Here is a 127,986-nt window from a genome sequence, read left to right as displayed (position 1 = left end):
TGTCTTAGGCTGTAAAATCCATAGTTTCACGGCATCACATTTCTCATCACCCATTTCGTAATCCTGCGGGGGCGGTCCTTCATACTCAGTTCTCCTTACAAACTCACTTCTCTCTACCTACCATCACACCACCCTTCCATCAGCACTACCAACGACCACCTATATCACCTATATGGCACATATTTTTCTTTGTGTTTTTTGCGGTGGTTGTTGGTGTTTTCTTTATCTTTTTATTTTTTTTTCTTATCTTATGCGTCTTCGCAACTTAACCCAGGACAGACGTGCTATGATGCAACCTCATTAATATGTTGTTTCACACTTTTTTTGCCATTACAAATTAGTCCAAATGAGTCCAAAAATCCCAAACACTTATAAATTTATATATTAAGTCTATATTATTTATTAAATAAATAAAGAAATTAATAAAAACAATAATAAATTATCATGATAAAAAAAAGAAGATTATTCTGGTAGTTTAGGGAATATGAAATGCTAATTTTTAGTTCACAGATAGAGTCCATTTCTATTATTAAAGCTATCCAGAGGCAAGCGAAAAACCTACGCCGTGTCCTATTGCCAAAAGGGAAAAAAATTCCTTCCTTAGACTCCAATAGGCACCAGTCGCGACTAAGTCCCTGGATCACTAATGTAAATGGTGCCTATATTCTTTACATGCTTAGGGACTTAGCTGATGATACTATTGAAAAGCCTTGTATAAACGATAATTTTTAATTAGATGTTTCTATAAGACTGTAGTTAAGGGCATACATTTGGCTGTTGAAAGGCCTATATAGCAAGGTCCATCAAAATGGACAGTGCACGTGCAAGGCCACGAGACCGCTTGGCCCATATAGTTAAAGCTGCATGTCAGAAGGCCCCCAGATACAGTGGCCGCTATTGTAAAAGTAAAGCCTCAATAGGAAGACAGCTGGTCTAGGGCCACCCAGACAAATCCTGATGGTAAGACCTAAATGCACTAATGAGGACTAGAGGAAAGCTATAATGTGGCCAGTGTGAGCCGTGGTATGAGGCCAGAAGATAGCAGCCATGTTAAGCGGCTAGAGTAAACGGGACCGATGAATGGGCTAGTGTTTGGGCGGCTGGTGAAGGGCCAAGACAGCTGCCAGAGTTAAGGACTAGAGTAAAAGGCCAATAGAAGCTGGCCATTTTGGGCGGATAGATGGATGCTTAGAGAGCAATAGCGATGTTATGGGCCTAGAATGCGAAGGCCGATGAATGGCTGTGTTGGCCTGTCAGTGCACGCCCAGAGACAGCAGCGAATCTTAAGGGCCCTAGAGTAAAACGGCCAAATAGATTTTGGCCAGTGTTTGGGCCGGCTGGATGGGCTAGAGACAATGGACCGACATGTTAAGCCGCCTAGAGTGTAAAGCGCCGATGGAATGCGAGTCATGTTGGGCGGCATGCGTGAGGCCAGAAGAACAGCAGCCATGTTAATAGGCTTAGAAGAAAAATGCCAATAGAGTGCCAGTGTTTGGCCGGTGGAGTCGGCTAGAGACAATAGCATTGTTATGGACACGAGTGAAGCGCGTTCGAAAAGCCGGCCAGATGTTTGGCCGGTGAGTAGGCTAGAGACAGTAGCCTATCTTATCGGCATAAGTAAATGCCGACTTGAATGCGAGCCAGTGTTGGGGCCGGTGGTGAAGCCAGAGACATAGCCCGATGTATATGGGCTAAAGGTAAAGCCGACTGGATATGGTGCCAAGTCTTCGGGGCCGGGTTGGTGAGGGCCAGAGACACAGCGATGTTATGGCTACGCAGGGAAAGGCCGAGGAATGGCTGGTGTGGGCTGTGTCGAGGCCAGATGACAGCAGCGCATGTTAATGGCTAGAGTAACAGCGCCAATAGAGGCCAAGGTTTGGCCGTGGAGTGGCGATAAGAGACAATTGCATGTAAGGCTAGAGTAAGACCGAGGAAGGCCAGTGTTGCGGGCGGTGCACGCAGACGACAAAAAAGCAGCCGATGTGAAGGCTAGAGGTGACAGGCCGATGAAATGGCCCAGTGTATAGGCGGTGGCATGCGCTAGAGACAGTACCGATGTAATGCCTAGAGGAAGCCTGATGGAATGGGCAAGTTTGGCCAGTGGGAAGTGGCTACGAGACAGTAGCCGATGTCTATGGGCTAGAGGAAAGGCCTGAAATGAATGGCGATGGTTCAGCGGCCTAGTGGTGAAGGCAAGACCAGTAGCCCGCATGTTATCGGCTAGAGTAAAGCCGATCGTGAATGCGGCCAGTGTTGGGCCTGTGAGCCAGAGACAGCAGCCCGATGTTAAGGCTTAGAGGTGTAAAAGCGCCGATGGAATGGCACAGTCGTTGGCCGCGTGCGCAGTGGCCTAGAGACCATATCCGATGTTAATGGCTAGAGTGAAGGCTGAGTGGATAATGGGCAAGTGATTGGGCCTAGTGGACGTGGGCTAGAGCATAGTAGCCGATTGTTTCATGGCTAGAGAAAAGGACGATGCGAATGGGCTCAGTGTTGGCGCCCGTGGTAGCGCCAGAGACCAGCAGCCACAATGGCATAGAGTATAAGGCCATAGAATGCCAGTCGTTGGGCCAGTGGGAGTATGCATAGAACAATTGCCGATGTTAAGCTAGAGTGTAAGCCATGAATGCCAGTGTTAGGAACCGGTTGGAGGGCTAAGAGGACAGTACCATGTTAATGGCTAGAGTGTGGTGAAGGCGACTTCAAGGCAATTTGGAGCCGTGGGATGGCTAGAGACCAGAGCCGATGTTATTGCTAGATATAAAAGCCATGGAATGGGCCGTGTTGGGCGGCTTGGTAGGCAGAACAGCAGCCGATGCTTTAAGGCCTAGAGTAAAAGAGCCAACTAGACAGGAAAAAAAAATTTGTGTTCAGGGCCCCCCATTAAAAAATATTGGTGGCTAGAACCCCACATGGGGGAAAAAATTGGTGGCCAGACCCCCCCCCCCACATTATAAGAAAATTGGTGGCCAGGGCCCCCCTTAAACGTCCATGTAAAAAAACTTGCACCCCCAGAAGTTTAAAACAAACCACCACACAACAGGGACCACAAAGGGTTACCATGTTACACTTACTTCATTAGTGTGGCCCAACTGCTGTCAATGAGCTGCCAACTATAGAAGGGAGGAGTGGCTGCATCTTCTTCCAGTGACAACATTTTCTTCCCTTATTGGTCACAGAATTTAAAGTCCTGGTAAAGCTCCATGGTGATTGGATGAGCTGGAGGAGAAGTTCAAACCTCAGCTATCCAATCCCTGAGCAGCTCAACCGGGACTTAAACTCAGTGACCAATAAGGGGAAGTAATGGAAAGAAGATACCTCCCCTTGTGCTCCCACCCTGCCTTCCCAAAGTCAGCAGCTCTCAGAAAGCAGGGGGGCCCGGCTAATCAAGAAAGTGTGAAGTTGCTGCTATATGGCCGAACCAGCATATTGTGAGTTTATCCCAGTCAACTAGTATGCGGGACAATTGTTGAAATTTCGGTTTATACTTATTCTTATATAGTGTTGCGTATGATTTAGTAAGTTTAAGTCCCAAGTAACCTACTGTCTCTTTCCTCCAGTGAAAGGGAAAATTTATTTCTAGTAGCTTCACTTGTGGTTCAGGTAAACTTATAGGAAGTGCCTCTGTTTTATTTGAATTTACATTCAAACCTGAGATTTTATGGAATTGATCCAATATCTGAAATAAATTGGGGAGGTTCCTCGGGTTTTGTAATTGTAAGGCAAAGATTGTCTGCATACAATGTGATCTTATTTTCTTGGGTGTCTTTTTTTATACCCAGATTGCCCAGAGAGTTCCGTATGAAATGAGCCAATGGCTCGATCACTAACGCAAATAATAACAGAGATAACAGGCAACCCTGATGAGTACTCCTACGAATCTAGATTCCTGAACAATGCATACCAGACAATATGGTTTACATATAATACTGTAAGATGCAGGGTCCACAACAGACACTTTCCTTTTTTTAAGGCAGTTTATTCACACCCCGGGGTGACCATTTCAGGATACAAAACAAATTATAAAAATAAATCCTGCCTACTGAGCTCTACCTTCACACATGAAGAGTGCCCTTACTAAACTGGGCCCTTGTGGACTACCAGTAAGCAAACACATAAGTAGGGGTCACCCCTGTACTCACAAATGTCTTGGGGGATTGCTCAGCCTCCTGGCTTTTCTCCAATGTCTTACTCAGACCAACTCTCTGTTACTTGGTCTTGTCTCTCTTTCTGCACCTCGCAATGACAAGTGGCACCCCCGGCCCCTCTCGGAGTTCCTCACATAGGCAGATATCCTTGCTGCTCCGTGCCCTTTTCTGAGAGAGATTTCTAACAGGCTCACTAGAACTAGGACAGCCTTTCTGTGGAAGGTGAGCGCTAATCCATGAGCTGGACTACTAGATTGGAGTACCTGGCTTGCCTTTTCTTTCCAGAATACTCCAGCTTCCAGGACCTGGCCACCAAAGCCTTTAAACAGAGAACATATTCCCTGTCTATTAACACCCATCCTGGTGCCTACCTCTCCCACTATGGAGATCTTAAAGGGAAAACACACCTTTTCCCACATTGTTTTGGTCACTCTACCACAATACATATAATCATCCAAAAAGGCCCCATCAATGTTATACCTAGGTAACCGAGAGAGTAGATTCTGTCAGGACACTGTATCAACGGCTTTGTGGATGTCAAGTATCAAGGTTAATAAAGGGGAATTGGAGGAACTCACGTCCGAAATTATGTTAATTATTCTGCAGTTGTTTGACTGCCCTGAATAAAGCTGCATCGGTCTGGCTGTATTAAAGAAGGGAGAAATTTTGACCATCTAGTAGCCAGAATCTTAGCGAATAATTTAAAATCCACATTTAAGACTGATATTAGCTGATAGTTCTGAATATTTGTGTGGTCTTTATTTGGGTTTGGAATGAGGGAAAGATTAGCAGAAAGCATCTCAGATGGCAGTAAATGGCCTGCTAGCATATCATTAAGTGAGGGGATAATATATCTCTGAATTCTTTGTAGTATGATGGAGGGAAGCCATTTGGCCAAGGGGCAGTATTATTCTTGAGTTGTTTAATTGCCGTTTCAACTTCGACAAGATATATGGGAGTATTAAGTGTAGCTTTATCTGAAGCTGAAATCCGGGGCATAGGGCTCCAGTATTTGTTCTCTAGCCTGTACTGAAGTCAAAGGCTGAGAAGAGTACAATGAAGAATAAAAATCTTTAAATCCTGCTATAGATGTCTACTGGGTAGAAAGAGCACAGACAAAAATCAATTCCTGGAATAGGGATTGTGAGGGGAGAATTAAAAATTCTAAGGGCAGATTTACTAAAGGCGAAGAGGCCATCGCTATTGAAAATCTGCCAGAAATCTCCAATTTATCACATCACCAATTTACTAACAGGTGTAGACAACAATTTGCTAGCGAAACTGACCATCGCTAGTGCAGTTTTCTCGCCCTATGGTCATTCGTTATTTTGCTCAGGCGAATGATCGTTACTCCGCAGTTTTATAGATGTTTCCTCTTTCGCCAGAGTTTCCTTCACCACCTTAGACCAGGAGAACTGATAAGATGAAGCTTCATCCTCCTCAATCTCATGTCAGTGACATCATATCCCGTACGCTGTAAAGTCATAAAAGTTGTAAAACATGATGGGGTTTTTTCATTTTTTAAAACGGGATTTCCTTCCAAAGTCCAAACTATTAAAGATTTCTATGTTAACATTTTTATCCCAACCATTTGAGGGGCATGCCACATTTGTTTTAGGGTGGGCTCGTGTATAGGGCATTAGAGGATCTCTTTTGTCTTTATCTATATGTACCTGCCCTATTGAAATTGACCTAAGCATAAGAGTACTAACTAAGTTTTGATTTGTAAGCGCTGACTAGGAGAATGTATTAGCCTTTAAAAGTTTAAGGTTACTAGTCATGAAGAAAAACTGCTGATTGAAAAATTGGATCCAACTGTTTGGATCTGTATTGAAGTATGCTTATTAAAGTGTGCCAACATTCAGATATACATATACTTAAGCATTTCACTAATATCAGATGGTGTTAGTTCAGCCTTGTCCACAGCTGCACTATGCTGTCAATATTTCTGGCACCTCCCTCTCAACTGCAGGTTTCGAATAGAACAAGGCACAATATACTGGTACTGTTGTGTGTTGGGGGATTGGTAATTAAACATGTAAGTGGTGCTCTGCTTCCATCTAGACCCTCCTACTAAATATGCAGTTCACATCTATTTCATCTGAATGTTGCCATTTGGAGTTTTATAACAAAAGGTGCCATATTTGCCACCGGTTGGTAAGTTTGCAATTATCCACCCGTTCTCCCCTTCACAAACTGTTTTGCTGCCTATGACTAAGCCCATCATCCCCCTTGCCGCCACATATAGATTCCATTCCCAACCCCGTCCAGTGTTCTGCCAATGGAGAGGGCCAGTGAAGGGAGGGTTTTATGGGTAAAGAACCCTTACATATTTACTGGCACATCATCCCCCTTGCTGCCACATATAGATTCCATTCCTAACCCTGTCCATTGTTCTGCCAATGGAGAGGGGCAGTAAAGGGAGGGTTTTATGGGTAAAGAACCCTTGAATATTTACTGGCACTAGCCCTAGCTGGTGATTTGCTGGCTAGTTAGGTGAATACAGGCCTGGTGGCAACCCTGACTTTGTGCCCCTGTTATATAATAGCCATTCCCTCCCCCACAGGCCAGTAACATTCCATACTTCCCAACTGTCCCGTTTTTTTGCAGGACAGTCCTGATTTTGACAGCTCAACCCCCAGTCCTGAATTGTTACCAAAATGTCCCGGACTTTCTCTTTGATCTCCTGCACTGAACAGCCAGAAAAAGATACAAAGTTTCTAAAACGTATTTAAATAAGAGGCTTTTCACTCTGACACTACTTAAAAGGTTTCACATTAGGGATGCACTGAATCCACTATTTTGGATTCAGCCGGACCCCCGAATACTTTGCAAAAGATTCGGCCAAATACCGAACCAAATCCGAATCCTAATTAGCATATGCAAACTATTGTTTCCCCCAAACCAGGTGCAGGCTCTTTTAGCCCATACCTCTGGTGGAGGAAATGATTTTTTGATGATATATGTCCTTTAAATCTCTTTCTACAATACACATTAGATGGTGTAACAAGCTGGTTGTTTATTAGGAGACTGAAGCACGTAAAGGAGAAACGTTGGCTGGTGTGTGAGGGCAGCGGGACCCCCATAGAGGGTGTGAGGGCTTCTGTGTCTGTAGTTACTTTATCATTATTCCTTATGTATTTCATAAATATTCAAATAAAGAATGGGAGCCTTTACTGTACAGGTGGTTATTGAATGCAGATATCTCTCCAGCAGCTGAATTATGCAATGACTGAGCACTGCAGAGGTTACATCCTGCCCTAATACATGGCTTCTTTTTCCAAGTGAATAAATGCACGACTGGGTTTTATATTTTCTGGTGAATTTTCTTTTTGTTGCAAACGGCACCAGTACTCTAGTCAACATTTTTTGGAATCATATAGATGAAACATGCTGCATGCGAGTGAGCCTATTTTGTAGTAATGTAACAGCTTAGCAAAATGTTACAAGAGATCCTCCACCCAAATACTGATTTTTTCATGATGAAAGAAAATGTAATTATAAGAACTTTCCCATATACATTCATTGCACCTTTTCTATTGGTGTTCTTGTAAATGTAATTGTGTTCAGCTGTCCTGTTCGCTACTACGGACTCTTAAAACAATGCAACTGGAATCAGACCTGGAAACTCAGACCTTGCAACATTGCTTAAGGAGTCTGAACCAGCAGTGCAGAAATTGTAAACAGCAAGGCAGATACTGTTGGTAAAACCTTTACAATTAACTTTAAAAACCATTGAACTTTTAAAATGAATGTATATTGCTTAGAAGGATATTTTTCTTTACTATGCAAAAACAGTTTTTTTATGGAGTCCATAATTATCCTAAATATATTCCAGCCAGGCCCGGATTTCCTGGGTGAGCGCCCCTAGACCGCACGGTCCTAGTGCCCGCCTGCACTTCCCTCCTCCCCTTGTGCACACACCAGAGTACTGGGGAGCTCTGTGTCCCCAGTGTTCCCCTGAAAGCAGCTGGGTGAGCCGCCCCTAATATTTGGCCACCTTGGCCCGGGCATTTGTGGCCTCGCAACAAATCTGGCCTGGATTTCACCTCCATCCTGCAGGTTAACCATGATTCTTGCAGCAAACCAAGTCATGCATTTTCTTGACCCCATGATGCTGTGCTGAACAAGGTACAAATGCCACTGTTACAAGAACGACAACTTTTCTGCAATGTTTTGAAAAGCGCTAGAATCCAACCATCAAACCGCTCTGGTACACTCAGGTGTACTGTACTTCTTGCCAGGATGCTATTTGTAAAAAACTTTAAAAAAAGCAAATAGGATGCCGTCTCCCCCTTCTACCCCCCACTTTCAAGTGAGGAAGGGACAGAGGTGTTGCTTTACAGACAAAGGGAGTGCCCCAAGTGGAACCCACCTGTCACCAGGCCTGCTTTATTTGTCAGGCTTGTTTGTAAATCTGTAAAGTTCCAGTTGGAGCATTTATCACCCCTTATGCATAGCAGCAATTGTTATTTATTATTATTATCCAGACTGTTTGTAGAAAACTTTAAAAAGTCTGTGTATGGGCACCATTTTACTCACTATGTCAGTTTTCTAAACATGGACGTTCCTTACCACTGACTTCTACATACCTCATTGCAGTGTATAACGGCAATAAATGTGCCTTAACTGTGGTATAGACACAACAGAACTTTAATATATAAAATGTATGCACATAGGGATCTCTCTCTCCCGTCATTTACCTGATGCACCTCATAAATATGTTGTTTCACACTTTTTTGTCATACAAATTAGTCCAAATGAGTCCAATATCCAAACACTTATAGATTTTATATGTCTTTATTATTTTTTTTTATAAATAAAGAATTTAATTAAAACCAATTCATGAAAAAAAAAAAGAAGATTATTCTGGTAGTTTAGGGAATTTGAAATTGTATTTTTAGTTCACATAATTCCTATTTATTATAAAGCTTATCCAGAGGAAGGCGAAAAAACCCTCTGAGGCCGTGTCCTATGTGCCTCAAAAGGGGAAAAAATTCCTTCCTGACTCCAATAGGCAGTCGGACTTGTCCCTGGATCACTAATGTAATGGTGCCTATATTCTAATGTTTAGGGCTTAGCTGGATACTATTGAAAATGCTGCAGTAAAGAGAATTTAAGTTTGGTGTGTTATAGACTGTAGTGTAAGGGATATATTTTGGGGCTGGTGGAAAGGGCTATATGTAAAGGTCCATTAAATGGACCAGTGGCGAAGGCCAGAGAGCGCTGCCAATGTTAAGGACTGCAGTCAGAGGCCGATACAGTGGGCTATTGTTAAAGTAAAGGTCAATAGAAGGGACAGTGGTGAGGGCCACAGACAATGTCTGATGTTAAGAGCCAATGGCATGGGCTAGAGGTAAAGGCTGATAATGTGGGCCAGTGTTGAGGCCGGTGGTGAGGGCCAGATATAGCAGCCAATGTTAAGGGCTAGAGGTAAAGGCCGATGGAATGGGCTGGTGTTGGGGCCGGTGGTGAGGGCCAGAGACAGCAGCCGATGTTAAGGGCTAGAGTAAAAGGCCAATAGAGTGGCCAGTGTTTGGGCCGGTGGAGTGGGCTAGAGACAATAGCCGATGTTATGGGCTAGAGGTGAAGGCCGATGGAATGGGCCAGTGTTTGGGCCGGTGGAGTGGGCTAGAGTCAGTAGCCGATGTTATGGGCTAGAGGTGAAGGCCGATGGAATAGGCCAGTGTTTGGGCCGGTGGAGTGGGCTAGAGACAGTAGCCGATGTTATGGGCTAGAGGTAAAGGTCGATGGAATGGGCCAGTGTTGGGGCCGGTGGTGAGGGCCAGAGACAGCAGCCGATGTTAAGGGCTAGAGTAAAAGGCCAATAGAGTGGCCAGTGTTTGGGCCGGTGGAGTGGGCTAGAGACAATAGCCGATGGTATGGGCTAGAGGTGAAGGCCGATGGAATGGGCCAGTGTTTGGGCCGGTGGAGTGGGCTAGAGACAGTAGCCGATGTTATGGGCTAGAGGTAAAGGCCGATGGAATGGGCCAGTGTTGGGGCCGGTGGTGAGGGCCAGAGACAGTAGCCAATGTTATGGGCTAGAGGTAAAGGCCGATGGAATGGGCCAGTGTTGGGGCCGGTAGTGAGGGCCAGAGACAGTAGCCGATGTTATGGGCTAGAGGTAAAGGCCGATGGAATGGGCCAGTGTTGGGGCCGGTGGTGAGGGCCAGAGACAGTAGCCGATGTTATGGGCTAGAGGTAAAGGCCGATGGAATGGGCCAGTGTTGGGGCCGGTGGTGAGGGCCAGAGACAGCAGCCGATGTTAAGGGCTAGAGGTGAAGGCTGATGGTATGGGCCAGTGTTTGGGCCGGTGGAGTGGGCTAGAGACAATAGCCGATGTTAATGGCTAGAGGTGAAGGCCGATGGAATGGGCAAGTGTTGGGGCCGGTGGAGTGGGCTAGAGACAGTAGCCGATGTTATGGGCTAGAGATAAAGGCCGATGGAATGGGCCAGTGTTGGGGCCGGTGGTGAGGGCCAGAGACAGCAGCCGATGTTAATGGCTAGAGTAAAAGGCCAATAGAGTGGCCAGTGTTTGGGCCGGTGGAGTGGGCTAGAGACAATAGCCGATGTTATGGGCTAGAGGTAAAGGCCGATGGAATGGGCCAGTGTTGGGGCCGGTAGTGAGGGCCAGAGACAGTAGCCGATGTTATGGGCTAGAGGTAAAGGCCGATGGAATGGGCCAGTGTTGGGGCCGGTGGTGAGGGCCAGAGACAGTAGCCGATGTTATGGGCTAGAGGTAAAGGCCGATGGAATGGGCCAGTGTTGGGGCCGGTGGTGAGGGCCAGAGACAGCAGCCGATGTTAAGGGCTAGAGGTGAAGGCTGATGGAATGGGCCAGTGTTTGGGCCGGTGGAGTGGGCTAGAGACAATAGCCGATGTTAATGGCTAGAGATGAAGGCCGATGGAATGGGCAAGTGTTGGGGCCGGTGGAGTGGGCTAGAGACAGTAGCCGATGTTATGGGCTAGAGATAAAGGCCGATGGAATGGGCCAGTGTTGGGGCCGGTGGTGAGGGCCAGAGACAGCAGCCGATGTTAATGGCTAGAGTAAAAGGCCAATAGAGTGGCCAGTGTTTGGGCCGGTGGAGTGGGCTAGAGACAATAGCCGATGTTATGGGCTAGAGGTAAAGGCCGATGGAATGGGCCAGTGTTGGGGCCGGTGGTGAGGGCCAGAGACAGTAGCCGATGTTATGGGCTAGAGTTAAAGGCCGATGGAATGGGCCAGTGTTGGGGCCGGTGGTGAGGGCCAGAGACAGCGGCCGATGTTAAGGGCTAGAGTAAAAGGCCGATGGAATGGGCCAGTGTTTGGGCCGGTGGAGTGGGCTAGAGTTAGTAGCCGATGTTATGGGCTAGAGGTGAAGGCCGATGGAATAGGCCAGTGTTTGGGCCGGTGGAGTGGGCTAGAGACAGTAGCCGATGTTATGGGCTAGAGGTAAAGGCCAATGGAATGGGCCAGTGTTGGGGCCGGTGGTGAGGGCCAGAGACAGGAGCCGATGTTATGGGCTAGAGGTAAAGGCCGATGGAATGGGCCAGTGTTGGGGCCGATGGTGAGGGCCAGAGACAGCAGCCGATGTTATGGGCCAGAGGTGAAGGCCGATGGAATGGGCCAGTGTTTGGGCCGGTGGAGTGGGCTAGAGACAGTAGCCGATGTTATGGGCTAGAGGTAAAGGCCGATGGAATGGGCCAGTGTTGGGGCCGGTGGTGAGGGCCAGAGACAGTAGCCGATGTTATGGGCTAGAGGTAAAGGCCGATGGAATGTGCCAGTGTTGGGGCCGGTGGTGAGGGCCAGAGACAGTAGCCGATGTTATGGGCTAGAGGTAAAGGCCGATGGAATGGGCCAGTGTTGGGGCCGGTGGTGAGGGCCAGAGACAGTAGCCGATGTCATGGGCTAGAGGTAAAGGCCGATGGAATGGGCCAGTGTTGGGGCCGGTGGTGAGGGCCAGAGACAGCAGCCGATGTTAAGGGCTAGAGGTGAAGGCCGATGGAATGGGCCAGTGTTTGGGCCGGTGGAGTGGGCTAGAGACAGTAGCCGATGTTAATGGCTAGAGGTGAAGGCCGATGGAACGGGCAAGTGTTGGGGCCAGTGGAGTGGGCTAGAGACAGTAGCCGATGTTATGGGCTAGAGATAAAGGCCGATGGAATGGGCCAGTGTTGGGGCCGGTGGTGAGGGCCAGAGACAGCAGTCGAAGTTAAGGGCTAGAGGTGAAGGCCGATGGAATGGGCCAGTGTTTGGGCCATTGGAGTGGGCTAGAGACAGTAGCCGATGTTATGGGCTAGAGGTAAAGGCCGATGGAATGGGCCAGTGTTGGGGCCGGTGGTGAGGGCCAGAGAGAGCAGCCGATGTTAAGGGCTAGAGGTGAAGGCCGATGGAATGGGCCAGTGTTTGGGCCATTGGAGTGGGCTAGAGACAGTAGCCGATGTTATGGGCTAGAGATAAAGCCCGATCGAATGGGCCAGTGTTGGGGCTGGTGGTGAGGGCCAGAGACAGCAGCCAATGTTAAGGGCTAGAGGTGAAGGCCAATGGAATGGGCCAATGTTGGGGCTGATGGTGAGGGCCAGAGACAGTACCCGGTGGTAAGGGCTAGAAGTAAAGGCGGTTGAATGGGTCACTGCAGAAACAGTGAGTGATGGAAAAGGCCGATGTAATGGGACAGAGACAGTAGCCATTGGAAAAGGCTAGAGGCAGATGGAAAGAACAAGTGTTATTAACAACGAAGGGTCAAAAATAAGCGTTAGGGAAAAGTGACAAAGGCCAGAGACTCAAGATGTTAAGGGCCAATGATAGAGCAAAAGGACAATGGTTACTGCAGGTGTGATGGAAAAGGCCAAGGGGTGTTGACGACATCAAGAGGGAGGTTATGATAAACTGGGACTAAGACTGAAACTGGCGGAGGTCTAATAACAGGACCAAGGAAAGGATGGAGATTATAAGGAACTGATGGAAAAGGCTGTTGGTAGAAGCCGACATGAGGCCAATATGCAGTGTAAGGCTGGGCGGAGAAGCCAAAAGGACCAAATGGAAACGGATGGTATGGAGAGTTGATGGCCATTGGTTGGGCCTGACAATGGCAGAGATTCCTGGATGTCCAACAATGGCTTGGGTGCTCCAACTCGGATGACGGCGTGAGGCATTCTGAAGAAATCTTGTATTTTATAGACTCCAACAACGACAGCGGCTCTTCAATTGTCTTGCCGAAATCCACCGATGGCACCTGCAGTAAAGCAATATATTTATCTTATTTTTCAGTCACAATAAAATAACTTCATAATACTGAACATCTGCTGACGTTGCAGTGAAATTAATATTACAGTAACAAATGTAACGTAAACTGGACACCACTAGTAATTACTCTAATACAAAATATTAAAGGACAAGGAAAGGCAAAAAAATAAAATCCCATTTTTACTTTCTTTAATGAAAAAGAAACCTATCTCCAATATACTTTAATTAAAAAATGTGTACCGTTTTTATAAGAAACCTGACTGTATGCAGTGAAATTCTCCCTTCATTTACTGCTGTGGATAGGAATTGTCAGACAGTCCCTAAATGCTCTGCAGGGAAACAATCATACTTATGAACAGCAGGGGGAGCCCCCGCCTTACTTACCTGCCATGTAGAATTCAAGCAGCTTTGCTTATGAAGACCCCTAAGCAGCCCAGACCACACTGAGCATGTGCAGGGTCAGGGTCAGGCAAAGTTACAAGATGGTGGCCCCCTGTGGCCAACTTTGAAAGCATAAATCATTTGTTTGCTTAGGCTTTGTGGTGCAGTAAGTTCATGTTTATGTTTAGTATACAAAATACAGCATTTCTAGCCTTCTATTTTAGACTTTCCTTGTCCTTTAAATGTCTATCACAATCAATAAATACTGCTTTTCTTTTTATTGGAGCAGGATAACCGAGTTTTTCAAAGGGTCAATTCTAGCCTAGCCCTGTCCATATTATCTGCTTGTACAGATCAGATCAGATAGTATGGAAAGAAGATTTTTTACCCATTTACTAGTTTTAGTTAAAGGTGCACCTCCTTGTGTAATTGTATTATTCCGTAATTGAAATGTTTGGTGTTTCTGGATTTTTTTTTCTCTATTAAAGCTGGGAGATACTAGAAGGACATTTGAGCCTCTAGATAAGAAGTTACTTGAAACCTAAGAGAATGTTGAGAATGCTAGCGGTGATTGTCATTGAGAGGATGCTTTTGAGTGCCCCAGTGAATAAACCAGAGTTGGGAGGGTAATGGCCGAATAACAGGCTTATCTCTCCAGTGTAATGAACATAAAAGAGTTAGAGACACAAAGTTGTTAAAGTACTTTTAGTCTTCCGGCTACTTATTTTCAGAAGTTTCCAGAAGGAAATTTGAAAAATGTTCTAGGGTTACACAGAATTAGGAAAAATTACACTCTACAGTTCTCACATCAGAACTAAACTACTATCCATTTTAGCTATAAAATCCCCCTGCTCCAGGCTCAGACTGACAATCTATGGGCTGCTGTATGATGCCATAGAAAGTCACTATTTAGTGGGCTGGTGGGTGCTGTTTGTACCTTTGTGTACTTGGAATGCTAGAGCCTTTTTTGACTCCCAGTCAAGACCTGCCCTGCACCTACTGTCCCTACTGAATCAACCCCACTGCCTTAAAGTCTATTGAGTGGCTGCACCAAATCCGCTGTTCATCTCTGCACTTTGTTGGCAAGTACAGGGAGAGGGTTTAATGCAGTTGCAGACACGACACTGTGCAGGGGACCAGCAGTTAAAAACAATGGAGCAGTCTAGTTATTCTTTTCCTTGAATTTACAGAATGCTGGGCTGCTAAACTTTATATACATGGTATTGCTTTATCATGACAAAGTGAATTAGGCAAAAATGTATAGCTGATTCATTATATAAAACAATTCAGTGAACTGTTTACCAGTTTTGTGTGCAGTGTGGATAACAGATCCAATACTTAGCATAATAGTAGGGCAGTGGCACTGGTGGATGAGCAAAGTGTAATGAGCAAATTTGTGTCATTCATACGGCAGACATGTACTTACTGTTTTTGGTTTGGAAGGGGGTGGTACATTCAGCTTTTCTAGGTTCACCCAATTGATGGAACGGAAAAATGGGTGCTTCCGAATGTTCCCATTCCGGCCAAGACGCTTCTTAGGATCTTTCGTCAGTAGCTAAAGTATAAGAAAAAGAGATCAGTGATTTATATATATTGTTGGAGTTAAATACCTGCCATTCATATCACAAAGTGCCAGCTAGATCTGTACAACGTTATCACACCCAGAAATAGATATATGACAGCAACAGGACCGAATTTCTCTTCAGGGCCCCCAGAGGCCAGCATCCTCCACCACCCCAGGATCGTGTGCAACTGCATTCTTTGATCTTACACAGATCACATTTAAACAAATTGCAGGTGCAGCTGGGTGACATGCCATCCCTTCATTTGAGCCACCCTATGTCTGGGTGTTTGTGGCCTTGCTAGAAATACAGGCCTGTATAGCAGAGCTAGTGACATCCCTTGTAGTTCCTATATTCACCTTTCGCAGGAGATCTTGCAGTTGTTTGTTGAGCCATTCTGGAATGTAGGGCTCCTTATACAGAATGTCGTTGGTGAAGTTTGAGGAGTAATTTTCCAAGCCGAATGGATGAGATCCGGTGGCCATCTTATATATGGTGATTCCAAGGCTCCACCAGTCTATTCCTGCATCATACTCCTCATCTCTGATTACCTAGAAAAGAAAAAACACGTAGAGCATTATAATTACCCAGTGTTTTTACTTATGCATTGTTGTACCTATTCACATCATTTGTTTTGGACAAATTAATGAGAATTCATTTTTTTCTTAGTGTACAAGGCCAGTGTTACAGCAGCCCTATAAATAATTATAGTAGCCTTAATTACTACTATGTCTTGTATCTTGTTTTATATTATATACATCTATACCTATCTGTCTATAAACAGAGGTAACTGACAGAAGCATTTCTAGCAGGGGCTTCTATGGAGGCACAAATCTTTACTGTTAAGGGACTGTGATAGAGGTTTAGGCCTTGTATTGAAGCCCAAAGCATTAGGTGCATAATTATGAGCCTAATCCATTGTTCAGTTTTCTTCTTTAAGGGTAGACTACAAAATCTGAATATCATCATGCAGCTATGGCAATGGCAAAACCATATCTAAAAGAGAAAGATAATGAGAGGTAACATTTTTGATTCAATGAATGATACAGTATATGCATCCTAACTCTTTATCCCTGGCTAGCAACTTTTAAGAAGTTGGATAATAAGCACAATCAAATCATTCTCCCTCAATTTGCTTCATTGATCAGAAACCTAACACCTCAGTGCAATATGCATTTGCTTGGAGTCTCTTACCTCAGGGGCCAGGTAGGGCAATGTTCCTACTACTCCTCTGGCTTTTTTCTCTCCAAAGATGCCCTCAACCGCCATTCCAAAGTCGAGAATCTTAATATGTCCCTTGTTGGTCACTAGGACATTATTTGCTTTGAAATCTCTACAAGGTACAGATTAGGGTTGAGAAAATGAAAATGAAAAGCAGGTCAGTGATATTTCAAAGTTATAAAAGGATAACAAATATGGAGCTGCACATATAAAAAAAAATTTCATAATGGAAAAATAATAAAACAATGACCAAGTATAAAATGTACAATATTCAGGAAAACTGTTGAATCACACAGCTCCAGGCAGGATTTTTAAACTGCAATGTGTTTATTAGCAGTGTAGGCACACTACATGTTTCAGGCAAAGCCATTTATCAAATAAAGACTTGATAAATAAACATGTAGTGTGCCTACACTGCTAATAAACACATTGCAGTTTAATAATACTGCCTGGAGCTGTTTGATTCAACTGTTTTCCTTAATATTGTACCTTAAGGTGTAACACAGACACCTGAATCCGCAGTCACAAGGAACATTGGGGCTTGAAACCAAATACTTTTTTTCTATAAAATGTCTTAAAATGTCATTATTTACAAAATACTAAAGGCATTGTTTTGATATTATAGGGCAACATGCAAAAAAGCGAAAACAAAACAACTCGCAACACCAGAAGCCAGCTCCCTCTCCTGCACAGCTGCAAACTTTTGGCTGTCACTACTGCACATGTGCTGGGCTGAGGGCTTTCAGGCAATGGGAGAGATCCAGGAGCTCATGGCAGTACTTCAGTGTTCAGAAGGAGGTCGTTTGGACAGCAAAGTTGGGATGAAAGTGCCCCACAGACATGTAAGTTCTTGTAGTTAGTGTATGCAAAAAGTGTTGTTTAAGGTGGGCCACTGCTTCTGAAAGCAGCTCCTGTGACTGCTGGGAGTGTTGTTTCAGGAGACAGAGCCATGAGTGCAGAGAATGTAAAAACTCAGACATATATTGCTTTTAAAAGCAATTACATGTACACAGGGCCGGCCTTAGGCCAATTGGACCAATTGGGCCCAATTGGGCCCCGCACCTCTGGGGGGCCCCGCACCACAGGGCAGCACAGATAATATTTCCCTCAGCACATGATGCTGCCTGGCCTGCCCCCAACTTTGAGAGTCCAGCCCATCCCCAAATCCATAGGTCTAGCCTGCCCCCAACTCTCATAGGCCCAGCTTTCCTCCAACCTTGATAGGCCCTGCCTGCCCCCAATCCAACCAAGCCTGCTCCCAAGCTGAATCGGCCCAGCCTGCCCCAAACTAATTGGCCCAGTCCACTCTCCTATTTCCTCCCTCTCTCTCTTACCCTGTGTGCCCCTATTATGTTACCTTGTCTAGCCTTTCTTTTCTATTTTGTGCCTGTATGCCCTTATTTTCCTAAATACTTGGTGTGTCAGTAGCCAGCAACATTTTGTCTAGGGGCCCCGCCAACATGGTCCCAATTGGGCCCCACATTTGATAGGACCAGCCCTGCATGTACAAGTGTAAAATGATTGAATATATTTCTAATGCATTGAAAAGCTGCTTAAACACCCATTTTGCTTCACAGTGCAAATAAAAAAAAAAAGTTTTTGGGTGAAGGACCCCTTGAATTCAACAAATATATTGATTTTTTTTTTTTAAACTCTTCTCTGCTATGAACAGTGTGATTTGTGATACAATCTTAAATTGAAATGAAGAATAAACACAGAAATATAGTGAGAGTTTTTTGCAACATACCGATGGATAATCCCATTTGAGTGGAGATACTGCAGGGCGCAAACCATCTCCGCTGCGTAGAATCTTTGGGGGAAAAAAAACAGCAACCATTATTTAAAAGTTATAATGAATAAATAATATTTACTCTAGTCTATTGTTCTTCCTTAATCAGAACTGTGCTTACTATACTTAATTAGGTCTCATTTATTATCCTATGGCAAGTACCACAGTGCAACAAAAAAGGCACAAAGTGTGCGCACACACACACACACACACACACACACATATGTGCAGTAGGTGGGTGGATGTGGGTATCCAATCATTTTATGTAGGCTAGAGGTCACCAGCAGCCACAAGGCACAGCCTAGCCCTGTACCTAACACCTAAATTCTTAAATTAAGCTTTTAACACACAGTTACATGCCATCTATTACTTTAATAACAACGATACAAATGCATCCAGTCTCATGCAAATATGAGAATATTAGACAACTACATTCACTTTATGCCATTATTATACTCTCATGTATTTTTGTTTATGGCTATGACTACAGAAAAAATAGGCAATAGTGTAGTAAGAATCCAGGATTCATGGCAAAGGGAAGTGGGGCTACTGGACAGCTCTTTTAAAAAGTGCTGTCCAGTAGCCCCACTTCCCTTTGCCATGAATCCTGGATTCTTACTACACTATTGCCTATTTTTTCTGTAGTCATAGTCATAAACAAAAATACATGAGAGTATAATAATGGCATAAAGTGAATGTAGTTGTCTAATTGTTGATTACATCATCAGATACACATAAAACAAGTAATATTTCTCAAGTGCTGTAATAAAATTATAGTGGAAAAAACAAAATGGTGACCGTTTCCTTGCTTTCATATGGACTATAAACATCTAGGTCCTCTAGGTAACACCCCTCACTGCCTTTTTAATGTCTTATTCCTATCACACAATGAGCCACTTACTTTACTGAGTTCATCTTCAGAAGTCCTGAATCCAGAATCTTTTGATCCAAGGTCCCTCCGCTGATGTACTCCATGACCATAACAGCATGCCGCTGGTTGGAGAAAGAAAAGAAAAAGCTTCTAAAGCCCAAACATATATGACCCCAACACACATGAATGATTATGACTTTTTGCATAAAACTATTGTTTGTTTTTTTTTATTTTAAGAGGAAAGCTGATCTATTGTCTTTCAAGTTCTTTCTTGTCATATTATCCTGATGAAGATGATCAAATTATGAGGCTGCATTGACATTACTATACACACACTGATGTTATGGCTGAAGAAACTCCAACTTGGAAATTCTTAGTAAATATATCTACTGCAGACATTGTTGGTGCAAGGTTCCCATAATGGAGCAGTGTCGGACTGGGACACCAGGGGCCCACCCAAAAACCTAAGACCAGGGCCCACCCAAAAACCTTAGACCAGGGGCCCCTCTCAGTACTATTATTCTTCCTCTCCTCAATCAACTTCTATTCTCCTAGTCTGTTTTCTTTACATACTATAATCAATTATTCCATCTATTTAGCCTCTTTGTTCTCATAGAAAAAGGTAATGGCCATGAAATAGACCAAAAGTTTAGCAGCATGAGGGCCCACTGACACCTTGGCCCACCGGGAGTTTTCCAGGTATCCCGGTGGGCCAGTGCGACACTGTAATGCAGAAGGATCTGTAAGTATTGCTAACCCCATTATTGAGCCCATGATATGATAAAAAATAGGGCAACTGGCAGGAGACCCCTACATTACAGCACAAGACAGAAGTCAATAATGGATTTTGTGTTTGAGGAGGCTAACAAAAGATAGAGAAATCATGTATAGTCAGTTAAATAGGCACTGACCGATATAGAGATAGGCTGGGAGATATATTCAGCTTACATAGATACAGATATGTTATCATAGAGATAAACATATAGACACTTACACAGAAAGGCAAATTAATACAAAGACATATAGACAGATAGTCGATAGATACAGATTTGAAGTGAATCAATTAGATTAGAGACAAATAGATAAAGTGAAAAATTGGTTGGGATTTTAATAGGCATAGTTCACAGTTTAATAAACGAACCCCTTTAATTCCCATAAAAGTGAGAGCTATGAAATTTCTCTCTGGTGAACTGTGGCAAGTTCTACTTCACCCTTTGATAGATACAATGCCATTAATGTTTTGACACTATCTTGTACCTGAGTATGGAAGGATCCATATCCTTGACAAAGGAATGGGCATCCAGCAGCCATCTTCAGCACGTGAGCCTCAGTGAGGGTTTCACTAAGTTGGTCCTGGCAGCACTTCTTTATGACCTTTATGGCCACGTGCTGGCTCTTGTTGGGCAGAGATGCCAACATCACCTGAAAAAAATACAGAAAAAGATATATGATTAGAAGTTTATTTCTGGGGGTGGATTAACCTCAGCCTAGGCCACTACACTTGTTACAGTATGGTGAGACATGGCTTGCATCTACACTTTATCCTACCTGTAGAAGATAAACATTAATGAGAGATCTAGCCACTGACAAGAGCGTTGGAATGAAAGTTTATGAACAGGTCACAGCAGCAAGGAACAAATAATTATTTTAAAAAGTTGCCACCTGCTGCCTCCCAACATTTCTGGGGCTTTCCTATAATTCCAGGCTTGTTAGGGACAATTGGCCCTAACTGATTCTGACAAACAGTTCCCAAATGTTCATCACTTACTTTGCCAAAGGAACCAATCCCAAGCAATGCGTGGATCTTACACGTGCTGACTGCAACATGGAGAGGAACTTCTTCTTCTTCTTCTTGGTGGGGCCTCTTCTGCTCACTTCCTGCTTCTAGAGAAAAAGGCAGACAAATAAAAAGAATTAAAGTAGTTATTGGAAAACACAGAAAACACTGGGAAAATGTTTCCCTTGTGCATATTGGCATTTATTTAATATGAGATTGTACTTAGCTTTCCACAAAAGTACATATTACAAAATCTATACTGGTTCGCTTATGAGAGATAATTTGATAGAACTATATAATTTATCAGTAAGCATAATAGATAATGTTTGCAATGAGTTCTGTGAACATATAAAAGAATGGAGCTGCAGGCCAAGTGCTAACCTCCACTAACTCCAAAGTCACTTCTAATATCTTTAAAAATGTTAGTAATCCGTTATCCGGAAACCCATTATCCAGAAAGTTAAAAAGAAAAGATTTATCTGGAACCCCTCAGGTCCCATTCTGGATAACAGGTCCCATACCTGTACAGGGTACATAATACAGGAATGGAATCCATTATTTAGAAACCCATTATCCAGAAAGCTCTAAATTATGGGAAAGCTATCCCTTATAGACTATATTTAAATCAAATAATTCTAAATTTTAAAAATGATTTCCTTTTTCTCTGTAATAACACAATAAAAAGTCATTGTTGGCGTAGTTGGCCATCTTAAATATTTTACAATATATGGACAAACAATCCCTGTTTTGTTTAAAGGGTAAGGCATTTTTTAGTAGCTGAATGCACAAAATGTCTCCATGTCTTAAATATATTAATAATGGCTTGAGTCCAAAGGACCTCTTGTATTTGTCTATATGTATTTTGTGGTCACAGCCTCATTGCACCCCCGCTTAATGGATTAAAAATTAGTGGTGAGCACAACTTTCCCTTTTTTTGGTAAGAAAGAGCAGTGAAAGGGAGGGCAGTGAAACTATGCTTTTACAGATATGGGACCTGTTATACAGAATGCTCAGGACCTGGGGTTTTCCAGATAATGGATCTTTCTGTAATTAGAAATGGGAAATGTTCAATATATTATTTTATGGTTTGAAGTCTTTTGACTAGAAAAAAAGCCACACAGCAACCAAAACAATCTGTTGAGATGGTTCAGTATCCCTGTAAGTAAGTTTTAATACACACAGAAGTCAGTTGGAAAAACTGCAGACAGGCAGCTATAGATACAAACTGACATACATATTGACCAGAGAAACTTGTAGGAGCAAAGATTGAAAGACATCTAGCTAGATTGATAGACAGACAGACAAATTAGGCCGATCTATAAATTTTCTTTAAATAGGTTTAGCCCCCCCAGGCTTTCATTAAAATCCACATTACAAACTGTGCTGTTTACCCATAAATACATAATAGCAGCATCCCAGCTTCATTTAAAATGACTTGTTTTTAATTACCCTCTGTTTTGATTGGGTCCTCATCATTTCGGGGTCTTTTTCTTTCCTTCTTTTCTTTCTTCTTTTCTTTTTCCGTATAATCCTCCTCCTTGATGTTGTCACTGCACTGATGTTTCACCTTTTTCTTCCTTTTTCTCCCACTTTCCTTTTCAGCGCTGATGTCCATCGTTCTCTTGGCCGTGATGGTATCCCCTTTCTCCTTTTCCATCTCTGCCTTAGTAGCAGCAAAAAGTTGTTGCTTTTCCTCACTCCTTATTGGAGGAGTACTCTTCTCCATCGCTGGAGGCAATTTATCTCCCATAATTGGGGAATTCACTTTCCACAGGGAAAAAAAAACGCAAGTGAGACTCAGTGAGATGCACGCTGGTCTGAGTCAAACCATGTACTGAGACCAACTGTCACTAACTGTACAAGACGGAGCTGTGACCAACTGTCACTAACTGTATACGACCAACTGTCACAGTGGCATGTGCACTATACGGTCACATGTGCAGCCGTGTATCAGGGCAAGTCTGATATAAATCATCAGCATCAACAAGAAATAAAATTATTAATGGTGATTTCTTTCTGTGTTTCGTGTACAGATTGTAGTTAAATATTGCCTTTAGCTGCCATTTAACCAGTGGCGTAACTAGATGTTACTGGGCCCCACAGCAAATTAATTTTAGGGTCCCCAACATATTGAGAGGTTGCCCTGTTTTACCAATATATATTGTTTTGATTTATTAATTAGGGCCTCATGGGGCCCCATATACCTCCTGGGCCCCCCTGCAGGCGCAGGGTCTGCTTCCTCTGTAGTTACGCCCCTGCATTTAACCTTTAAAACATATATTAAAACATATATTAATTGGCTGCTGCTTTCTCATTAGAGCTCCTGAGTTAAGGGTAAGTACAACATGGTCTTACTACTCAGCAGGACCGCCATCAGAAATCGCAGGGCCCCATACGACAAAATTTCCTGGGCCCCTTGGGCTGCACCCACCGCAAGCCCCACCTACAGGTCCACCCTCCCCACCACACAGTAAAAAAACGAAAAAAATATTGGTGGCTAGGGTTCCCACATGTTAATAAAAAATAAAAAGATATTGGTGGTCAGGGCCCCCCATAAAAAAACATTTGTGGCTAGGCCCCCCCCATTAAAAAATATTGGTGGCTAGGACCCCACATGAGAAAAAAAAATTGGTGGCCAAAATTGGTGGCCAGGCCCCCCCCACATTATAAGAAAATTGGTGGCCAGGGCCCCTTAAACATTCATGCCTTCCGGAAGTCAGCAGCTCTCAGAAAGATGGGGGGCCCGGCTAATCAAGTAAGTGTGGAGTGGCCGGGGTCCCCCTTACCCTCGGACCCCCCTACAACTCTCCCCCCTGTCCCACCCTGATGGCTGCCCTGCACACGGATAAAAGAAGTAGGTAAAAAACACAGAAGGTTCCTGGGCTTGATACGCGAGACTCCTCCCATTATTTATCTGTCTCTAAGCAACCATTCATGCCTAGGGCCAATCAAAAGTAGAAGTGGCGGAGGGATACCGCTAGATGTTTCAATAGCGCAGTTAAAGCCTGCGAGGAAACTTTATCTTTACAATTATCTTGCTTCAGGTGGGCAGTGACGGGAACTCGGCTATTAGAAGGACACCCCTCCCGGGCTGTCAGATACACAGAGGCGGTGGGACAATTTGACAAAATGGTGAAAAAAAATAGAAAACGAGAGGCGGAAGGATCTGTACAAGTCAAGTTCACTCGCGATTATATAAGGCGCTAACAGGGCCGGCTGGCAGTCAGTTAGCGGAAAGATAATTTGCAGCAGAAGGAAGCAGAGCTCTATCTGTCAGTCCAAACGCCGCTTACTCTGACCCGCTACCCAGGTGAGTGCGACTTGTCCCCGAGTGGAAGTGAAACCCTCCTTCTCTCTCCGCGGCTTGTGGGGGCTCAGGTTGCTGCGCTACTCACACGTACAGTGTTTGCTATACGGTCCGCTGGGAGAGGAATCCAGGGAGTTGTAAAGGGGCGAATCAGGAGTGAGGCTGCTGGGAGTTGTAGCTCAGCTGGGGGTATTTGGGATTGAGGTTGCTGGGAGTTGTCGCTCAGCTGTGGGGGGATTTGGGAGTGAGGCTGCTGGGAGTTGTAGGGGTATTTGGGAGTGAGGCTTCTGGGAGTTGTTGCTCAAGCTGGGGGGGTTTGGGAGTGAGGCTGCTGGGAGTTGTTGCTCAAGCTGGGGGGATTTGGGAGTGAGGCTGCTGGGAGTTGTAGGGGTATTTGGGAGTGAGGCTTCTGGGAGTTGTTGCTCAAGCTGGTGGGGTTTGGGAGTGAGGCTGCTGGGAGTTGTAGCTCAAGCTGGGGGGGATTTGGGAGTGAGGCTGCTGGGAGTTGTTGCTCAAGCTGGGGGGATTTGGGAGTGAGGCTGCTGGGAGTTGTAGCTCTGCTGTGGGGGGATTTGCGAGTGAGGCTGCTGGGAGTTATAGGTCAGTAGCTGATTTAGGGCCAGTGTATGCTGGGAAGTAAAGCTGGGGGTGGGGGGCTTGCTTGGCACTATGGGAGTGAGTTGGGGGGGTTGCTGGCATATGGGGTGCAGTTGTTGGGTGACACATGAGTTTATTGGGGGTGGGCACTTATTGTATAGTGCTCTGGAAAGACTGCAACTTACCTGGGGCAGAGCCATGTGCTTTATCCCCTGGAGGGGGCAGTTTGTAGCAGATTGTGAGTGGGCTCAGTCACTGTATAGCTGGGGGGGCCTCTCTGTTCTAGGAATGCCAGCGTCTATGATGTGTCCCAGGGCTGGGTCCTTATTGGCTCTGTGAGGGTCCTGGGTGGCTGCTAGAACATGGCGCTACTTCTTTGCATGCTGCTGGTGTATCAGGAGTTGTAACTGGGGTGCTGGGAGTTGATTGTACCGTCCACTTGATCATGAGTAAAGTATTTGACAGGAGATTGGCTGCCTGGTCTGTGCATGTGAATTGCGTTCTTGTGATCTGCCCCAAAGAGCTCTTCTGCTCAACCTTTTCCTATTGTGCCCTGAGCCTTTTCTATAAGAAGCCGAGACATTTATATGGCGGCACATGCCACAGCACTGTGGGCTTGCCGGGCACCAGCCATGTTGGACTGGCTATAGTTATTAGACTGGGTATGGCTGGTGGTGCCTTACAGCTGCTGTGCCAGTGCATGTTGTACGTAGTTATGGCTGGTGGTGCTGTGCCAGGCAGGAGAGTCTATATAGTGGAAGAGTGTTAGTGGACTCTGGTTCTGAGCTCAGTATTAACTGGTTAGTGACAAACGTGACTTAACTCTGTGGGTGCCCCTTTCTCGAGAACGAACTACAGTATCCGTTTGGTTCCCTGTAACTGGGTTGGTGGCAGAGGAAAATGACGCTTGTTCAGTCCATGGCAGGAAGGGGCTGCTGGGTGAGTGCTGTTCCCTCCTAATTGTGAGCTACATCGTTTTAAGAGCCCACATCCCCTTTATCTAGTGACCTCCATGTATGTGGCAGACATTGTGGGCCATGCGTGTTAACCCCTAATGTGCTGGCCGTTTGGTGGTGGGGGTGTCTGTCAATTCCTGGGACCCTTGAGTGAGAACAGATGAGCTACTGTTCTGTGTGGAGATCCGGTTGGTGTGCCAGGCAGATGTCTTCTCTCCTATTGGCAGTATCTGGCGGGTTGTAACTACATTTTATTGGGATGTGCCGCCCCCTGTGCAGGGTGGAGGGTCTGGCAGTGGCTGCCCAGTGTCCAATCTCTTTCCTAAATAACGTGGCGAGGCTGGTGCGGGGGGTTGTAGGGCTTTACAGTGGGTGCCAACTGTACCCGTGATTCTGCCCACACTAGCCCTGCTATTGGGTCTGATAGTCTTCTGGCCAGTGAGGCTGTATATCTGCCCCATCCTCCTCTTCTTACCTTATTAGCTCTGCCTTGCAGGGTGTCACTGGCCCTAAATATAGCCGGAGCCCCTCACCCCCACCCATGCAGGTACAGCGTGTTCCCTCTCGCATGGGTAGAACAGCAGACGGGCATCCTAGCTGCTCTGTGCAGCTCCTCTGCTTTTTTTTTTTTGTCCCGGGAGCTTGCAATCTTTACATGTTAGTATGGGATGGACTTTATTAAAGTGTGAAGGTACAGCTTGTGCCATCTTAGCCCAGTGCTCCCCGTGGTCCTGTGATATTCTTTCCGGAATCATTCTGGGTTCATAGGATGACTCCCACATACAATGGGGGGGAATGGTGCTATACTTGTCCCCAGACGCAGCAACACTTTCTCTGCACATGGGGTTAAATTCTGGCCCCGGGCCCCAACGTTCAGAGCACACACTTGGCTTTGTTGCGGGGAGATTGGGTTACGTTGCTGCTAAATATATCCTTTAGGGAAAGGGCAGAAGGTTTGAGGGCTGCCGGTGTCACAATACAGGATTGTGCTGGTTCCTACGCCCATTACCGACCCTCTTGGGACCCTTCTGACTCCAGTGCATAGGAATGAGCTGGGGGATCGGGTTCTGTGTCTGACATCACAAGCCTGTATGGAATGGCGGGTATGTGACTTGCTGACGGTGCCTCACTGAGGAGGCTTATCTGGAAGTTGCGGTTCAGACGCCGGCATAATTGCAGGAAGGCCCCTCATCAAACTGCTTCATACAGGGACTTGTTAAAGGGGGCACTATCTGTCCCCCCCACAGTGAAATTGCTCTTAAGATTTATAGGTGGGAACTGTCCTTAAAGGAGAAGTGACGCCTCTTAACTCTGCTTGGCATTTTGAAGGGGAGAACAGGATTTACTTCGCCTTTAAGCAGCACTTAGTAGGCTGCAATTCTATTGCCCCCCTAATAGAGGTGGGTTTCTGAGATTTTATTTGTGTTGCCTCTAGCTAGTGAATGGCCTTGGTTTGTATATAAGGTGCAGCCTGGTGAGAGCACCCATGCATAGGTAGCGACCCCATCCCTTTAGGCTAAAGGCACATGGGTACCTCCCATGTATATACAGCCCTTGTGGCATTAGCCTTAAAGCCCCCATACACAGGCCGATTAAAAGCTGCCGACAGACCAAGTCGGTAGCTTATCGGCCCGTGTGTAGAGCTCACCTGAATTCTGGCAGATGCTGATCGGGCAGGTTACAAAATCCCGTCTAATAGCGGCCGCATCTTTACGTTGACGCGGTCCCGCAATCTGACCGCCCGTTTGGCCTCTATTGATCCGATTGTTGGGCCCATGATCGGATCAGCCTGATATTGGCCACTTCAATGTGGGCATATCGGGGAGCTATCCGCTCGTTTGGAGACATTGCCAAACAAACTGATCTCTAAGTCTATGGTCACCTTTAGACTCTGGACATGAACCCATGTGGTATGTGCCAAACCAACTAGAACCACACAAGCTGCCCACCTACCATGGTACCAGGGTCTGTTCCAGTCGCCACTCCTCATTTATATATTGCCAGCAAGTTAGGCTGCACTTTACATTCATTTATAATGGGGGTTACAAAGTAAACCAGAATCCTGCTCACAAGCTTACACTCTGCTGCATCTCCCGAAGGTGGCACAGAACCTGGCATCTAATGAGGGGCAAAACTATTCAATAATTCTCCGTTCCTTGGTAGTACTTCTAAGGTAGATTAGCTGTAACTCCCTGCATCCCCTCTCCTGATTGGCTGTGGGCATGTCTCTGCATGTACAGCACATGGCGCTGGGCTCATCCCTCAACCCAACTGATATGAAAAGAGAAGTAGCCGGGTTGTTTGCTGTGGCTCTAGTAATTAACAGTGGGACTCAGGAATCAGATAAGTGGCAGTGAAGGTGACTAACTGCTGCTTGTAGCGCTCGGGTGACTCTCTCCTACAGGCTCCTCGGCAGCACCTGCTTCTCCTGTACTCCCTTCTGCAGGGGCCCCAGTGACATTACTGCCTGATGTTTTTGTTTTCCTCTGCTTTTATCTATCTTGGGGGAGCCCTTAGATATCATTGCAGTGCTCGGTTACTGTACTAAAGTCTCTCTCTTGTCTGCTCCGATGAATCCCTACAGTTTCCCCTTATTCCCCGGCTCGTTTCTGTATTATTTTAACCCTGGGCCGGAATCTGTCCATGGAAGAAAAGGCTAAATTGTTTCCAGAAGCTTCCGGATGGCTGTTCCACTCAACAGAAATAATATTTTCCGATTACCCAGTCTGTGCTGAGACTAAAGCGGTTTGTGTGTGATGCCATAACTGTCTGTGCTCTCGGCCTACTATAGGGGAACCCGCCCCGGTGTTTCCGACATGGCCTCTCCCTGTCAATCCCGACATGCTTTATGGCAGCTGAGATTCTAGCTATCTGTATAACAGAGCATTCTGTCCCAGTGGCTGCACAGATCCTGTCTGATCACCATTGGAAGCAGCAGTCCTGCCCTGCTTTATGGCAGCTGAGATTCTAGCATTCTGTCCCAGTGACACAGATACTATGAAGTTGCTCAGGGCAATGTGAGGATTCCTGCCTTTCCCTTGTATAAGATATGATGCAGTTTATTCTCTTTATTTAAGGACTGAATAAGAGGGTGATGTTTGGGGTGACTGCTTACTTGTCAGTACTAAGTGGCCTTCATGCTGGGCCCCCCTTGGCTCATAGCAAGGTTACAGATATATAGAAACATTGGGGTAACAGTCACCCTGCTATAGTTCCAGGGGTACCCAGGGCACAGGTAAATGGGTGCACAGGTTCAGCAGGACAATGCCTGGGGGTTGCAGGGGCAGTACTGATACAGGCAGTGAAACCTCGCCCCACGGAGAGAAAAGGAATCTCCTGGAAATTCATGTATTCGGGCAGGCCTAGACTAAGCGATTGGAGCAGACACGTTGCAATGAGACTAAACGCATGCGCTGCGTTTTCATCCGACAGTCGGATTAATGTAGTTGTTACCTGCAATTTCTCCACTTCCGTTTTCATTAAAACATCCGACACATCGCATGCGTTTAGTCGCATTGCGATGTGTCTGCTCCAATCCCTTTGTCTAGTCCTGCACTTAAAGGTGGCCATAGATGCAAAGATCTGCTTGTTTGGCAACATCGCCAAACGAGCGGATCTTTCCCCGATATGCCATTAACAAACATGGCTATATCCGATTACGATGTGCCCTGGGTTCCGGCGGGACCGATCTCCGCCGGACAAAAGATGTCGGCACACGCCACACACGATCCGAAAATCGTACGAATCCTCAATTCGTACAATAGGATCTGTGTGTCTATGGCCACTTAAGTTTGTAGGTCTGTCAGTTACTGGGAAACTTCCCCCCCCGATCTCGCATGATTACACACTGTGGTGCTCATTGCACTTGATTGTTATGTTGGGGAGTCAGAACTCTTTGCCATGCCGTATCTGGGTTTAGCACTCAAATAAAATAAAACTGGAGTAAATTTGAAGCCACGCAAGTGCCATATTGGTTGGGGAAGTTTGTCTCTAGGCACTGCCTCTAGCTACCTGGACCTTGCCCTTTCTATTTTTTATCATTCAATAATCTACTCATGGGTCAGGCACCTGCAGTGCACAAGGTGACCTTGTATTATCCTGTATGTAAACTAGTGGGTGTTGGGGGGAAAACCATTCCTAAACATAACTGTGTGAGTTTAGCTCCAAGCACCAGATACAAGTGCCTACTGCCAGTGGTCTCCCCCCCCCCCCCAATGGCAGTCAGAAGGAAATGGCCCTCGGCATAGCAGCTGCCGTGTTGCCTTTCTCAGCTCAGACTTATTTTTAGGAGTAGGTCTGTGGTTAAATGACTTGTCACTTAATCTAATCAGGTCCTAAATCCGTTCCATGAGCCGGTTACTACTTCTGACTCTTCCGGTTACTAATTCTGCCTCACTTCCTGCATGTTCCCCAGTCTGGCTGGCATTTAGCATGGTAGGAATGTACGTGGGGGAATGGGGCAACCTCTAGACAGGGATCCCACCTGATTTCTGTTGTACTTGAGTTGAGTGAGCTTTAAAGGGAAAGTTACTGAAGCACTGGTGGCCCCTGGCAATACATACCTGGCACATAGAAAGTTATTCTAAACCGGTATTGAGTGCCCTGAGCTACTTGGTGCCGGCTACTGGTTTAACCAGAAATGTGACCTGCACTCATGTCCCTGCCCTAAGTTGCACTGTTAGGATTTTTGTTTGGGCCCTGTGGCTCTTTGCCCTAGACATCTGTCCTGAGCTGGTGACAGTAGAAAATTTATTTTTCTCATTGGTGTTCTGGTTGCTAAGCCCCTTCACTGTAGCGTCCCGGTGTCTCAGTATGAAGGGCTCCTAGGAGAGGCTGAAATATATTTAACTTTTAATCTGATTGCTGGTATTGCTGACCATGGCAACCAGGTTGCAGTGATTGGTAAGGGGGTCAGAGAGGGTGGTCCTGCATGCACATAATGGTGCTAAAGTATTGCTCTATTTACCAACCTATTGCACTCTATATACTGAACGGTTTGCACCCCATTCCTTATCCTAGTGTCATGCCACCCAGTCAAGCAGTTTCCTGTAGCACCCACAGGCCCTTGAGCTATGGGTGATGCTGCATTTCCCCAGCTCTGCAATGAAAGTGCTTGACTGCATGACCTTCTCATTTTTGAATTGGTTGTCTGCGTTTTCCCTGGTTTTTGGGCGCTGCAGTCCTGTCCCTATTTGCATGTCACATAGGCAAGAGCAGATGTAACACAGCCCTGTGTGTTTGTGCAGCCTGTCTATTGGCCTCCGACTCACGGCTCATTTCCTCTCCCACCCAGGTATCTAGAAGCCACCCAACTCCTGCTATGGCAGATCAAGGCAACAGCTCCGACAGTTCTTCCAAGTCTCGCAGTGTCCTGACGTGGGAACAAGTCAACCGCCTAAACAGCTTCCTCACCGAGGTGGTTCCAATCCACGGCCGCGGGAACTTCCCTACACTAAAGATCACCCTGAAGGACATTGTGCAGAAAGTGCGCAGCCGCCTGGAGGAGGCTGGTATCAAAGTCCGGGATGTCCGACTCAACGGCTCTGCCGCAAGTCACGTCCTGGTCAAAGATAATGGACTGGGGTACAAAGACTTGGATCTCATCTTTGGGGTCTCCTTGGCCTCCGAGGCAGAGTTCCAGCTTGTCAAGGATGTGGTTATAGGTTTGCTCTTGAACTTTCTACCAGAAGGAGTCAACAAGGAGAAAATCAGCCCCCTGACCCTCAAGGAGGCCTATGTGCAAAAGCTGGTGAAGGTCTTCACAGACACAGACCGCTGGAGCCTCATTTCCCTCTCCAATAAGGACGGCAGAAACATTGAGCTCAAGTTTGTCAACTCCATCCGCCGGCAGTTTGAGTTCAGTGTGGACTCCTTCCAGATCATTCTGGACTCGCTGCTCTTTTATCACGACTGCTCTGAGAACCCCATGTCTGAGCACTTCCACCCCACTGTCATCGGGGAGAGCATGTACGGCGACTTTGAGGCTGCCTTTAACCACCTGAGGAACAAGCTCATCTCCACCAAGAACCCAGAGGAGATCCGAGGCGGGGGGTTAATGAAGTACAGCAACCTGCTGGTCCGGGACTTCAAACCAGCCGACAAAGAGCTGATCAAGTCCCTTGAGCGCTACATGTGCTCGCGCTTCTTTATAGACTTCTCCGACATATTCGAGCAGCAGCGCAAGTTGGAGTCCTACCTCCAGAACCACTTCATGGGTGAGGAGAAGAGCAAGTACGACTACCTCATGATCCTGAGACGGGTGGTCAATGAGAGCACTGTCTGCCTCATGGGCCACGAACGCAGGCAGACCCTCAACCTCATATCTCTGCTTGCCCTGCGGGTGTTGGCCGAGCAGAACATTATCCCAAATGCCACCAATGTCACCTGCTATTACCAGCCCGCCCCCTATGTCAGCGATGCCAACTTCAGCAACTACTACATCGCCAACACAGCCGTGCCCTACAGCCAGTCGTACCCCACCTGGCTACCCTGTAGCTAAGCCACGCCTCACTCAGAACTCCATGTTGAACTGCTGTATTTTGTTTTTTTTTTGTTTGCCCCTCTGCCTTTTCAACTGACCTATGGGCACAGCTGGCTGTAGTACCACTCCTGCTGAGCAGTGCTGCTGCTGCCCACTTCAGGATGGGCACTTTATTTAAAAAGAAAAAAAAATTAATGGAAAGCTGGTCTGTCTATTCATGCATTGTTTTTTGGGGGGCAGCTCCACCAGCATGCGGCCCTATTATGTTCCACTATAACTCTCAACTGAAGAGAGCTGCAGCATAGCTAGAGGGCCACACATCGCCTCTTGTGGCTTCTCTCAGCCATATACTGGCTGGACTGCCCCCTCCCCCCCCAACTTCAGAGGGTTCGGGTTTTGCTAAATGTCCCTTTAAGGGGTAAAGGGCTAGAAAAAAAGTGTGAAAAAAAAAAAAAAAATTAAAAATGTGAATTTATTTATTGTACAGAAACCAAAAATGGGATAAAAACAAAGATTGGACAAAAAAAATGCAAAAATGTGTTCGTGTGAGTTGTGGTGATTTCGGGAGGGGGTCTCTGCTGAGTTGCAGGAGTTTCTACGGAGCCAATAGATTTGTGTTTTCAGAGTAAAGCCTTTATGTTGTAGTTATGAATGGTGAGATGGGTCAGTGTCATGGTGCCTGCACTAGTCTTTATATCAGAATAATAATGTACAACCTGCCTGTGGGTGGGGCTCACCTCCCACTCCTTTTTTTTTTTTTTTTTTTTTTTTGGATTTGCAGCCCGGGGCTTCTTTATGGGCTCCAGGATGGCGTAAAGCTGGCAGCAGTGGGTCTTATGTTTCTGCCTTACACTTTACATTGGCCTCTTGTCCAACCCACCAGCTCTGTGCCAATATTTGCCCCCTGCAGGGGTTATTTCTATAATGCTGAACAGAGGGGGCTGTTAACTCTGGAAGTTGGTTGTACTTCCTTTATTTCTACACCCCAGCCGCCTCAAATGGGGTTCTGTAAGGCTTTACCAAAAAAGCTGGGGTCCCTGGTCAGAACAGCTCCCAATCCCCAACAGCATATCAAACATTCCCTCGTCACTCAGTATTACCATGAAGTTTCCCATGAGACTTTGAAGCCAGACTGCCCCCTTACAACTGTAGCGCCCCCCAAATCTAGCTTGGCTTTTGCCAGGAGCTGTGGGGGGGGGGGGTAGGGCTGTATTTTCACAATTGGGGCACCTGCATGGTATTTCCTTGTCATAAAGCCAAAGTCCTCCTGCCCCCTATAGGTAGATCTTGGGGTAGAGAGTAGAAGCCACTAGGCTCCTGTGTTAATGGTGAAATGGATGAACAGGTGCAGGGGTCTGTCTTCCGGGCAAATATGGGCATCAAATGTTGCCTCCTGGCTTGGCCCCTACAGTGGGGCCCCCAACCACCCATCTGCTTATATAAGTAGGACTGCTGTGTAACTGCACCTTGGGCCCTGTGCTCTTCTGTATAAATACAAAATAAATTTTGTGACAAATCCAACCGTTTGAGTTTTTTTTTTTGTACCTCAGAAATGTCAGTGATCTGTAGTTATGTGGGACATGTGGGTGCTGAGCAGGTCTTGTGCCTTTAATGTGCACACACAGGTACGGGCACTCTCTGCACTTCTGTGCCAGGCTGAGAAGGTCAAGGAGCTTATGGATAGTTAATCCTTGGAGGGAAGCGGGTCGGGTGAATGCCTGGGTGGGTGCCAGCGGGTGTTGCTTTTGCAGAACCAGCCATGGAAAGTCAAACAGTGTCAGTGGGAGCCGCTCTGTTTGTTCTGCAGGTTGTCTCTCCATGCCCTGGGCCAGATCATACACAAATGCTTGGCACCGGGCCCCTTGGGTACTGCAAGAACTTATGGGGTGGGGACCTTGAGAGGAAGTCTTCATGGCACGCCTGAGTAGGAGTATGGCAGCATCCACACCTTTACCTGCACTAGTGTAAGGAGGGTATGAGCTGGGTACTGGTACTATTAAATGGCTGCATAGTCCCCCCCCCCCCTTAATGACCATTGAGGTTGACTTTCCCTTTATGAAAAGCCCAATAAGACAATACAGCTCAGTGATCCCTGGGCACAGTGATGCTGCCAGTTGAAAGATCTGCTGAAATAGTCCCAGTGTAGGGGTGTTGCTTTTGTATAGAAGAGTGCCAGTCTGCCCATGGGCTATTTTATAGTGGGTACTGACTGCCAGGATGGTTAATAAGTGGCTGGCAGTTGCAGTTGCACGTCTGTATGGGAGCTGAGCTTGGGTTCGGCAGTGTCTTTGTTTGCAGCCATTGGCCGGTCAGGCTCACACCTTGTGCAGGTCAGGCTGTGTTGTGCTTAGACACCGTGCCCTCTGCCAGCTGATCCTGTGCCTGGGCTGGAGAGGCTCCTGGCTGCCAAATCCCTGCGTGGAACAGACTTGTGTTTTAAACTGATGGGTAAGTGCCACCCCAGTGGGGCGCTGTGCATTTAATGGGCACATAAGAGTAATTCTAGATTTGTGCTGTTTAGCCTTTTGTTCAGTGGTGCCTTGTTTCTAGGGTCAGACTCCTTAGCAACCAGGTAACTTGAAAGGTTTATATAGGGAAGCTCTAGTCCGGTCCAATAGGAAATATCTCACTGCCTGGGTGTTGTGGTTTTTTTGGAAGCCCAGTCTGCCAATTGGGCCTCTTGCCCTCCCTCTGGCATTTCTGCCCTGGTGTGCACTGAAATAAAGTCCCCTTAATATTTCAGGAACCCCAAACATCCATTTCTCTATCTCCGCTGACTTGTCATTGAAAGGTTAACTTCCTCTTTAATGTTGCTCCTGCCACAAGGACTGGTACCTGAGCAAACAGTCTTTTGTCACCCTCCCATGTCACGCTGCCCCTGCCCTGTCACTGACCTGAAACTCTCTGGGGCCTCCCTGTCAGTGCCTCTAACTGCCAATTGCTGTGCCCCCCTCCCCAGGCAGCAGGACTCTGTGTACAATTTTCCACTTTAATATAATGATCACAGGCTGCTCCAGCTGCCAGTTTGGCAACTGTGTAAGAACTTTAGATAAAGGGTAACTAACCCTGCTGTGTCCTACAGTCCCTGCCAGAATCTAAAGTTGGGCTGCTGTGCCTGTACCAGATAGTATATGTTGCTATGGCAGCATAGTTATCCCCCTGTACTCTTAGTTCAACCCTTCAAAAAAAAACAAAAACCCCGCAGACCCCCCCTTCCCCCAGCCTAACTGCCCCCCAGGGAAATGCCCCATACTTTATACTTACCCCTTGGTGCAGATACTGACATCTGAGTTCCACACAGCCATCCTCCGGGTCTTCGGCAAGCTGAGTAGGAGATTGGCAAGTCAAGTCAGCGCATGTGCAGTTGGCGCAATTTGTCAGTCTGCAACAACTGCGCATGCGCCAAAACTCACGAAAATTGCTAAAGCGCCAGAAGATGGCTGTGTGGAACTCCAATGCCAGAATCTGCGTGAGGGTGAAGTATAAATTATGCCCTGACAGCAATCGTATGAAAGTTTGTCTGACAAAAGCTGGTGACAGTCTCCCACTGTAAACGGTCAGATCAGCAATACACGCAGCGATATTATCGTCAGCCGACAAATTTTCTAACCTGTCCCATTGACTGAACGCAGAGCTGCCATTAGAAATCACATTGATGGTCAGGGCCCCCTTATAAGTCAAGGTTTTTTTTTTTTTTTTTTTTTAAATTGGTGTTCAGGGCCTCCCTACAAGCTAAAAAAAAAAATAATTGGTGACCAGGGCCCCCCCTATAAATTTAAATATAAAAAAAAAAAACATTGGCGACAGGACCCCCCTTACAAGTTAAAAAGAAAAAAAAAATGGACCCCAGAGAATATTTTTTTTTTTTAAAAAAACATTGGTGGCAGGGCCTATAGAGTATTAAAAGAATATATTGGTGGCCAGGGGATTAAAAAAAAAAAAAAACACGTGGAATTGAACTCGTCGCTTCAGGACTTCAACTTCGCCTCCTTTTATGACTTCGGTTTTTCCGGCGCGTCTGGACTTAGACTGTTCGGCGCTGTCAAGAGGGGCCCGGCTCTTTTGAAAAGTTCAGCACTGCTGGGCCCAGTACACTTGTGCCCCCAGATGGCGGCCCTGACTGAACGACCGAGCACCACGGCATGAAAAATTAAATTTGTACGAATGAGGATTCGTATGATTTTATCTGTACGTCTATGGCCAGCTTAAGGCTAGGGGCACACGGCGCGATTTCGCCGCGATTCTGCGCTGGGCGAGTTGTCGCTGTGTTTTTTAAGCCGAAATAGCTTTGCTAACTTTGGCGCTGGCGTCAATGCAAATCGCTGCGCTAATTCACACGCGGCGATTCTTTTTCTACTGTCGCCCGGAAATGCCCAGCGAGGCAACTTCGGACGACAATAGAAAACGAATCGCCGCGTGTGAATTAGCGCAGCGATTTCGCCGCGATTTGCATTGACGCCAGCGCCAAAGTTAGCAAAGCTATTTCGGCTTAAAAAACGCAGCGACAACTCGCTTAGCGCAGAATCGCGGCGAAATCGCGCCGTGTGCCCCTACCCTAAGCCTGCTCATAGTCTGTACACAGAGATCCCATAAAACTATGGCGGTATAGATATTCCCCTGAACTAAGCACAAATCAGCAGGAACAGTCCCTAAGTTTGCTCATAGTCTCTCATACAGAGATTTGTTTTTACTAAGCAGTGTTTTAACTTGTTCTTCATTGTTTAGTTTGTTGAACTGTCCACTTTAGAGAGTAGAACAGTATAAGTGATTACCCATGAGTCAAAGGGAGCAGTCTGGGTTTCTGTTGCTCAGACTCCACATAGTTAAACCTAGTGAGAATTAGTGGCAGTTGTGATTCACCCCCCTGGGGCTGCCCCTTTAACAGACGACTCCCTGCAGAGCAGCTGGGTGAGTGTGGGCGGAGCCGGCACAGACGTCACTGGGAGTCGCATTTCATCCAGTGCAGCCCACAGCGTTTGCTAAAGGCACAGCAGCTCCATCTGTTTGTTTCACACTGAGCCGGGGTTACTCTGTGTCATCCTTTATTAACCCTGATACCCCCCAGGTGAACTACAACTCTCTCAGCTCAACAGCCAGCACTCCATGTACCCAAAATAACCCCACATTCCTCTCTATCTAGCACCCCTTCATCCTCTCTCAGCCTGCTCCACTTAAACTGTAACTCCCATCATCCTTCCTCAGACTTTTGGTAGCACGTGGTCCCCCCAGTGTGTGACGGGAGTGGAGGGAGCCGACGGCTGAATTTGGGTTCCTTGCTGGTACATACGGGTTAAACTCTAGAGCCAGAACATTGTTAAACACAGAGCAGTCCCAGGGGTTTCAGTTGTGAGGGGGAACCAGACCTGGGTTTCTTATGATGCCCCTCTATACCAACCCCAAACTTATGGGACTCAATTTGCAGAGGGGGCCCCAGTAGGATCAAATACTTTCAATGACACTACACACAGGCTGGCCCAGATATGCCCCCTGCTCTCCTTTCCTTACTGCCCCCTCCTTTTCATAGATTTGTTTTGGTTTTCTTATTATGAAGACTTTTTTTGTTATTGATTAGACTGATGGAAGCAAATTGCTGATTGGTTGCCCTGCCTGAAGTGAATGAGCTGAGATTAGAGTGCAGGGTCCAAGTAAAGCAACAAATCAGAACCAAACCACTGAGTTTATTCCCCGGTCATTAGATGAAAGGGTAAGGTAACCCAGTATGGGAATAGCAAAAGGCACATCATAATGATTGAGACTGCTGCAGGCTGCAAGGAATTTCTGCAAGTCCCGCTGGAGGTGACTTCATAATGTGATGCATCACTCTCTTCCTGCACCAAACGTCTTCCTCTATAAAATGACATGTCCATAATTCCAGAAGCTTCTTCCACACGGCCCTTAGGTTTTATTCTGTCGCCCCACTTTTTGTGTTTTGGGTTGATGAGTGATCAAACAGAACCAGAACCCACCCCCTCTTTAATATGAATCCATGAGAATTGATGTACAAAGTCCAATCAATTGTCCATCCTGGGAAATTCCTGTAATGAGAAATGTGATTTCCCGATACTGTAAGGCAGTGGGTGCTAATGGGGCCCCTGCCTGCGCCAATCAATTGAGGGAGCTTTTTGAAAACCCACATATTTGTGCTGAGAATGAGCTGGGCCATACCATTCCATGGGGACATTTGCTGGAAAGGTACAAAGTTCTGGTACCACATTCTCCCCCCTCTCTATGAGCCAAACTCACCCATCAGCAGAACCTGTTCTGCCCCCCTAATTCTCATTTGTTTTGGGTCATTAGAACCCCAAGAAGAAAGTATGTTTTTCCTCATTGTCTCTGGGGGAGGGGGTTCTGGTAGCAGATGTCTCTCAGAGCAGTTCTGCTTTATTCTCGTTTTTCTTTTACGTAATTAACCGAAATAAAGGAAATGAATCCAAAGTCATATTTCTGCAACTAAAAGAGATTGTTTGCTGGAAATTTCCCCCCGAAAGTGTCGCACAAACAGAACTGACTGTAGCAAGACGGGTTCTGAGCTTTCATGAAAATTTAGACAAATGGAGGGTCTTTAACGCCAGCCAAATAGGCAGCTGAGCATCAGGGACTAGACGCAGTTTTTTGGGGTTTTTTTTGGGTTCTGATCTTTCCCCATGACAGACTGGTGCAACTGGGCATAATTGGGTTCTCCCACAAAACAAACAGTACCAATGAGATTTATTGCCAGAATGATACCGAATGAAACATGCCAGGACGGTGCCAACTTGGTTCTGCTCATTGTTCTGTGGGGCAAATCATTGGTGCCCCCCACACTGGTTACGGGTGACACTTATTACTGGAAGGTCCCCCCCCCGGGGCTTTTGGAAAGTCTTTATTGAAACCTGAGTGGCGGCTTCAGCCCAAACTGATCCTGAAACAATGAACTGAAATTTGGCTTCTGCTAGTGAAACCTTGTTCCACCGAGAGCAGCAGCTGTGACTGTGAGACTGGCACCCTCCTCTGCACCCAGGCCTACAGCCCCCGAGAGGACACCCAGCAGAGTAGGGGGGGGGGGCGGCAACAATATTGGACTAGTGATGGGCGAATGAATTTGCGGCGAATTTCCGTGTTTCGCTGCCGACTAATAAATTCACGAATCTCCCATGAAAAATTGGCCTGTGAAAATTCACCGGCGTCAATTTCTGATTTTTTCCGTGAAAATGTTCGAATTGCTCATCTTTGTGAAAACGGTTGAATTTCACGATTTTTTCGTGAACTTTCCAACTTCACGATTTTTCGCAAAATTTTCGCCGTTTCACAAATTTTGTGGGAAATTTGCAAATTTTTCGGCAAAGCAAAACGGGAGAAATGTTCCCATCACTATACGGGACCCCCAGTGTATTAAACATAAAGCAGCCAGACACTGCTCCCCAGTCACCTCCAGACCCAAAGGTTGCTATAGGGACCCCAGTTCCTCCAGTTCCACCTCTGTAAGATCATTACCCAGAAGTGGGCCCACTCCTTACGCTCTTGAGTATCAATGAGAAATCTGATTGGATCCTGCGATTTCTGGAGTAAAGTTGCTCCTCCCGTTTAACCCTCAGCTCCCTGTATGCAGACAGAACAAAGGGAAAGTGTCTCCCTCTGCTTTCTCACACCCACTGCCCCTCACCCACCAGAGCTTGTGGGCAGGCCTGGACTGGCAATCTGTGGTTTCTGGCAAATGCCAGAGGCGCTGCTATAAGATGCCATAGAAAGTCAGTATTTAGTGGGCTGGTGGGGGCTGATTGGGCCTCTGTGTACCTGAAATGCCAGGGCCTATTTTAATTCTCAGTCCGGACCTGCTTGGGGGGGCTGCTGTGGCCCCAGGTACTAGCCTGTGAATTTTGGACTGTAACCTGTAGGTTTCCTGCTTTGCTTTACCCAGTCCAAGGAGCAGCTTATGTGGTTGCACCCCGAGTGGAGAGGACTGATTAACCCCAGGTCCTGGGACACAAGAAGGCACTGTTTTTATGAAAGTGTGTGGATGGAATCACCTTGTTGTATCAGCACCACAGATATGCTGTGCCAATTGCCGATCATCCAATGAGAGGGAGTCCTGCCCAAGAGGAGCCATAAGAAGGAATCAAACACTTGCCTGGGAATCCTCATGGGAGAGGACACAATTGATTTAAGGGGCTGCCCCATAGACACAGAACACTACAGCTTTAGAGAGAATGTTCTGTACTAAGTCTCTAATGTGCCAAATTCATAGGGCCACTTTCACCATGATACATTCACCGACCTTTGTATCTCTGATCCCAAAAATCAACAAAGTAGCTGGTTCGGAAGAAGGATCTGTCCCCCTGATGACCATAATATTATTCCTGGTGGGTAGAGGAAAAGTGGAAGGGTAACTGGAAGAAGGAAGGATGGGTACAGGGAGTAGAAGGAGAATTGTAAGAGGGAGAATCTGTGGGCAGAGAAAAAAGGGAAAAATAAGAGAATGGCTGAGCAGAAAAGAAGGGAGATTGGGGAAGGGGAATGAGGAAAGGCTGGAAGTATTGGTAGAGAGAAGAAACAACGAGTAGGCAGAAGAAGTGTGTTGCAAGTGAGAAAGGAGGGGGAGAAAAAGGAAACCAACAAAGAAAGGGGGGAGAAGGGAAGAGACAGCAAATATGAACAAGGGGGGAAGAGGAAATGGAAACAGGAGACAATGGAAAAATAAGGGTGGGGGTATGAGAGAAAGACAAGACAACAGTGAGAGAAGTGAAGGGTGGAAGGAGAATGAAAAGAAAGAATCCAACCAAAAACACAAAGGTAGAGAACAAAACAACTGGAGAAGGGGGTGGGAGGCTCATATGACTGTGTTAGATTGTGGGTGCCTACCTTGGTTTTGTGGGGGCAACTCCCTTGTGTAATTCACAGTGGGGGGGTATTTCCTTTTCCTACAGAGGGAAGCAAGGAGACTGTTCTTCTCATGGTCACAGACTGTGGTGCTTTCCATATGGGCTTCATCCATTCTGCCAAAACTCTTCTTTGTGGGGCTTTATGGGTAACATCATCTCTTTCCAGTTCCCCCATGACAGCTGCATTATATATTTTGTAGAACATGACTAGTTCCAAAGGGAATTGTACTCTTCCTCATCAGCTTTCCATGTCCTTGGCCCTAGTAACTTCTCAGCCCAGTTCTGCACATGGGAATCTAATGGGGAATTTGGCCCCTCAGCGCCATTTTTCATTGGAAACATATTAAAGTTCCTCCACAGGAATCAAACCATTGGCTCCTTGTGAAGCTGAAAGGAGCCCAGGAATTCCAACAGGAGAATGAGCGCCAAGCAAGGGTAGTTGGGTTGAGATGCTAAAGAATCTGTGACCTCGGTGTGACTTGATGTATTCTGGGCTCATCCAACCTTTCTGTAGAACATTTTCCTTTCATCATCTTAATACTTTGCAGCTCATATGGGGAATCAACCAACTGTTTAGAGTTTGTATTCCCTCATCTGCCATATTTTTGGACTGGTTGTATTGGAAGACAGGTGTGTATGGACTGACTGTGATTAAATGTTACTGTCTATAGGTTGAATATGTTCGAAAGATTGTGTCTAAGGACTGGGCGCGTCGGAAAAGAAATTTCTAAGGACTGGCCGTTTCGGGAAGGTAATTTCTAAGGACTGGCCATGTTGGAAAGGTAATTTCTAAGGACTGGCTTTGTCAGAAAGGTAATTTCTAAGGACTGGCCGCGTTGGAAAGGTAATTTCTAAGGACTGGACATGTTGGAAAGGTAATTTCTAAGGACTGGCCTTGTCGGAAAAGTAATTTCTAAGGACTGGACATGTTGGAAAGGTAATTTCTAAGGACTGGCCTTGTCGGAAAAGTAATTTCTAAGGACTGGACATGTTGGAAAGGTAATTTCTAAGGACTGGTCGCGTCGGAAAAGTAATTTCTAAGGACTGGCCGCATCGGGAAGGTAATTTCTAAGGACTGGCCATGTTGGAAAGGTAATTTCTAAGCACTGGCCGCGTCGGAAAGGTAATGTATAAGGACTGGCCGTGTCGGAAAGGTAATGTCTATTGACTGGCTTTGCTTTGATGAGTATTGTCCATGGATTGGGTGTGCATTTGGTGTACTGGACAGGGGTTCATATTGTATGTTGTTTGTGTGATTGTGCCTTTGGGAAAGTGTCTGTGATGCTGGGCTGATATGGCTGGGTTGGTATATAGCATGTAAACTATCATTTCCCATTTACTTAGCAAATAAACAGTTTCCAGTGTGCGGTTCAATGTGTCCCAGTGCAATGGAACCCAGTGTTTGCCTGGCATTGTTACACTGTCTCAGTAATTACTCTGCAAACACACTCACACTATCAGCACTGACATTGGATAAGCCATATGCCTATATGTGCACTAACCACTCACTTTTTTTTTTTTTTTGCCTTTATCTCAAACCTTATTGTTGTTAGCTTTGGAAATGGGGCATTTGGTTGCTGACCAGGGGGTATAGAAGGATAAGGAACCTGGGGAGTAAGTGATACACTATTGTACACAGGGACGAATCACACTTGGTTTTGACTGTTGCCACCAGGAACAGAGGAAATCTGCTCTTCTTAGTCTATGTTGAGGTACCTGCCCATAAGCCAATCACTGGTTCACCTTTGACTTGTGGCTCCAAAGGACAATCGGATATTTGTACATTGTATGAAACCACTATAAGTTCCAAACTGTAGCACTTTCACCTCTCTGAGACCTGAGGGCTACACTCTTTCCCTTATGATCACCAAGACCAAGGTTTCTTGACTCCCTTTAGTGATGGTTTTGACTCAAAAACTTTTTAAGTCTCAGCCCAGTCTATACAAAGACTAGGTGGGCTTAACCCCAATACAGACCACCAACCTGCTGTGATCTCATCAGGGGATTCCCATTAGTAGGTCCTTTATTAGGAACCAATATAGCGCTTGTGCCAGTTCCCCCATGGAAGCCATTGCCCCTCTGACCCAGATGTGTACTTGGGCTCCTCATCCGTGTGCCTTTAATTCCAAGCACACTGCCCCTAGTATGGGAAAGTGTGAAAAGTGTATGAAGTAAATATTGACTGCAAGAAACGTAAGCTGAATGTGCTGCCCCTGTAGACTCAACACCACAAAACTGCAAATCAGCAGACAAATAAGGGATGCATCACCCCCAGATCTGGCCATTAGTGCAGTTGGGACTGGAGGGAGATGCCACCGCGTGTGCAGAGACTTATTTCTAAACGTGTAAAGGTTGAGACTTTCCCCGAGTTCTTACAGCAGACTCTGTTGTGATCGGATCACTCACGGGATGTGGACTTGCCTTGTGGCTCTCAGTCTCAGTGCAATGTGCCCCAAAAATATCACATGGGACTCACACCAGCTGTTAAGGTAGAGCAAGGTGGAGAAAAGTCCGCTGAAACACAGACATACTGTACATATCATCTCTAAACTACCCAAACAAGAAGGAGTACATGAGAAACACAAAGCACCACAGAGCAGAGACAGTTCAAGAATAAGACAGCACAGAGCAGAGACAATTCAGCTTTGAAATACAGCAGAGACAATCCAGTCATGAGGCCGTATAAAGCGGAAACCATCAGACAGTGCAGAGCAGAAACAGTTCAACCATCAGACAGTGCAGAGCAGAGACAATTCAGCCACTTAGGACTGCAGAGCAGAGGCAGTTTAACTGCAAGACAATGCAGGCCAGAGGCAGTTCAGGCATGAAGCAGAGCAGATAAAGTTCAACCACAAGACTGTAAAGCAGAGACAGTCCACCCATGTGGCAGTGCAAGGCAAAAACAGTTGAACCACAATACAGTGGTGAGCAGAGGCAGTTCAGCCAAACAGCAGAAAAGAAACAGTTCAACCATGAGACATTACAGAGCAGAGACAGTCAAGCCATGAGACAGAGCAGTGAAGAAGCAGTTCAGACACAGTATAGGGCAGAGACACTCCAGAGAGAGAGTTCAGTCATTAGATCCCTAAGTATTGCTGCTCGTGCCATTGGTCAAGCACAGGGCAAGGTTTGGGGTGACAGGTTCCCATTGCATTGATATTTGATGGAGAAGGAAGAAAGCTTAGTACAGAGGAGAGTCACGGCTACTGCTCATGGGACCTGTGTGGTTTATAAGAATGAAAAGATGTGTGAGAAGGTGAGCAATTATAATGGGTAAACCCAATGGCTGAATAGAATGAAACCCATAAATACAGTTCTGCTCCAATACAAGCACAATCCCTGGCCACTGGTTTGCTCTAAACTTGCTCATGTGGCAACAAAGGGATCACAATGTGCCTTGGACAGCACAAGTGGGTGAACCCTCCCAAGGACCTTACTAACTGCCATCTGCATGACAGGCACCAGCTTTGTATCCGTGGCACATGGTGTTACTGCTGTTTAATAAACATCATCAGCCCATGCCTGTGCCTAACGAGGAGACTTGTGCCCAAACTAACCAATTCTGCAGCAAGATCAGTGCCAGGAGTTTGCAGGACATTTCTGGAAAACTCTGAAAGACAAACCTTGTAGACGGACTGGAGCCCCACGGCTCACATTGACCTCACAGAAAAAGCCTGTGTATGTGGACGTTATCTGTGGAATTCACTGAGTACACTCGCACACTTATTTATACTCCCTTGTGTGTTTTTTTGCTTTGCTTTTGGGCAATAGATGTGCCGTATGTTTCAGTACCCACGGGGCAGGGAGCAGCCGAGAGAAAACATTCACAGATACAGACACAGGGATAATTACAGATGGATTCTCATGGAAGGGAGAGGGTTAAAGAGTGATGGGGTCTGTGCACCAGATACTGTCTCTGTCACACACACGATATGCCAAAACAATTTGCCTTCATCTTCCTTCAGATCTGGCCAATCACCTCTCTGCGTGTGAATGGAACTAATAAGCCAGTAGGACACTTATTTAGGTTGAAAAGTTCATCAAGTTCCCAATTCCCCAAGTGCTTTGATACAGGGGAATGAACAGAACAAATCAGCTGCCTCAAGATGGGGAAAGAATGTATCTCGGGAGCAATGAAAGGTTCTATGGCATCTGTGTAGATTACATGGACCCCTTTATGATATTTTTCACAGGGAACAAACAGTCGGATCAGCCTGATTCTGCCCACCAAATGGGTAGTCAGGGCCATCCACTCATGATACAAAATATATAATCCCCGACCAAAAGAACAAGCTATAGAGCCCACACTCCAGTTGGGGGTAACAGTAGTTGTTTTTAATTAAAAAATGCCCCCACCAGCGCTAGGCCACCCACAACAGGACACAGGAGAGATCTCCCGGTTCAAACCTCCATGTTAGGGATCATGCATGTGCATAATGAGCGAATGCTGCAACTTGCTGACTATGCACATGCGCGTGACATCTGAAGCGATCCATGCAAATGCGCTCTGACCAATATGGTCGCTCTGGTTGGAGATAATATATTTTGGTAATGGGTGCCCTTTAAAGCTGCTCCATGACCTGGGTGCCACCTACAGAATGTAAAGTAGATATTGACCTTTCAGAAGATGAAGTCTGTAGGGTGCAGAGCTCAGATGTTGTGCTTTCTTGCTCTTCTCTGGAGTGGGTGGGTTTTTGGACCCTCGGGATGGCAATGTCTTTTCCTCTCTCTTTCTCTGCCGCTTGTCAAGTTGTGGGGAAACAGATGGGGGATGTTGTTGAGGGATCAGCTCAGGGACAGACAATCCTATGGGAGAGGATCCAGAGACCACAGGCTTGAAACCCATCCAGCAGCCGATGGGTTCCAGCTGATTTGGAGCAGGAGACATCTGCTTACCATTGTGCATCTGGAACGGAGCAAACACCCAATGCAGCTCAAGCATCAGCCACAAAACTTTCACTGGAGGGGACTGTACAGTCTCAATGGAGGGGATTGAGCCATTTGGTCTGTTCTGCACACTGACACGCACATCTACTAGCAGGAGCCCACTGGTGCTCCCCTGGGGCAGCTAACGAGCAGGCAGATAGGAAAGAGTATCAGGCAATCACTGGCTAATGGAGTAGGTGACATTTCTGCAGTGGCACTTGTTACCCAGAAATCATCTAAGGGCAGATTTACATTATGGAAAATATAATCATGTTTCCAATTTATACATATCGGGGGAGTCAGTGATCTGGACACTTTTGTGCTGGTGGAGAATGCGCACCCCATGTGCCCCTAGGCTTGGCACTCTATTAATATGACACACAGGGGCAAACATTCTCAGTGTTAGTGGGTGAACCCCAGTATCTCTACAGGAAAGCTTGGAGCTCACCACCCTTTAAATGAATTGGTGATCCTCGACAGGCCCGGATTTGTGGAAAGGCCACCAAGGCCCGGGCCTAGGACAGCAGGATTTTAGGGTGCAGGATTGGTTCAGAAACACTGGGGATGCGCAGGAGATACAATATTTTTTTAAACTTCCCTTGCACCAATCCCTATTTTTCCAAAAATTTTGAATTTTTTTTTTTACATCTGAACCAATCCCAATGGCCACCTGATGTTGTTCTACACAAAAACCAAAGGAAAAGGCCTGTAGCTCAGCCCCAGGTAGTCAATAAGTCAATACCCAATCCCTCTAGTTCGTACGTTCAGGGGTTACAGCCGGTATTTTAACCAACAGTAAACTCAGGTTATTTGCGGAGATTAATGGATTGATTGATGAGACCTTTCCAGCTCAGGAAGACAAACACAACCTGTTCCCTATCCCTGAATGTAGTTGGGCTCATGTTGGTGCCAAGAAGTTCTGTGATGTTCACTGCCAGTGACACCAGATTTGCCTCTCAAAATGAGCCACAACCTGCTGAACAAGTGCCTGGGGGGGGGGGTGACAAGTGTTGATTCTAAGCATAAGATATTACATGTCACTGTAGGATAAAGACTCAGCTGAAAGTGTCAGGGGCCAACTGTAAGAATGCAAGCTTTTGGAACAAGAGGGATCCCTTGAAGTTATGAGGGCTTCAGACGGACCATGGGCATGACGTTCCGGCCAGACTTTACTTGGCGTTACTGCCTGCTGGCTCCCTGAACTCATATTTGCATAGTTGATGTAGAGTTGGGTGGCACCAATTCACTGACACCGTGGGCAAGGAGTCTGACCCGGGGGCCTTATGCATCTGATCCGCATTAAACTTCCCCTTTAGACATGGAAACCTTGGTAAAGGTCAAATGAGCTGCTTTATCTACCCAGCTGCCTGATGAAATATGGAATAGTGACCCCCAGCTGCACTATGTTCCTACCTCTGGGGCCCATGACTGGAGCGATTATCTCACTTAATTATAAAAGTTCATTGCTGCCTCTCTAGCAATATTATTACAGCAAGGACACCTGCCCGGAGCCAATATGTAACAGGATTAGCCGGAGCCGTGCTGTTCCTTCTGCTGCTGGGCGCACAATCATTTAACCATTGAATAAAACCCTGGCACCAGCTGGGCCCCTGCTAACTGGCCAGTCTGATTAACAAGAACTGTTGCCATATCGTTTCTATTCTATAATAATGGATTTAACACCAGTGTTTGACGTTTATGAAAATTGTTTGATAAACCAACATTGATTGGTGCTTTTCAAGAATTTTATCCCACACCTATACTGTTTTGAAGACCAGCTCCTTGGTCTTCATGACGTTCTTCAGATATGTTGTCTGAAGAAGTCTGCAGCCTTCCCACACAGGGGGTCAGTATATGAGACCATGTGACACTAATTGCATAAGGGTGGGCTTCATTCAGCTAATCAGGTGCCTTCTGATCTGAAAGCTGCTCATTAGGACCAATTGTGGTTCTGTGGCCCCAAAATGAGTCCATAGGCTTATTTAGACACTTGTAAAACAAGTGGAACGTGGCATACCCACAGCTGTGACCAATTCCAGCAGGGGGCTGATAGTAGCGCTGACAGACATGGCATCTGATTGTGGTACCCCTTTAATTTCCAAACTGGTGAAATAAATAATGACAATTTAAAAAAAGACCTATAGCAATCTGCCTTAGCATCTCACTTCTGGCAGCATACGTAATAGTCGGTTCCACATCCCGCACACTTAGCTGTGACCCTGGGGCAGCCAATGTGAGATTACGTGGGATTTGAGCCAGCTGCCGACAGATGGCGGCGGCTAAATATGGACGTGGAAAAAAACATCAAGGAATCATCAGGAGTCATTAGTCCCCATTAGGGATGGGGGTGAATTTTTTCGCCTTCTTTTGGGCGGAAATGACACCCATAGACTTGTATGGCGTTGTGCGTCAAAAAGACGCGCATCAAAAAAAATTCGCCGCACGTCAACATTCTTTAGATTTTTTTGAGAGTAATTGGGCATCGGCAACATTTTGCCGGCAGCAAATTTTTGCTGAAACGAAATGGGTCAAAGTCGCCCATCCCTAGGACTGGTGAGGGGTTGCCCATGGAAAGATGTGCCAAGTTGAGATTGGTCAATAAATGGCATCCCAGAAGGCAGGAAAGGGTCATGGAGTCTGCCTTTGATTTGAGGGTCGCCGACTGATGTAGTGAAAGGCTGACAGAGCCCAGCCATGTTGCTGTATCAGCCCCCACACGTGCAGCAAAGGAAGCCTGTGGCTTATGGTGCCAATTGTTCTCAACACAACTTCAAATATGGGTGTCTGTTAAACAGGCCAGCAGGATGTTTTGGCTATTACAGAACTGCCATGGACCTATGGTACTGCCCATTTGTGGGGGTCATCACGTAACCCATTGCCCTTCCCCACAGATGAATGACCTGTATTCTATGACATCAGCTTACGACATCACACAGGACTGGAATGGAACTGATGTAGAACATTCCATTATTAGGACACTCACATCACAGTTCCATGTCCCTAGGCAAAGCCTTGGCTCTAGTTGTGTGTAATGTTCCAGGCCAGTACAAAGAGGCTGCAGGGAGCAGGTGTTGGGTTTCCTTCACCTATTTTAGTGTTACCAAACACGGAATTATTTCATAGAGATTAAACAATGATTCGCTTCTCTCATTGGCTCCAGATCCCACAAGCTTTTAACCACTTGCTTGCTGGATTGCTTCGTGCACCTTGCTGGGTGCTGTATATTCAGTGACTCATGGGGGACACAAGGATTGTACTCTGCGCACTGCTATGCACACCCCAGAGCAGAAATAGGAACAAATCAATGATTTATATATTCTGAATGATTCTAGTGTGCCCAGAACATTCCTTCTCTTTATATTTGTATTTATACATATGGGAGGAGGGAGGTGCCATATGGATTCCCTTAAGACAGTACAGTATGAGTGTACAGCTTATTGTGTGCCCAGAACATTCCTTCTCTGTATATTTGTAGTTATACATATGGGAGGAGGTGCCATATGGATTCCCTTAGACAGTACAGTAAGAGGCAGCTGGTAAGAGAGTGTGGAACTGAGTTACCGGCAGGTTTAATGGAAGACAGGCCCTGGGGTGCATATGTGCCGACTGTATCCCCGGATAAGGCAGTTAATCCCAGGTGCGATGGTATCAGCGCTGGGGTTGGGGAGGTAGGGAAATTAGCAGGCCGGCTCTTACAGGTTTCAGGTTCCCATAATGAGGATTAAGGTGGCCACGATATGATCCTCTCAGTGGGCAAACCAATACATATTGGGCATTGAACTGTTCAGTGGACTCCTGGCATTCATATTTAGGGTGTTTTACCTTGGGACCTAATGATGTGTGGGAGATAAGATGCTTCAAAATTGCCAAATGTAGGAAAGCTTTGTGACTTGGTGCTTTAGAGTAGAAAGACATGTATTCCCTATTTGGATTCAGGGGAATGTGTACTTTCCATAAATATATGACATTTTACCTTGGGACCTAATGATTTGTGGGAGATATGAGGCTGTTTTTCAAACATTTCACAATTTTTTTAATAAAGGAATTGCAACTTGGCAGTTTGGAGTACATACATATATTCACCCATTTTGGATTAATCAGTATCTGTTCTTTCCAATAATGTGTCGTTTTTAGGGTAAACCTATTTAGTGGAATGTTTGGCCTTGAAATCAGAAGTATGTGGTTTGTGGAGCGGTGCTTTCGAAATTTGGCAGTGTACCGCTTGGCATTATTGTCTTATACAAGTGAAAATCGAAATAAAACTATATATATTTCATATTGGCTCATTCAGGAGACATAGAACTTTCCAAATCTGCTGTATTCTTGTGCATAAAATTTTTTCCGGATATATGTGTTTGTATTATGGGAAACATGATTTTTTTAAAAAAATGTTTAGACACTTAGAAGCCTATATCTTTTTACAAAAGTGGAATTACACCAACATTCTAGCATATTTTGAAAGCTTAGGTTCTCATGAAAATATATATATATAGTTTTACTGGGTAAACTAGAAGACTCCCCAAGGAAAGGCCCCAAAAATAAAGTGCGCAAAATGTTCAATAATGGTGTGGCAGTAAAAGTACCAAATTGGCTGGCAGTGAAAGTGTAGGATAAGTATGGGAGGCCATTAGCGGTAAAATAGCCTTGTACTAAAGATCAATGGTTGCCGGGGTCGGTGATCCCAACAACCAGAGAGAAACAGATCATAAACCATGCAAAGCAAATCAAATGAAAGTTTGACTTACCTTTTAAGGACCCCAATGGGAACAATGAAGACATAGTGGCACCCTCAAGTGATAACGGGTAAAGGCATCACAACTACAAGTGCAGGAAAGCGTCAGAAAATCCCCCCAGTAGGTGAATAAAAGCCCCCAGTGACACATCTGATCACTTTTCTCTAGCAAACAAACTCCTGACACATTATAAGGGTGTTTATTTTAAGAATAGTTTGGATAGTCCACAGCCAATCAAAACCAGGGTGTTTCAGAGAGCAAACTGGATAGTCCAATCAGAGGCTGGTACTTAACTTTAGGACAGACTGAAATGGGTTTGAGGGGTTTATTCTAGGAATGGAATGGATAATCCACTTCTGAAGAAAAACGGGGATCGTTATAAAATCTGACTGGATAAGCCACAATCAGAAAAGGGTATTTTTTCCTAGGTATGATTATCAGAAGAGAGTAACAGACTGGATAATTCACAGCCAACCAGGAGAATGATTATACCAGGAATGGACAGAATAATCCACAGCCAGTCAGGAGAGCGATTATACTAGGAATGGGCGGAATAATCCACAGCCAGTCAGGAGAGTGATTATACTAGGAATGGACGGTATAATCCACAGTCAATCAGAAGGTGGTGTATGTCCCAGAAATAGATTTAATAATCCCCAGCCAACCAGAAATGGGTGTTTACTCCAGAAGCATGCTGGATATTCCACAGCCAATTAGAAGAAGGTGTTTATTCCAGGAGTGGGTTGGATAATCCACAGCCAATCAGAAGATGGCATATGTTGTAGGAGTGCACTGGGCTAATCCACTGTTGCTCCATAGGAAGAGGCTGGAAGCCCAGGCAGCTTGCGGTATTATTTACATATCAACACAAAGAGGAATAAATAAAAATGGGAGAACCCCTGGGTGCCACACATGTGCCTGGGTGAATTCATCCTTCCACTGGTACTACCAGATCAGACGGGTGCAGCACCCACATGAGCAAGAGGCTTTGCTCCCAGAGTCCTGACAGTCCCCATAAGCCTGTGTTGAAGAGCAATGTGAGGGGCTGTGACTCCCCAATCACATGTAGAAGGTCAGAGAGACAAGAAGGAAGACTGTGAAGTGAAGAGGGGCCCATTTTCCTGCGGATGAGAAAGAACAGGAACATATTTATTGGATTTCTTACACATGTATCTCAAACAGATCCGAATCTACGCCCTTTCCAGCCAATAACAGCAGCACACAAACGCTTCCTTTATTTTCCCTTTTATTGTGTGTAAACATTCCCTTTAATAGCAGCTGTGTATGGGACAGACGTGCCCCGAGGGCCTGACTAGAGGGAAAATGGCTTCCCTTTGGTTTGCATTCAGCTGGAAGGCAGCAAGTTCTCAGCGCATGAGTCTGGCTTGCAGGCTGCACATCCGGTAAGAATTCCTGGGATTCAGGCCTGTGGGATACAAGTTAAACCTGCCGGGGGGGGGGGTGGAACTGTGCCCAGTTGGAGGCGCTCGGAGCTCATATGGTTTCCAGAACTGCACGTTACTGCATGATGGTTCCATCTTGTGTGGAACAGGCCAACATCAAAGGGCGGCTATGAGTTTAACCCCTTTCCCACCACCCCAGGGAGACTCTCTATACATTACAATAACCTTGCAGCCCTGATAAATCACACGGGTCTTTAGATGTTACATGAGGTTCACATTAGTGACCTGTCTGAGCTGTAAAGTGTCTCTTCCTTCAGCTGCTGCTTCACTATTCAAAGCTCTTCTCATGCCATAAACTACACTGCAATGGCAGGGAGCCCCCACCCACAATGTGCATTGATGTCCGGGAGAGAGGGAGGGTGAGAGCAAAACCAGGTACCCAGTAACTTACTTTGGGAACCCTAATATTGCATGCACCAGTGCACAGCTATAGGCATGACAGGGGTTTCGACATGACTTAAAAGGAGAAACAAACACCTTGTTAAAATAACCCGTACCCCACATAGACCCCCCGCTCCCTCCTCACCCCCAGCCTAGCTGCTACCCCGGGCAAATGCCTCTAACTTTTTACTTACCCCTCGGTGCAGATTCAGGGATCGGAGTTCACGGCAGCCATCTTCCAGCGCTTCGGCAATTTCCGTCCATTTCGCCGCATGCACAGTTGCCGCTATCGGGGAAATTGCTCCAACTGCGCATGCGCCGCCGGTCTCATTCTCAGTTTACCGACGACCCGGAAGATCGTTACCATGTACTCCAATCCCGATTAATACCGAGGGGTAAGTAAAAAGTTAGGGGCATTTGCCCGGGGTAGCAGCTAGGCTAAGGGGGAGGAGGGAGGGGGGTCTATGTTGGGTGAGGGGTAGGGGGTTTTTTTTTTTTAATAAGTGGTTTGTTTCTCCTTTAAGGTGGTCATCCATGCACAGATATCATATGAAACTAATTTTCGTACGATATTCAGTGCGTGTATGGCAGAAGACTTGGATATCGGTCAGCTCTTTGAACGGTCCATTCGGAAAATTTTGATTGGGTGCTTTTCAAGGTACCCGAACATCGGCCATTTCTATTCGTCAGATACAGGTAGAATTCTAATGTTTCTATATATATCTGACGATTCAGCTCTACACGTACATCTTTTCCAGGAAGGCTTGTAACTGTTACGTCTATAGCCACCCTAAGGCTTTAACTAGCAAAAGACGGTCATACACGGGCCAATAAAAGTCAGCAGTTGTTTGGACAGTGTATGGAGCCCTCCGACAGGCTTCCCCGATTGATATCTGGCCAAGTGTCGGGCAGATGTAGATCGGGCAGGGATTAAAATCCCACGGGATTGTGGACCGCATCTGTTCGTTGATGCAGTCCCACAATCCAACCGCCCGTATACCTTTCATTATGATCCCATTGTTGGGCCCTAGGGCCCACGATTGGATCAGCTCGATATTGCCCACCTCTAGCAGGGGATATATCGGGGAGAGATCCGCTTGTTTGGTGACTCCGGCTAACAAGCGGATCTCTCTGTGTATGGCCACCTTTAGTCTGGTGTGCAGGTGTGGGTGCAAATGGGCAGAGCTAGGAAGAATGGGATGGGGGAGGGGATACGTCAGGTGCATTTCAGAAAAAACAGATGAGAAGCTCACCCGGGCATCATAATCCAGGACAAAGGGAGGAATCTCTATCTGCTCGGGAGGGATGGCAGTGAAGAGCTGGTGTAAACTCTCCACCTGATGCACCTTGTCCTTCAGGCCAGATACAGTGAACGTAGTGAAGAACCAAGTAGAAACCTGAACAACGAGAGTTGGAGGGAGTCAGAGAGATACAACAGCAGTGATACCAGGGTGGGGGCACACATGCAGCAGGACCATTCATAGTGGCGCCCCCTCCTGGCACAGACTGGTAATGTTGTGGGGCTGCTCCTGATTGTCTGTTATTCTGTACGCTCTTATAAACAGCCCCTTAGGGATTCTGGAAGCTTCATAAGCCACGGATAATCAAGGCGGTCCCTATGGGGCAGTTTATGGGAGCGCATAGAATAATTCCGGACAATCGGCAGTGTAGCAATACCAGTTTGGATCTCACGCAGCAGTTTAAGGAGAAATATTACACCACGCGTAGTCTCAATAGGATAATGGAGGAAGGTAAAAAAATCAGCAATATTGTAAAGACAAAAACACCTGCAGAGAGGTAGCAAGGGATTTGGGAAACTATACAAAGAAGCACCCCCAAATATGTTTTATGTCTCATTAGTTAAAAGGAAAATAGACCGCTTTTCCAAGTTAACCATAAATATGGCATGGCCCCTTGTCTGAACTGTGTGTGATGTGATAACAGGGGTACACTGAATCGTCCCATAAAAGGGTACCCCATAACACTAAAACAAATCTCTACATGTAAGCCCTGCCTGTGTGGGAAGACGTATGCAGGGCAGACAGCATAAAGGACATAAAGGGGACATTAGGAACTTCAAAGAGATAATCCCACTAATACACCGATCTCTAGACAGTTCCATGCTCTAAAACAGGGATCCCCATCCTTTTGAACTCGTGAGCAACATTCAGAAGTAAAAGTAGTTGGGGAGCAACACTAGCATGAAAAATGTTCTTGGTGTGCCAAATAAGGGTTGTGATTGGTCATTTAGTAGCCCCTACATTGAAGCTCTGTTTGGCAGTACACCTGGTTTTTATACAACCAAAACTTGCTTCCAAGCCAGGAATCCAAAAATAAGCACCTGCTTTGAGGCCACTGGGAGCAACATCCAAGGGGTTGGAAAGCAACATGTTACTCACGAGCTACTGGTTGGGGATCACTGCTCTAAAACATAACCAATCACAGCAAAGGTGGTTAAATATAGAAGTGGAGGAGAAAACAGCACTTGGAGGCCATGTTACTAAACTACTACTACTGCACGGAGAAGCATGGAGGAGACCAGAGAGCCTTGCACCCTATGACTTTACTAAACTACTACTACATGGAGAAGAAGCATGGAGGAGACCTAAAGCCTTGCACCCTATGATTTTACTAAACTAGTACTACATGGAGAAACATAGAGGAGACCTAATAGCCTTGCACCCTATGATTTTACCAAACTACTAGGGATGGGTGAAATTGACCCGTTTGACATCGCCAAAAATTTGCCACATGCAATTCGCTGAAATGCATTAAAGTCAAGACAGGCAGCATTTTTTTTCTGCCATTGGAGTCTATGGGCATCATTTTCGGGGCAAAACACGGCAAAAAAAATTTGCTCATCCCTATAAACTGGTCTCCACCGTGCTTCTTCTCTGTGTAGTAGTAAAAAGCCTTGCACCCTATGACTTTACTAAACTATTACTACACGGAGAAGAAGCACAATGGCGACCTAATAGTCGCGCAATTTGCCATTGGTTTAATTTTTTTATTATTTGTGGTCTTTAAATTATTTAGCTTTTTAATCAGCAGCATTCCAGTTTGCAATGTCAGCAATATGGTTGCTAGGGTCCAAATGACCCTAAATCATTGAATGAGAATAAGGAATATTAATAGGGGAGGGTCAGAACAGAAACATGGGTAATAAAAAGCAGCAATAACAATACATTTGTAGCTTTATAGAGCATTTGTTTTTAGATGGGGTCAGTGACCCCCTTTTGAAAGCTAGAAGGAGGCAGGAGAAGGAGGCAAAGAATTCCTAAACTATAAAAAATAAATAATGAAGACCAATTGAAAAGTTGCTTAGAATAGGCCATTCTATAGCATAATAAACGGTAACTTGAAGGTCAACCAGCCCTTTAAATAATACACGGAGCATTAAATGTTGATGATCCTGCTGGGAATAGGGATAAGGGCAGTATTAAATTGTTTTCAGTAGGGATGCACCAAATCCACTACTTTGGATTCGGCCGAACCCCTGAATCCTTCGCGAAAGATTTGCCCGAATACCAAACCCTAATTTGCATATGCAAATTATGCACAATCACAGCAGTTATCCAGCACACTTTGTACACTTAGTCTTTTCTTCACAGGGTGCACGCAATACAATACGTTTACCTTCACAGTTAGTTACAAAAGGACCTTGTGTCTAAAACGTCACTATGCTATATTTGAAATAAAGGCGGTTTTAACACAAAATTGGAGTGCTACAATCCTTGTATACTCATATGAAAATTAGGGATGCACCTTTTTCAGCAGGATTTGGATTCGGCCGAATCCTTCTGCCTGGCCGAACCGAATCCTAATTTGCATATGAAAATTAGGGGCAGGAGGGAAATCTCGTGACTTTTTGTCAGACAATTTCCCTCCCGGCCCCTGATTTGCATATGCAAATTAGGATATGGATTTGCTTTGGCCGGGCAGAAGGATTTGACTGAATCCAAATCCTGCTGAAAAAGGATGAATCCCATATCAAATCCTGGATTTGGTGCATCCCTAGTTCTCAGTAAGTGGCTGCTGGGGAAGACCTGGTAAAGGTAGCGCCCGGGCCTCAAGTTACCAGAGACAATTTGATTAGGGACTTTGGAGTCAGGTTCCTTTCTTTGGCTCTGAGCAATGGACAATGAACAGTTAAATTGAAGTCTTCACCCATGGACACTGGCTGAGGGTGGACCTTGATGGCTATTTATGTGCAATTGTACTTTAATAGTTTTCATTTGAGGAAGGGCTGTTGCCAGAATCATGTAGTGGCACACTTAAATAACTTGCAGCAAAACTTTTTTCTTTCTGGCATTTTCTCCATATTTCTTATATAACATTGAGACTGCATGTGTGTCTTGAGCAGGGGCATTTTGGAGTTTCAGCTTTAATATTGGATCACTGGAAGTTTGTGAATCCCCCAAATAAATAATAAAAAAAAGTAGTAAACTGGGATTTTTGGACCTGCTTCTGGGCTGCTCTCTTTCCCATGGCCAAGGAGGATGCAGCTGATAACTCTACTGAATTCAATGGGCAACATAAAATCTATTGATGGAACTTCCCACCAACACTCACGAGTTGGTGGTCCAATTTGAACTTTTATATGCTAAGCTTTGACCAAGCACCCACCATTGGACTACGTACTTTTTATGTGCTCATTCACATAACCCCAAGGAAGTAGGAGCACACCGGTTATTTTGAAAAAGGTAAAACAATATTAATTTTCTATATTCCATTTAAAAACAGGGCCTGTTTTTATACATACATACATACATACATACATACATACATACATACATACATACATACATACATACATACATACATATATATATATACACACATACACATACATACATACATACATACATACACATATATATATATATATACATACACATAATATTCATGCATTATTATTTAAACATGTTCCTGCCCTTGGGGAATCCTGGAACAATGGAGAACAGAGTGTGCCAGTGCCAGGTTGCGGGCGTGGAACCCTTTAGTACCATCACTATGACAACAAAGCACAGGCACATCGCAGAACAAAATGTTTGGTATTGTGACAATGTGACACACTAACCTGTTATCCTACTTCATTCACTCACTCTGAGCCATCGCATGGCTTCCCCCGGGCAGTAATGCACTTCAACAACTGTTTCTCAATTTGACGTCATTTGCTTTTCAGCATTAAAGGGACAAGGCTGTCACCTAACTGCAGCTCTAGAACAGTAATGATCCCGGCCTATACCTCCAGCAGCTCCTGATCTGGTAAGTCCATCTTCAGTGTGTCAGTGGCACTGCACATGCTCAGTGGGATCTGGGCTGCGGCTGAGAAGCTAAGCTTAGGGGTCAGGGAAAATCATCAAGCAAGCGAGGTTGCATCTGTCATAAAAGCTGATTATGAATCAATTCTGGTGCAGACTGCCCTTATTTCTATGCTGCCATGTAATTTGAATCGGAATTCATTGCTAATCAGCCTTTTATAGTTACTGTTATATACAGTGTATATATATAATATTGTGAGTGGGTCCCTAAGCTCAGGTAAGTGACACCAATCCTGAGCATGTGCTGGAAATCAGCAGAAAAGACTAAATAGCTGCGGGGGCCACTGCGGGGGCCACTGTCTGCTACAGAGGAGTAACACCAAGCATTTTCTCTAGGGGGATTATACCCAACGCAATAATAATTTCTTACCTTCGAGCGGAACGTGGGGTGAACAAAATAAAGGGCTTTCAGATTCTTCTTATACCTGCAGGGAGAGAAGTCCCCATATAAGAAACAATATGGCAACGCAACTGCCTTCCCTCCCACCCCACCAGCAATTCATCAAAGCTCCTCTGCCGCCACCTGCAGGTTGGAGCTGGCAATACAAATGGTCTGTCAAACGACGGAATGTCACTGTATTTCAACTGATGAAGCTTTCTTAACAGGAAAAGGATTGATGAATAAAAAAAACTGACAAGAACAGCCTTAAAATAAATCTCTGTTGTTGCTAGGGTTACAGGGCTTAGTAACATAATAAACTACAGGTTTGAGAAAGGCAGTATATTAAAGGGAGTAGAAAAAAAAAATAGAAAATAAAGACTTGTCCATAGGCACCGCCTACATGCAGAGTAGAGGAGGTCTCTTTCCTGCTGCCTGATTGGTCGTTACCAATAGTTCTGTAAACGCTTCGGTCAGCTGCTACTGGAGGAAATGTTTACATTAGGTACCCGTGGGCATTCTTTTTGAATCAATTTTGGAGTACCTACTTGACGTCGATGATGTCGTACATATTCTTGAGGAAATCTGAGTCTAGATGGTTGTGTTCCCCGGTGAGGGTGTGGAAGTAAACCAGCACGTAGTCCTTGGCTGTAACATGGTCCATCATGTGGATAAAGTACAGGAGAGCCTGGGAGGAAACACATGGGGTGATGAACACATGGGAAACATTCTAATAAAACATGAAAGATCATGCAGCAAGCAATATGGCAGCTTCCTGGAATGCCACTGTGTACGTGACAAGATTGAGGGATAAACACAGCTTTGCACATAATTATAATTCACAGCAAAATGTTAAAATACAAAGGATTTACTCAACAAAACTATATTATAAATCCATACTGGGTATATTTTCTAGTAAGGCAATTAAAGGGAAAGCTGCACTAAAAACTAAGTAATAAAACATTGCCTATCTATCCTGCATCAGTCCAGCCTGACATTTATAATGCAGTTGCTGGGGTCAGTGATTCATGGATTCATTTTGAGGTCAGACTATTATTATACTTTAAATGAAGTATCCTATCCCGACCCACTGCTTATTTGTCTGATATTCAATCAACTGCCTAGTTTCAAGGGGAAGTTAGAGTCAGACAACCTGAGGAGTGGTCTGGATAGGAGATGCTAGCCTTGGAGACCTGTGCCAGTGAGTTTGCTGGGAAGTCCACAGAGTACTGTCAGAACTGGGCAGGGCAATGCAAGACAGAAAGGGCTAATGAAAACCAAACCCATCTGGGAATGAACTTACCTTCTCCATGTCAATCAGTAACACTGGAATGTTCCTTCCTACTACCACCATGACACTGCGGCCACAGTTATCCACTCCTGCAAAGAACACAGGACATTGCTATTAATTACTATTAATTACTCTGCCTCTCACTGTCATTGTGCACCTTGGGCCTAGGTGGAGACTGACCAATCAACACATTATTATTAGTGCCATTAGTGTTGGCCTAGGGTGGACTGAACTATACACATCCGTTTTTGTGCTAAGGAATCTGAGGAATGGACAGGCTTCTTTCCCTTTACACATCAGGACTCACCAGACTGGTACAAGGCTTTGAGTGCAGCAATGTCGGAAAGGTCTTCTGTCCGTGCCCGAGAAAGCCAGCGGTTGTAACTGCAAGAGACATCAGGTTAGCATGGAGGAGAAGCAAGCAATGTTCCCTCGAATTCCTTCTGGACTATGTGCACGAAAAAAAAAATATTTTGTGTGCACATTTTTAAAAACGGTGTGCTCAGGTCAGAATGCAAAATGTTTAAACTTTGTGTGCACCACAATTTGTTGTGTCAATGGCCTCAAAAGACAAATGTGTAATTGAGGCTGAAACATTGGATCAACAAGTGTCCAAACATTTCACAGAGATGGAACACTGGGGGAATCAGCCCCCCCACCCCAGGAGCTGTAACCAGTAGGTGCCATTTAAGGGAAGGTTCCCATTTTTTAAGGGAAGTGAGGAGAATTTGTGGTAGAAGCTTTAATAAGGGGTTATAATTATTTAATAAGGGGTTATTATTATTATTTAATAAGGGGTTTTTATTTTAACTGCTTGATGCAGAGATGTTCAGATGAGAGCCAGTGATGGGGAGCATGGCTGGATGTGAATCAGAGACAAAATGTTGGTGCTGTGGGATGTGGGTGCTAGGAAAAATAAAGCACTAGTTTACTTGAGTGACGGCTGCTGTGCAGCACACAATAATATGTTGCAAGATTTATATTATAGATTATATCATGAACTGACACTATAAAGAATGAAAGGACTGTGTCTTCCTAGCAATAAATTAGAGGCTTTCCATTTTTGATGATTTGGGGAGCTATGGACACAAGACAACTATGAAATAAATGCTTCACTCACTTCCTCTGGTGCTGTTTCTGCATGGCAGCTCCCGACAGTTGCCCCTGTAGTGCCAGGCGCCGCTGCTTATCGACATCCCCCTCCATGCGAGCAAAGGCATGCGAGCCAATAACAGACAGGTCCTTCACCAACCCCTCCTCTTCAGAGTCCTCTGTAACACACAGGGTGCAGTAGTCAGCTATAGGAAGCCCTGGATCTTTAAAGGAATTGTTCAATATAAAAATAAAATTTTCTCTTGGATTCCAATAAGTAAATTGGGGGGGGGTGACATAACTGTTGCTTTTGAATCCGAGCTGAATGCGGAGGATCAATTGCAAACACACTGAATAGTTATGTCCCATTTGGCCCCCCTTTAATTTGCTGACTAACGCAGAGTTAGAGAGCTGAAAAGCAGGAAGTTCTGTTCAACATCTAGTCACTCCAGTCTTTATACATTACTTTTTTGGCTAACTATATTAGAAACATTTTTTATTTTGCACAGCCAATGTTTATACCTGAACTGTTGGAGCTAGAAACACAGCTGCAAGGGGAGCCCTACATAAAACTAAGAGACCGGGCAATCCATGTGTATGGCTAAGAGATGAAACATCAAATGGAGCCTTCTTGCAGATCAATCAGATTAAGGTCAATAATATGGGGGTAATTAAATACAGCAGTAATTAAATATTATATGTGGGACAGGCAACAGTCAGATGTAACCACTGCTAAATAAATCAGTCGCTCAACCGTACAGACGGAGCAGTGACTAAATGTAGTGCATGCGGTGATCATTTTAGCAGATAAATGCAACAGAAAGTGAATAAAGCAAACAGATGTAGCAGTTACTAAATCCAGAGGATGGCAGGGTCACCATATACAGTAAATAGAATAATCACTAGATATGCCACAGGGGACACCTTTGCTAGCACCCTAATATCACTCCTTTGCTAGCACCCAAATATCACTAAGCTATGTAGCAAATACAGACATATCCGGAAAAGCCCATGCCCGAGGATTCAGGATAACAGGTCCCGTACCTGTATACCAGTGGCAACTAGGTAAAATGATGACTTTTACACATAACGTTATCAAACACATACGGGCTCCTGGCTCTACAATGCAGTTCTCTTATGTGCCACAGGTTTAAGTTTGTTAGAATTTCTTTAATCCAACACGACTAAATGTGATAAAACTATAGGGAAAAATGGTAAAGTTGTGCTCACCACTAAATTTTAAACCATTAAGAGGGGGTGCAATATTTATTATGGGTGAGTGGAGAAGTTCTCTTCTCTTTGTCTGTATGAATTGCACCCCACTACCTAATGGTTTCACCTTTTCCTATAGTTTATACAGGAGCAGTGGCCAGCTCCATGTTGTACCTCTCATCAATGTATAACGAAACAGAAGAATTCTTAATGAATGAGAGTGTGGGACTGGCCAGACTAGGGCTGAGTGTGGGTGAATGAGAGTGAGTATAGGACAAGTCAGACCTGGTGAGTGTGAGTGAATGAGAGTGAGTATAGGACAAGCCAGACCTGGTGAGTGAATGAGAGTGAGTATAGGACAAGCCAGACCTGGTGAGTGTGAGTGAATGAGAGTGAGTATAGGACAAGCCAGACCTGGTGAGTGTGAGTGAATGAGAGTGGGTATAGGACAAGCCAGACCTGGTGAGTGTGAGTGAATGAGAGTGGGTGTAGGACTGGCCAGACCATGGAGGAGTGTGATGCAGTTGGCCATCTTAAATACAGTATATTGTAATCTATGGATAAACATTTCTTATTCTGATTGAAGTTCAATGCACAGAATGTTGCATATTGATTATGGGTAAGAGAAGAGAATCTCTGGTCTTTGTCAACTTCATTTGTTAAATATAAAGGATCCCATCAGGGCCCCTATAGAAAGAGGGAGTTCACTCTCTAACATCTTCCCCCTAGACCACCAAGATCTCACCTTCCTGAACCCCCGGTTTCTCACTAATACGGATTTGACGCTCCGGCACCACAGGTTCCCCATCAGAATTCCCAATGTCCTGGGGCAGGAGAAGAATAGACCTCTGCTCTTCTTCTAGAGACCGCGGAAAGTACAAGGGTAACAATTGCCTGTATGTTCCCTGCAAGGAGACAGGAGGAAGGAGTATAAGTATCACATGTAATGTTAGAATTAGAGAGGGTACAGAGAAGGGCAACTAAGCTGGTAAAAGGTATGGAAAATTTTAGCTATGAGGAAAGACTGGCCAAGTTGGGATGGTCACACTAGAGAAGAAGCGCTTAAGGGGATCATATAATAATCTTTGTAATGCTTTATTTACCAGTAGGTCTTTCCAGCTGACACAAGCCAGGTCCTATTTGAAGAATACTAATGATTTTTTGGCTAAATTAAGAGCTTTGACGTGTATCCCACAACATGTAGTACTGGTCATGCTGGATGTCAAGAGCCTCTATACCTCCTTCCCGCATGATGGGGGTGTGGAGTAGGGTTGCCACCTGACCGGTATTTTACTGGCCTGGTCGGTAAAAATGATGGTTGATCCCAATGTTATTAATAAGGAATAAAGATAAATATATAGCAAGGCCAGTATTTTTTTCCGGAAAAGGTGTCAACCCTAGTGTGGAGGCTGTCCACATCGAGCTGGAACAGGATGAGTCTTTAGATGGCTCCCAAAAAGGTTTTATTCTGCAGTGTTTGGAACTGGTATTATGAAATAATTATTTTTTATTCCAGACAAGTTTTAAATGCAAATCAAGGGGACGGCAATGGGGTCCAATGTGGCCCCATCCTATGCAAACATATTTATGAATAATTTTGAGAACAGATTTGTATTTACTAACCAGGATTTCCAACAACGCTGTATAATGTGAGCACGCTTTATCAGTAGTGTTTGCAATATGGGCGGGGCCACAGGGGATTCTATAAACTTTCTATGAATGCATTAATGGGATTTTACCTTACATTAAATTTACTCTACATTGATTCCCAAAAAATTGCATTTTTAGACACCAAGGTCATTAAAGAGGGGGGGGGGAGGCAGCTGACAACAGATCGGTTTGTGAAAACAACTGATATAAATACCATATTGCATTATGACTCCTTTCATCCCTTGCAGACAATTAAATCTTTACCTGAATCTCAGCTTATGAGGGGAAAAAGAATTAAAAGAGTATCAAATGAGAATAGATTATCTGAACAGTTGGATGAGATGAAGGGGAAATTTGTACAATGAGGGTACCCTGTTCCCCTATTAAAAAAAAACAAAGGTCCATTGTAGAACAGAATGATAGGATTCACCTAGTGATAATGGGAAACGGATTCCTTTTGTTTCAAAATATACTTTACTTTAAGAGGAGAAGTTGCAAAAATTATATAGAGACATTGGGGAATACTTAAGGATGGGATCCCCAGTGTAGAGTTTTTTATGGAAACAATTGATCTCCTATAAAAGAAACAAAACCATAGGATCAATGTTGGTTAAATCTGATGTTGGGGGGCATTGTACAAAAACAGCGTTTATTACGCCCCCAGGAACAATGGACTGTACCGGTGTATGTCCTGCAGTTGTTGTTCAAACTGCTTAAACGGGGACACTGTGAACCATCCACGGAAAAAGGTACCCCGATTAAAATCAGGGGGTGCTATACTTGTACATCCACTTTTGTGGTGTACATTATCAAGTGCCCCTGTGGACAACTATATGTGGGATAGACCACTAGAATGATCAAGGAAAGAATACGGGAACATAAGTCGGCAATTAAACTTAAAAATCCAGATCAGGAATTTTCCTCTCATTTTGCAGAAAAAGGCCATGGGGTTCAACAGCTTAAATTTCAGGTAATAGACAGTGTCCCAAAATTACACCGAGGTGGTGATAGAGCCTAAGAACTTCTAAAGAAGGAAGAAATGTGAATACACTGTCATGAAACACTGGAACCCCATGGCCTGAATCTGGAATATGATTTACACCTTATATTTAGATGATTTTTCAATCACTTTTTAATTTTCTTTTAATATTTTCTGTTGTTGTATCTATTTTTTGCAGATTGTGGACTGAATTACATTGACTATTAGCAAGTCAGCATGGGGAATAAACAGATAAGAAGATAAGGGACACATTTTCTGCAAAATGTTGCTTTTATTGTAGATCTGTTGCAATAATGTAACATTGTAGCCAATAGATGGCACTATATAATTGTATCTTGAAGCAAATCATTAGCTTAATAAAGGGTCGGGAGCAGGCTTCAAACGTTGCACTTGTCGCATATCAAAATCCATGTGTTTTCAAATAAAGGCTTTTTAACTATATTCTTCAGCAGTGCTGTGCTGATTAACAGAATCTTGGTGCCCCTATAGAAAATATTTTTGAGGGCCTCATATGAACCCACTTTGTGAGCTTCAAAATTAGTGGCAGCATCTTGGGTTGCAGGAACAATGATTGTATGGGATTGACATACACACATAAAGAAATAACTGCAAGTTCCCTACCTCCTCTTCTTCTGTAACAGCAAAAACCACTTTCTCAAGGGCTTGGCCATGTACCTCCAGGAACCGCCGTACTGTACCTACAAAGAAACAACAGAGGTTAGTTGATCAGTTGAGGCCCAACACAGAAAACAATCAGCATTACTGAGCCGTATTTACTCCTTGTTAATCTATTGAATCATATACACTGCACTCCTATTGGGGCTAAATATTTAAAAGAGGTTCGGAGCACTTAAAGGAACAGTAACGTCAAAAATAAGTGTTTTAAAGTTATGATAATATAATGCAGTGTTGCCCTGCACAGGTAGAACTGCTGTGATTGCTTCAGAAACACTACTATTGTTTATATAAATAAGCTGCTTTCTAGCAATGGGGGCAGCTATTGAAAGGAGAAAAGGCTCAGGCTACACAGCAGATAGCTAATAAGCTCTGTCTAATGGTGTTATCTTTTATCCATTAGTTAACCTGCGCCATATAGCCATTTTTCAATTTCCGCCATTGCTCCACAGCAGCTTGTTTATATGAACTATAGTAGTGTTTCTGAAGCAAACAGATCAGTTTTACCAATGCAGAGCAACAGTACATGATATTTTCATTAATTTAAAACACTTACATTTTTTTGGTGTTACTGTTCCTTTAAAGCCTACATTAAAAACACAATATTACATTATTCTTTTGCGTTACATTTTCAATAAAAGTCTGCAGCCTCGTGCCTGTATATTTTCACAGACCTCTTATTACCTCCTTATTTACAGTAGGGGGTACATTATCCCTTATAATACATGAGTGACACTCAGAGTTCCCTGTATAACTCAGCCTGCAGCCTTTATATGGTCACAGAACCCCTCAGTGACTTCTAATATCCTTATCATTTACAGTAGGGGGTACCTTATCCCTTATAATACATGAGTGATCCTCAGAGTTCCCTGTATAATTCAGCCTGCAGTCTTGAGCCTTCATATGGTCACAGAACCAGTCAGTGACTTCTAATATCCTGATCATTTACAGTAGGGGGTACCTTATCCCTTATAATACATGAGTGATCCTCAGAGTTCCCTGTATAACTCAGCCTGCAGTCTTGTGCCTTTATATGGTCACATAACTCCTCAGTGACTTCTAATATCCTTATCATTTACAGTAGGGGGTACAGTATCCCTTATAATACATGAGTGATCCTCAGAGTTCCCTGTATAATTCAGCCTGCAGTCTTGAGCCTTCATATGGTCACAGAACCAGTCAGTGACTTCTAATATCCTGATCATTTACAGTAGGGGGTACCTTATCCCTTATAATACATGAGTGATCCTCAGAGTTCCCTGTATAACTCAGCCTGCAGTCTTGTGCCTTTATATGGTTATAGAACCCCTCAGTTAATTTGAATATCCTTATCATTTACAGTATTTAAGTATATACAGTATATAGGCCTGCAGCCCCACTAAGTTTAATCACTGGTCGATATCTTCTCTAGACAGTTAAGTCTGAGCTTAACACTCTCCTACAATCATAGCCTGGATGTCTTCCTGTTGCCCAAAACCTGACTTTTGAAATAGACATAGTTCCATGTGATTCACCAACTGCTGATACTTCCTGTACAACAAGTACAAAACCGCACTGACTGGTACATGGACTAGGGCAGGGGAAGCCAACCCTGTGATCATACAACTACTGTGAGCACTGGCTCTGTACTTTATTCCAGTCTTTATGTTCCACTGGCTTTTAGAATCCGCTCTGCCTCTCTACAAACCCTGCTAGAATGGGGAAAATGGCAGCTATATTGTATGAAACAGGGAACTTCAATACAATACATTTAGGGGTTTTCACCCTCTGGGCTCTCATCCTCTGTAACTTCAGAACATTCAGGCTTCTCACTCAGCCCTGCTGGCTTCCGCTCCTGGGACTCAGGCTCACTAGCGTCTACCAGTCTTCTTCTCCCCTCCAGGTATTTAGGCTCACCAGTCTCTGTAACACTTGGTGACAGTAAGACCAAGACTTTTACCTTTCCTAGGTAGTTCCTCTCTCAGCTACCACTTAATTACTTGGCTTAGAGGGAATATTAACCCTACCTGTGCTGGGTATCCCTCTGCAACCCATACCATGCAACTGAAATGCACTCTTTTCAATGCACTTTCCTCCAAGACAGTGGTGTTTCCCAAACACCCTGTCACAATATATATATTTATATGGGGGTACAACAGGTGGTTAAACTATTGGGGCACCCATAAGTGAGGTATGAGAAAGTGTAAATTTAGGAGCACATATACTGGCGTGAGTTACGCCAATAAGCAATATTTTAAATGAAAAGCAACAGGTAGCGTTTGTGTAGCTAAATCATAGCGATCATTGTACAGCCCAATATGTGGCAAAACCCTCACAAGCTGCAGGTATTCGGTTTTTAGAGCAGCAGCATCAAAAAAATGTTATAGAGGCTCGTGATGGCCCTGCGAGAGTTAATTATTTCCAGATTATAGATAAACCATAATATCAGGTTAGGAAAGGAGATTTTGAATTGAGGTTGGCAAGATGGGAGGTGTATTTGATTGATCAGTTAAAGGCAAATGAAAAAGAATGGGAATGATCGTGTTTTTATTGAATGGCTTATCCTCTAATCTCAGTGGTTTCAATTAGTAAGTGATATGTTCTTACTGCTCTCTTTTGTATATGGGTACATAAGGGTTAATTTAAAAAAAAAAAAAAAAAGGATGGGTGTGTATTGGTGAGGTGTTTATGTGTGTTTGCAAAGCCCCATGGGATTAGATTGCTTCAGAGGAAGTAGCATGTGTCTTAAAAGCATGTGGTCTATCTGTACATGGAGGTTTTGGAGTTTTTAAATATACATTTTTCCCTAATAAACTTATTTTTTTTTTTAATGTGATGTAATCCTCAATGGATCTCTTACGATTTCTGCCCACGTTTATGGTTGGGTGCACGTCTTGTAGCCTGTTCACAATGGCCACATCAAGGTATACAAATTTTCATCCAGTAGACAGCACTCCCGTTTAAATAAAACCGTCTTTATTGCTTCTTAGGACAGCAGCATAATGCAAAGTTTCGAGAGGTACTCCACTCTTTGTCAAAGACTCTTTTGGCAAAGAGTGGAGTACCGCTCGAAATGTTGCATTATGCTGCTGTCCTAAGAAGCAATAAAGACGGTTTTATTTAAATGGGAGTGCTGTCTAATGGATGAAAATTTGTAACCCTAGCAACCAGACAGCTGGAGAGCTGCTGAATAAAAATCTAAATAACTCAAAAACCACAAATAAAAAATGAAAACCTATTGCAAATTGTCTCAGAATATCCCTCTCTACATCATACTAACAGTTAACTCATAGGTGAACAACCATTTCAACTTACCAAGGGGGAGGTTCCTATCTGGCCATGGGAAGGAGAGCAGCCCCGGAGCAGGAAGTAGAGAGAATCAGAGCTGTGTAAATGAGTAAGTACTGGGAGAGGCAAAGTTCACTGACTTAGAGGCTGCTTGCATAGTGCAGACTGGCCCAGCATTTCGCAGCTGAAGTTTGTGCTACAAACATAGAGCTGTAGGGATCCAGTGGCTCTAAGACGATGTAGGCCTGGGAAAGCTTGTTACAATGCCGGCGGAGTGTAGTACAAGATTGACACAGCAGTGAGTTTTCCTTCATCTAAATAAACACTTGTTTTGTGATTCACTGAATTTCAATTGTAAATTTGTCCACTTACGTAATGCAATGTGTGTAGCATCATCCAGGGGGTAACATCGCTTTTGGGTGGTAATAACACAGAACCCAACTGAGGCCATACCTTGCTCCCTAGAAGTGTAATGGAAAGAGGGGGTCAGACATAACCTATGTACTTCCAGCAACATCTGTACAAATCCTATTCTAGGGATATACTCAGCCCTTAGCATCTGCCTGAAACACATTACAGCATATTACACTGCAGATTTTGGATGACAACTATATAACCACTACTTTACTTTTTCTGGCTAAATTTTTTCAGCATACGTTGTTTATACTGCTGGAGTCTTGTGATTGAGGAGAAAGTTATATTTTCTACTAATCTCCCTGGACAAGGAGCTGGATTCTGAGTGAGGCCCTAAACTTCAAATCACATGCAAGTCACACGCAGCAACAGCTAAAACTCTTTCTTATGCCATGCATCTGTGAAAAACAGACACACACACTCTATCCTCTCACCCTGATTTAGGATGAGAATCCAGTATCTGAGACATTCAGATATTACAGTAGAGAATAAATGTTCTGTCAATATGGATTTTAAAGGAACAGTAACATCAAAACAATGTCATTGTTTTAAAGTAATAAAGATATAATGCAGGGTTACCCTGCACTGGTAAAACGGGTGTGTTTGCTTCAGAAACACTACTATTGTTTATATAAATAAGCTGCTGTGTAGCAATGGGGGCAGCCATTCAAAGGAGAAAAGGCTCAGGTTACACAGCAGCTAGCAGATATGCTCTGTAGAACATAATGGTGTTATCTTTTATTTAACCTGTGCCATATATATTTTCAATCTCTGCCATTGCTACACAGCAGCTTGTTTATATGAACTATAGTAGTATTTCTGAAACAAACAGATCAGTTTTACCAATGCAGGGCAACAGCATATGATATTTTCATTACTTTGAAACACTAATTTTTTGGTGTTACTGTTCCATTAAGAAATCAAAGTTTCTGATGGCAGCTCTAGTAGTGACAAGGCTCCAGTGCAGGGATCTATCCCAGGTGGTCACTGTGATCGGCTGTCAAAAAGATGACCAATTGTATATTTCATTTTACTATTGAATCAACTGCCTAGTTGCTAGGAGAGATGACCCTAGAAACTCAATAAGCAAAGGTATGTTGGGCGAGCTATCCGTGGCACCTGAGCTGCTCTGTGAATCCTGGGTTTGGGGTCCTAGTTCCAAAACAAAGAGAAATAAATATAGTCAGGGGATTACTTGGCTAGTTGAAGAACGTTCCGGTAACAGCTGTAGAGGGAGCTTTCAGCAGCCGTGCGGTATTTGGTCTTGTATTTAGGTCCCACCGTGTGGATGATGTACCGTGCTGCCAGATTAAACCCCTTTGTGAGTTTGGCTTCCCCAGTCCTGCATCCTAACAGGGCAAGAGGTAGGTTAGTGAGAGAGGAAGCAGTAGGAACTTGCTATCTATATAATTAAAAGCCAAGCAGCCCCCCCCCCCCGTAAGACCATTCCTGAGCAGAAGAGAAAATTACTCACCTTTAAGCTTCTGCATCTCCTCCAACAGCTCAGGCCCGGAATAGCGGAATATACTATCCGAAACCGGGTTTTTGTCCGTAAGCGTCTCATTGCTGGTATTCACTAAGGCCGTGCAGTTTAGTAATGCCACGTCACCTTTCCTGGCCAAAAGAAAAAACAGGAGAAGCTTTATTGTAAAGATTCCAAGGAAATAAAAGGGCAGTGCTGCCATCACCAAAAATAGAAAATATAAAAAAAAAGAATGGATCTGTATTAGTCAAGCATAGAAATGCCTCCCAAAGATAAACACTGGCATCCATTCTAATGGACCTCCAAAGAGGATCCGCAATTGCCTGCTGAGGCTACCAATTTGGCTAAAATAACTTGCGGAGTTCTTCGAGGTCCAGCAGCGGATGGTATGAGCTCTCTCTTTTGTGTAGGATAAACACCTGAACTGCAGGCCCTGGGGAGCTGGTATGATGAACTTGTTGAGATGTGCAATTAAGGCCTTGAAGGTATTTCAAGGGCTCTTGAGAGAACCAGGGGGAGTGGGTTAAAATTCCTAATGGCAACCGAGACACAACTTTGCAGACCCAAGGGTTGTGAGTAAGAAGTAGCCACACCTCAAAGTAGAGCAGACACCTTCTATTTTATGTGCAGTGGCGACTGAACATTAATGCTGAGCTAGACTTTTAGTAGGGTTTGGCCTGGGACTCTTGACCTTGGAAGAGGTATCCTACTCTATGGGAAATCCTACTCCGTGTACACCTCCTGGCCAACCCCTGGAGACAGAGCTCCCGGCCAACCCCTGGAGACAGAGCTCCCGGCCAACCCCTGGAGACAGAGCTCCCGGCCAACCCCTGGAGACAGAGCTCCCGGCCAACCCCTGGAGACAGAGCTCCCGGCCAACCCCTGGAGACAGACAGAGCTGAATAAAGAAATTCTGCAGGGAAAACCAAGAGATGTCCTTCCCTCCTAAAGAGAACAAACTGATCTTGGCACTGCCTAGTTGGAGGATTTAGCTGGAGCAGCAGGAGCTACACTTGCCTCCCAGTGGCAACAGCTATATCCCACTGCTCCCATGTCTCCCAAAATGATGACTGAGAAAAGCACAATATGTTAAAATGCAATTTGAATTCAGGAAGTAAACAAGTTAGTTCCCAGTCTGTTATCAATGGGCCTTACATGGGATGTCATAATGCCTGATATACACTGATATGGATGTTGCAAGTCCATGTACTCTCATACCACAGACATACGGCCCATGCTACACTCCTGTATGTCACGTCATTGACTATCCGAGCATGGTCTGTAAGCGCAGTCACTATATATATATATATATATATATATATATATATATAAATATTAAAGGGCTATTTGTGTCACACAATTATGCTCAAAACTGAGAAACCTGCCCTGATCCATAGATTACTGGGCTGCCAATGCATATTGTAGGGCTGCAGATCAACATTTAGAGTATCCTGCCATAAAGCAAGACAGAACTGCTGTGTCAGTCATCAGTGGACAGGATTAGTTGGGCCTTGCCTGTTAGCAGAGGAGGGAAATAAAGGGGAGCAGTCCCACACTTACCACAGTATCACCTTCTCATTGATATCCTTTCTGTATGGAAACGGAGAGTGGGACCCTCCGTCTGGAACATCTTTCCTGCCCCCGTCTGGCACGTCTTCTCCTTCTTCATTACTTACATCAGCCCAGCACGGGAGAATGTCGGCATCAACAAAGCACGACCTGGCACCCAGAGGATCCATGGGGTGTAAGGGGTTCTGTGCAGCATCAAGCCGCTCTGCTATACCTGCATGCCGAAAAGAAAATCATCTGACACAAATAGCCAATATGTAAGGTGACACACACAGTGCACCCAAACAACAGAGCACCAAAGCAAATTGGAACAGATTTAACCCTCCCTGAGTTACAGAATCGCCTCTGGATCTATATCTCCGCTCATATCTTAGTGGTATCTCTTTATATTTGATACAGCAGGCTCAGCATTTGCACACAGCATCCAGATCAGAGTCGTGAGCAAAGCACAGGGAAAAGACTTAAGCAAAGACTCTGTTGTCTCTGTAGCTTGTTCCCAGGCAGCACTGACTCACTACATAGGGGCCCCTCTTAGTGGCTTTGGTGCTGGATATGGGCATGTACAATGGCACAGTGGGGCAGGCAGAGTTATGTTGGCCCAGAAGTATCTCCGTCCACCCACCATGTGGCTTTTAAGCTTCTAAAAATGACTTATTCTTTAACTAGTGTTAATCCTCCTGTGCAGCAACTGCCTGTCACATGATTCCTGAGCCCTCTGTACTGCCTGGGGTGAATGTTCTGTCCTTCTTGTGAGAAGGGGGTGGGGGTTAAAAGGGTTTGTTAGAGCTACAGCAGTGGTTGAAGTATCTAGGATGTGGCACCATCTGAAAAGAACAATGCCATTGGCTGCTGCCTTCTTTATTAACCCCGTATTTGCTGAAATAGAGTAATAATTACAGTGCTACGCAATATGTTGAAGCTGTATAAATACATGTTAATAATAATGCACCCAGACCATTCTGCTCCCCCCGATCAGCTGATCGATTCCTGCACCTTATTGATATCTTTCACGGTTCTGATGCCTCTCTACCCCCATTGATATCTACCCAGGTTCTCACCCCTTCTGCGCCCCTGATCAGCTGGGGGGGGGGGTCCCTAGAGTCATGTGATTTGCCAGATAGGCCTGTTATTGGGAGGGGGGCAGGGTACCCTGTCACTTTATAGTTGAACCCCTCATGCCAAGCAATGATATTATATTAGATATTACCCACCCCATCTGCATCCACCACCATGTTACTACCTGCCCCAGCTGTATCTACTGTACACTTGAATTACAGGGCAATACAAGACTACACAGGGCAAAGAAATGTGTCATGTATTTTTCTTTCAGATATAATTAATATATAATAATGTCAAAAACTGTATGGAAACAAGCCCCACGTTACTACCTGCCCCTCATTGCCCAATACTTAATGGCCCTCCGTGTCTCCTCCCCACCCCCAGGCTGCCAGAAAGTGAGGCAGAGGTCAGCTCCAGCGGGCGATATAATAACTGGGGAGCCCTCTCTCCCAGGCACAATAAGTTATCCCCAAGCTGACAGTAATGGGCTGCCCGGTGTTTGTGACTGACCTGTCCCCGGCTCGGCTCCCCATGAAGATGTTGCTGTGGGTACGTCAGGAGCTGCTCTACCCGTCACATGACTCCTCACCGGAAACGCTCTGGCCGAGGGCGGGACCTGCACCGATAAGCCCAGCACAGGGGGCGGTGTTGTTCGGAGGACAGTGACCTTTGCGCATGCGCCGGTATAGTGAGCGCTGTGAGTCTGCGCAGTTTCACACGTGTGCGGCAGTGTTGGAAGCTGGCGGCGCGTGTCCGGTACTAGGTGAGCGGAGTAATCGCAGTAAGACTTCTACTGAGAAGCGTCTCATCGGCGCGCTCGTGTTTGTTTACTTCCCCTAGCCCCCTGATGCGCTGCTGCCCCCACTCCTGTCCTTCTATCTTTCCCTATGTCTGTCCCTCCCGACTCCCGTGTCACCCCATTCTCACCCCATTCTCCGAGCCCTCTACCCCCTGATATCTCCCCCAGTTCTGACCCCTTCCTCTCCCCCCTGATATCTCCCCCAGTTCTGACCCCTTCATTCCCCCCCGATATCTCACCCAGTTCTGACCCTGATATCTCCCCCAGTTCTGACCCCTTCCTCTCCCCCACAGATATCTCCCCCCAGTTCTGACCCCTTCATTCCCCCCCGATATCTCACCCAGTTCTGACCCTGATATCTCCCCCAGTTCTGACCCCTTCCTCTCCCCCACAGATATCTCCCCCCAGTTCTGACCCCTTCATTCCCCCCCGATATCTCACCCAGTTCTGACCCTGATATCTCCCCCAGTTCTGACCCCTTCATCTCCCCCATGATATCTTTGACAGTTCTGACCCCTTCATCTCCCCCCTGATATCTTCTCCAGTTCTGACCCCTTCATCTCCCCCCCTGATATCTCCCCCAGTTCTGACCCCTTCATCTCCCCCCACTGATATCTCCCCCAGTTCTGACCCCTTCATCTCCCCCCTGATATCTCCCCCAGTTCTGATGCCTCTCTGTCCCTGTTACATACAGGCCCCTCTTGTGCCGAATGCCTCAGTGTTGATCCCTTCCGAGCCTTCTGACTGCTCCCTTCTTCAATAATTTCATCATTATCTGCCCGACAGTGACTCATTCTGCCCTTCTGGTACCCCCCCACTTAATTTTTAACTTTTCCCCCCCACTGTATTGAACTGACCCTCCTAATCTGCTTGTGCTTTGGCCCAAGGTCTCCTCCTGCCCACGTCTCACCCCCTGACTCACACATGGGTATCACCAAGCAATATCTGCGATACTCTGCCAGCGCTGTCTTTGGGCTCATTGCCAGCCAGAAAGCCAATGTCACGTTCATCACCCTGCGAGGGGAGAAGGGTCGGTACGTGGCCGTCGGAGCCTGTGAACACGTCTTCATATGGGACACTCGCAAGGGGGAGAAGGTCAGTACCTGAGCTCACTGGTACAGGAATATCGGGGAGGGTACTCCTTTACCTGTTAAATGTTTGTGTATAAAACACACAGCACCTAAATACAACAGAACAAAATTCCCAAATTGGTATAGCAGGTTGTGCCCATTGGTTAGACACCGTATATGAGCTTTGGGACCACCTATTAACATAATAAGGCCACACCTCCCAAGATTCTCAGATAATCATGACTCATCTTACAACTGCCCCCCCAGATATTATAATATAAATGGATGCAGACATTATGTCTGACTCCTAGCACTATGCTTATTGATTTTTTACTCTGTTGATTGCAATTGGTCAATTCACACTGAAAATTCAGGCAGCTAAGTGCCCCCCTGGACATAGAGGCCAGCCAATCAGATCAGAGTTAACTGCTCTTCATTTCTCATGTTTGCACTGCAGGTCCTCATTCTCCAGGGTCAAAAACAAGAGGTAACGCGCCTGTGTCCCTCCCCGGATGGCCTGTCGCTGGCAGTTGGCTATGAGGATGGATCTATCCGGATCTTCAGCCTTCTGAGCGGGGAGAGTGGCATTACATTCAATGGCCATAAGGCAGCAGTGACGACTCTCAATTATGATCACTTGGGCGGCCGGCTGGTGTCCGGATCGAAGGTGAGAAACAAGGGCATTCTTCTTTCTGAATCCTTTTTGAAGAGTTGGGGGGTGAGGCCTGATCCTCATGCATACAGAATGCTGGGAGTTGTAGTACATCAACTGCTAAAAGGCAGCAGATAATATGCTAATAGAAGTACAGAAAGGAGTATGGGGAAGACCTGGAATAAAGATTTAGTGTAGTAAAGCATCGTCTTCAGCGCAGCCTTGCCCCACAGAAGGTCCTTTAGTGTCCAGCACAACTGGTGACTTTCCTCCAGAGACCGGTCCCTTGACCTTCAGCACAGAAGCTGTTCTGGAAGAGACCATTGCTGGTGACTGTCCCCCAGAAAAGGTGTATTGCTGTCCGGCACAGCCAGTGACTCTCGCCCTTCTTTCCCCAGGACACGGATGTCATTGTGTGGGATGTGATTAATGAGAGCGGTTTGTACAGACTGAAGGGGCACAAGGATGCCATCACCCAGGCGCTGTTCCTTAAGGAGAAGAACCTCTTGGTTACCAGGTAATGGTATGGCTCATTCACAGGTGCATAGGAAACTACTTCCTCAGTGTGAGAAAGAGCAGACATTATATAATGTAGTATATTTGTGTCTCTCTCCTAATCCAACTCCAGTCTGACTGTGGGTTTCTTCTCTCCATTAGTGGTAAGGACACCCTGGTGAAGTGGTGGGACCTGGACACCCAGCACTGCTTCCAGACCATGGTGGGACACCGTACAGAGGTGAGTACTATCTGACATGTGGTTATGCTGGGATGTGTGCCATCCTATTTTTCTAACGTATGGATATTGGAACCCAGTCGAGCAGCAAGGTTTCTGGATAGAGCACCACAGCGAAACAGCCGCAGTCTTTTGAACTATTGTAGGTTATGCTGGGATGCTCATGTTGTCCAGTTGCTTGCCTGTGTGTATGAATGAGTGTGTAATAGTGGAACTAAAACATGTCACTAAGGGAGTTGCTCTGCTCTGTATAACCTGAAATCATTGGTTATTTCATGGATGCCGGAGTATGTGCCTCTTGCAGTGTTGGGCACAAGCTCAGGGGCCACTTCTGAACTATATGGCAGAAACCAACTCACCCCTCCTCTCACCCACCCCTCAGGTTTGGGGTCTGACCATCCTGTCAGAGGAAAGCCGGATACTGACTGGGTCAGCCGATAGTGAACTGCGGGCCTGGAACATCTGCTATATCAAGGAGGTAATTACCTAGTCTAGCCTTGTGCTCTATTTAAAGGGAAAGTAACCCCTGGAAATTATTTTAACGACTAACGACATTGTTGTATTCAGGGTGAGAACACCTCAGAAGGGCCTCAGAGTAAGAAATCCAAAGGGCCCTTGGGCGAGGAACAGGAGGAAGAAGAGGATGTGGAGGAAAATACTGAGGAGGTAATGTCTCTAGGCATATTTCCTACTAAATCCCTTATTTCTTAGCCTAATCCAATCACTAGTTCCCTTATTCCTTAGTGTTATCTTATAACTCCTCTCAAAATCTAACCTTGTCCTCTCGCCCTTAGCGCATTCTTCGATGCCAGCGCTTTGGTTCCATCATGAGGGAAGGAAGGGACAGAGTAGTGAGCCTTGGCACAGATCGGACAAGGAGGTTTCTAGCCTGCCACGTGAGTACCTGTCCTGCTATATAAAAAAAAATGTATGACTAGGCTGAGAAACAGGACTGCTATGGCTGTATATACATAACATAAAATGAGGAGTAATGTCTCTCCTCCTTGTCCTGACACCCCTTCCTGCAGGGTGCAGACTCGGTGCTGGAGGTCTTTTGTGCTCTGAGTGAAGAGGAGATCACTAAGAAAATGGAGAAAAAACTGAAAAGAGCCAAGAAGAAAGCCAAGTGAGTGTGAACTGGCAGAGTATGAGTGCAGTATAGTAGAATGTGCAGTGTTATGTAGAGCCAGTAGGGGTTGCAGTGTGATGCAGAGCCATTAGGGGGTGCAGAGAGATGCAGCGTCAGTAGGGGGTGCAGAGAGATGCAGAGCCAGTAGGGGGTGCAGAGTGATGCAAAGTCAGTAGGGGGTGCAGAGTTTAATAATCCAGGAGTTAATAGGAGGTGTATTGGGAGGGGACAGGTGGGTCTTTGCTAATCTAATGTTTTCCTTTAGGCAGAAACCTCAGGATGCTGAGGAAGAAGAGGAGCTGAAAGTGGAGAGGTGTCTACAGGATGAAATCCAGAAACTCGGGAACATCAAAGCCTCCTCCAAAATAAAGTAAGAACCAAAGACAGCAGGGGAACCCATTCTAAGGGCTTTCTGGGCAAGTCTTCAGGCTTAGCATGCCCCCCCAAATGCTTTACATTTGGTGAGTTTGGTGCATTCTGTAGGTGTCACTCTAGCATTGCTGCCTTCTCTTGTGACTTTTGGGAGTCAGTGCTCTCTTTAGGTGCCACTGTTATGTTGGACGTCAGCGCTCTCTGTTGGGGCAAGTAGACGGGGGTTAATTGGCCATGAAATCACACAGTGCTTATTGATACCCCTTGTTGGGTCAGGTTTGTACTCCCAGTGTTGTCTCTCTCCTCCCAGATCCTTTGACCTGTTTTCCTGCACTAAAGGGGAACTTAAAGCTGTTCTGCTTCTTCAGAACAACAGCCTGGAATGTTTTTCCCTCCCGACTGAGCCGGCCCCTTCTGGAAAGGCAGAGTGTACAAAAAGCTCCCGTCTCACCCTGGGGGGGCATCGCTCTGATGTACGAACCCTGGCTTTCAGCTCTGACAATATTGCTGTGTTGTCTGCCTCAGCCGAGACTGTCAAAATCTGGAACAGGTACAGTATGAACCCTTTCTCCAGTTTGGGGGCAGATGGGGAAATTCATTATGGATCTCACTGTGACATTCACTTCCTGTAGCAACTGTTCAGGGGTCCCCAGGGTTTACATGGTACAGTCTCTGGGCCTGCTTTTTAGGAATTCGACCTGGAGCAGGTTCTTCCCCCGGTAGGAGGCACTAATACAAGAATTTGTATTGTGTTTTTCCTCTCTCAGATCCACCCTGCAGTGTATCAGGACTATGCCCTGTGAATATGCCCTGTGCTCACTCTTTGTTCCCGGGGACAGACACGTTATTATAGGTACCAAGGTAAGTGCCGCCTGCCCCAACTTTGGTCTCTCCTACAGTAAAACAACGGTCAAGTTCATGTCAATGTGTATGTAGGTTTAAAAGGGGTGGTGCACATCTTATGTGCTGAAACTTGGGCATCTCTGCTAATGGTCTTTCTGTTCTGCATTTGTCCAGACTGACCCAAGCAAACAGTGCCCCTTGTGTGTACCACTCACTTTATAGTGCCCCTTGTTTTTATTATTAACGCCTCTCACTTAGGATATCATGTGACATTCATATGAATACTTGGTTTCTAGGGTCAGTATGTGTAGCAACCTTATATCTTAATTCCAAACTGAAAAATTATTGAGCATCCTTAAAAAAATAAAGACGCTTTGCCAACTTGTCTGGGCTGCTGCTTCCTAACACTGTTTGCTTACCTTCTGTCCCCCCCCCCCCACACACACAGTCAGGGAACCTCCAGCTGTTTGACTTGGCCTCAGGGAATCTCCTGGAGACCGTGAGTGCACATGATGGTGCTGTGTGGTCGCTTTGTCCATCGCCTGATCTGGTAAGAAACTACTCACATATATGATTATGGCGTGTAGAATAAGATCTGGGTATGAACACTTACTCTGCTGTAGTGGAGCCACAGGATCCTAGGAACATAATACAAATCAAATATAGGATATAATATTGGGTTCACTGTTCTTATGGGCAGATTCGTCTTATCCAAAAGTGAAATGAATGTGTCCCTTTAACACTTTCATGTGGGGGGAACTTTGTAGTGGGGTTGGGACTGGGGACCAAGCATTCTATGTGCAGGTTACATAGTGCATGGGTGGCAGAGAGCACAGTCTGAGTATATTTGGCCCCAGACAGACAAGGAGTCAGAAAGGCCCCTGTAGGAAGCACAGCTTTTATCTCTGTCTATAGAAGCAGCCACGGTAATACATTTTATATAACACTGAGCCTGGGCTCTGCCCCTCACCTCGTTCCTCTGTCGCCTTCACAGCGGGGATTTGCCTCCGGAGGGGCCGACAAGACTGTGAGATTCTGGGATTTTGAGTTGGTGAACGAGGAGACAGAGACGCAGAGCAGGTAATGTAGTAGCTGAGATGGAAGGAAGACACGTGTCCTTCATGTTCATAATTTTTTGTCCCAATGAAACTTGCCTAACTGCCAGCTGAAGCTGCATTGCTGTGCCAAGTAGAACACCTGGGTACTGCCCATTCCCTTCTAATTGGGTCTCTTCCCCTCTCCCCTGCAGTCGGCGGCTCTCTGTGAAGCAGACGCGTGTGTTGCAGTTGGACGAGGATGTGCTGTGCGTGCGTCACAGTCCCGATGGCCGTATCCTGGCAGTGTCTCTGTTGGACTGCACTGTGAAAGTCTTCTATAACGATACCCTAAAGGTTTGTATGGGGAAATCTGCCCGGGGGCTAATTTAAAAACATTTCTACAAGGCTGCCTATAGCATCCAATCAGATCTTTGCTCAACTGCAGTAGATTGATCAAAATAGTTGCTGAATGGTTGCTATGCATTGGTTCAATCTGGCCCTTGTATCTGTTCCACTGTAACGGTTGGTTTGTGCTCTGATCCATCGATTTCTCTCCTCCCTGCAGTTCTTCCTGTCTCTTTATGGACACAAGTTGCCGGTGCTGTGCATGGATATCTGCCATGTAAGTTTGTGCTAATTTAACTAAGGGCATTCTTTCACCTTGGTCTCTGGCTAGGGGAGCAGTGGACATTTCCAGCCCTGTAAATATAAGTGTAGGGTTCAGTGACCCTCTGCTTTAAAAAGAGTGGGAAGTAAGTGTTTCCCAGCATGTAGTAAGTTTTGCTCCCTCTCTCCCTCGCAGGACAATGCACTTATTGTGACTGGATCTGCTGACAGGAACATTAAGATCTGGGGTCTGGACTTTGGAGACTGTCACCGCTCTCTCTTTGCGCATGAAGACAGGTGGGTTGCGGCTCACGTGATTATGGGAGGAGATAGTGTTGTTTATTTGTTGGATCCGCCTTCCTTGGACTATTGGTGTTGGAATTTGGGACATGAAATCTGATTGGTGCATTGGTCTTTTTCTCTCTCTCTTTGCAGTGTCATGTTCCTCCAGTTTGTGCCAAAGACCCACCTGTTCTTCAGCGCTGGAAAGGACCGAAAAGTGAAACAGTGGGACGCAGATCACTTCCAGCAGGTGCAGAGCCTCGAGGTGAGTTGGGGCAAATGAAGCCTCATGTGAGCTCACCAACCTGTGCTGCACATACAATAATACTTATTCTTCTTCATTGTCCCACAGGGTCACCATGGAGAGGTCTGGTGTGTGGCAGTCAGTCCTAATGGCGATCATGTTGTATCATCATCACATGACAAGTCTCTGAGGCTCTGGGAAAGGACCAGGGAACCGCTCATTCTAGAGGAGGAAAAGGAGATGGTGAGTGGGGACAAGGAAAGGAGCAGATGTGTGGTGGTCACCTATACATAGAACCCTAGTTCCCCTGCACTGATAATAGGGGGCACTGAGATTCCCAGCAGTCCTGCCTGTCCCTGTGCTCATCAGGCTTTATCTCTTGCAGCAAAGGGAGGCAGAGTATGAGGAAAGCGTGGCGAAGGGAGAGCAGCCGGTGGTGAGTAGAATTTGATGAGTTTATGATGAAGTTCCATTGGAGTCTGAATTGGCCTTATTGATTTCATGTCCTGTATAAACAGCCTTGGGGGTTCCCTGTGAGTAACACTAACTTGTTTGCAGGTTGCCGGGGAGCGAGACGGGGAAGTCGGTCTTGCTGGGAAGAAAACCATAGAGACGGTGAAAGCGGTAAGTCTGTGCCCCAGCTGCACATAGGGTGTTGAGAAAGATGAAAAGGCAGAGACATGTTGTCCAAGACTGCCTGGCCTGCCATCCCTAAATATACCTCCCAGCCATGGACCTTTCTGTCACATGTTAACCCTACAAACCCTGTTTCATTTAAATTGTCCCCTTCAGACCGAGCGCATAATGGAGGCCATTGAGCTACACAGGGAGGAGACTGCAAAGCTGGAGGAACACCGTGCCCTGTGCCAGGCAGCAGGAAAAGAGGTAATAAGGGGGTGGGGCTAATACACGCCATTGGGGGTGGTTAGGTAACTGGGAGGGAAAGTGGCTGTTACACTTTGTATGTGGGGAAGACTGGGACATATGTGTATAGAAAACGGATCCGCACACACACTGGTTAATGCAATCGGGGAGTATCCCCTTTTATTCAGCCACCAAGAATGTTTGGTGGCTGAATAAAAGGGGATACTCCCCGACTGCATTAACCAGTGTGTGTGCGGATCCGTTTTCTATACACATTCGTTGCTAAGGGACCCGGCCGGGTCAACAGAAGAAACGCACCACCAGTTGCAGGATTGGTGAACTACATGTGTGCGGTAGGAGAAATTACATTGTAATCAAGACTGGGACATAGTCAGGTTGATGGGCTGAGGCTGTAACACTAACTGGGACATGTTTGAGTTGAGTCAGTCGGTGAGTGAGGGGTACAGGGAATCATTAATGTCCCAGTAAGGGGGGCCACCAGTTTGTGTTTGTCACTCATTAATCTCTGTCTCCTGCCGTTTCAGCTCCCACACCGAACTCACCCCATCTTGCAGGCCTATGGCAACATCTCGGTAAGGTGGAGCTTGTTCTACCAATCTGTTCTTGAATCACACTGTTCCTTTAACTCTCTGAGCACTAGGCTCATCCCTGCTTTTCTCTGTATTGTGTTGGGATAGACAGAATTGTTCACTGTCCTTAAACCAAATACAATCACTAATAGGCTAAAGTGATAGGAAATCCCTGTGTTTGCCTCTGTGCAGTAAAGCACTGCTTCTCTATAGTGGGTTATTGGTATAGTTCCCTGTATATCTTAGCAACCAACCAAATTGTACTATTTCATTCTAAGCCACTTCCCAATATACACAAGTTTAACCTTTTCAGGGACTTTAAAGTTATGTGTAAATGTCATTGCTCCTGAAAGTTGTAGCTGCCGCTTGTAGTTCCTTGCACTGCTTGTCCTCACTACTTGTACTACTAAACAATGTGGCAGTAGCCAGCTCTCCTCCAACCAAGATTGCAATTCCCATAATGCCTTGTGTGTTCTGTAGAAAGGCATTGTGGGAGTCTTGCTTAGAGAAGAACGAACTGCTGCTGCATTGTTTCAGGGGTAAGAGGGTAATAGATGATGTAGAAAGTCTTCCAGACAGAAGGCACCCCATTACATGGGCTCCCCAGCATTCGGGTAACCTGTAGGCCTGGATGGGTGTAGAGTGGCAGAAAATAAGTGTCTAGACTAGAGACTGGGTGACAGTCTGAGTGAAATAAATAATTATAGATTTCACTGTCCTGCCGTAGAAGTTATTCCTGTTCCCACAGACGTCTCCTCACATGTCTCGTATCTCTCTCCCTGCAGCCCTCAGATTATGTTCTGGATGTCTTCAAGAAAGTGAAATCCAGGTGGGTCTGTCCGTTTCCTCTTCAGATTCATTTTGAAATAGAGAAACTCTGTCCAAAGTAATCTGTAATGTCTGACTTGTATCTGGAATATGGAGGTTTAACAGACTGCTGTTGGTTAATGATGGCTGGGTTAGCAAATTCACCCATGTTCTGGCGCTGCCATGTTCTAGTGCTGCTTGGGTTTGAGGATTCCCGGGGGGGGGGGGTACTTTAATTGGCAGCAGAAAGATTCTTACGCTGTGTCTCTCTGACAGTGAATTGGAAGAGTCGCTCCTGGTTCTGCCGTTTTCCTACGTCCCTGATGTACTCGCTCTCTTCCGGGACTATATCCGGCAGGGTCGGGATGTGGAGCTGATTTGCCGCTGCCTCTTTTTCCTTCTAAGGTTGGTATAGTGCATGAAGCATATATGTACTTGCACATATGTCTCTGGTCTGAGCTATACAGTAAATATATGCTTCTGCCTATGTAGTGTTTAGTTAACCTGGGCGCCATGGACCCAGAGCATTCTTCTGTTTCTGCTGCTGCTTCTTCCCACTAACCCTAAATCCCTGACATTCTATAAATAATGACTCTAGAACCCATCTGGGAACACGCCAGGGTCATATTCAAGAGACTGCAGCAGGTGACAGCAGAACAATCACAGGCTTAGGGCCTTTGTGTTCCGCTCCATGATTTTCTTCTTGTGCCTGTAGGATTCACTTTGGGCAGATCACCAGTAACCAGATGCTCCTTGGGGTAATTGAAGATCTAAAAAACTGCACCATCTCCCGGGTGGCTGAAGTGCGGGTAAGTATATTGGGGAGTCTCCCTGGAATAAAACCTCACTCTTTCTTAACCTGCATTTTCCATAATTCCTACTGCTCTATGCCTTTCAGGACATGATGGGGGTGAATATGGCCGCCCTGCAGTTCCTGAAGAGGGAGGTTGCAGCCAAAGAAGAGGTTCAGTTCTTTGCTGATGCCACAGAGCGCTTTGAGGAGAAAAAGAGGAAGAGGAAAAAGAATGAGAAACTGCTCCTGACAGTTGTGTGATCCTTATGTGGGATGCTGGGAAAGGACAATGATCCAGTTCTATACTGGTTCTCATGGCCTCCCTGTAAGTTCAGTGTCGGACTGGGATGCCAGGGCCACCATAAAACCTTAGACATTAAGACGACTGTCCACATGTTGTTTCTTTTTCCTTATTCTCCTAGTCTCTTCTCTTGACCTACTATCCTCTAGTGAGTGCCCACTGATACCTGGGCCCACCTGAATTTTCCTTTTATTCTGGTGGGCCAGTTCGACGCTGTGTAAATTCCACCTGCTGTAAGGGATCCTCTAATAAGAACCTATGTTGTACATAAGTGTGAGCAGCTCTGACCCTGTGATTGATTACAGTTCCTTATATAAACCATGGCCTTTTCTCTTGCATTTCTTACGGAATTCCCCAAGGGCCCAGAGTGATGTGTGTCTGGAGATGAAGTGATTGGCTGACTCTCTGCATATGACCTGTATGTCATGTTCCTTCTGAAATCAGAAAGAACATTTGTAACAATAAAGATGCTATTGACCTAAAATCCCCTTTGTTTCTCTGTTCCAGTCTGACCCAATAGCTGGTGGGGGAAGCAACCGCCATCTTTACTTTGTGCCATAAATTCTGCCATTTTACTCTATTCACCTGCAGTTTGGTTTCATCTGTTCCATTTATGGTGGAGCCTTTGCCATTCAATCAGGGTACCAATACTTTGTCTGTAGTGTAGGTTCCACATCCACAGAGGTAAAAGCCTTAATAGGCAGCTCAACCAATCCAAATGCTTACTGCCATATGACTGGTAGCACATGGGTCATTAGTTTGGAGATAGAAAAACCCAAATCTACCCCTGCCAGTACTCATCATCTGCCATAGGCAGGCCATAATACAGAGACCCCCTGTCCAGAATGCCTTAACTTGTGTTTAGTATCCTGGGCATCCCCCCAATTTCATTCAATCTCCCTCTGGATTCAGCACCAGTGAACAAAGTGCTGCATTCAGAGCAAAGTGAAGCTCTTTAAAATGAATTATTTCAGGGTAACAACAAGCTGTGCCTCAGGGATACCTCGCCCCAATGTTTTATAAATGAAATTGTACTGGCTTTGTGAACAGCATCTATTTAATGGCAGATCTCTGGCAAGGACCCACTTATATAAGGACCTGAAACTGTTCATTAGCCAATGATGAGCAACCGGGTAAATATATATGAATGTTAATTGTACCGACTCCTCCTGTCCTCTGCTGCAATATCTAATATCTCTGAGAAGATACCAAAGAAACTATTGGAGGGATACATTATGGATGTAAAGTTGCAGCTCAGTGTCTGTCTAATTCAAAGTATCTGAATAAAACTCAATTCCCAGTTCATTGTCTGTATTTCATCTAGGGACTGGCACAAAGGGGAAAGTGGGGAGGGCAATGCAGAAGTGTCTAATACAAACTGTGTATAGAAGTCAGTAAGGAAACAAGGGGTGGGACACTGAGTATTGGGAAGGGGCAGAGTTAAGAGCAGAGGCAGAAGCCGTTGCTGCACATTCTGCCCAATGATTATAAGAAAAGGGAAGACAAAACGCACACACACAGCCCCCGTACATGCAGTATAAGATACTTAGGGATCAGTTGTGAGTGTTGCCGGACGCTGGGACTGAATGCGGCGCACCAGTTGCTGCACAGACAGAAGAGTTCATTGGGGCCCTCTGGTGGCAGCGGTAGCGACTAGTTCCTATAGTGGATAGGAAATAGATGATTCATGTGGCAGTGAGCTAGTTTTTATCCCTAGAAAGGACCTAATGCCTCTAGTGGTGAGGTACCAGGTAAGTATAGGAATTAGTCCAGTCTATAATGACAAAGCTAAATGCCATCCAGTACAAGGACCTTCAAAGTAAGGTCCCAAATAAGGATAGACTCTAGTCTGTTCTAATAGAGCTAGCTATTTCTCATCCTTATAAAGGCCCTCACAATATATTAACCTTATGGTATGTCAAATCGATAGAAAACTATTTGCAACTCATTAAAGGACATATTTCTGCCATTTTTGAGATAGTACTTAGTTATTCATATATAAGATGTGTGAAATCCATCATCTGTGTTAGACTGTTTTACTGCTGTTTCATATGAGGTCCAGTAAAGGGATAGAAACTAGTCAGTTCATACAAGAACAAGCTAATTCCCATCCTGTCTATGGACCTTCTATAACAGTACAGGAACCATCTGTATTAGGTAAATACCTGACAGGTCCAGTAAAGAGATGGAAACTAGTCAGTTCATATAAGAACAAGCTAATTCCTATACTGTCTTAGGACCTTCTCTAACAGTACAGAAACCATCTGTATTAGGCAGTTACCTGACACTAGGTCCAGTATGTCGGGCTATTTAAACATATATTTGATAAAATCATATAAAAGAATTTAAGGCTCCTTATAAGTAATAAACAGGAGGAGTCTTAATATATGCCCAACTCTGAATTTAATATCGAGACTTCCCAATCAATTAGTACAAAGGGTGAAAAATCAGGACAACTATTTAACAAAATAATTAATTTATTTATATTTAATAATAACAAATCAAATTATTACTTCTTACAAAATCCACCAAATACTTCTTGATATCCACTCAGTATAAACTCAAAAAAAAATTTACCACCAGATATTAATTGATAAGACCAAAATCATCAACACGGCAAGCATCCACAAGACAATATACACTTTTACTAATAATAAGGTATTATCTAACTTGGAATCAAAGGAGGAACTGTGACTGATCTGGTCTGTTTAAGAAATTCTACCCTCAATCTTTTACTTTCCCATTAAGTCACTAGCTTGGACACAGGGCCGTCATCAGGGGGGAGAGTTATAGGGGGCCCACTCCACACTTACTTGATTAGCCGGGCCCCCCATCTTTCTGAGAGCTGCTGACTTCAGGAAGGCATGGACGTTTAAGGGGCCCTGGCCACCAATTTTCTTATAATGTGGGGGGTGGGGCCCTGACCACCAATTTTCGCCACCAATTTTTTTTTCTCATGTGGGGTCCTAGCCACCAATATTTTTTAATGGGGGGCCTTGGCCACAAATGTTTTTTTATGGGGGGCCCTGACCACCAATATCTTTTTATTTATTAACATGTGGGAACCCTAGCCACCAATATTTTTTTTGTTTTTTTACTGTGTGGTGGGGAGGGCGGACCTGTAGGTGGGGCTTGCGATGGGCGCAGCCCAGGGGGCCCAGGAAATTTTGTAGTATGGGGCCCTGCGATTTCTGATGGTGGTCCTGCTGAGTAGTAAGACCATGTTGTACTTACCCTTAACTCAGGAGCTCTAATGAGAAAGCAGGGAACTTTTAAGCCCCAGCCAATTAATATATGTTTTAATATATGTTTTAAAGGCTAAATGGCAGCTAAAGGCAATATTTAACTACAATCTGTACACGAAACATAGATTAATAATAATAAAAATAATAATTTTATTTCTTGTTGATGCTGATGATTTATATCAGACTTGCCCTGATACACGGCTGCACATGTGACCGTATAGTGCACATGCCACTGTGACAGTTGGTCGTATACAGTTAGTGACAGTTGGTCACAGCTCAGTCTTGTACAGTTAGTGACAGTTGGTCTCAGTACATGGTTTGACTCAGACCAGCGTGCATCTCACTGAGTCTCACTTGCGTTTTTTTTTTCTTGTGGTAAGTGAATTCCCCAATTATGGGAGATAAATTGCCTCCAGCGATGGAGAAGAGTACTCCTCCAATAAGGAGTGAGGAAAAGCAACAACTTTTTGCTGCTACTAAGGCAGAGATGGAAAAGGAGAAAGGGGATACCATCACGGTGAAGAGAACGATGGACATCAGCGCTGAAAAGGAAAGTGGGAGAAAAAGGAAGAAAAAGGTTAAACATCAGTGCAGTGACAACATCAAGGAGGAGGATTATACGGAAAAAGAAAAGAAGAAAGAAAAGAAGGAAAGAAAAAGACCCCGAAATGATGAGGACCCAATCAAAACAGAGGGTAATTAAAAACAAGTCATTTTAAATGAAGCTGGGATGCTGCTATTATGTATTTATGGGTAAACAGCACCGTTTGTAATGTGGATTTTAATGAAAGCCTGGGGGGGCTAAACCTATTTAAAGAAAATTTATAGATCGGCCTAATTTGTCTGTCTGTCTATCAATCTAGCTAGATGTCTTTCAATCTTTGCTCCTACAAGTTTCTCTGGTCAATATGTATGTCAGTTTGTATCTATAGCTGCCTGTCTGCAGTGTTTCCAACTGACTTCTGTGTGTATTAAAACTTACTTACAGGGATACTGAACCATCTCAACAGATTGTTTTGGTTGCTGTGTGGCTTTTTCTAGTCAAAAGACTTCAAACCATAAAATAATATATTGAACATTTCCCTTTTCTAATTACAGAAAGATCCATTATCTGGAAAACCCCAGGTCCTGAGCATTCTGTATAACAGGTCCCATATCTGTAAAAGCATAGTTTCACTGCCCTCCCTTTCACTGCTCTTTCTTACCAAAAAAAGGGAAAGTTGTGCTCACCACTAATTTTTAATCCATTAAGCAGGGGTGCAATGAGGCTGTGACCACAAAATACATATAGACAAATACGAGAGGTCCTTTGGACTCAACCCATTATCAATATATTTAAGACATGGAGACATTTTGTGCATTCAGCTACTAAAAAATGCCTTACCCTTTAAACAAAACAGGGATTGTTTGTCCATATATTGCAAAATATTTAAGCTGGCCAACTACTCCAACAATGACTTTTTATTGTGTTATTACAGAGAAAAAGGAAATCATTTTTAAAATTTAGAATTATTTGATTTAAATGGAGTCTATAAGGGATCGCTTTCCCATAATTTAGAGCTTTCTGGATAATGGGTTTCTAAATAATGGATTCCATGCCTGTATTATGTACCCTGTACAGGTATTGGACCTGTTATCCAGAATGGGACCTGAGGCGTTCCAGATAAATCTTTTCTTTTGAACTTTCTGGATAATGGGTTTCCAGATAACGGATTACATACCTGTACTAACATTTTTAAAGATATAAGAAGTGACTTTGGAGTTAGTGGAGTTTAGCACTTGGCCTGCAGCTCCATTCTTTTATATGTTCACAGAATTCATTGCGTACATTATCTATTATGCTTACTGATAAATTATATAGTTCTATCAAATTATCTCTCATAAGCGAACCAGTATAGATTTTGTAATGTGTACTTTTGTGGAAAGCTAAGTACAATCTCATATTAAATAAATGCCAATATGCACAAAGGAAACATTTTCCCCAAGTTTTCTGTGTTTTCCAATAACTACTTTAATTCTTTTTATATGTCTGCCTTTTTCTCTAGAAGCAGGAAGTGAGCAGAAGAGGCCCCACCAAGAAGAAGAAGAAGTTCCTCTCCATGTTGCAGTCAGCACGTGTAAGATCCACGCATTGCTTGGGATTGGTTCCTTTGGCAAAGTAAGTGATGAACATTTGGGAACTGTTTGTCAGAATCAGTTAGGGCCAATTGTCCCTAACAAGCCTGGAATTATAGGAAAGCCCCAGAAATGTTGGGAGGCAGCAGGTGGCAACTTTTTAAAATAATTATTTGTTCCTTGCTGCTGTGACCTGTTCATAAACTTTCATTCCAACGCTCTTGTCAGTGGCTAGATCTCTCATTAATGTTTATCTTCTACAGGTAGGATAAAGTGTAGATGCCATGTCTCACCATACTGTAACAAGTGTAGTGGCCTAGGCTGAGGTTAATCCAGTCCCAGAAATAAACTTCTAATCATATATCTTTTTCTGTATTTTTTTCAGGTGATGTTGGCATCTCTGCCCAACAAGAGCCAGCACGTGGCCATAAAGGTCATAAAGAAGTGCTGCCAGGACCAACTTAGTGAAACCCTCACTGAGGCTCATGTGCTGAAGATGGCTGCTGGATGCCCATTCCTTTGTCAAGGATATGGATCCTTCCATACTCAGGTACTAGATAGTGTCAAAACATTAATGGCATTGTATCTATCAAAGGGTGAAGTAGAACTTGCCACAGTTCACCAGAGAGAAATTTCATAGCTCTCACTTTTATGGGAATTAAAGGGGTTCGTTTATTAAACTGTGAACTATGCCTATTAAAATCCCAACCAGTTTTTTCACGTTATCTATTTGTCTCTAATCGAATTGATTCACTTCAAATCTGTATCTATCGACTATCTGTCTATATGTCTTTGTATTAATTTGCCTTTCTGTGTAAGTGTCTATATGTTTATCTCTATGATAACATATCTGTATCTATGTAAGCTGAATATATCTCCCAGCCTATCTCTATATCGGTCAGTGCCTATTTAACAGACTATACATGATTTCTCTATCTTTTGTTAGCCTCCTCAAACACAAAATCCATTATTGACTTCTGTCTTGTGCTGTAATGTAGGGGTCTCCTGTCAGTTGCCCTATTTTTTATCATATCATGGGCTCAATAATGGGGTTAGCAATACTTACAGATCCTTCTCCATTACAGTGTCGGACTGGCCCACCGGGATACCAGGAAAACTCCCGGTGGGCCAAGGTGTCAGTGGGCCCTCATGCTGCTAAACTTTTGGTCTATTTCATGGCCATTACCTTTTTCTATGAGAACAAAGAGGCTAAATAGATGGAATAATTGATTATAGTATGTAAAGAAAACAGACTAGGAGAATAGAAGTTGATTGAGGAGAGGAAGAATAATAGTACTGAGAGGGGCCCCTGGTCTAATGTTTTTGGGTGGGCCCTGGGCTTAGGTTTTTGGGTGGGCCCCTGGTGTCCCAGTCCGACACTGCTCCATTATGGGAACCTTGCACCAACAATGTCTGTAGTAGATATGTTTACTTAGAATTTCCAAGTTGGAGTTTTCTTCAGCCATAACATCAGTGTGTGTATAGTAATGTCAATGCAGCCTCATAATTTGATCATCTTCATCAGGATAATATGACAAGAAAGAACTTGAAAGACAATAGATCAGCTTTCCTCTTAAAAATAATTTAAAAAAAACAATAGTTTTATGCAAAAAGGCATAATCATTCATGTGTGTTGGGGTCATATATGTTTGGGCTTTAGAAGCTTTTTCTTTTCTTTCTCCAACCAGCGTCATGCTGTTATGGTCATGGAGTACATCAGCGGAGGGACCTTGGATCAAAAGATTCTGGATTCAGGACTTCTGAAGATGAACTCAGTAAAGTAAGTGGCTCATTGTGTGATAGGAATAAGACATTAAAAAAGCAGTGAGGGGTGTTACCTAGAGGACCTAGATGTTTATAGTCCATATGAAAGCAAGGAAACGATCACCATTTTATTTTTTCTACTATCGTTTTATTACAGCACTTAAGAAATATTACTTGTTTTATGTGTATCTGATGATGTAATCAACAATATATTCCTCTTTTAAAAAGTGCTGTCCAGTAGCCCCACTTCCCTTTGCCATGAATCCTGGATTCTTACTACACTAATGCCTATTTTTTCTGTAGTCATAGCCATAAACAAAAATACAGGAGAGTATAATAATGGCATAAAGTGAATGTAGTTGTCTAATATTCTCATATTTGCATGAGACTGGATGCATTTGTATCATTGTTATTAAAGTAATAGATGGCATGTAACTGTGTGTTAAAAGCTTAATTTAAGAATTTAGGTGTTAGGTACAGGGCTAGGCTGTGCCTTGTGGCTGCTGGTGACCTCTAGCCTACATAAAATGATTGGATACCCACATCCACCCACCTACTGCACATATGTGTGTGTGTGTGTGTGTGTGTGCGCACACTTTGTGCCTTTTTTGTTGCACTGTGGTACTTGCCATAGGATAATAAATGAGACCTAATTAAATATAGTAAGCACGGTTCTGATTAAGGAAGAACAATAGACTAGAGTAAATATTATTTATTCATTATAACTTTTAAATAATGGTTGCTGTTTTTTTTCCCCCAAAGATTCTACGCAGCGGAGATGGTTTGCGCCCTTCAGTATCTCCACTCAAATGGGATTATCCATCGGTATGTTGCAAAAAACTCTCACTATATTTCTGTGTTTATTCTTCATTTCAATTTAAGCTTGTATCACAAATCACACTGTTCATAGCAGAGAAGAGTTTAAAAAAAAAATCAATATATTTGTTGAATTCAAGGGGTCCTTCACCCAAAAAGGTTTTTTTTTTTTATTTGCACTGTGAAGCAAAATGGATGTTTAAGCAGCTTTCCAATGCATTAGAAATATATTCAATCATTTTACACTTGTACATGTAATTGCTTTTAAAGGCAATATATGTCTGAGTTTTTACATTCTCTGCACTCATGGCTCTGTCTCCTGAAACAACACTCCCAGCAGTCACAGGGGCTGCTTTCAGAAGCAGTGGCCCACCTTAAACAACACTTTTTGCATACACTAACTACAAGAACTTACATGTCTGTGGGGCACTTTCATCCCAACTTTGCTGTCCAAACGACCTCCTTCTGAACACTGAAGTACTGCCATGAGCTCCTGGATCTCTCCCATTGCCTGAAAGCCCTCAGCCCAGCACATGTGCAGTAGTGACAGCCAAAAGTTTGCAGCTGTGCAGGAGAGGGAGCTGGCTTCTGGTGTCGCGAGTTGTTTTGTTTTAGCTTTTTTGCATGTTGCCCTATAATATCAAAACAATGCCTTTAGTATTTTGTAAATAATGACATTTTAAGACATTTTATAGAAAAAAAGTATTTGGTTTCAAGCCCCAATGTTCCTTGTGACTGCGGATTCAGGTGTCTGTGTTACACCTTAAGGTACAATATTAAGGAAAACAGTTGAATCAAACAGCTCCAGGCAGTATTATTAAACTGCAATGTGTTTATTAGCAGTGTAGGCACACTACATGTTTATTTATCAAGTCTTTATTTGATAAATGGCTTTGCCTGAAACATGTAGTGTGCCTACACTGCTAATAAACACATTGCAGTTTAAAAATCCTGCCTGGAGCTGTGTGATTTAACAGTTTTCCTGAATATTGTACATTTTATACTTGGTCATTGTTTTATTATTTTTCCATTATGACATTTTTTTTTATATGTGCAGCTCCATATTTGTTATCCTTTTAGAACTTTGCAATATCACTGACCTTCGTTTCATTTTCATTTTCTCAACCCTAATCTGTACCTTGTAGAGATTTCAAAGCAAATAATGTCCTAGTGACCAACAAGGGGCATATTAAGATTCTCGACTTTGGAATGGCGGTTGAGGGCATCTTTGGAGAGAAAAAAGCCAGAGGAGTAGTAGGAACATTGCCCTACCTGGCCCCTGAGGTAAGAGACTCCAAGCAAATGCATATTGCACTGAGGTGTTAGGTTTCTGATCAATGAAGCAAATTGAGGGAGAATGATTTGATTATGCTTATTATCCAACTTCTTAAAAGTTGCTAGCCAGGGATAAAGAGTTAGGATGCATATATCATTCATTGAATCAAAAATGTTACCTCTCATTATCTTTCTCTTTTAGATATGGTTTTGCCATTGCCATAGCTGCATGATGATATTCAGATTTTGTAGCCTACCCTTAAAGAAGAAAACTGAACAATGGATTAGGCTCATAATTATGCACCTAATGCTTTGGGCTGCTATACAAGGCCTAAACCTCTATCACAGTCCCTTAACAGTAAAGATTTGTGCCTCCATAGAAGCCCCTGCTAGAAATGCTTCTGTCTGTTACCTCTGTTTATAGACAGATAGGTATAGATGTATATAATATAAAACAAGATACAAGACATAGTAGTAATTAAGGCTGCTATAATTATTTATAGGGCTGCTGTAACACTGGCCTTGTACACTAAGAAAAAAATGAATTCCCTTTCATTTGTCCAAAACAAATGATGTGAATAGGTACAACAATGCAAAGTAAGTAAAAAACACTGGGTAATTATAATGCTCTATGTGTTTTTTCTTTTCTAGGTAATCAGAGATGAGGAGTATGATGCAGGAATAGACTGGTGGAGCCTTGGAATCACCATATATAAGATGGCCACCGGATCTCATCCATTCGGCTTGGAAAATGACTCCTCAAACTTCACCAACGACATTCTGTATAAGGAGCCCTACATTCCAGAATGGCTCAACAAACAACTGCAAGATCTCCTGCGAAAGGTGAATATAGGAACTACAAGGGATGTCACTAGCTCTGCTATACAGGCCTGTATTTCTAGCAAGGCCACAAACACCCAGACATAGGGTGGCTCAAATGAAGGGATGGCATGTCACCCAGCTGCACCTGCAATTTGTTTAAATGTGATCTGAGTAAGATCAAAGAATGCAGTTGCACACGATCCTGGGGTGGTGGAGGATGCTGGCCTCTGGGGGCCCTGAAGAGAAATTCGGTCCTGTTGCTGTCATATATCTATTGCTGGGTGTGATAACTTTGTACAAATCTAGCTGGCTCTTTGTGATATGAATGGCAGGTATTTAACTCCAACAATATATATAAATCACTGATCTCTTTTTCTTATACTTTAGCTACTGACGAAAGATCCTAAGAAGCGACTTGGCCGGAATGGGAACATTCGGAAGCACCCATTTTTCCGTTCCATCGATTGGGTGAACCTAGAAAAGCTGAATGTACCACCCCCTTCCAAACCAAAAACAGTAAGTACATGTCTGCCGTATGAATGACACAAATTTGCTCATTACACTTTGCTCATTCACCAGTGCCACTGCCCTACTATTATGCTAAGTATTGGATCTGTTATCCACACTGCACACAAAACTGGTAAACAGTTCACTGAATTGTTTTATATAATGAATCAGCTATACATTTTTGCCTAATTCACTTGCCTTGCAATGATAAAGCAATACCATGTATATAAAGTTTAGCAGCCCCTGCACAGTGTCGTGTCTGCAACTGCATTAAACCCTCTCCCTGTACTTGCCAACAAAGTGCAGAGATGAACAGCGGATTTGGTGCAGCCACTCAATAGACTTTAAGGCAGTGGGGTTGATTCAGTAGGGACAGTAGGCGCAGGGCAGGTCTTGACTGGGAGTCAAAAAAGGCCCTAGCATTCCAAGTACACAAAGGTACAAACAGCACCCACCAGCCCACTAAATAGTGACTTTCTATGGCATCATACAGCAGCCCATAGATTGTCAGTCTGACAAATGATAGTAGATGGATAGTAGTTTAGTTCTGATGTGAGAACTGTAGAGTGTAATTTTTCCTAATTCTGTGTAACCCTAGAACATTTTTCAAATTTCCTTCTGGAAACTTCTGAAAATAAGTAGCCGGAAGACTAAAAGTACTTTAACAACTTTGTGTCTCTAACTCTTTTATGTTCATTACACTGGAGAGATAAGCCTGTTATTCGGCCATTACCCTCCCAACTCTGGTTTATTCACTGGGGCACTCAAAAGCATCCTCTCAATGACAATCACCGCTAGCATTCTCAACATTCTCTTAGGTTTCAAGTAACTTCTTATCTAGCTGCTCAAATGTCCTTCTAGTATCTCCCAGCTGTAATAGAGAAAAAAAAAATCCAGAAACACCAAACATCTCAATTAAGGAATAATACAATTACACAAGGAGGTGCACCTTTAACTAAAACTAGTAAATGGGTAAAAAAAATCTTCTTTCCATACTATAGATCTGTACAAGCAGATAATATGGACAGGCCTAGGCTAGAATTGACCCTTTGAAAAACTCAGTTATCCTGCTCCAATAATAAGAAAAACAGTATTTATTGATTGTGATAGACATTTAAAGGACAAGGAAAGTCTAAAATAGAAGGCTAGAAATTCTGTATTTTGTAGACTAAACATAAACATGAACTTACTGCACCACAAGCCTAATCAAACAAATGATTTATGCTTTCAAAGTTGGCCACAGGGGGCTGTCATTTCATAACTTTGCCTGACCCTGACCCTGCACATGCTCAGTGTGGTCTGGGCTGCTTAGGGGTCTTCATAAGCAAAGCTGCTTGAATTCTACATGGCTGGTAAGTAAGGCGGGGGCTCCCCCTGCTGTTCATAAGTATGATTGTTTCCCTGCAGAGCATTTAGGGACTGTCTGACAATTCCTATCCACAGCAGCAAATGAAGGGAGAATTTCACTGCATACAAGCAGGTTTCCTATAAAAACGGTACACATTTTTTAATTAAAGTATATTGGAGATAGGTTTCTTTTTCATTAAAGAAAGTAAAAATGGGATTTTATTTTTTTGCCTTTCCTTGTCCTTTAATATTTTGTAATTACTAGTGGTGTCCAGTTTACGTTACATTTGTTACTGTAATATTAATTTCACTGCAACGTCAGCAGATGTTCAGTATTATGAAGTTATTTTATTTTGACTGAAAAATAAGCTAAATATATTGCTTTACTGCAGGTGCCATCGGTGGATTTCGGCAAGACAATTGAAGAGCCGCTGTCGTTCTTGGAGTCTATAAAATACAAGATGTCTTCAGAATGCCTCACGCCGTCATCCGAGTTGGAGCACCCAAGCCATTGTTGGACATCCAGGAATCTCTGCCATTGTCAGGCCCAACCAATGGCCATCAACTCTCCATACCATCCGTTTCCATTTGGTCCTTTTGGCTTCTCCGCCCAGCCTTACACTGCATATTGGCCTCATGTCGGCTTCTACCAACAGCCTTTTCCATCAGTTCCTTATAATCTCCATCCTTTCCTTGGTCCTGTTATTAGACCTCCTCCAGGTCCAGTTATAGTCCCAATTTCTAATAACCTGCCTCTTGATGTCATCAACACCCCTTGGCCCCCTCCGCCAGTTTCAGTCTTAGTCCCAGTTTATCATAACCTGCCTCTTGATGTCGTCAACACCCCTTGGCCTTTTCCATCACACCTGCAGTAACCATCGTCCTTTGGCTCTATCATTGGCCCTTAACATCTTGAGTCTCTGGCCTTTGTCACTTTTCCCTAACGCTTATTTTTGACCCTTCGTTGTTACTAACACTTGTTCTTTCCATCTGCCTCTAGCCTTTTCCAATGGCTACTGTCTCTGGCCCATTACATCGGCCTTTTCCATCACTCACTGTTTCTGCAGTGACCCATTCAACCGCCTTTACTTCTAGCCCTTACCACCGGGTACTGTCTCTGGCCCTCACCATCAGCCCCAACATTGGGCCATTCCATTGGCCTTTACCCCTAGCCCTTAACATTGGCTGCTGTCTCTGGCCCATTCCATCGGCCTTTATCTCTAGCCCATAACATCGGCTACTGTCTCTAGCCCACTCCACCGGCCCCAACACTTGCCCATTCCATCGGCCTTCACCTCTAGCCCATAACATCGGCTACTGTCTCTAGCCCACTCCAACGGCCCAAACACTGGCCCATTCCATCGGCCTTCACATCTAGCCCTTAACATCGGCTGCTCTGTCTGGCCCTCACCACCGGCCCCAACACTGGCCCATTCCATCGGCCTTTATCTCTAGCCCATAACATCGGCTACTGTCTCTAGCCCACTCCACCGGCCCTAACAATGGCCCATTCCATCGGCCTTCACCTCTAGCCCTTAACATCGGCTGCTGTCTCTGGCCCTCACCACTGGCCCCAACACTGGCCCATTCCATCGGCCTTTATCTCTAGCCCATAACATCGGCCACTGTCTCTAGCCCATAACATCGGCCACTGTCTCTAGCCCACTCCACCGGCCTTCACCTCTAGCCATTAACATCGGCTACTGTCTCTAGCCCACTCCACCGGCCCCAACACTTGCCCATTCCATCGGCCTTCACCTCTAGCCATTAACATCGGCTACTGTCTCTAGCCCACTCCACCGGCCCTAACACTGGCCCATTCCATCGGCCTTCACCTCTAGCCCTTAACATCGGCTGCTGTCTCTGGCCCTCACCACCGGCCCCAACACTGGCCCATTCCATCGGCCTTTATCTCTAGCCCATAACATCGGCCACTGTCTCTAGCCCACTCCACCGGCCCTAACACTTGCCCATTCCATCGGCCTTCACCTCTAGCCATTAACATCGGCTACTGTCTCTAGCCCACTCCACCGGCCCTAACACTTGCCCATTCCATCGGCCTTCACCTCTAGCCATTAACATCGGCTACTGTCTCTAGCCCACTCCACCGGCCCAAACACTGTCCCATTCCATCGGCCTTCACCTCTAGCCATTAACATCGGCTACTGTCTCTAGCCCACTCCACCGGCCCTAACACTGGCCCATTCCATCGGCCTTCACCTCTAGCCCTTAACATCGGCTGCTGTCTCTGGCCCTCACCACCGGCCCCAACACTGGCCCATTCCATCGGCCTTTATCTCTAGCCCATAACATCGGCCACTGTCTCTAGCCAACTCCACCGGCCCTAACACTTGCCCATTCCATCGGCCTTCACCTCTAGCCCTTAACATCGGCTGCTGTCTCTGGCCCTCACCACCGGCCCCAACACTGGCCCATTCCATCGGCCTTTATCTCTAGCCCATAACATCGGCCACTGTCTCTAGCCCATAACATCGGCCACTGTCTCTAGCCCACTCCACCGGCCTTCACCTCTAGCCATTAACATCGGCTACTGTCTCTAGCCCACTCCACCGGCCCTAACACTTGCCCATTCCATCGGCCTTCACCTCTAGCCATTAACATCGGCTACTGTCTCTAGCCCACTCCACCGGCCCTAACACTTGCCCATTCCATCGGCCTTCACCTCTAGCCATTAACATCGGCTACTGTCTCTAGCCCACTCCACCGGCCCAAACACTGTCCCATTCCATCGGCCTTCACCTCTAGCCATTAACATCGGCTACTGTCTCTAGCCCACTCCACCGGCCCTAACACTGGCCCATTCCATCGGCCTTCACCTCTAGCCCTTAACATCGGCTGCTGTCTCTGGCCCTCACCACCGGCCCCAACACTGGCCCATTCCATCGGCCTTTATCTCTAGCCCATAACATCGGCCACTGTCTCTAGCCCATAACATCGGCCACTGTCTCTAGCCCACTCCACCGGCCCTAACACTTGCCCATTCCATCGGCCTTCACCTCTAGCCCTTAACATCGGCTGCTGTCTCTGGCCCTCACCACCGGCCCCAACACTGGCCCATTCCATCGGCCTTTATCTCTAGCCCATAACATCGGCCACTGTCTCTAGCCCATAACATCGGCCACTGTCTCTAGCCCACTCCACCGGCCTTCACCTCTAGCCATTAACATCGGCTACTGTCTCTAGCCCACTCCACCGGCCCCAACACTTGCCCATTCCATCGGCCTTCACCTCTAGCCATTAACATCGGCTACTGTCTCTAGCCCACTCCACCGGCCCTAACACTGGCCCATTCCATCGGCCTTCACCTCTAGCCCTTAACATCGGCTGCTGTCTCTGGCCCTCACCACCGGCCCCAACACTGGCCCATTCCATCGGCCTTTATCTCTAGCCCATAACATCGGCCACTGTCTCTAGCCCACTCCACCGGCCCTAACACTTGCCCATTCCATCGGCCTTCACCTCTAGCCATTAACATCAGCTACTGTCTCTAGCCCACTCCACCGGCCCAAACACTGGCCCATTCCATCGGTCTTCACCTCTAGCCCTTACCATCGGCTGCTGTCTCTAGCCCACTCCACCGGCCCCAACACTTGCCCATTCCATCGGCCTTCACTTCTAGCCATTAACATCGGCTACTGTCTCTAGCCCACTCCACCGGCCCAAACACTGGCCCATTCCATCGGCCTTCACCTCTAGCCCTTAACTTTGGCTGATGTCTCTGGCCTTCACCACTAGCCCCAACACTGGCCCATTCCATCGGCCTTTACCTCTAGCCCATAACATCGGCTACTGTCTTTAGCCCACTCCACTGGCCCCAACACTTACCAATTCCATTGGCCTTCACCTCTAGCCCTTAACATCAGCTACTGTCTCTAGCCCACTCCACCGGCCCAAACACTGGCCCATTCCATCGGCCTTCACCTCTAGCCCATAACACCGGCTACTGTCTCTAGCCCACTCCACTGGCCCCAACACTGGCCCATTCCATCGGCCTTCACCCTAGCCCTTAACATCGGCTATTGTCTCTAGCCCACTCCACCGGCCCAAACACTGGCCACTCTATTGGCCTTTTACTCTAGCCCTTAACATCGGCAGCTGTCTCTGGCCCTCACCACCGGCCCCAACACTAGCCCATTCCATCGGCCTTTACCTCTAGCCCTTAACATTGGCTGCTATCTCTGGGCCTCACCACCGGCCTCAACACTGGCCCACATTATCAGCCTTTACCTCTAGCCCATGCCATTGGCTCTTAACATCAGGCATTGTCTGTGGCCCTAACCACTGTCCCTTCTATTGACCTTTACTTTAACAATAGCCCACTCTATCTGCCTCTGACTGCAGCCCTTAACATTGGCAGCGCTCTCTGGCCTTCACCACTGGTCCATTTAATGGACCTTTACATATAGCCCTTTCCACCAGCCCCAAAATGTATCCCTTACACTACAATCTATAACACACCAAACTTAAATTCTCTTTACTGCAGCATTTTCAATAGTATCCAGCTAAGCCCTAAGCATTAGAATATAGGCACCATTACATTAGCGATCCAGGGACTAGTCCGACTGCCTATTGGAGTCAGGAAGGAATTTTTTCCCCTTTTGAGGCACATAGGACACGGCCTCAGAGGGTTTTTTCGCCTTCCTCTGGATAAGCTTTATAATAAATAGGAATTATGTGAACTAAAAATACAATTTCAAATTCCCTAAACTACCAGAATAATCTTCTTTTTTTTCATGAATTGTTTTTAATTAAATTCTTTATTTATAAAAAATAATAAAGACTTATATAAAATCTATAAGTGTTTGGATATTGGACTCATTTGGACTAATTTGTATGGCAAAAAAGTGTGAAACAACATATTTATGAGGTGCATCATACACCTCTGTCCCTTCCTCACTTGAAAGTGGGGGGTAGAAGGGGGAGACGGCATCCTATTTGCTTTTTTTTAAAAATTTTTACAAATAGCATAATGGCAAGAAGTACAGTACACCTGAGTGTACCAGAGCTTTGATGGTTGGATTGTAGCGCTTTTCAAAACATTGCAGAAAAGTTGTAGTTCTTGTAACAGTGGCATTTGTACCTTGTTCAGCACAGCATCATGGGGTCAAGAAAATGCATGACTTGGTTTGCTGCAAGAATCATGGTTAACCTGCAGGATGGGGGTGAAATCCGGCCCAGATTTGTTGCGAGGCCACAAATGCCCGGGCCAAGGTGGCCAAATATTAGGGGCGGCTCACCCAGCTGCTTTCAGGGGAACACTGGGGACACAGAGCTCCCCAGTACTCTGGTGTGTGCACAAGGGGAGGAGGGAAGTGCAGGCGGGCACTAGGACCGTGCGGCCTAGGGGCGCTCACCCAGGAAATCCGGGCCTGGCTGGAATATATTTAGGATAATTATGGACTCCATACAAAAACTGTTTTTGCATAGTAAAGAAAAATATCATTCTAAGGGCTCTTACAGACGAGAGTTTTTACCTGCGCTCCCCTGCGTTCCGTTTTTCTGCGTTTAGCTGCAGGGGAGCGCAGGAATAGACGCATTACATTTTTTACAATGGGGCTGTACTCACACAGGCGCGTGTAGGCGCCGAACGCAGGTTGAGACGCAACATGCTGCATTTTTCCTGCGTTCAGCGCCTACACGCACCTGTGTGTGTACAGCCCCATTGGAAAAAATGTAATGCATCTATTCCTGTGCTCCCCTGCGGCTGAACGCAGAAAAACGGAACGCAGTGGAGCGCACGTAAAAACGCTCGTCTGTAAGAGCCCTAAGCAATATACATTTATGTTAAATGTTCAATGGTTTTTAAAGTTAATTGTAAAGGTTTTACCAACAGTATCTGCCTTGCTGTTTACAATTTCTGTACTGCTGGTTCAGACTCCTTAAGCAATTTTGCAAGGTCTGAGTTTCCAGGTCTGATTCCAGTTGCATTGTTTTAAGAGTCCGTAGTAGCGAACAGGACAGCTGAACACAATTACATTTACAAGAACACCAATAGAAAAGGTGCAATGAATGTATATTGGAAAGTTCTTTTAATTACATTTTCTTTCATCATGTAAAAATCAGTATTTGGGTGGAGGATCTCTTGTAACATTTTGCTAAGCTGTTACATTACTACAAAATAGGCTCACTATCTTGCAGCATGTTTCAGATTATTCCAATCTATATGGTTCCAAAAAATGTTGACTAGAGTACTGGTGCCGTTTGCAACCAAAAAGAAAATTCACCAGAAAATATAAAACCCAGTCGTGCATTTATTCACTTGGATAAAGAAGCCATGTATTAGGGCAGGACTACTTGGCCGATTTCGCAGCGATCCGACGCACTGCGTAAAAGCGCAGGCGTCACGTCGGATGCGACGGAAATAAGGTAAGTAATTCAATTGTTGCATCGTGTCACATTGTTGATGTGATGCGACACGACTGTCGGATGCAGGCGCTGCACGCTGCGTCTGCATCCGACAGTCGTGTCGCATCAACAATGCGACACTGCCATTATTTACCTTGTTTCTGTCGCATCGGACGTGACGCCTGTGATTTTGCGCAGCGCACGGATTGCTGCGAAATCGCCAGTGTAGTCCTGCCCTTAGACAATCACAGAGCAGCAGGATAAAAGGAATAAAGTCTTGAGGCAAGTTCGAGTCCCTTTTTTGTATGTCAATATTCTTTTCTGTACTTTTACGTCAGTGTTAGGTTTTATTTAGTCAATAGCCTGTAAGAGAAGAAACCTGATAGCTCATGTCAGTCAACTCACATTGATCAGCTACAGTCCAGACTGCAAAGGAGGTAACATTGGATGTGGGATACTTGTTCTCTCCTGTCTGGGATGTAACCTCTGCAGTGCTCAGTCATTGCATAATTCAGCTGCTGGAGAGATATCTGCATTCAATAACCACCTGTACAGTAAAGGCTCCCATTCTTTATTTGAATATTTATGAAATACATAAGGAATAATGATAAAGTAACTACAGACACAGAAGCCCTCACACCCTCTATGGGGGTCCCGCTGCCCTCACACACCAGCCAACGTTTCTCCTTTACGTTCTTCAGTCTCCTAATAAACAACTAGCTTGTTACACCATCTAATGTGTATTGTAGAAAGAGATTTAAAGGACACCTATCATCAAAAAATCATTTCCTCCACCAGAGGTTATTGGCTAAAAGAGCTTGCACCTGGTTTGGGGGAAACAATAGTTTGCATATGCAAATTAGGATTCGGATTTGGTTCGGTATTTGGCCGAATCTTTTGCGAAGTATTCGGGGGTCCGGCCGAATCCAAAATAGTGGATTCAGTGCATCCCTAATATGAAACCTTTTAAGTAGTGTCAGAGTGAAAAGCCTCTTATACGTTTTAGAAACTTTGTATCTTTTTCTGGCTGTTCAGTGCAGGAGATCAAAGAGAAAGTCCGGGACATTTTGGTAACAGTTCAGGACTGGGGGTTGAGCTGTCAAAATCAGGACTGTCCTGCTGGTGCCAGTAAACATGTAAGGGTTCTTTACCCATAAAACCCTCCCTTCACTGCCCCTCTCCATTGGCAGAACACTGGACAGGGTTGGGAATGGAATCTATATGTGGCGACAAGGGGGATGATGGGCTTAGTCTTAGGCAGCAAAACAGTTTGTGAAGGGGAGAACGGGTGGATAATTGCAAACTTACCAACCGGTGGCAAATATGGCACCTTTTGTTATAAAACTCCAAATGGCAACATTCAGATGAAATAGATGTGAACTGCATATTTAGTAGGAGGGTCTAGATGGAAGCAGAGCACCACTTACATGTTTAATTACCAATCCCCCAACACACAACAGTACCAGTATATTGTGCCTTGTTCTATCGAAACTGCAGTTGAGAGGGAGGTGCCAGAAATATTGACAGCATAGTGCAGCTGTGGACAAGGCTGAACTAACACCATCTGATATTAGTGAAATGCTTAAGTATATGTATATCTGAATGTTGGCACACTTTAATAAGCATACTTCAATACAGATCCAAACAGTTGGATCCAATTTTTCAATTAGCAGTTTTTCTTCATGACTACTAACCTTAAACTTTTAAGGCTAATACATTCTCCTAGTCAGCGCTTACAAATCAAAACTTAGTTAGTACTCTTACGTTTAGGTCAATTTCAATAGGGCAGGTACATATAGATAAAGACAAAAGAGATCCTCTTATGCCCTATACATGAGCCCACCCTAAAACAAATGTGGCATGCCCCTCAAATGGTTGGGATAAAAATGTTAACACAGAAATCTTTAATAGTTCGGACTTTGGAAGGCAATCCCTTTTTAAAAAATGAAAAAACCCCATCATGTTTTACAACTTTTATGACTTTACAGCATACGGGATATGATGTCACTTACATGAGATTGAGGAGGATGTATCTTCATCTTATCAGTTCTCCTGGTCTAAGGTGGTGAAGGAAACTCTGGCGAAAGAGGAAACATTCTATAGAATTTGCGGAGTAACAATCATTCGCCTGAGCAAAAATACGAATGACCATAGGGCGAGAAACTGCACTAGCGATGGTCAGTTTCGCTAGCAAATTGTTGTCTACACCTGTTAGTAAATTGGTGATGTGATAAATTGGAGATTTCTGGCAGATTTTCAATAGCGATGGCCTCTTCGCCCTTTAGTAAATCAGCTTCAGATAAAGCTACACTTAATACTCCCATTTATCTTGTCGAAGCTGAAACGGCAATTAAACAACTCAAGAATAATACTGCCCCTTGGCCAAATGGCTTCCCTCCATCATACTACAAAGAATTCGGAGATATATTATCCCCTCACTTAATGATATGCTAGCAGGCCATTTACTGCCATCTGAGATGCTTTCTGCTAATCTTTCCCTCATTCCGAACCCAAATAAAGACCACACAAATATTCAGAACTATCAGCTAATATCAGTCTTAAATGTGGATTTTAAATTATTCACTAAGATTCTGGCTACTAGATGGTCAAAATTTCTCCCTTCTTTAATACAGCCAGACCAATGCAGCTTTATTCAGGGCAGTCAAACAACAACAGAATAATTAACATAATTTCGGACGTGAGTTCCTCCAATTCCCCTTTATTAACCTTGATACTTGACATCCACAAAGCCTTTGATACAGTGTCCTGACAGAATCTACTCTCTCGGTTACCTAGGTATAACATTGATGGGGCCTTTTTGGATGATTATATGTATTGTGGTAGAGTGACCAAAACAATGTGGGAAAAGGTGTGTTTTCCCTTTAAGATCTCCATAGTGGGAGAAGTAGGCACCAGGATGGGTGTTAATAGACAGAGAATATGTTCTCTGTTTAAAGGCTTTGGTGGCCAGGTCCTGGAAGCTGGAGTATTCTGGAAAGAACAGGCAAGCCAGGTACTCCAATCCAGTAGTCCAGCTCATGGATTAGCGCTCACCTTCCACAGAAAGGCTGTCCTGTGGAAAGGTATTTAGTTCTAGTGAGCCTGTTAGAAATCTCTCTCAGAAAAGGGCACGGAGCAGCAAGGATATCTGCCTATGTGAGGAACTCCGAGAGGGGCCGGGGGTGCCACTTGTCATTGCGAGGTGCAGAAAGAGAGACAAGACAAAGTAACAGAGAGTTGGTCTGAGTAAGACATTGGAGAAAAGCCAGGAGGCTGAGCAATCCCCCAGGACATTTGTGAGTACAGGGGTGACCCCTACTTATGTGTTTGCTTACTGGTAGTCCACAAGGGCCCAGTTTAGTAAGGGCACTCTTCATGTGTGAAGGTAGAGCTCAGTAGGCAGGATTTATTTTTATAATTTGTTTTGTATCCTGAAATGGTCACCCCGGGGTGTGAATAAACTGCCTTAAAAAGTGTCTGTTGTGGACCCTGCAGCTTACAGTATTATATGTAAACCATATTGTCTGGTATGCATTGTTCAGGAATCTAGATTCGTAGGAGTACTCATCAGGGTTGCCTGTTATCTCTGTTATTATTTGCGTTAGTGATCGAGCCATTGGCTCATTTCTTACGGAACTCTCTGGGCGTATCTGGGTATAAAAAAAGACACCCAAGAAAATAAGATCATATTGTATGCAGACAATCTTTGCCTTACAATTACAAAACCCGAGGAACCTCCCCAATTTATTTCAGATATTGGATCGATTCCATAAAATCTCAGGTTTGAATGTAAATTCAAGTAAAACAGAGGCACTTCCTATAAGTTTACCTGAACCACAAGTGAAGCTACTAGAAATAAATTTTCCCTTTCACTGGAGGAAAGAGACAGTAGGTTACTTGGGACTTAAACTTACTAAATCATACGCAACGCTATATAAGAATAAGTATAAAGCATACTAGTTGACTGGGATAAACTCACAATATCCTGGTTCGGCCATATAGCAGATGTGCGTATGGTAGTTCTCCCTAAATTACTATATTTTTTTGCACCTTACCTATAATAGTAGAAAAACGAAATATTGACATTTTGCAGCAGAAAGTCCTCAACTTTATCTGGCAGAATAAGCTACATAGAGTTAGTAAGGATATTATATATAGCACACAATATTAAGGAGGCCTAAAAGTTCAGCAATTATATCATTATTACAGAGCAGTCAGGCTTGCCAAAATGATACAGTGGCACTTACTACTCGGTGTGACTCATCGGGTTGAGCACATCGGAGCTCACGGCCACCATCTTCTTCTCTTTGGGAATCTTAGTGTCTTCTTCCTCCCTTCGGCAATTTCCATCTCTTTCGGCGCATACGCAGTTGTCGCGAACCGAGAGATCCAACTGCGCATGCGCCATTACGCCACTCACTTCACGAAGATTACTGAAGAGAAGAAGATGGCACCCTTGAGCTCCTCTGCGCTCACTTTGCATGTGCGGTCACTATTTGGACTATGCAAGGATATCAGATATTACATAACTTTGGGGCCTTAAAGGAGAAGGAAACCCCCAGGGCGCTAAACCCCGCCCCCCCTCCCCTGTGCTGCCCCCCCTCCCTCCTCCCCCCTGGCCTACCTGTCCCCCTGGGCAAATGCCCCTAACTTTTTACTCACCCCTCTGCGCAGGTCCTGTCCACGGAGTACGCAGTCGCCATCTTCTCCCACGCGCGTCTTCTTCCTGCTCTGATCGGCGTTTTCTGGCGCATGCGCAGTAGGAACAGGTACCGGTACGGCTCTACTGCGCATGCGCCGAATGTCACGAAGTTTTCCGATTTCACTTCGTGACATTCGGCGCATGCGCAGTAGAGCCGTACCGGTACCTGTTCCTACTGCGCATGCGCCAGAAAACACCGATCAGAGCAGGAAGAAGACGCGCGTGGGAGAAGATGGCGACTGCGTACTCCGTGGACAGGACCTGCGCAGAGGGGTGAGTAAAAAGTTAGGGGCATTTGCCCAGGGGGACAGGTAGGCCAGGGGGGAGGAGGGAGGGGGGGCAGCACAGGGGAGGGGTTTAGCGCCCTGGGGGTTTCCTTCTCCTTTAAGTCACTTCAAATTTTAAAGGATGAGGCTCAGATAAACAAAAACAAATATATCCGATATAATCAAATTTAATTTTTTTTTTCATGTGCCCCACATTTGACCACGCTAGAGGGCTCACTGATTGAGCAAGCTTGCCATCACCCATTAACTGTAACAAACTATATCTCATGGATCAATAACCTAATTATAGAGCAATCTCCAGACTCGGGGAGGCCCATTTATCAAATTCTGAATTTATCTAAATTTTTTTTTTTTTAAAAGAACTCTGATCAAATCCGCACTTATTTTTTTCTCCTTATTTAATTAATACACTTTTCTGAAAATTTTGTAAGCATGAAAAAAAATGAATTTGTATTTTCCACCCGAAAACTTTTTCTTTTGTTGATTTATGCCTGAAAACTAAGAAATCTGCAGATTATTGCAGAAACCAAGCACAGATCAAACAATTTTTGGGACTTCTCCCATTGACGTATATGCAACCTCGGCAGGTCTGAGATGCCAGATTTTCAGATTCAGACTTTTTCTATCCTCGGGATATAATAAATCCTGAAAAATTTGTGGGTTTTTTTTTCCACAAAAAAATTGTATTTTATACTAAAAAAAAATACAAATCTTTTGGGTTTAGAAATTCGGAGTTTAGTAAATAACCTCATATGTGTTCATATATGACCCAATGAATATCTGACTTACAATTACATGATTCCCAAGAGTTATGGCCTAAAATATGGAAATATATACATTTTGGAGGTCATTTATCAAAATCCAAATTTATCTCATTATTTTCTGAAATATACTCCGACCCTTATTTATCAATACATTTTCCTGAAAAATTCAAGTGTGGGAAAAAACTCGAAACATTGTCAGATTTTCTGCCCAAAATCCAGCGCAGATCAGGATGTCTTTGGGACGTCTCCCATTGACTTATATGCAACCTTGACAGGTCTGAGATGCTGGTTTTCCGATGCTGACTTTCATCCTCGAGGTATAATAAATCGTAAAAAATTTTCACTAAAAATTCGGATTTGATAGCCAAAAAAAACTTACATTTTTTGAGTTTTTGGCATTCGGACTTTAATAAATAACCCACAAAGTGTCTCCAAACGTCAGTGTTAAAGAAACAGCCTACAAAGATTTATATAGATGATACAGTATATTACTCCTCAATCAGGGGGGGACAGGGGGGAGAGTTGTAGGGGGCCCGAGGGTAAGGGGGGCCCTGCCACTTCACACTTTCTTGATTAGCCGGGCCCCCCTGCTTTCTGAGAGCTGCTGACTTCGGGAAGGCAGGGCGGGAGCACAAGGGGAGGTATATTCTGTCCATTACTTCCCCTTATTGGTCACTGAGTTTAAGTCCCGGTTGAGCTGCTCAGGGATTGGATAGCTGAGGTTTGAACTTCTCCTCCAGCTCACCCAATCACCATGCAGCTTTACCAGGACTTGAAATTCTGTGACCAATAAGGGAAGAAAATGCTGTCACTGGAAGAAGATGCAGCCACCTGTGCTCCCCTCCTCCCTCCAGTAGTTGGCAGCTCATTGACAACAGGTGGGCCACACTAATGAAGTAAGTGTAACATGGCACCAAATTTTTTTTAAACTTCTGGGGGTGCAAGTTTTTTTACATGGACGTTTAAGGGGGGCCCTGGCCACCAATTTTCTTTTAATGGGGGGGGGCCTGGTCACCAATTTTTTCCCCCATGTGGGGTCCTAGCCACCAATATTTTTTTAATGGGGGGCCCTGAACACAAATGTTTTTTTTAATGGGGGGGGCCCTGACCACAAATGTTTTTTTCAATGGGGGGCCCTGACCACCAATATTTTTTTATTTACATGGGGGAACGATAGCCACCAATGTTTTTTTTTTTTAGCGTGTAGTGGGGGGTGGACCTGTGGGGTGGGCGGACCTGTAGGTGGGGCTTGTGGTGGGCGCAGCCCAGGGGGCCCAGGAAATTTTTTCGTATGGGGCCCTGCAATTTCTGATGGCGGCCCTGCTTAGACATCATAATATATATATGTACTAATAAAAGGGAAAATAAACCCAAATGAAACAGATTATTCCCAGTTTGCAATGCTAGGAAAGTCGATGTTTAGGGTATAACTATACAATATATATGAATAACAAATATCCAAGCAGACAACTTAATTGGTATTAAATATAACTAAAATTTATATTTACCAGTTGTAAGTTCTCACTGGCCTGTGATGTCACCCTGATCTCTCTTCCTGGAGCTTTAAGACATCTGATCCTTTTCTTTTATTTGGCTTGTAGTTTAAAAGTCTGTTTTTCTCTTTCGAGTCCAAGCTAATTCATATCCTGTCTGAGGACCATCTCTAACAGTACAGGAACCATCTGTATTGGGTAAATACCTGACAGGTCCAGTAAAGGGATAGAAACTAGTCAGTTCATATAAGAACAAACTAATTCGTATCCTCTCTAAGGACCTTCTCTAACAATACAAGGACTATCTGTATTAGGAAATTACCTGACAGGTCCAGTAAAGGGATAGAAACTAGGGTAATTCTAGGTAATTCCTATCCTGTCTAAGGACCTTCTCTAACAGCCATTGGCATACATCATAGGACTGCTCCTAGGTACCAGGGTTTAGCAGTCTACTAAAAATATCCAATTCAAAGGAGAGAAAGAGTTAACCCTTGAAGTTGCACCACCCCATCCTAGAACCCGGTAACTCAAGGAACAAAATTAAAACTTAGCTTTTACTAATAAATTAGATAAAATTGTGAGTCCAGGAGAACATTTAAAATAAAGTTAGGAACAGGGAGACGAAGAACCCAAATAAGGTTAGGCGACATATGCAAAACATAAGATGAATATTGGACTAACAATGGGTATCCAACCCACCTGCCAGACTTGGCATAAGTGTATTTATGAGTCTCAATTGGTCAGCCACCCCTTCACCCTAGTTTACACCCTCCCAGTTTCCAAGGACGGGTAAGTAGAGTGGCAATTACATAAATCAATGGCACACAACCTGCCAATCAGGGTCATAGATTAAACTACACATTCAACCATCGCTTTCCAGCCTTGGTATTTCCACCACCCCTTCACCCTCAGGTGTACCCTCCCATTTCCATAGAAGGAGAAAATATAACGGGTGGTATCAAAAGTTGACCCACTGTTCAATTAACTGAACTGAATTATTGTATTCTAAATAAGCTCACATCGAAGTATGCATTAAATTCTACCCCAAAAAGAGGCTCCGTCGATCGCCCACCCCTTCACCCACAGAGCTTCCAACCCGTTTTCGCTGTGAAGCAGTGGCCTATAGAGATGTATGATTCAGTCCCCCTGCCTAGCTAATCTAAAATGCGCCTGACGTGTGTTTCACCTGCATATTGCAGGCTTTGTCAAAGGCATCCAATTCCAGGTTCCCTCTGCCCAGTAGGGAGGCACCGAATCCAGGATTCGGTTCGGGATTTGGCCAGGATTCTGCCTTTTTCAGCAGGATACCGATTCGGCCGTATCCTTCTGCCAGGCCGAACTGAATCCGAACCCTAATTTGCATATGCAAATTATGGGCAGGGAGGGAAATCACGACTTTTTGTCAGAAAACAAGGAAGTAAAACATTTTCCTCCTTCCCACCATTTGCATATGCAAATTAGGGTTTGGATTTGGTTTGGTATTAGGCTAAATCTTTCACGAAGGATTTGGGGGTTCGGCCGAATCCAAAATAGTGGATTCGGTGCATCCCTGGTTATGACCTAAGTTTATTGGTCCATACAAAATCCTTGGAATTCTAAGTCTGTCAAGATTTGTTTAGAGCTGCCAATGGATGAATACTTTGATTCACATTGCTCTAAGACACCAATGTCACGTTGCTCTAAGACACCAACTATAGGGTCCAGAGGCTTTTTGCTTCCAATAAGGATTAATTATATCTTAGTTTGGATCAAGTACAACGTACTGTTTTATTACTACAGAGAAAAAGGAAATTATTTTTAAAAATTTGCATTATTTAAATTGGAGATGCCCATGCCGTAATTCAGAGGTTTCTGGATAACGGGTTTCCCGATAATGGATCCCAAACCTGAATACATTTCACTCTGCATAATGGAAATTTAAAATATATCGTAAGGTTTGCTTGAAGGCACTGTCTCTGCTGGCTTATTTTGAGATTTTCTCTGATCTCTGATGCCAACTAATGGGCTAGCAAGGGGTTATTCTTGTTACTATATTTTTCAGTATTTTTATTGGTTTTGCATCATATTAAGTTACAATCCTTTTGATTAAAGTGAACATAAGAATTGTTATCAGTGTAAGATGTTGCAGTCAGTTCAGTGTTGGCTAAAAAAAATGGTTGTAATCTAAACAAAATAAAATGTAAGAAAATGAGTAAATCAATATACCATAATAATGCTAACAGTAGGAAACTATAGGTATGGGAACTGTTATCCAGAATGCTCAGGGCCGGGAATTTGGATAAAATGGAGTTTATGGGAGATGGCCTTTCCGTTTTTTGGAGCTTTCTAGATAGGTTTCCAGATAACGGATCCCATACCCGTAATAAAAGTAGCAATAACAATACATTTTTAGCCTTACAGAGCATTTGATTTTAGATGGGGTCAGTGAACCATATTTGAAATCTGTGAGAAGGCAAATAAGTTAAAAAAAAACCATTGAAAAGTTGCTTAGAATTAGCCATTCTATAACACACCAAAAGTTAAGTTAAAGATGAACCACCCCTTTAAGAAGGATACAAATAATTGGAGAAAATGCAAAGATGTGTAACTAAACTGGTGGAAGATTTAAATTATGAGGACAGACTGTTATGGTGCCGGTTTTATCTTGGGGGGAAAGACACTTGCGAGGGGATATAATTATTCTTTACAAGTACATTACAAGTACACAAGTGCAATATAGACAGATACTGGGGGATCAGCGGCTGGGCTGACCTGGTAGGGAACTAAGGCCAGTCTTTGCTTGTGTGACTGCAGGGCTGTGATTGGCTAACTACTAATTGGATGTAAATATACTGGGTGATGGGAAACAACCTATAGCAGAAACTTGTACAGGTATTGGATCCGTTATCCGGGTACCCATTATTCTGAAAGTTCCAAATTTCGGAATGACTTTCTCCCATAGGCACCATTTTATCCAAATAATCCACATATTAAAATACATGTAAATATAATTTTATTTTTCTCTGTAATAATAAAAAGTACCTTGTACTTGATCCAAACAAAGATATAATAAATCCTTATTTGAAGCAAAACCAGCCTATTGGGTTTATTCAATGTTTACATGATTTTCTAGTAGTCTTAAGGTATGAAGATCCAAATTATGGAAAGATCAATTATCAGGAAAACCCTAGGTCCTGGAGAGAAGAGACTGGAGTATGCCTGAATAGAAAAATGAGTAATAAAAAGTGGCTATAACTATAATTGTGTAGTCTTGCAGAGCATTTGTTTTTACGTGGGGTCAGTGACCAACTTTGAAAGCTGTAAAGGGTCAGAAGAAGAATAATTCAAAAACTATAAAAAATAAAGGCCAGTTGAAAAGTTGCTTAGAATAAGCCATTCTATAATATACTAAAAGTTAACTTAAAGGTGAACAACCCCTTTAAGGCAAACAACCCCAAGTGGGATTCACAATCACTAGACTTACAAGACTTTGAAATACAAGGGCATACTTTGTTGCACAAAACATGTCTCCATATCTGTGGCAGTTGTAGTTGGGTTTTATGGTGGGAACATTACAAGAAGGGTATGGCACACAGCTCCGACACACATAGGGCAGGCAGAGTATGGCACACACAGGAGGCATAGAGCAGGCAGAGTATGGCACACACAGGGAGCATATGGAAGGCAGAGTATGACACACAAGGAGCATAAGGCAGGCAGAGTATGGCACATACAGGGAGCATAGGGCAAACAGTGTATGGCACACACAGGGAGCATAGGGAAAGCAGAGAATTGCACACACAGGAGACATAGGGCAGGCAGAGTATGGCACAGGGAGCATAGGGAAGGCAGACTACAGCTGAAGACAGGGAAACCTATCAGGACGACTCTAATATGAGCAGTTCACAGGCCCGGATTTGTGGAAAGGCCAGAAAGGCCTGGGCCTAGGGCGGCATGCCGCCCAACCACGCCCGCATTGGTTCGGAAGCACTGGGAATTTGCAGGAGATACAATAGTTTTTAAAATGCCATGTGCATCAATCACCAGTACTCCAGACCCGATGCTGAAAATTTCCGCATGCACACAAAGGAAGGGGATGGGGGTGATGAGCGGCAGTAGGCTCAGGGGCACCTGCATTATAAATCCAGCCGTGGCAGTTCATACTGTGCTACATACAGTAACACAATGCTGGTGCCCCTCCAGCAGTTTGCATTAGGTGTGAACAATGTGGGCACTTTCAGTCTGAGATGTGAACAGTAAAGGGCTTTAGGGGTGTGAACAATAGAGGGGTTACAGGTGTGAACTATGCAGGATTTTACAATCTGAATTTGAAGTGTAATCTGAGCAGTGGCCAGTACTGATATATTTTAAAGCTTGCACCTGGTAAGCAGGTTTTAAATTATGTATTATGGATAAAAAAAGTGTTGGAATAGAAATAATGTTTCTCATGCTAGGGGTGATGTTACGAGTTCAGATACACAGCAGCCCTAATGCAGTAAAGGCCCATGTTTCCTTGTGAAGCTCCATATGTCTTATCTTGACCAGCCTTTTCCTTGGTTCCTTGGTGCCACCCGAGCTCCACATTCTCCACTTGTACAGGGCCGCTGGTGCTTTCTGGAAAACCAATCATGTGCATGAAGGCTTATGTCTTGAGTGGGGAGAGGGTCAGAGACTACTTTCTAGTCTTAAAATGTAATAACATGTATTGAATATGTTTACTGAAACTCCATTTCTGCATTCCAGGTATTTCAGAGCTTGGATGACCATCACCTGGAGGTAGTATCCTTCTTTCATGAGAATAGTTTTCATGGACTAATTGCTCATGACTCTGAGTAAACCATCTGTAACATCCCTTCATACTACAGCTCCCATGCCCTCAAACTCAGTTGAAATGGGAAGAATTTGACCACCAATCAGTTTCTAATGCAGGAAGTTGCCAAGCAGTTTGGCCTAAAAGATGAGCCACTTTCCAATTTTTGCAGCTTTCTTAGGTAAGTAGATGAAGTAGCAGCAGTGTGAAGAAAACGTCTGGTAGTGCCCTAGACCACAAGCTTCCAATTTAAGTCAAAATTCTTCAGCCTTATGATTAGCCTAAAGAATGAAATATATCCTATACACATACTAGCCTCTTTTAATGGAACAGTCATTGATGTGTACCATCTTTATTGACCCAGCATTTTGCCGCTTGAGTGTTTTCAGTGCTGTGAACATACACCAAACCATTCCATATTGCCACCCCCGCCCAATTCATTTCTGTAAAAAATAGTAATAATTGAACAAATATATTCATTAGATACTGTACCTGGATATGTTTCCATGTACTTCCTGAAAATTGCCCAGTTTATCTCCTCTAGTTGTTTGTAGAGGGATTTCAGCCATAAATCTGATTTTCCTCCACCTCGTTAACTCCAGGCTGTCTCTAGCTATACAATAATCATAGCTTGTCCATTTTATTTCGCCAATGATGTCCTTCCTCATGCTCTCCAAATCAGTGATCTTACAGATCCTCTCCTCCTTCCTGTAGATCCACTGTGAGCCCTAGAGTAATGTAAGAAACAAGAAGACATTAAGGTTTCCAGCAGTTCGTGTTTAATCCCCAGTAATAATGAAAGTGACAATTTCTTCCCATAGGCACAATAAGCAAAACAATATGTATTTATTACCACTAGGGGAGCTGTTAAAATGATCGTCGTTGCAAAGTTTTTGGTTCAATAGAAGTGTTGGTGTTGAGGTGGGTAAGAAAGACATGCTTTTAAGGCTTTCAAGTTAGCTGGGACAGCCGAATCATTTATAAGTTACAAGGAGGCCAATAAATCATGCAAAGAAGCTATAAGGCAAGCTAAAACTGATATGGAAAAGGATATATTTTTTTAAAAATAATCCAAAATTATTTTTTAAATATGTTAATAATAAAAAAAAAATGAAGCAGGAAGGGTGGGACCTTTAGTATCAGAGGGTGGTCAGCTGGTTGATGAAAACAAAATAAATGCACAGATTCTGAACTCATATTTTTCGTCTGTCTACACAAATGAGGAGCCAGTTAATGAAGGTTTCCTTCTTAATAGTCCCAATTTTAGTAATACAACTAATGATGCATGGTTCACACATGAGGAAATTCAAAAGAGATTAGAACATGTTAGGATTAGCAAAGGTCCGGGCCCAGATGGTATTCATCCCTCTGTGATTGCCAAACCTCTTTATTTAATTTTTCAGGATTCATTGAGGTCTGGCATAGTGCTGAGAGACTGGCGAATTGCTAATGTGGTGCCTCTATTCAAAAAAGGATCCTGTTCTCAGCCTCAAAACTATAGGCCAGTTAGTCTGACGTCAGTGGTAGGAAAGCTTTATGAAGGGTTAATAAAGGATGGACTTTATATTAAATCATAATACTATGAGTGTGTGCCAGCATGGTTTTATGCCTAATAGATCTTGCCAGACTAACTTAATTTCTTTTTATGAGAAGGTAAGCAGGGACCTCGATTCTGGGATGGCAGAGGATATGATTTACTTAGGCTTTGCTAAAGCATTTGATACAGTGCCACACAAAAGGTTACTGGTTAAATAAAGGAATGTTGGCCTGGAACATAGTATTTGTACCTGGATAGAGAACTGGCTAAAAGATAGACTACAAAGAGTGGTGGTAAATGGAACATTTTCTAATTGGACCAGTGTTGTTAGTGGAGTACCGCAGGGCTCTCTACTTGGTCCCTTGCTTTTCAACTTGTTTATTAATGAAAGTACTGTTTTATTTTTGATGATACTAAATTGTGCAGAACTATGTTCCATGCAGGATGCTGCCACTTTTTCAGAGTGATTTGTCTAAGTTGTGAAACTGGGCAGCAAACTGGAAAATGAGGTTCAATGTTAATAATTGTAAGGTTATGCAAAATAATGCAAGTTATACACTATATGTCAGTGTGTTGGGAGTTTCTATAAATGAGAAGGATCTAGGGTTTTTTGTAGATAACAAGTTGTCTTATTCTGGGCAGTGTCATTCTGTGGCTACTAAAGCAAATAAAGTTCTGTCTTGCATAAAAAAGGGCATTATCTCAAGGGATGAAAACATAATTATGCCTCTTTATAGGTCCCTGGTGAGGCCTCATCTGGAGTATGCAGTGCAGCTTTGTACTCCAGTCCTTAAGAGGGATATGAATGAGCTGGAGAGAGTGCAGAGACGCGCATCTAAATTGGTTAGAGGGATGGAAGACTTAAAGGAGAAGGAAAGGCTAAAATTAAGTAAGCGTTATCAGAAAGGTCTATATAAATACACCAGCAAAACCTCAAAGTAGTGCTGCTCTGAGTCCTCTGTCAAAATAAAAACTGCATTTCATTCCTTCTATTGTGTATACATGGACTTCTGTATCAGACTTCCTGTTTTCATCTTAAACCTCCACGGCTAGGGCTTGAGCATGCTCAGTTTGCTCCTCTCCCCCTCCCTCCTCCCCTCCCTGCTGTAATCTGAGTTCAGAGCTATGACTGAGCTGGGAAACTCAGGCCAGATGTGATGTCACACCAAGTGAAAATGGCAGCTGCTATCCTAAACAAACAGAGAACTTCTAGAGCTGTTTACTCAGGTATGGTAAAGCATTCTACAGAATAAATAGTGTTATAGCTTGCACTATTGTGGCTAATCTATTGACAATAAACTGCTTTGGGACCTTTCCTTCTCCTTTAAATTATGAGGGTAGACTGTCAAGGTTGGGGTTGTTTTCTCTGGAAAAAAAAGGCGAATGAGAGGGGACGATTACACTTTACAAGTACATTAGAGGAGATTATAGACAAATAGCAGGGGACCTTTTTACCCATAAAGAGGATCACCGTATCAGAGGCCACCCCTTTAGACTAGAAGAAAAGAACTTTCATTTGAAGCAACGTAGGTGGTTCTTCACAGTGAGGTTGTGGAATGCACTGCCGGGTGATGTTGTGATGGCTGATCCAGTTAATGCCTTTAAGAGTGGCTTGGATGATGTTTTGGACAGACATAATATCAAAGGCTATTGTGATACTTAACTCTATAGTTAGTATAGGTATGGGTATATATAATTTATTTGAAAGTATGGAGGGGTGTGTGTATGGATGCTGGGTTTTCATTTGGAGGGGTTGAACTTGATGGACTTTGTCTTTTTTCAACCAGATTTAAAGGGATCCTGTCATCGGAGACAGACAGAGCAAATAACATGGCAACTCTCACTAAGTTCTAACTCAGATTTGGAGAGCTGAAAAGCAGGAAGTTGAGTTCTGTTCTATTCTGTTCGACATCCAATCACTCCAGCCCTTGTACTTTACATTTTTGACTAACTATATTGAAAACATTTTTTTATTTTGCACAGTCTATCTATTTAACCAGTGTTTTAATTTTACACTGAACTGTTCCTTTAATATATATGCTCACAATATTACCCCCAAAGCTTTCTGGAGGAAAAGAAACAGACATTTGAACTGCAGATGCTTAAAATAATAATAAATAAAAAAGCTTAGGTGCTTTAGGTGATCCATGTGAAGCCGACTTCTGGTTCAGCACACAGAGGAATTCAAGCGGCCGTCACCTTTTCATATTCTGTTATGAAACACTTTGGAAGTCAGATTGAAGCTCAAGATTTAAAAAGAAAACCAAAGGGGAGACTAAGCCTGACTTATATAGAAGTTTGGGGGGAATTAAGTGTTAAGCTAACTTGCTGTTACTGGTCCTTTAAAAAGGTTTAGGGGCAATGATCCTCTCGTTAAATAGAAGTCCCTCTCATGACCGTTATACCATGTTCTATTACTTGACTGGACGCTCCACATTTTCCGTCAGCTCATGAAACACCAAGGCAACAGTTTCTATATAATTTATTGTTCCCAAGTTGTCCATGACATTATTCTCCATTAAGGGAGACTTTCAGTGCTTGGCAGAAAAGCAAAGCTGTTTATGGTTAATGAATATAATATTATTATAGCTGTGTCAGTATGTCTTGCCTTTCATTTTTATCTTGCCACTGTTGCACCGTAATTGTGCGAGAGTGATGGTAAAAAAAACAACAACATACCTCCTAACTGTCCCTTTTTCAGAGGGACAGTCCCTCTTTTGACAGCTCAACCTGCAGTCCCTCATTTGTACTGGAAAGTCCCTCTTTTCTCTGCACTGAACAGCCAGAAAAAGAAACAAAGTTTCTCACTTAATTGGCTTTTAGCACAGAGCCCAGAACAGCTAACAGGTGCAAATAAGATACTTTGTAACAATTTTGAGACACAAAAACACAGTTTAGATAAGGAGAAATATTTTCAAACTTTCATAACCTGCCAAATTTTGTAAAACAAACATGGTAATTGGGGGTGTGGCCACAGAAAGGGGTGTGGTCAAAAAGTTGCTGCGCTACATGTGTAAAAAAATTTTTGTCCCTCTTTTTACTTCCAAAATGTTTGCAACAATATTGTAGCTGCATTTGGGTGTGTAAATATTGAATAGAGTCTAGCTGACATTAATTCACTGTGATCCCCCCTCACCCGCAGAAATTTAGAGGCAGTGATCCCTTCAATCCCCACAAACATCCAGCGACACAATGAACTGCCCCAAAACCTGAGGTAGAGGTTACAACCTGTACTAAACCTACAATACAAGTTGGCAACCCTGGGAATTTAGTTGCAGGTCCTGTCAAGAGTCCGCAGCCGCCACTAGAACCCATTACCACTTTCCCATGTTTGAATTTGCCGCTCACTCATAGGTAAGCCGCAATGTAGCGGTCACATGGTAGGATCACATGTCCGTGACGTCAGGTCCTTTCCTAGGATACGAACTAGCCGCTACCCAGCGGCAGCTTCGCGTCGGAAGTAGCTCGTAAAGCTGCTTCCGGTGCCCGGGCTGTCCTTGTGTCATGGCTGACTTTAAGGAAGCGCCACTGAGCAGCCGGCCCTTGGGCCTGAATCCCACCGAGTACTTCGGCCTGAGCCCGGAGCAGAGGCGGGTGGAGGAGGAGAGGTTGGCCCTGCGGGCTCAGCTAAAGAGGCGGTACCAGCTGCAGCTCAATGACCCGCACAGGAAGGCCCTGGTGGTAAGTGGCTGCCGGCGGTACTGCTGCCTCTGACTGACAAGGAATCCGCTGGGAAGGACAAGGGCTTCTGTGGGAATGACAGTGAGTCTGTGGGAATGACAGTGAGTCTGTGGGAATGACAGTGAGTCTGTGGGAATGACAGTGAGTCTGTGGGATAGCGACGAGTCTGGAAATGGCAATTACTGTGGGGATGGCAATGATTCCGGGGGAGGCAATGAGTCTGTCTGGGAATCTTGGCAATGAGTCTGTGGGGATGCTGATGATCCTGTGCTGTTGGCAGTGATCCTGTGGGGATGGCAATGATTATGTGTGGATGGCAATAATACGTGTGGGAGTGACTGACCGAAGCAGCTGATTCTTAGATTGTAAGCTCTATGGAGCATGGATATCTCCTTCCTCTTGTTTGTTTGACATTAATCTTTCAGGCTCTAATGTAACTGTACTTTTTGTTTATTCTTGTTTTGGCCCGTTTGCTCTGTTAGTGTATTGTTCTTCTGTACGGTGCATAAATACCACTGTATGTATACAGAAAGGGTGGGGAGAGTGGGTGCACCTGGGAGACAAGTAAGTAGAGGTAATGACTGGGTGGGAACAAGATGCAGGTGGAGTCTAATGGGTGGGATTTGGGCAGTGTCTGCAGCTGATTTGCGTTTACATCCCTTTCTTTTCTTCTGTCTAGGAAGATCCTGCATTAAACCGCTGGATGTTCGCCAGGAACCGAAATATCTACCCTAACTTCAGGCCTTCCCCCAAGACTTCTCTGCTTGGTTTGGTTTGGGGTGTCGGGCCCTTGTTCTTCTGGTATTACGTGTTCAAAACAGACAGAGTAAGTGGCCGTCTCTGTTTCATTGGCGACCAGATTATTTGTTATGAGCTTTGGTATCTCTGTAGTGCTGCCATACTGTATGAAATGGATGCAAGCCTTTAGGGCAAGCAGAGATCACGGGCAGCACTTGATTCAGCTGTATAGTCTATAAACATATGTCACATGTGAACCTCATAGATCTGTATATATGGATAGGGCCAAAAACTCTGTAATTGGTATGGTAATTGCTGCTTCAAAGCTCAGCTTGTGGGATTGCTGGGTTTTGGTATCTGTTTTTCAGTACAGGGCTGGCATAAGCTAGACAGTAGGTGGCGCTATTGTAGTTCTTTGTGAGGGTTACAAGGACATAAATGTGAAAGGGGGCTCTCTAGTAATAGGCTGGAGCTCATGTGCCCAATCAACACTAGGCAGTGGTTCAGCTGAACACTAACGACACCACCATGTTGGCATCAGTGCTGTTGGTGAAACTAGAGTTGTCTTGTCGAAGGGCATCTGTGCTGATTCCATTTCAATATTTTATTCCCACTTCAGTGTGCTTTCTGTTTGTATACTAACTTGCATGAAAACCTACACAGAGAAGTCCTCTGCACATAAACTCTGTAGTCAGTTGAACTGAAGAAGCTGATCGATTGAATAGTGAAATGTCTTGAAGATTTACTTTACCCCCATGGCACTTACAGTTCCCTATGGGGTCCAAGCCAGACGGGCTACATGAGTCCATACTTGCTGAGAGCAGCAGAACTACTCGCTGAACCCTGCAAGTGCTGAGTGCCATTAGTGAACCCTTTATTTACCTCCCGATCAGGATTACTTGTAACGTCAGGGTTAAGTCTGTATTTGAGCAGAAAGGGAGACTGCTGCAAGCGAGACTTAACTCATACTCTGAATGTATCTGCAACTTTGGAGGTGTCATGGCGGCACCCATATTTTGCTATAAATGTCCCCGTTTCCTTTCACAGGACCGGAAAGAGAAACTTATCCGAGAGGGCAAACTGGAGAGGCCGTTCCAACTTTCCTCCTGAAGCTCCAGGCGCCAGTGCCTCACTCTGATTGGTCAGGACTCTGTAAAGTGTGAGATATTTCCCCAAAACAATAAATATATTATTCACTTGGAATTACCTGAATGTGGTGAATTCAATAGGCTGCTCTTTATTTTGCACCTGGGCTCATCTACATATTTCTGCTAAAGGGAAAGTAAACCTTTAACTCCTGTGATGTAGAGCAGAGGTCCCCAACCTTTTTTGGCCCGGGGACCGTTGTAGAGCCAAATTTTCTTTGCAAGACAGGGGTCGGCGTCAAATTCGGGTGAGCTGCATTGTCCCCTCGGCTTGGCGGCCCAGTTCAAGACTGTCCGCGGCCCGGCGGTTGGGGACCCCTGATGTAGAGAGTAGTTCTGTCCAACCACAGTATAAACCTGCCTTCTGATTGCTGTGAGCTGTGCTGTAATGTTTCATTTGGGGTTGGAGTATTGAAGGGCATGTGAATAAGGGTTCTGTTCTGTAACCAATGAGAAAATATTCTGCCACGGTGGAGGGGCAGATGGAAAATCCATCTCTTAAATATCAGATGAGTCTTCGGTCAAGTTTTTCAGGCTTGGACTTTTCAATAAAAGGTGGCCCAGGCTGGGCATGCAGGGCATTTTTGATGGAAAGTTTAGCCTTCGGTCTCTGAGAAATTAAGACTTGAGTTCTGGACAATAACACACTGTTATTCAACAAATCTTTAATAATGGGCGAAAAGTCTGAAGTTCTCCTGTAACAGGAACCTTTTATATCATTCGTCAAACGGAGTCATTCCTATAATCGGAAGCTGAAGCACTTTTGCACCTGCGCTCGGGCGCTTAAACAGTTACATTTGTAAAAAATTCACTTTAGTTTATTCATATGCAAAAAATGCTTTTATTTCCAGGAATGTCCGATATCTTCAGAAACCAGGAATCGGATTGTGCTGTAATTAAGTCGCTAGGTTTTTTAGTATGAATGTGGCCATATTCGGGATTCGGCCTTTTTCAGCAGGATTCGGATTCAGGCCAATCCTTTTGCCAGGCCGATCCAAATCCTAATTTGCATATGCAAAAAACTTTTTACTACCTTGTTTTGTGACAAAAAGTCACGCAATTTCCCTCCCTGCCCCTAATTTGCATATGCAAATTAGGATTCGGTTCGGCCTGGCAGAAGGATTCGGCCGAATCCGAATCCTGCTGAAAAAGGCCGAATCCCGAACCAATTCCTGGATTCAGTGCATCCCTAAAATAAACACATTTAGAAAGTGTTTCTCTTTTAAAATAATAAGAATATATTTCAGCAAATAACGAAACTGCACATTGTTCTCATATATAAATTTAAATTATTGTGCCCTTTAAATGGGAAATAATGACTGTGACACAGAACTGGACTTAATATAATTCATGTTTGGGCACTGCTTATAATTACAAATATATATATATATATATATATATAATTCATTTTTATTGTGAACTGTGCCTGTTGTCTCACTTTGACCTGTCCCTGCCACAGGGGGCGCCCACTTCCATATATAATAAAAACTGGGTGACTGTGACCCGGGTCTCCCTCTGGTTGGTGTCACTTGCCAATGGACTTATTGTTGGGGTTGAAATGACTCCTGAGGGACTCAAAGCACTGGTAGTAGTTCTTATCCAGCCACTGGCATGTCTCCAGCCCCCACTTGGTCACTGCCATGCTGAGAGAGGATTTAAACATAAAGGCCTGCAAAACGCAGGGTAAAATTAATGCCCATCCTATATCACTATGCAACCAATTAGAGAGAAGATATGGTGCCAGGCTTATCATGGTCACTTCTGCCACTCTCTCAGGCTCCAGTTTTGCCTTGCTGGCCTTCTCAAAGCAGTCTGTGTCCGGCCCATGTGGAGTCATTACGCTGTGCAGGCTGCCGCCCCCAGGCTGGAATCCTTCCTCCTTTGCTTCATTGGCCTTTAATCAGTCCCATAAATTCACTCATGCAGTTCCCTGGGGAGGGGGAGAGAGCATATCAGCTCACAAGCCTAGAGCTTTGGGGGCTTCTTTCATGATCTCAGCCTCTGGACTTACTGTGATAATAGGGTGGGCGGAAAGTGTGATCTGCTACCCCCCAGCGCGGGGGAAATATCAAAAATAAGCTATGGCCACCCCAGGCTGGAGGGACTTTGCTGTGACCACCGTGAATATGGATGGAACCTACAGAGAAGGATGATTTGTAGGAGCATTGGCATCAGACAGGAATATGTATGCTTCCCTACATACATGAATTTATTTACCATGGGTTCTACATTGTATCAATCGCATGTCTAATTGTACCCCAATCATAAGTGTATTTATACCCCGATCATAATCTACTTACACCCCAATCACACGTGTATTTATACCCCCATTATAGTCTACTTACACCCTGATAATGTGTATTTATACCCTGATGATTGTCTACTTACACCCCAATCACACGTGTATTTATACCTCAATCATACATGTATTTATGGCCCAATCATACGTCTACTTATACCCTGATCATATATCTACTTATACCCCAATTATACATGTATTTATACCCCGATCATATGTCTTACTTACACCCTGATCATATGTCTACTTGCAACCTAATCATGTGTGTATCTATACCTGATCATATGTGTACTTTTACCCTGATCACACATCTACTTATACCCCAATCATACGTGTATTTATGCCCCGATCATATATGTACTTTTACTCTGATAACAAGTCTACTTATTCCCCCGATCACACGTCTACTTATACCCCGATCACACGTCTACTAAAATCCAATCACACGTACTTATTCCCCAGTAATATGTATTTATGTCCCATGGCTTAGGAAAGATATGTTTCCACCTCATGCAGAAAGCAAACAGATCCCACAGAGAGTTTTACCCCTGTTACCTTAAACCTACCGCGTGATCGAAAGCAACACAGTTAATGACCATAAAATCGTCCAAGTTGTATTTGTAGGGCGTGTAGTTTCCTAGGGCCACAACATTAAATGGGGATAAATCCTGCAAATAAGAGAGAAATAGGAGTTAAATCTGGTAAAGCAAAGTATTTAGGTGTGGGTAGCACTGGGCTCACTGATGCTTGTTAGTTCAACAGAAACATTTCCATAAAGGTGTTTTAGTCCTCTAACACTGTTTGAATTACATACTCCCTGCCCCTCCTACTGTAAGCTGCCATAAAACCCTGCAGTGATGTGAAGAGCTTCCCCTGGAACTTGCTAATAACTGTGTATCCACCCACAACTGTCCGATCTTCATATCACGCCACCGGGGTAAGGAAATCTCGCAAGACCATTGGCCCCTAGAATAAAGCAGGGTATTATGGGCAATTTAAGTGCATAGTAGGTCACATACATTGGTACACAAATATCCATAATTAAATTGTACTTTAAACAATAAATGGCGCCGTGTAACAAATAAAGTGTCACTGATGCAAAATAACATTATACTATTAACCTACCTATTGGGCCGAGCTCTGGAAGCTGAAAATGGACACCAAACACTTCCAAAGCGTACCCTCTGGACTCTCCGAAGACTTCCACGCTGAAACGCATGCTTTGCTGTGAGACCGAGGCAAGAGGCAGCTCGGTTATTGGTCATACAATGAGGAGTGTCACGTGACATCGGAATGCAGTGTAGCCACGAGTTCGACTCTTATGAGTCAAAGACATCTATCATCCAATTCACATTAGTTCTGAGAATATTTAGTAAATAAATGTTTGACTGAAATCTCATCCTAACCGGCCTTCAGGTTGGGCCACAGGAATGAACCAGCGGCAATTATTAGGTTTCAGGCAATCTGGTAATATAAGTAGCTTCGGAGGCAGGACCGAAACAACCAAACTTTCCTTCATTCACCCCAATACCAGTCAGTGGTACAGCTACTTATAAAACAGGGTAGAGCATGAGCCTTATTTCTCTGTGATTTACCTGGATTTCACAGATCTCATTGGGTTCCACCAGCATCTTCCCAAACTATGTGAGAATGAGCAGCTTTCCCTGCTGTGGCACTGTGGGAGGAAACAGATATGAACCCTTGCCTGCAAAATTGCTTTCTGGTCAGTGAAGCCGTAACAAATACTACAATCCAGGGACATTTATAAGGGGAGAGTCAGAAGCAGTGACTGCCCAGAGAAAGTAGGACCAGAGAACACATACAGACTGCCTAGAGAAAGTAGGACCAGAGAACACATACAGACTGCCTAGAGAAAGTAGGACCAGAGGACACATACAGACTGCCTAGAGAAAGTAGGACCAGAGGACACATACAGACTGCCTAGAGAAAGTAGGACCAGAGGAGACATACAGACTGCCTAGAGAAAGTAGGACCAGAGGAGACATACAGACTGCCTAGAGAAAGTAGGACCAGAGGACACATACAGACTGCCTAGAGAAAGTAGGACCAGAGGACACATACAGACTGCCTAGAGAAAGTGGGGCCAGGGGGCACATACACAATGGGGGGGAGGGTCTCACCAATGAGGAAATCTCCATCTGAGTTGTACAAACATCTGGGGGAGAAAAGAGCAGAATGATACACAGAGATATGGGGGGTATGATGTGTACCTGTCTATCATTGAGGTGTTGGCAGTGTAGATGTGGATGGCGATGCCATTGCGTGAGCGACTGTCCCCAGCGCCACACAGAGTATGGAGCCCCTGTAGAAAATGAGTGACATATGAATGGGGCCCTTGGCCCTATACTTAATGTAAATCCCTTCTCCCCCTGCTTTTGGAATGGAACTGCCTTTAGTGCCACTTGTGTATGCAGCGCTGTACAGGTCTGTGATAAATGCATCAGCTACTGAAGGGTTAAGCTCATTATAACTGAGCACCTTGGCTTTTATGATGGAATTTATAGAGAGCCATGGCCAAATGAGCTTGCAATCTAATGGAAAGTAAGGGATCCAGTAGAAATAGCCAGGTATTAAGGAAATTATATTTACCTGCCTGATGTTAGACAGTAAATATCGGACCGGTTGCTATGGGTTACTAGACCCTTACAAATGTTGCTGTATCGCAATGTGTTGTTGCTTTCACTTGCATCTGGGACACACTTATGGCTATGCTGACTGACTGCCATGTTATACTGATCCTGCTACATAATCATGGATTTGATTTATATGATAAAGCAGCAAAATCCTGCTATATGACCTGTACAGAGAAATCCATAAAACTATGGCAGCATAGTTGTTCCCCTGTACTAAGCACAATTCAGCAGGAACAACCCCTAAGTTTGCTCATAGTCTATACAGAGAGATCCCATAAAACTATGGCAGCATAGGTATTCCCCTGTACTAAACACAATTCAGCAGGAACAGCCCCTAAGTTTGCTCATAGCCTGTACAGAGAGATCCCATAAAACTATGGCAGCATAGGTATTCCCCTGTACTAAGCACAATTCAGCTGGAACAGTGTTTTTGCATTCAGTGCTGCATTTTGGCCATTTATATGGCATTGTGTCAGGATGGGAAGGGAGAGTGAGTTACATTAGACTTACATCAATAAAGTCCTGCTTGTGTGCAGCCGCAGTGGGAATGTGATAGGGCTTCCGCCTCATCCGGGAAGAGAAGAAAGAAATTATCAGAAAAGAATTCTCCCATTGGGCTAAATAGATGCACAGTGTCGGGCAGTATCAGTGTTTAAGTAGAAACAGACATCCCTGGCCCCACCCTGTGCACCCCAACGTTATCTGCACCCATCTTATATGTATTTATACATAAATCAGGGGCGCACAGGCTTGTTCCACCTCGTCCCAATCATAGGTCAGGTTTTTCTGTTCGTAGGGCACAAAGGGTTTGTGTCGGACCGTTGGCAAAATCCGATAGAACCAGCTGGGGAGGAAGGGACAGAGGGTGAGGAGCAGAGTTTCACCTGGGGCCCATTACAATATGATCTGTACCCAAGGGGCCCCTTTCGGCTTTGAATCTATCAATGGTCAACAGAGGCATCAGCCAATGGAATTGGCCTTTAGGAAGTGACTGCCATCTGAAATGACTGCCCCCCCCGTGTGCAGTGCAGGGTGCAACCTGAGCTTTTATACATCACTTGGTACTGGGCCATAGACACGTTTGATAATTCTTAAAGGGATACTGTCATGGGAAAACATGTTTTTTTTTACAAACGCATTGGTTAATAGAATTCTGTACTGAAATCCGTTTCTCAGAAGAGCAAACACATTTTTTTATATTTAATTTTGAAATCTGACATGGGGCTAGACATATTGTCGGTTTCCCAGCTTCCCCCAGTCATGTGCTCTGATAAACTTCAGTCACTCTTTACTGCTGTACTGCAAGTTGGAGTTATATCACCCCTCCCTTTTCTCCCAGCAGCCTATCTGCAGAACAATGGAAAGGTAACCAGATAACAGCTCCCTAACACATGATAACAGCTCCCTGGTAGATCTAAAAACAGCACTCA

The 127,986-nt window shown here is 44.5% G+C and overlaps 6 protein-coding genes and 1 pseudogene across 11 annotated transcripts; 4 read left to right on the top strand and 3 right to left on the bottom strand.

The window, feature by feature from the left end:
- Positions 1-12,622: 12,622 nt before the first annotated feature.
- Positions 12,623-28,713, bottom strand: LOC121400425 (protein kinase C delta type-like). Its single transcript, XM_041583521.1, has 10 exons — positions 25,061-28,713; positions 22,421-22,735; positions 20,963-21,078; positions 20,452-20,616; positions 19,225-19,316; positions 18,282-18,344; positions 16,508-16,646; positions 15,673-15,864; positions 15,178-15,306; positions 12,623-13,359 (listed from the first exon to the last, which is right to left on the bottom strand). Exons 2-10 carry the CDS (start codon positions 22,719-22,721, stop codon positions 12,949-12,951), a joined length of 1,608 nt encoding a protein of 535 aa, XP_041439455.1. The 5' UTR covers positions 22,722-22,735; positions 25,061-28,713; the 3' UTR covers positions 12,623-12,948.
- On the top strand, positions 23,982-33,833 carry LOC108705578 (terminal nucleotidyltransferase 5C). The gene is made up of 2 exons (XM_041583522.1): positions 23,982-24,281; positions 31,125-33,833. The coding sequence occupies exon 2, from the start codon at positions 31,152-31,154 to the stop codon at positions 32,328-32,330; it is 1,179 nt and encodes a 392-aa protein (XP_041439456.1). The 5' UTR covers positions 23,982-24,281; positions 31,125-31,151; the 3' UTR covers positions 32,331-33,833.
- Positions 33,834-51,012: 17,179 nt separating this feature from the next.
- gdap2.S (ganglioside induced differentiation associated protein 2 S homeolog) lies at positions 51,013-73,741 on the bottom strand. 2 transcript variants are annotated; one of them, XM_018242467.2, is made up of 14 exons: positions 73,599-73,741; positions 72,021-72,243; positions 70,452-70,591; positions 70,173-70,326; positions 68,936-69,024; positions 65,243-65,319; positions 62,717-62,876; positions 60,788-60,983; positions 59,975-60,051; positions 59,680-59,756; positions 58,925-59,064; positions 58,368-58,422; positions 53,927-54,070; positions 51,013-51,950 (listed from the first exon to the last, which is right to left on the bottom strand). In XM_018242467.2, exons 2-14 carry the CDS (start codon positions 72,197-72,199, stop codon positions 51,903-51,905), a joined length of 1,536 nt encoding a protein of 511 aa, XP_018097956.1. In that variant the 5' UTR covers positions 72,200-72,243; positions 73,599-73,741; the 3' UTR covers positions 51,013-51,902.
- On the top strand, positions 73,735-84,694 carry wdr3.S (WD repeat domain 3 S homeolog). Of its 3 annotated transcripts, XM_018242465.2 has the most exons (28): positions 73,752-73,851; positions 74,582-74,693; positions 74,775-74,982; positions 75,415-75,624; positions 76,008-76,126; positions 76,267-76,345; positions 76,725-76,820; positions 76,910-77,008; positions 77,137-77,238; positions 77,371-77,468; positions 77,737-77,841; positions 78,154-78,393; positions 78,611-78,704; positions 79,135-79,236; positions 79,681-79,766; positions 79,936-80,077; positions 80,289-80,345; positions 80,526-80,626; positions 80,765-80,876; positions 80,964-81,098; positions 81,241-81,291; positions 81,414-81,479; positions 81,648-81,740; positions 82,265-82,312; positions 83,095-83,138; positions 83,393-83,521; positions 83,832-83,925; positions 84,015-84,694. In XM_018242465.2, the coding sequence occupies exons 3-28, from the start codon at positions 74,812-74,814 to the stop codon at positions 84,168-84,170; spliced, it is 2,829 nt and encodes a 942-aa protein (XP_018097954.1). In that variant the 5' UTR covers positions 73,752-73,851; positions 74,582-74,693; positions 74,775-74,811; the 3' UTR covers positions 84,171-84,694.
- A 2,914-nt stretch (positions 84,695-87,608) lies between these two features.
- On the top strand, positions 87,609-97,360 carry LOC121400424 (protein kinase C delta type-like). The gene is made up of 9 exons (XM_041583520.1): positions 87,609-88,150; positions 89,501-89,613; positions 89,956-90,120; positions 91,259-91,350; positions 92,097-92,159; positions 93,296-93,434; positions 94,077-94,268; positions 94,635-94,763; positions 96,494-97,360. The coding sequence occupies exons 1-9, from the start codon at positions 87,850-87,852 to the stop codon at positions 96,974-96,976; spliced, it is 1,677 nt and encodes a 558-aa protein (XP_041439454.1). The 5' UTR covers positions 87,609-87,849; the 3' UTR covers positions 96,977-97,360.
- A 22,090-nt stretch (positions 97,361-119,450) lies between these two features.
- Positions 119,451-122,991, top strand: ndufb4.S (NADH:ubiquinone oxidoreductase subunit B4 S homeolog). Of its 3 annotated transcripts, none has more exons than XM_041582928.1 (3): positions 119,461-119,720; positions 120,400-120,546; positions 121,506-121,661. In XM_041582928.1, the coding sequence occupies exons 1-3, from the start codon at positions 119,544-119,546 to the stop codon at positions 121,566-121,568; spliced, it is 387 nt and encodes a 128-aa protein (XP_041438862.1). In that variant the 5' UTR covers positions 119,461-119,543; the 3' UTR covers positions 121,569-121,661.
- On the bottom strand, positions 122,809-127,715 carry LOC121400423 (annotated as a pseudogene).
- Between the last annotated feature and the right edge of the window lie 271 nt (positions 127,716-127,986).

The sequence above is a fragment of the Xenopus laevis genome, chromosome 2S (genome assembly GCF_017654675.1).
Source record: "Xenopus laevis strain J_2021 chromosome 2S, Xenopus_laevis_v10.1, whole genome shotgun sequence".
Taxonomy (NCBI): Eukaryota; Metazoa; Chordata; class Amphibia; order Anura; family Pipidae; genus Xenopus; species Xenopus laevis.
Note: the sequence above shows the minus strand (reverse complement) of the source record. Positions and strands in the feature narration are given on the sequence as shown.

Excerpts from the sequence above, each read along its gene's own strand:
- ndufb4.S (XM_041582927.1), top strand. The coding sequence starts at position 119,544 with ATGGCTGACTTTAAGGAAGCGCCACTGAGCAGCCGGCCCTTGGGCCTG. Across the intron at positions 119,721-120,399 it reads CGCACAGGAAGGCCCTGGTG|GAAGATCCTGCATTAAACCG; the intron begins GTAAGTGGCTGC and ends TCTTCTGTCTAG.
- LOC121400424 (XM_041583520.1), top strand. The coding sequence starts at position 87,850 with ATGGGAGATAAATTGCCTCCAGCGATGGAGAAGAGTACTCCTCCAATA. Across the intron at positions 88,151-89,500 it reads GGACCCAATCAAAACAGAGG|AAGCAGGAAGTGAGCAGAAG; the intron begins GTAATTAAAAAC and ends CTTTTTCTCTAG. Across the intron at positions 93,435-94,076 it reads TGCCCTACCTGGCCCCTGAG|GTAATCAGAGATGAGGAGTA; the intron begins GTAAGAGACTCC and ends TTTCTTTTCTAG.
- LOC108705578 (XM_041583522.1), top strand. The coding sequence starts at position 31,152 with ATGGCAGATCAAGGCAACAGCTCCGACAGTTCTTCCAAGTCTCGCAGT.
- wdr3.S (XM_018242466.2), top strand. The coding sequence starts at position 74,812 with ATGGGTATCACCAAGCAATATCTGCGATACTCTGCCAGCGCTGTCTTT. Across the intron at positions 76,346-76,724 it reads TGGTGGGACACCGTACAGAG|GTTTGGGGTCTGACCATCCT; the intron begins GTGAGTACTATC and ends CCCACCCCTCAG. Across the intron at positions 77,469-77,736 it reads AGAGCCAAGAAGAAAGCCAA|GCAGAAACCTCAGGATGCTG; the intron begins GTGAGTGTGAAC and ends GTTTTCCTTTAG.
- gdap2.S (XM_018242467.2), bottom strand. The coding sequence starts at position 72,199 with ATGGATCCTCTGGGTGCCAGGTCGTGCTTTGTTGATGCCGACATTCTC. Across the intron at positions 60,052-60,787 it reads CAGAAACAGCACCAGAGGAA|TTACAACCGCTGGCTTTCTC; the intron begins GTGAGTGAAGCA and ends TGTCTCTTGCAG. Across the intron at positions 59,065-59,679 it reads TACTGATTGACATGGAGAAG|GCTCTCCTGTACTTTATCCA; the intron begins GTAAGTTCATTC and ends GTTTCCTCCCAG.
- LOC121400425 (XM_041583521.1), bottom strand. The coding sequence starts at position 22,721 with ATGGGAGATAAATTGCCTCCAGCGATGGAGAAGAGTACTCCTCCAATA. Across the intron at positions 19,317-20,451 it reads ATGGATCCTTCCATACTCAG|CGGCATGCTGTTATGGTCAT; the intron begins GTACAAGATAGT and ends TTCTCCAACCAG. Across the intron at positions 16,647-18,281 it reads TCAAATGGGATTATCCATCG|AGATTTCAAAGCAAATAATG; the intron begins GTATGTTGCAAA and ends TGTACCTTGTAG.